The sequence below is a fragment of the Xiphophorus maculatus genome, chromosome 11 (genome assembly GCF_002775205.1).
Source record: "Xiphophorus maculatus strain JP 163 A chromosome 11, X_maculatus-5.0-male, whole genome shotgun sequence".
NCBI classification, from domain to species: domain Eukaryota; kingdom Metazoa; phylum Chordata; class Actinopteri; order Cyprinodontiformes; family Poeciliidae; genus Xiphophorus; species Xiphophorus maculatus.
Window position 1 is genome coordinate 1,637,678 of NC_036453.1, and position 121,896 is coordinate 1,759,573.

At 40.6% G+C, this 121,896-nt stretch overlaps 4 protein-coding genes across 6 annotated transcripts; 1 reads left to right on the forward strand and 3 right to left on the reverse strand.

Annotated features, from left to right (window-relative positions):
- Positions 1 to 44,745: 44,745 nt before the first annotated feature.
- On the reverse strand, positions 44,746 to 48,046 carry rpl35 (ribosomal protein L35). The gene is made up of 4 exons (XM_005814550.2): positions 47,972 to 48,046; positions 47,391 to 47,527; positions 45,346 to 45,427; positions 44,746 to 44,937 (listed from the first exon to the last, which is right to left on the reverse strand). The coding sequence occupies exons 1-4, from the start codon at positions 47,972 to 47,974 to the stop codon at positions 44,788 to 44,790; spliced, it is 372 nt and encodes a 123-aa protein (XP_005814607.1). The 5' UTR covers positions 47,975 to 48,046; the 3' UTR covers positions 44,746 to 44,787.
- A 447-nt stretch (positions 48,047 to 48,493) lies between these two features.
- On the reverse strand, positions 48,494 to 69,788 carry golga1 (golgin A1). 3 transcript variants are annotated; one of them, XM_014474743.2, is made up of 24 exons: positions 69,599 to 69,788; positions 68,693 to 68,987; positions 66,512 to 66,602; positions 64,686 to 64,760; positions 63,434 to 63,531; positions 63,311 to 63,343; positions 60,772 to 60,900; positions 60,360 to 60,529; positions 58,997 to 59,108; positions 58,840 to 58,923; positions 58,177 to 58,302; positions 57,559 to 57,654; positions 56,556 to 56,651; positions 55,457 to 55,552; positions 54,954 to 55,094; positions 54,281 to 54,355; positions 53,789 to 53,878; positions 53,219 to 53,321; positions 52,913 to 53,073; positions 51,906 to 52,064; positions 51,743 to 51,802; positions 51,398 to 51,622; positions 51,235 to 51,321; positions 48,494 to 50,459 (listed from the first exon to the last, which is right to left on the reverse strand). In XM_014474743.2, the coding sequence occupies exons 2-24, from the start codon at positions 68,819 to 68,821 to the stop codon at positions 50,379 to 50,381; spliced, it is 2,517 nt and encodes an 838-aa protein (XP_014330229.1). In that variant the 5' UTR covers positions 68,822 to 68,987; positions 69,599 to 69,788; the 3' UTR covers positions 48,494 to 50,378. The 3 variants fall into 3 exon arrangements, with proteins under 3 accessions (XP_014330229.1, XP_023198223.1, XP_023198224.1); XM_023342455.1 differs by lacking the exon at positions 64,686 to 64,760; XM_023342456.1 differs by lacking the exon at positions 60,772 to 60,900.
- Positions 69,789 to 72,346: 2,558 nt separating this feature from the next.
- On the reverse strand, positions 72,347 to 77,976 carry ppp6c (protein phosphatase 6 catalytic subunit). Its single transcript, XM_005814552.3, has 7 exons — positions 77,847 to 77,976; positions 75,730 to 75,825; positions 75,531 to 75,596; positions 75,312 to 75,453; positions 75,152 to 75,231; positions 74,822 to 75,031; positions 72,347 to 73,198 (listed from the first exon to the last, which is right to left on the reverse strand). Exons 1-7 carry the CDS (start codon positions 77,919 to 77,921, stop codon positions 72,950 to 72,952), a joined length of 918 nt encoding a protein of 305 aa, XP_005814609.1. The 5' UTR covers positions 77,922 to 77,976; the 3' UTR covers positions 72,347 to 72,949.
- Positions 77,977 to 80,425: 2,449 nt separating this feature from the next.
- Positions 80,426 to 119,709, forward strand: megf9 (multiple EGF like domains 9). Its single transcript, XM_023342442.1, has 6 exons — positions 80,426 to 81,109; positions 86,043 to 86,247; positions 102,267 to 102,406; positions 107,543 to 107,692; positions 114,272 to 114,541; positions 117,626 to 119,709. Exons 1-6 carry the CDS (start codon positions 80,563 to 80,565, stop codon positions 118,156 to 118,158), a joined length of 1,845 nt encoding a protein of 614 aa, XP_023198210.1. The 5' UTR covers positions 80,426 to 80,562; the 3' UTR covers positions 118,159 to 119,709.
- Positions 119,710 to 121,896: the final 2,187 nt, after the last annotated feature.

The following is a 121,896-nucleotide window of genomic DNA, read 5'->3' on the forward strand; positions in this document are numbered from 1 at the left end:
CAACGATTAAGTATGTCATAAGAAAAAAAAAAGATGGCATCACACTGTCAATTGTACATCATTCATTCTAAGGCACGTGCAAAGTATGTAACAGGATGTATTGCAAATGAGAAATAGCCTACATATAGATTTGACGGAAGTTGATGTTTCAGAAAACTTTTAACTTCACATTTGAATCTACCTTTAATGGGGCATCAGATAAACCAACATGAGTAAAAGATAGGAAAAAGCAGGCAGCTCTTGGCTCATATGGCTCACAAAAAACATTGTACGTTAACATTATTGCTCTCTTAGTGAATGATGCAAATTTTATTAATTTACTTATTCATGTATTTATCTACTTATTATGTAGAAGACAGGAAGCAGAGTCACGATAAAACTTAAAGCAACAACTGTGAAACACTATGGGAAAAAAACTGTCAAACAGAAGAAGTTTTTGCCTGAATAGTCTGCATCTGTGTGTTTTTTTTAGAAAACGTTTCAGCATAGGTAATACAACTTGGTATAAGTTGGTATGGGTATAGAACTTGCTGCTGGTCCTCTCTGAAGTCTCAGCCCTCTTTGTTTGCTGGGATCAGAAGCTTTTTTCTGCTGTAGCTTCCTAATTCCTCAAAAAGCATGTGGTGATACATATATATGTTTTGCCTTCTTTGAATTTTGTTTCCATTCAATTTAAATAAAATGTCTCAAGATAATTGGGGCCTGCCCATAGCAATGCATAAGGAGAGCAGTGACTGACTTGCGAAGGGACAAGGGAGCACTGGGACCACCAGGGGGCGATGAGGGAGGACTGGGAGACACGACATAAAAATGAATGACAGGAGTTTGAACCTCCCGTAGTTCTAAGAGAGCAGTTGTTTGGATCCTGGCAGAGCTTTTTACCGTGTGCGGTTCTGGTGGGTCGTCGGTTTATGAGCTTCTTTGATGTTTGCCGAACTGGTCCATAAATTTATGCAAAACTGTAAGCTTGAATACAATAACTTAAACTTACTACCTGTCTCTTGGTGTTTTATTCACACTCGGCTCCTCAGCCGAACCTTTCTGACTGCCTATTACCATATTTGTAGTCAGGCGCCTAGCCTTAGTTAGCAATACATGTGACTTTATCCACAACAACATAGAAGCACAATTTATGCTGTTATGGGAAGATTCTTACTTGGCCTCACTAGAAGCTCAACAATTCAGAGTTTCTGATAAATCCTTTATTGTCACTAGCTAAATATCATATTCATTGTTCCAGGTAGGGGAAGCCATGCCTTGCTGCATTTTACCATGAAGTTAAGTTTTATATCCCGACCATCAAAGACAAAAAATAGATATTAAAACAATTGAAATCTGTATTGCTTTGAATGTACAGTTGGGAACCGAAGCCCCTTAGCTTTTTCTTTTTCTTGAACATGTTTATCTGTATTTGTTTTTTCTTGAGGCAGAACAAATGTTTCTCTCTGTCGTTATACAGTGTTAATAAAGTTTTTTTTTTTTAAAAACATCCCCCCTTCCCCCCCACACCCAACAGACTTCTTGTGGCTATGATGTTGAACTGTGATGTCACACATCCTGTTTGTGACATCACTGGTGACTGTCTTTGTATTCCCAGATTCCACAGAGAAATTCATTTGCAGTTTAAGGTTCGAACGAGAAAGAAACAATGGCGGAGAAAGATTTCACGTTACAAAAGTTAGAGATTCTCCAGAAGAACCAGATAAAGCTGAACAGTGAAAATGAGCAGCTTCAGAAAACAGTGGAGAGTCTGAAGAGGAAACTAGAGAGACTGAACAGGACCGATGACCCAACAAATTGGCATGTAGAGAATTGCAAACTCATAAGTTCGAATGGGTATTATAAAAAACAAATGATTAAAGTTAATTTGGAATTGGAGGAAGCGAGAACAACAATTGAAAGAATGCAAAATGATTATTGCAACATGCAACAATTAACAATTAAACTAGAACGGAAGCGGGCCATGGCAAAAAATGACGCGGAAAAATCTTTAAAAGAAAAGTCAGAAAAACTGCTGTGCCTTACTAGGGAGAACGAGGAATTAAATAAGGAGATCGTGGCTTTAAAAATCAAGATAGACAGAATGGAATCCAGGGTGGAAAAAACCAAGATTGAGCCACAAATTGATCAAACACAGGAGGAAGAAACACCAAAACCGAATATATTCCGGAGAGTTGGGCGTATTTTTGTTGACATGTATAATTCGGGAACGCTGAGGTACTGGGTGCCACCCTGGATTTTTTAATAACTGAAAAAAATTTCAGGTAACTGGACATAAGTATTGGGGGGTCACTGTGTTGTGAAAACTGGTATGAGGAGGTGGGATCATTCCAGACTAATGCAGACAACAGATCATGAAGGCCTGAGCAAGTGAATCTTGCATTTTGATTTTTTGATGATTATGGGACAAGATATTTTGAATTTACTTATGATGATCATACACCATATATAAAACTGTAATTGAAGTAATAATCAAACAATGTGTTAGATACAGAGGCAAGGGAAAAAGGCAAGTCCAAACATGTCTGGACTTGCCCCAGAGCTGTGTCCCAATTAAGGATCTGAAACTAAGATGGTCACGAGGAAAGTAAGGGAGGGAAGCAGGGTATATGTGGGAATGGCTGGGACTTTCCGATGAGGTAGTTACATGCTCAAGAGGTCACGTACGCCTTATAGAGGCATGGGTTGAAAGGGTATATAAGGCCAAGGGGACCAAGAAGAGAGGTCTGGCACCCTGGAGCCATGGGGAAGTTGAGACTTCGCACCGCCAGAAGGGACAAGACCCCTTGACCCTCAGCCCTGGTTCCTGATTTGGCTGCCTTACTCTGCCTCAACCCTAGGATCTCAAAGTTGCAGCAACAGACTTGGAGAAAAGACAAAGGTGACTGAGTGATGAAGATCTGAAGTGTTCGAAGGACAACAGCCAGGTCTGCTTTGCTTCTATTTCAAAGAGGATTTTGACTAGTCTGTAACAAGCGCACGTTGTACTTAGAGGGGGCGCTACCGTTAATAGGAGTGGTTATTGAGGTTGTGCAGGTGTGAGGGCTACTCAGCTGATTGCTTCTTAACTGGAAAAGGCCATAACTCTTGGACTGTAGGTAGTTAAAGGCTAGTTGAGTCTCCTTCGACACTAGCTTAGATAGATCATCTCTACTAGACTTGCTTCAGGGTAATACTTGAAGGCTTAGAGATTTTTTGGACCCGTTGGATGGAGAGCTGGTCAGTAGTCACTCCTTGGATGTTGTGAGGTTGAGGGCGGGGCTGACTATTGCGTAACGACAGCTGGTACCATAACGCTGTGGGGTTAGCGACAGCAGAGAGGAGAACTTGGGGGGTTGCTGGTACCAGGATGTTTGGGGATAGCGCCAGCAGAGAGGGGAGCTTGGGGGGTTGCTGGTACCAGGATGTTTGGGGATAGCGCCAGCAGAGAGGGGAGCTTGGGGGGTTGCTGGTACCAGGATGTTTGGGGATAGCGACAGCAGAGAGGGGAGCTTGGGGGGTTGCTGGTACCAGGATGTTTGGGGATAGCGCCAGCAGAGAGGGGAGCTTGGGGGGTTGCTGGTACCAGGATGTTTGGGGATAGCGACAGCAGAGAGGAGAACTTGGGGGGTTGCTGGTACCAGGATGTTTGGGGATAGCGACAGCAGAGAGGGGAGCTTGGGGGGTTGCTGGTACCAGGATGTTTGGGGATAGCGACAGCAGAGAGGGGAGCTTGGGGGGTTGCTGGTACCAGGATGTTTGGGGATAGCGACAGCAGAGAGGGGAGCTTGGGGGGTTGCTGGTACCAGGATGTTTGGGGATAGCGCCAGCAGAGAGGGGAGCTTGGGGGGTTGCTGGTACCAGGATGTTTGGGGATAGCGACAGCAGAGAGGAGAACTTGGGGGGTTGCTGGTACCAGGATGTTTGGGGATAGCGACAGCAGAGAGGAGAACTTGGGGGGTTGCTGGTACCAGGATGTTTGGGGATAGCGACAGCAGAGAGGGGAGCTTGGGGGGTTGCTGGTACCAGGATGTTTGGGGATAGCGACAGCAGAGAGGGGAGCTTGGGGGGTTGCTGGTACCAGGATGTTTGGGGATAGCGACAGCAGAGAGGGGAGCTTGGGGGGTTGCTGGTACCAGGATGTTTGGGGATAGCGACAGCAGAGAGGGGAGCTTGGGGGGTTGCTGGTACCAGGATGTTTGGGGATAGCGACAGCAGAGAGGGGAGCTTGGGGGGTTGCTGGTACCAGGATGTTTGGGGATAGCGACAGCAGAGAGGGGAGCTTGGGGGGTTGCTGGTACCAGGATGTTTGGGGATAGCGCCAGCAGAGAGGGGAGCTTGGGGGGTTGCTGGTACCAGGATGTTTGGGGATAGCGACAGCAGAGAGGGGAGCTTGGGGGGTTGCTGGTACCAGGATGTTTGGGGATAGCGCCAGCAGAGAGGGGAGCTTGGGGGGTTGCTGGTACCAGGATGTTTGGGGATAGCGACAGCAGAGAGGAGAACTTGGGGGGTTGCTGGTACCAGGATGTTTGGGGATAGCGACAGCAGAGAGGAGAACTTGGGGGGTTGCTGGTACCAGGATGTTTGGGGATAGCGACAGCAGAGAGGGGAGCTTGGGGGGTTGCTGGTACCAGGATGTTTGGGGATAGCGACAGCAGAGAGGGGAGCTTGGGGGGTTGCTGGTACCAGGATGTTTGGGGATAGCGACAGCAGAGAGGGGAGCTTGGGGGGTTGCTGGTACCAGGATGTTTGGGGATAGCGACAGCAGAGAGGGGAGCTTGGGGGGTTGCTGGTACCAGGATGTTTGGGGATAGCGACAGCAGAGAGGGGAGCTTGGGGGGTTGCTGGTACCAGGATGTTTGGGGATAGCGACAGCAGAGAGGGGAACTATCATTGTTTCCTCAAGAAATGCTTTACAAATGTCACAGTTAAGACTTTTAAGACATGCATATTAAATGTGCAGCTATTCACATGAAGTATTTAAAATAAGTTATGCTTTATGACAGGGGTGTCCAAAGTCGGTCCTGGAGGGCCGGCAGCCTGCATGTTTTAGTTCTCTCCCTGGTTTAACGCACCTGCCTCAAATGATGGCTCGTTAGAAGACCTAAAGGTTGTTGGTACCACCAGGGAGAGAACTAAAACGTGCAGGATGCCGGCCCTCCAGGACCGACTTTGGACACCACTGCTTTATGATATTTTCTTTGCAGAAAAGACGATAGAACAATAGTTAATTGAGAACTTTCTAAGCTCTTCTGGATGCAGATCAGAGCATGTTTACTTAGGGAATATTAGAGCAGTTTACCATATATTTATTTCTCTGTTTTCTTAATTAACTAAGTGGGAGGAGACATTAGAGAAGGAAAAGTGGAAAAGACAGAATTATTAAAGTAGAAGTTTAAAGTATACCGTTGTCTTTCTCATTCACCCAGATTCCTTAGATCAGGGGTCACCAACCTTTTAGAGACTGGGAGCTACTTCACGGGTCCAGAGTAACACGAAGGGCTACTTGTCTGATACAGACATAAATTGTCTTGGCTATATATATATATATATATATATATATATATATATATATATGATTACATGCTGCCTGATCACGTTAATGTTAGGGACTACTGACAGTAGTTATCAGTAATAATTTACCATGGCAGCTATGGTTAATTGCTATTATGTGATCAGAAGTTCTTAGTTCAGAGTTTTGAGTTTGATTCCCTTTTGGAGCTTTTCTGTGTGATTCTAAATTGCCCACAAGTGACTGAGAGTTTGGATTGTTGCAGCAGCAGCTGTACAGCTGGACGCACTGAGAGATTTTCCTTTAAATTAAAAAAAGAAAAGTTATTGTATTTCTATTATCCAACCCTGTTTACTAATAACAAAATTATGGAGAAGAAAAAGTTCTTTTGTGCCAAAACATCTTGTATGTAGCGCGCATCAGTGTGAGTCTGTGGGGGTCAAAGGGCACCCAAAGCCTAAATCTTATTGGTCAGTTTGCTTTTTCTGTGAGCTAAAAATGATGAGTGGAGTTTGAACCTCCCGTAGTTATAAGATTTCGCCAATCCTCCTCTTTCCGTGGATCTCACTGCTTCGCTTCAATGTCTTTATTATTTAGCATCGTTTGTGTAAAAAAAATAGAAAAAAGAAATAAAAGGGTGCGCTGCTTTAGTGGTTTAGTTTTGTGCCGATGTTTGCACGTTGGAGAGGTGGTTGTGCTCCTGCAGGTCGGGTGCAGTGATAGTTTTGTACCTTCCAATCTGTCAGACATTTTTTTTCGACATCTGCTTGTGTCAGCCCGCAGGTGACCCGTCAGCTGTTCAGTTCACAAAATCACAAAAAAGCTAATAAACCGACAACCCGCCAGAACCGCGCACTGTAAAAAGCTCAGGCAGAACCTGAGGTTCAAATGATGAGTGGTTCAAACTCCAGTCATCATTTTTAACTCACAGAAAAAGAAAACTGACCTATAAGATTTAGGCTTCGGCGTTCCCCACCTCACCAACTTAAAACTCTGAACTAAGAACGTCTGACCACAATATAGCAATTAACCATAGCTGTCCTTACTGATAACTATTGTGCATAGTCCCTAACATTAATATGATCAGGCAGCATGTAATCATATTTACTTAAATGAATTTTTGTTGTAAAGAAAATTTATGTCTGTATCAAACAAGTAGCCCTTCGTGTTACTCTGAACCTGTGAAGTAGCTCCCAGTCTCAAAAAGGTTGGTGACCCCTGGTCTAAAAATAGCCAGACTTACCATGATTTTATGTAAAAAGAAATCAACTGTTAAGTACTATTTTTTTAAAAAAAAATGGTTTCCACTAGTATTTTAACCATTTTCTTTCTTTCCAACAAGAATCCAAACAAGTGTTTGTAATTGGAAGTTCTCTTTTCCATGACATCATCTTCATTCCAAATTTCTAAAATCTTCAACATTTCAAGGTTAGAAAATTTGTATCCCTAACCTTCTTGAAAACAAGAAGGTTAAAACAAGAATGTCTTGCATGGCAGGCACCTATTGTTCCACACCTAATAAAACGTCTCTTTATTGGGGCCTAATATTAGCCTGCATTATCTTGTTATTTCAGGTTAAGGCACTGGCTTGCGCAGATATTGCCTATCTATTAGCTTTAGCCTTTAACCTAATGCTAATAGATAGGACTACAAAAACGCCATATCTCTAGTTCTAACTAACACTGAATTAAAACAGAGGGCTGAGCTGCCATTTAGAACTACTGGCTGTTTTGCCAGTAAATAACTCATTTAACCTAAACAACAATTCTATATGAAGCTTACTGAAAATTTCAAAATAAAAGCCTCAATATCCCACTGAGGATAGTCACAGATTGACTTCCATGCATTTCTGAAAAATTTCTGAGCTCAGCACACACCATCTTTCTCTCATCGCTGTTATTACTGTGAGTGAGGTAGAGAATATGAATCGTGGTACTATTGGAGACGACAAATAGCCCTTTCAGATGCTTCAAACGGTTTTCAAGTACGTATCACGGTTCCCGAACGGGAAGGAGTTGTTAGGACTGCTTTTTTCTGTCAAACTGGCTGGCTCAAAGAAATGGAATTCTGTCAGCCCTGAGTGTCTGACAGACAAGCTTCATTACCATAGCAACAGAACAAAGAACAGGACAGGGCAGAGCAGCTGATTAGGACTACAAAAACGCATCACTGTAGTTCTAACTATGGCAGAACATGCAGGTTAGAACTACGACATGGCAGAACTGTCAGTTACTACAGAGGAGGACTGAACTGGCCTTTAGAACTACTTGTGTTTTGGGCATTTTATAGCTGATTTTACCCAACCATTGTTACACATGGGATTAGTGTGGCCATTTTAAATTTATCTTAATAAAAATGTCAAAATAAAAGCCTTGACAGTTTTTACATCAGGTAATTGCTCTTTCGGGCATTATATAACTGATTTAACCCAATTGCTGTTACTCATGGGATTAGTTTGGACATTTAAAATGAAGCTTACTGAACATTTCAAAATAAAAGCCTGAATATTCCTCTCAGATCTTTCAGAAAAACAAACTACTTCAAACTACTGGAATTCTGCCTCTTCCTGTCTGCTTCATCACACAACAGCTGAGCTGCTCTTTAGAACTACAATGACTCAAGGTTAGGACTACAACATGGCGGAACTGTCAGTTACTACAGAGGAGGACTGAGCTGGCCTTTAGAACTACTTGTGTTTTGGGCATTTTATAATTGATTTTACCCAACCATTGTTACACATGGGATTAGTGTGGCCATTTAAAATGAAGCTTATTAAACATTTCAAAATAAAAGCATTGACAATTTTTACATCAGGTAATTGCTCTTTTGGGCATTATAGAAACGATTTAACCCAATCACTGTTACTCATGGGATTAGTTTGAACATTTAAAATGAAGTATACTTAAAATTTCAAAATAAAAGCCTTAATACTCCCCTCTGGTTAGTGCACGGCCGTAGGCGGTGCAATAATTTTAGCCTGTATTATCTTTCTCTCTTAGGTTAGTGCGCTGCCTTTCATAGCAAGGCAGTACATTAACATTAGCACAAACATTAGCACTTCACTGCCCTCCACTAGTGCACCGCCATAGGTGATGCAATAATATTACCTTGCATTATCTTTTTCTCTCAGGTCAGGTCACTGTCTTGCGCAGTAGCTAATCTTAGCATTGATGCTAATTTTTAGCATCCGAACACTGGGTCCAAACCGACAGGCACACTTTGGCAGGCCCCGGTTAAATTTCTTCAGGAATTTTCTAGTTGGGGCCTGCCATGCAAAGCAATGGCAGGAACCTATTACTATTGTCGGAGAGAAGCGTCTCTTTAATATACTTCTTTATTTTTCTTCCGTCACCGTTAATGCGGCTCATACCACTGGGTGCACACCTACAAATGAGGTATCAAAACGTGCAGAAAATTCACGCCATTGGAGCTATTATTTGTGGTGGGATTTGGGCTTAACGTGGCGACATAATTCGCAAAAAACTGCGAAAAAACCCCCATTATAAGTCAATGGGAAAAATCCTGGAAATACCCTATTTTTGAGGATTTTCTGTGTCGTCACAAATTCACCTAGAAATGCCATTCAAATTTCATTTTGTAGATACTGTTACACATGGTATTAGTTCGGAACTTTAAAATGGAGCATAATAATAATTGGGGCCTGCCATGCAAAGCAATGGCAGGAACCTATTGCTATTCTCCCAAGAAAAGTTTCTTTATTATTATTATTGGGGCCTGCCATGCAAAGCAATGGCAGGAACCTATTGTTATTGTCGGAGAAAGTGTTTCTTTATTCTTCTTTATTTTTCTTCCGTAACCGTTAATGCGGCTCATACCGCTTGGTGCACACCTACAAATGAGGTATCAAAACCTGCAGAAAATTCACGCCATTCCAGCTATTACTTCTGGTGGGATTTGGAGAAAATTCACGCCATTCCAGCTATTACTTCTGGTGGGATTTGGCCTTAACGTGGCGACATAATTCGCAAAAAACTACGAAAAAAACCCCATTATAACTCAATGGGAAAAATCCTAGAAATACCCTATTTTTGAGGATTTGCTGTGTCGTCACAAATTCACCTAGAAATGCCATTCAAATTTCATTTTGTAGATACGTCTGTGATCTCTTCGAAAGTGAAGACGGCTCGTCGATACCAGTTACGGTTTGTCCACAATTTGCCTCTAAGCGACCCAAAGTTTCTCATTTTTCCTAAAGTTAGAGTGCGTCTCTGGCTGCTTAGAGTGAGAGATGAAGACAACTTTTTCAGCCCAAATCATTTTTGAAATCGCCATCACGCCCACAAATATCGCACGATTAGTATCAAAATCGGTCCTGACATTGATACGCCTGTCTGCTCCGGTAAAATGTTTTCGAAATTTATCTAGACCGTACGGTTTTCTGTCACGGTGCTTCAGAGCAAAGTCATGCGACAGGATTTTCTGAGGCTGTCTGAGGCTCTCTCCCATGTATTTGAATAGAATTTCAGATCTGGGCACAACATTTCTTTCTCTCATCACTGTAAATGCTCTGAGTGAGGTACAGATATGAATCTCGGGACTATCGCAGACGACACATAGGCCTCTCATACGCTCGAAACGCTTTTCGAATATGTATTACGGTTCCCGAACAAGAAGGATTTGTTTCCAATGCTTTTTTTCAGTAAACCGTGTTGGCTCAAACACACAATTGTGTGTTTGAGCATGTATGACTCACAGCTCACACCTGCTGAGACCATTATTTACCATGGCAACGGAACTCAAGAGGCTGTTGGCTGCTGATTTGGACTACAAATTCGCATCGCTGTAGTTCTATCTATCCTCAGTTGAAACAGATCAGGACTGAGAACTGGCCTTTAGAACTACCCGCTGCTATGGGCTGTATATAACTGATTTAACTCAGTAACTGTTACACATGGGATTATTTTGGAACTTTAAAATTAAGCATACTGAAAATTTCAAAATAAAAGCCTTGAATATTTTTACATCAGGTAATTGCTCTTTTTGGCTTTATTTGACTTTTTCATCCAAACCACTCTTACACGTGGTATTAGTTCAGAACTTTAAAATGAAGCATACTGAAAATTTCAAAATAAAAGCCTTGAATATTTTTACATGACGTAATTGCTCTTTTTGGCTTTATTTGACTTTTTCATCCAAAGCACTCTTACACGTGGTATTAGTTCAGAACTTTAAAATGAAGCATACTGAAAATTTCAAAATAAAAGCCTTGAATATTTTTACATCATGTAATTGCTCTTTTTGGCTTTATTTGACTTTTTCATCCAAAGCACTGTTACACATGGTATTAGTTTGGCCCTTTGAAATGAAGCATACTGAAAATTTCAAAATAAAAGCCTTGAATATTTTTACATGACGTAATTGCTCTTTTTGGCTTTATTTGACTTTTTCATCCAAAGCACTCTTACACGTGGTATTAGTTCGGAACTTTAAAATGAAGCATACTGAAAATTTCAAAATAAAAGCCTTGAATATTTTTACATCAGCTACTTGTGTTTTGAGCATTATATAACTATTTTAACCCAAGGACTATTACGCATGGGATTAGTTTGGCCCTTTGAAATGAAGTTTAACAAAACTTCCAAAATAAAAGCCTTGAGAAAATTTTAAATCGTACCGAATGGTGCACGTCCACCTCACTTAACGTTCTTGCGGTTCTCCGCATGCCACTGATTACGTAGCGGCGTTCTTTAGCGTCGATGCAAATTTGTGGCGTGACGACGCCGGGCCCAAACCCCACGGGCGCGCCTTGGCAGGCCCCGGCTAAATTTCTTCAGAAATTTTGTTTTTCTAGTTGGGGCCTGCCATGCAAAGCAATGGCAGGAACCTATTGCTATTCTCCCAAGAAAAGTTTCTTTATTATTATTGGGGCCTGCCATGCAAAGCAATGGCAGGAACCTATTACTCTACACCCAACAAAGTGTCTCTTTAATATTATTATAATTCTTTATTTTTCTTCCGTAACCGTTAATGCGGCTCGTACCGCTGGGTGCACACCTACAAATGAGGTATCAAAACGTGCAGAAAATTCACGCCATTGGAGCTATTACTTGTGGTGGGATTTGGGCTTAACGTGGCGACATAATTCGCAAAAAACTACGAAAAAAACCCCATTATAACTCAATGGGAAAAATCCTAGAAATACCCTATTTTTGAGGATTTGCTGTGTCGTCACAAATTCACCTAGAAATGCCATTCAAATTTCATTTTGTAGATACGTCTGTGATCTCTTCGAAAGTGAAGACGGCTCGTCGATACCAGTTACGGTTTGTCCACAATTTGCCTCTAAGCGACCCAAACTTTCTCATTTTTGCTGAAATTACAGTGACAGCCGATCTCGGTTCAGATCTGGGCACAACATTTCTTTCTCTCATCACTGTAAATGCTCTGAGTGAGGTACAGATATGAATCTCGGGACTATCGCAGAAGACACATTGAACTGTCATACGCTCGAAACGCTTTTCGAATATGTATTACGGTTCCCGAACAAGAAGGATTTGTTTCCAATGCTTTTTTTCAGTAAAGTGTGTTTGCTCAAACACACTTGTGTGTTTGAGAGCTCACAGCTCAGAGCTCACACCTGCTGAGACCATTATTTGCCATAGCAACGGAACTCAAGAGGCTATTGGCTGCTGATTTGGACTACGAATACGCATCGCTGTAGTTCTATCTATCCTCAGTTGAAACAGATCAGGACTGAGAACTGGCCTTTAGAACTACTGCTGCTATGGGCTGTATATAACTGATTTAACTCAGTAACTGTTACACATGGGATTAGTTTGGAACTTTAAAATGGAGCATAATAATAATTTCAAAATAAAAGCCTTGAATAGTTTTACATCAGGTAATTGCTGTTTTTGGCTTTATTTGACGTTTTCATCCAAAGCACTGTTACACATGGGATTACTTTGGAACTTTAAAATGGAGAATAATAATAATTTCAAAATAAAAGCCTTGAATATTTTTACATCAGGTAATTGCTTTTTTTGGCCGTATATGACTTTTTCATCCAAAGCAATGTTACACATGGGATTAGTTTGGAACTTTAAAATGGAGAATAATAATTTCAAAATAAAAGCCTTGATTATTTTTACATCAGGTAATTGCTGTTTTTGGCTTTATTTGACGTTTTCATCCAAAGCACTGTTACACATGGGATTACTTTGGAACTTTAAAATGGAGAATAATAATAATTTCAAAATAAAAGCCTTGAATAGTTTTACATCAGGTAATTGCTGTTTTTGGCTTTATTTGACGTTTTCATCCAAAGCACTGTTACACATGGGATTACTTTGGAACTTTAAAATGGAGAATAATAATAATTTCAAAATAAAAGCCTTGAATATTTTTACATCAGGTAATTGCTTTTTTTGGCCGTATATGACTTTTTCATCCAAAGCAATGTTACACATGGGATTAGTTTGGAACTTTAAAATGGAGAATAATAATTTCAAAATAAAAGCCTTGAATATTTTACATGACGTAATTGCTCTTTTTGGCCGTATATGACTTTTTCATCCGAAGCAATGTTACACATGGGATTAGTTCGGAACTTTAAAATGGAGCATAATAATAATTTCAAAATAAAAGCCTTGAATATTTTTACATCAGGTAATTGCTGTTTTTGGCTTTATGTGACTTTTTCATCCAAAGCACTGTTACACATGGTATTAGTTTGGCCCTTTGAAATGAATATTAACAAAAATTTCAAAATAAAAGCCTTGAATATTTTTACATCATGTAATTGCTCTTTTTGGCTTTATTTGACTTTTTCATCCAAAGCACTGTTACACGTGGTATTAGTTTGGCCCTTTGAAATGAAGCTTAACAAAAGTTTCAAAATAAAAGCCTTGAATATTTTTACATGACGTAATTGCTCTTTTTGGCTTTATTTGACTTTTTCATCCAAAGCACTCTTACACATGGGATTAGTTCGGAACTTTAAAATGGAGCATAATAATAATTTCAAAATAAAAGCCTTGAATATTTTTACATCAGGTAATTGCTGTTTTTGGCTTTATGTGACTTTTTCATCCAAAGCACTGTTACACGTGGTATTAGTTTGGCCCTCTGAAATGAAGCATACTGAAAATTTCAAAATAAAAGCCTTGAATATTTTTACATCATGTAATTGCTTTTTTTGGCCGTATATGACTTTTTCATCCACAGCACTGTTACACATGGGATTAGTTTGGAACTTTAAAATGGAGCAAAGTAATAATTTCAAAATAAAAGCCTTGAATATTTTTACATCATGCAATTGCTGTTTTTGGCTTTGTATGACTTTTTCATCCAAAGCACTGTTACACATGGTATTAGTTTGGCCCTTTGAAATGAAGATTAACAAAAATTTCAAAATAAAAGCCTTGAATATTTTGACATCATGTAATTGCTCTTTTTGGCTTTATTTGACTTTTTCATCCAAAGCACTGTTACACATGGTATTAGTTTGGCCCTTTGAAATGAAGCATACTGAAAATTTCAAAATAAAAGCCTTGAATATTTTTACATGACGTAATTGCTCTTTTTGGCTTTATTTGACTTTTTCATCCAAAGCACTCTTACACGTGGTATTAGTTCAGAACTTTAAAATGAAGCATACTGAAAATTTCAAAATAAAAGCCTTGAATACTTTTACATCAGCTACTTGTGTTTTGAGCATTATATAACTATTTTAACCCAAGGACTATTACGCATGGGATTAGTTTGGCCCTTTGAAATGAAGCATACTGAAACTTCCAAAATAAAAGCCTTGACAACATTTTAAATCGTACCGAACGGTGCACGTCCGCCTCGCTTAACGTTCTTGCGGTTCTCCGCGTGCCACTGGTGACGTCGCGGCGTTCTTTGGCGTCGACGCCGATTTGTGGCGCGACGACGCCGGGCCCGAACCCCACGGGCGCGCCTTGGCAGGCCCCGTCTAAATTTCTTCCGAAATTTTCTAGTTATTCTTTATTTTTCATCCGTAACCGTTAATGCGGCTCATACCGCTGCGTGCACACCTACAAAAGAGGTATCAAAACGTGCAGAAAATTCACGCCATTCCAGCTATTACTTTTGGTGGGATTCGGGATTAACATGGCGACATAATTCGCAAAAAACTACGAAAAAAACCCCATTATAACTCAATGGGAAAAATCCTAGAAATACCCTATTTTTGAGGATTTGCTGTGTCGTCACAAATTCACCTAGAAATGCCATTCAAATTTCATTTTGTAGATACGTCTGTGATCTCTTCGAAAGTGAAGACGGCTCGTCGATACCAGTTATGGTTTGTCCACAATTTGCCTCTAAGCGACCCAAAGTTTCTCATTTTTGCTCATATTAGAGTGACAGCCGACCTCGGTTCATATCTGGGCACAACATTTCTTTCTCTCATCACTGTAAATGCTCTGAGTGAGGTACAGATATGAATCTCGGGACTATCGCAGAAGACACATTGAACTGTCATACGCTTAAAACGCTTTTCGAATATGTATTACGGTTCCCGAACAAGAAGGATTTGTTTCCAATGCTTTTTTTCAGTAAAGTGTGTTTGCTCAAACACACTTGTGTGTTTGAGAGCTCACAGCTCAGAGCTCACACCTGCTGAGACCATTATTTGCCATAGCAACGGAACTCAAGAGGCTATTGGCTGCTGGTTAGGACTACGAATACGCATCGTTGTAGTTCTATCTATCCTCAGTTGAAACAGATCAGGACTGAGAACTGGCCTTTACAACTACTTGCTGCTTTGGGCTGTATATAACTGATTTAACTCAGTAACTGTTACACATGGGATTAGTTTTACACTTTAAAATTAAGCATATTGAAAATTTCACAATAAAAGCCCTGAATATTTTTACATGACGTAATTGCTCTTTTTTGGCTTTATTTGACTTTTTCATCCAAAGCACTGTTACACATGGTATTAGTTTGGCCCTTTAAAATGAAGCTTAACAAAAATTTCAAAATAAAAGCCTTGAATATTTTTACATCAGCTACTTGTGTTTTGAGCATTATATAACTATTTTAACCGAAGGACTATTACGCATGGGATTAGTTTGGCCCTTTGAAATGAAGCATCCTGCAAATTTCAAAATAAAAGCCTTGAATATTTTTACATGACGTAATTGCTCTTTTTGGCTTTATTTGACTTTTTCATCCAAAGCACTGTTACACATGGTATTAGTTTGGCCCTTTGAAATGAATATTAACAAAAATTTCAAAATTAAAGCCTTGAATATTTTTACATCATGTAATTGCTCTTTTTGGCTTTATTTGACTTTTTCATCCAAAGCACTGTTACACGTGGTATTAGTTTGGCCCTTTGAAATGAAGCTTAACAAAAGTTTCAAAATAAAAGCCTTGAATATTTTTACATGACGTAATTGCTCTTTTTGGCTTTATTTGACTTTTTCATCCAAAGCACTCTTACACGTGGTATTAGTTCAGAACTTTAAAATGAAGCATACTGAAAATTTCAAAATAAAAGCCTTGAATATTTTACATGAAGTAATTGCTCTTTTTGGCCGTATATGACTTTTTCATCCAAAGCAATGTTACACATGGGATTAGTTCGGAACTTTAAAATGGAGCATAATAATAATTTCAAAATAAAAGCCTTGAATATTTTTACATCAGGTAATTGCTGTTTTTGGCTTTATTTGACGTTTTCATCCAAAGCACTGTTACACATGGGATTACTTTGGAACTTTGAAATGAAGCATACTGAAAATTTCAAAATAAAAGCCTTGAATATTTTTACATCAGGTAATTGCTGTTTTTGGCTTTATATGACTTTTTCATCCAAAGCACTGTTACACATGGGATTAGTTTGGAACTTTAAAATGGAGCATAATAATAATTTCAAAATAAAAGCCTTGAATATTTTTACATCAGGTAATTGCTCTTTTTGGCTTTATTTGACTTTTTCATCCAAAGCACTGTTACACGTGGTATTAGTTTGGCCCTTTGAAATGAAGCATTCTGAAAATTTCAAAATAAAAGCCTTGAATAATTTTACATGACGTAATTGCTCTTTTTGGCTTTATTTGACTTTTTCATCCAAAGCACTGTTACACGTGGTATTAGTTTGGCCCTTTGAAATGAAGCATACTGAAAATTTCAAAATAAAAGCCTTGAATATTTTTACATCAGCTACTTGTGTTTTGAGCATTATATAACTATTTTAACCCAAGGACTATTACGCATGGGATTAGTTTGGCCCTTTGAAATGAAGGTTAACAAAACTTCCAAAATAAAAGCCTTGACAACATTTTAAATCGTACCGAACGGTGCACGTCCGCCTCGCTTAACGTTCTTGCGGTTCTCCGCGTGCCACTGATCACGTCGCGGCGTCCTTTGGCGTCGACGCCGATTTGTGGCGCGACGACGCCGGGCCCATGCCCGACGGGCGCGCCTTGGCAGGCCCCGGCTAAATTTCTTCCGAAATTTTCTAGTTGGGGCCTGCCATGCAAAGCAATGGCAGGAACCTATTACTCTACACCCAACAAGCGTCTCTTTAATATTATTATAATTCTTTATTTTTCTTCCGTAACCGTTAATGCGGCTCGTACCGCTGGGTGCACACCTACAAATGAGGTATCAAAACGTGCAGAAAATTCACGCCATTGGAGCTATTATTTTTGGTGGGATTTGGGCTTAACGTGGCGACATAATTCGCAAAAAACTGCGAAAAAAACCCCATTATAACTCAATGGGAAAAATCCTAGAAATACCCTATTTTTGAGGATTTGCTGTGTCGTCACAAATTCACCTAGAAATGCCATTCAAATTTCATTTTGTAGATACGTCTGTGATCTCTTCGAAAGTGAAGACGGCTCGTCGATACCAGTTACGGTTTGTCCACAATTTGCCTCTAAGCGACCCAAAGTTTCTCATTTTTGCTCAAGTTAGAGTGCGTTTCTGGCTGCTTAGAGTGAGAGATGAAGACAACTTTTTCAACCCAAATCATTTTTGAAATCGCCATCACGCCCACAAATATCGCACGATTAGTATCAAAATCGGTCCTGACATTGATACGCCTGTCTGCTCCGGTAAAATGTTTTCGAAATTTATCTAGACCGTACGGTTTTCTGTCACGGTGCTTCAGAGCAAAGTCATGCGACAGGATTTTCTGAGGCTGTCTGAGGCTCTCTCCCATGTATTTGAATAGAATTTCAGATCTGGGCACAACATTTCTTTCTCTCATCGCTGTAAATGTTCTGAGTGAGGTACAGATATGAATCTCGGGACTATCGCAGAAGACACATTGAACTGTCATACGCTGCAAACGCTTTTCGAATATGTATTACGGTTCCCGAACAAGAAGGATTTGTTTCCAATGCTTTTTTGTCAGTAAAATGTGTTTGCTCAAACACACAATTGTGTGTTTGAGAGCTCAGCGCTCAGAGCTCACACCTGCTGAGACCATTATTTACCATAGCAACGGAACTCAAGAGGCTATTGGCTGCTGATTTGGACTACAGATACGCATCGCTGTAGTTCTATCTATCCTCAGTTGAAACAGATCAGGACTGAGAACTGGCCTTTAGAACTACCTGCTGCTATGGGCTGTATATAACTGATTGAACTCAGTAACTGTTACACATGGGATTAGTTTGGAACTTTAAAATTAAGCATACTGAAAATTTCAAAATAAAAGCCTTGAATATTTTACATGACGTAATTGCTCTTTTTGGCCGTATATGACTTTTTCATCCAAAGCAATGTTACACATGGGATTAGTTTGGAACTTTAAAATGGAGCATTATAATAATTTCAAAATAAAAGCCTTGAATATTTTACATGACGTAATTGCTCTTATTGGCCGTATATGACTTTTTCATCCAAAGCAATGTTACACATGGGATTAGTTCGGAATTTAAAATGGAGCATAATAATAATTTCAAAATAAAAGCCTTGAATATTTTTACATCAGGTAATTGCGCTTTTTGGCTTTATGTGACTTTTTTATCCAAAGCACTGTTACACAATGGAATAGTTTGGCCCTCTGAAATGAAGCATACTGAAAATTTCAAAATAAAAGCCTTGAATATTTTTACGTCATGTAATTGCTCTTTTTGGCCGTATATGACTTTTTCATCCAAAGCACTGTTACACATGGGATTTGTTCGGAACTTTAAAATGGAGCATAATAATAATTTCAAAATAAAAGCCTTGCATATTTTTACATCAGGTAATTGCGCTTTTTGGCTTTATGTGACTTTTTTATCCAAAGCACTGTTACACATGGGATTCGTTCAGAACTTTAAAATGGAGCATACTGAAAATTTCAAAATAAAAGCCTTGAATATTTTTACATCATGCAATTGCTGTTTTTGGCTTTGTATGACTTTTTCATCCAAAGCACTGTTACACATGGGATTAGTTCGGAACTTTAAAATGAAGTTTAACAAAACTTCCAAAATAAAAGCCTTGACAAAAATTTTAAATCGTACTGAATGGTGCACGTCCGCCTCGCTTAACGTTCTTGCGGTTCTCCGCGTGCCATTGATTACGTCGCGGCGTTCTTTAGCGTCGATGCCGATTTGTGGCGTGACGACGCCGGGCCCGAACCCCACGGGCGCGCCTTGGCAGGCCCCGGCTAAATTTCTTCCGAAATTTTCTAGTTCTTCTTTATTTTTCTTCCGTAACCGTTAATGCGGCTCATACCGCTTGGTGCACACCTACAAATGAGGTATCAAAACCTGCAGAAAATTCACGCCATTCCAGCTATTACTTCTGGTGGGATTTGGCCTTAACGTGGCGACATAATTCGCAAAAAACTACGAAAAAAACCCCATTATAACTCAATGGGAAAAATCCTAGAAATACCCTATTTTTGAGGATTTGCTGTGTCGTCACAAATTCACCTAGAAATGCCATTCAAATTTCATTTTGTAGATACGTCTGTGATCTCTTCGAAAGTGAAGACGGCTCGTCGATACCAGTTACGGTTTGTCCACAATTTGCCTCTAAGCGACCCAAAGTTTCTCATTTTTCCTAAAGTTAGAGTGCGTCTCTGGCTGCTTAGAGTGAGAGATGAAGACAACTTTTTCAGCCCAAATCATTTTTGAAATCGCCATCACGCCCACAAATATCGCACGATTAGTATCAAAATCGGTCCTGACATTGATACGCCTGTCTGCTCCGGTAAAATGTTTTCGAAATTTATCTAGACCGTACGGTTTTCTGTCACGGTGCTTCAGAGCAAAGTCATGCGACAGGATTTTCTGAGGCTGTCTGAGGCTCTCTCCCATGTATTTGAATAGAATTTCAGATCTGGGCACAACATTTCTTTCTCTCATCACTGTAAATGCTCTGAGTGAGGTACAGATATGAATCTCGGGACTATCGCAGACGACACATAGGCCTCTCATACGCTCGAAACGCTTTTCGAATATGTATTACGGTTCCCGAACAAGAAGGATTTGTTTCCAATGCTTTTTTTCAGTAAACCGTGTTGGCTCAAACACACAATTGTGTGTTTGAGCATGTATGACTCACAGCTCACACCTGCTGAGACCATTATTTACCATGGCAACGGAACTCAAGAGGCTGTTGGCTGCTGATTTGGACTACAAATTCGCATCGCTGTAGTTCTATCTATCCTCAGTTGAAACAGATCAGGACTGAGAACTGGCCTTTAGAACTACCCGCTGCTATGGGCTGTATATAACTGATTTAACTCAGTAACTGTTACACATGGGATTATTTTGGAACTTTAAAATTAAGCATACTGAAAATTTCAAAATAAAAGCCTTGAATATTTTTACATCAGGTAATTGCTCTTTTTGGCTTTATTTGACTTTTTCATCCAAACCACTCTTACACGTGGTATTAGTTCAGAACTTTAAAATGAAGCATACTGAAAATTTCAAAATAAAAGCCTTGAATATTTTTACATGACGTAATTGCTCTTTTTGGCTTTATTTGACTTTTTCATCCAAAGCACTCTTACACGTGGTATTAGTTCAGAACTTTAAAATGAAGCATACTGAAAATTTCAAAATAAAAGCCTTGAATATTTTTACATCATGTAATTGCTCTTTTTGGCTTTATTTGACTTTTTCATCCAAAGCACTGTTACACATGGTATTAGTTTGGCCCTTTGAAATGAAGCATACTGAAAATTTCAAAATAAAAGCCTTGAATATTTTTACATGAGGTAATAGCTCTTTTTGGCTTTATTTGACTTTTTCATCCAAAGCACTCTTACACGTGGTATTAGTTCGGAACTTTAAAATGAAGCATACTGAAAATTTCAAAATAAAAGCCTTGAATATTTTTACATCAGCTACTTGTGTTTTGAGCATTATATAACTATTTTAACCCAAGGACTATTACGCATGGGATTAGTTTGGCCCTTTGAAATGAAGTTTAACAAAACTTCCAAAATAAAAGCCTTGAGAAAATTTTAAATCGTACCGAATGGTGCACGTCCACCTCACTTAACGTTCTTGCGGTTCTCCGCATGCCACTGATTACGTAGCGGCGTTCTTTAGCGTCGATGCAAATTTGTGGCGTGACGACGCCGGGCCCAAACCCCACGGGCGCGCCTTGGCAGGCCCCGGCTAAATTTCTTCAGAAATTTTGTTTTTCTAGTTATAATTCTTTATTTTTCATCCGTAACCGTTAATGCGGCTCATACCGCTGCGTGCACACCTACAAAAGAGGTATCAAAACCTGCAGAAAATTCACGCCATTCCAGCTATTACTTTTGGTGGGATTCGGGATGAACATGGCGACATAATTCGCAAAAAACTACGAAAAAAACCCCATTATAATTCAATGGGAAAACTCCTACAAACGCCCTAATACCCTACTGGCTAAAACAGAGAATTGTCTCCCCCAGCTGGCTCAAATGAAGTATTGTAAGTCTGAAAAGCGAAAAGAGCAAGTATGAAAAAAAAAAAAGATTGTGCCTTGGATATACTGGATTAAACAAAACTTTAAATTTGATTGGTAAACATCCAACAGGTAGATGTGAGTGTGGTATGGATATGGAAACAGTAGAACATGTAATAATTAATTGTGGAAAATATAAAGCAAGTACAATAAATTAGGAAATATGATATAGAGACATTTAAACTTAATAAGATATTAATTAAACACAAAATAAATAAAGCGGTTATTACATTTTTGAAGGTAACAGGATTATATGTAAGACTTTAGATTGGGGAGCGGTTAACTGAAACGTGGGGCGTGCTAACCCCCTGCGCCACCACAGCACGCCCCATGAATATTTATGTTATTTCATAAAATTTCTTAAGAAAACTAAACTGATAGAAAGGATTTAGTGTTGTTTTTTTTTTAAGTTGCGCCCTGATCCACACTCCATACCAGTAGGTGGCGGTAATGCACACCATTAAGTTGCTTGCCAACCGCCATTAAAAACAAAAAGAAGAAGAAGAGCTTTCTGCTTCCGACTGCTTGGTTAAGGTAAGTATTATTAGAACTGCTTACAGTTGTTAAATGTAATGTGTTCTTTAAGAAATGTGATCGATTTTAAAAGTTTGACTGCTGTGGGATATTTTGTTGTGGCTCTGATAGCGTAGCTGCTAGCTTGATGGAACCACAATTTGTTCACATGTTAGCACTTTGCTAACTGGCTTTCGTGAAACCTGTTAGGCTACAAAATCTCTGTTAACATCAATCTGATCAGCTGAAATAAGGCAATTTTGTTTTACCTCAACCTAGAGCTATTGTGACTTGCAGAAATTGCCACAAATAACCGGAACTAGCATATTAAGCTACTTCACTGAATCAGTTGCTTCGGATACAGATACTCTCAGCTGCCGTCTTGTGCCGACAGTGAAAAACAGCAGAACTACATAATATTAGCTTGGTATGATGTAAATTATAATTTTTGTTTGAATTACATAAAATAACTTCATGATCTGAGTTTTTTTTCATTATGCTTGGCCTATCAATAATTTCAAATAATAAAACATAAAATATCTGGGTTTATTTTGTTCATCCGAACCAGAACCTCCAGGTTCTCCGTTGTAGAGTTTTACTGAAAATCAGCGGAGAAATATCTGTAGCGCAGCAGCTGCGGTACAGTCTGCCCACTAGAGTAGAACTGAACCGAACCAAACATGAACGTATTTCATCGCCTAACGAAAGACAAGGAAGCAAAGAGATTTCGGCTAAAGAAATCTGAACTTGATTACATTGCAGCATCCTTTAGCGTCGATGCCAATTTGTAGCGTGACGACGCCGGGCACAAACCAGACGGGCGCGCCTTGGCAGGCCCCGGCTAAATTTCTTCAGAAATTTTGTTTTTCTAGTTTCAAAATAAAAGCCTTGAATATTTTTACATCAGGTAATTGCGCTTTTTGGCTTTATGTGACTTTTTTATCCAAAGCACTGTTACACAATGGAATAGTTTGGCCCTCTGAAATGAAGCATACTCAAAATTTCAAAATAAAAGCCTTGAATATTTTTACATCAGGTAATTGCTGTTTTTGGCTTTATATGACTTTTTCATCCAAAGCACTGTTACACATGGGATTACTTCGGAACTTTAAAATGGAGCATAATAATAATTTCAATATAAAAGCCTTGAATATTTTTACATCATGTAATTGCTCTTTTTGGCTTTATTTGACTTTTTCATCCAAAGCACTGTTACACATGGTATTAGTTTGGCCCTTTGAAATGAAGCATACTGAAAATTTCAAAATAAAAGCCTTGAATATTTTTACATCAGCTACTTGTGTTTTGAGCATTATATAACTATTTTAACCCAAGGACTATTACGCATGGGATTAGTTTGGCCCTTTGAAATGAAGTTTAACAAAACTTCCAAAATAAAAGCCTTGACAACATTTTAAATTGTACTGAATGGTGCACGTCCGCCTCACTTAACGTTCTTGCGGTTCTCCGCATGCCATTGATTACGTTGCGGCGTTCTTTAGCATCGATGCCAATTTGTGGAGTGACAACGCCGGGCCCAAACCCCACGGGCGCGCCTTGGCAGGCCCCGGCTAAATTTCTTCCGAAATTTTCTAGTTGCTGTTATGATGGTCTGAATGCTGCAGAGCAAGTGAAGCAAGTAGATTTTTATTTTCAATGGACTAGTTTCTTACTGACCATAATTAATCAGTGCATTTAAATAGCAGCATTTGGCTGCTATTTAACGGTTCATGTAAAAGGAGAGAGGGGGATTTAATACTATGTTTCTGCATTGCTTGTGCTTTTGATTAATACAATACAATTTAAGATGAAGTTTTTCAACAAGGTTTGAGACAAAATAAAGTAGAAGAAAGATCTCTTTCACAAAATAGGTTTTTACTCAACCTTTGATAAATTTTCACCTTCAAAACACTTTGAACTGATTCCAGATGCTGAATATGTAAACATATGTGTCTTTCCTATACAGCTGTAACTTAAACTGATTAATTATACTGGAGTTAATTGTCTCACCCTGGCTAATAAACTTTTAATGTTACATAAATGGTGGCTTCAGAGCATACTTACATTTTGGGGAAAAAAATGGCAGTGGCATTTTTAATAATAAAATGATTTCTGTTTACATCTTGTCTCTATTAATCTTTAACGTGTTTCTACTGCTGCCTGTAGGTTTCACTATGTTTAACCATCATGATCACACTAACACACACTGCTCCAGGTCAAGCAGCTCTCCAACACGGTTTTGGAGAGCTGCTTGGCTCTCAAAAGCCTGTCATAGTTGAAAGGGTGTAACAGTGAAATACTTCTTCTTCCCACTAAAGTTACACAACCAGATCTGCAGTTGAAGGTCTCATCGGTGTGTGCAGCCAAAAGGGAAGGGTGGAAGTAGTGACCCACTGAAGCTCCGCTGGCCTCCACCCACAAACAGCCCACTGACGTCAGGATTCAGAGCAGGAAAGCCCCCTGCATTATGCTGCAGAGGAGACAACATGAAGATAAATTGGACAAGTGTGGCAGTGTGAGGGAAACATTCCACACTCTCTGCCATCGGCCTGTACTGGGATTCTATTCGCCAGGAAAAGATTCCCTTGGAAAAGGGAAAGTTCAGGGGAGTCCACATTTAGGATTTGGCCTTTTCTTACAGACGAGAGAGAGAGACGGTCACTCAGGGAATCCCACCAGAAGCGCGCGGGGGGGGGGGGGGGGGGGTCAGTAAATGGACTTTTTAATTCACATAAATTCAAAAACACATGAATTGATGTAACCATATTATCTATTTATACAAAACAAACACTAGTGACATAAACAATGACATTAAAGAAATACGGAGCAATTATGCTTAGATTAGTATAACCTTTAGCTACCTTCATATGTTGTAGAAACTAATGTTTCCAATATCTGAAAAATGTTTCTTTAAATGCAAAATCACACAGTGATGTGAGAAATAAGTTATATGCAGCCAAATAATACAGAGAAAAATATTTTGGGTTGTGAGTGAGAATAATCCTGAAATGTCTACCTGGGCTGTTAACAGGTGATTAATCTGAAAATGTTAACTCGTTAACATCTCATGATGCAGATTAATTGAATGACCTGATTTGACCTAAAAGCCTCTCCAGCAGAGTGTTACCTCGTTCACAGCAGCGAGTTATCGCCTCAACACACAGTGAGCCAGGAACCACAGAGGAAGGTGAAAGTTTTCCGCGGCAGCAGACAGCGACACAAGCTGAACATTTTTAACTTTCTTGATCCTGCGAGAACCACAACTGTGTGCATATTTATATTTCAGGTCAGGCATAGCGACCACAGCACTACTGTGATAAATCTGATTTAATGTTTAATAAATTGACAGCAATAGTCTAAACCCTGTTTTCTCCCTGCAACTCATCTCTTTTTCTCAGCAAGTCATAACCTCTCCTTACCTGAAAAAGTTTGGAGGATGGTCTATTTTATTTCACTTTATTATATTTATGCCAGTTTTAGGGGTTTTAATACATCTTAAATTTGTCATATCTTTTCCAGTAGTGGAGTTCTGCTTTTGTTGTTTCTTTGAATAGATTTCTTATTTTGACTATTATTTCCCTAGGCTTGTTTATTCTTTCAGTTTGGGATTTCTTTCGCACTTAATGTTAACTTCTCATTCTAACTTTCTATTGTTAGCTTAGTTTCTTCTTATAGATGTTGGATTCATTTCTGTTAGATTTGGTTATTTCTAGTTCCCTCTTTGTTTTTGCTGTTTGCTCCTCTTCCCAACTGCTGGTCCTTTACCTCGTCCAGCCTCACTTGTTCCTTTGTCAGCTGCAGTCTGTCCTCTGTGTATCTGCCTCTCGGACTCATTCGATTCTGCAACTCTTGGTTCCGTTTCATGTTCCTGTTGCCTGGTTTTTGTTAGTCCTTCCTTTTCTTTATTAAAACACATCTCATGTCTCCTGTCTGCATTTTGGTCCTGCTCCAAACACACCGAACATGACAGAATTGGAATGTATTGTTGTCATGATAAACCCAAATTGTTATTATGATAGGAAAATTATGACAATGATGACAAATAGTACAAACTATTGTTGTTCAGTTTTGTTTTTTTTTGTTTTTTTAAGAGTCCTGTTTCTTCAACATGCTACAGGACAGAGAGGAGGAGCCAGTGCAGGTGAATATTTCTGCTTTCTGAGCAAGACTGAAGTTGATGATGTTGAACTGGTCAGCATTTAGAGGAAGCACAAAACAATTCCTCTCCCCCGAACACTACTCATCACAGATACAGCAGAATGTAACACTAAGGACCTGTCTGTAACTTAATTCTTCAAATCACCCAAAACCAACAGACGCTTATCTACAGACCAGATTTCATTTCTTTCTCGAGCTCAACAGAAAAGTGGGGTGTGCTGTGGTGGCGCAGCGGGTTAGCACGCCCCACGTTTGGAGGCCTTAGTCCTCGACATTGCGGGTTCGACTCCTGGTCCCGACGACCTTTACTGCATGTCTTCCCCCCTCACCCTCCTTCCTGTCAGCCTACTGTACAAAAACATACGAGCCACTAGAGCCGCAAAAACTCTTCGGGGAAAAAAAAGGAAAAGAAAAGCAACTTCATGTAAGCAAAGATGAAAATGTATTTTATCAATATGACACACTGCTTTCACAAGAACGGCATTGACTACAAGGGGATTTGGTTGTGACTTATATGCATTATTTAGTGATGAGGAAATTTACAAGGCAAATAAAGAGAGGAGAGGTTGTAATGAGAGGAGGAGGCTGCCAGCCAGGGCCTGTGAGAGACAATGTTTATTGTTTTTGCAACACGATTTCTCCCACAGGAGTAATTAGTCTCCTCTTAGAGCAACAGATAAAAGTGTCACCGCGGCCCTGCTCGACACTCAGCCCTACATGAGCTGGTTGATAGCACATCGCTCTGTTTTTGGCAGAGGTGGTGAAAGATCATGTGAAGCGCTGCCCCCCCCACCCCCCACACCCCCTGTGTGAAGCTCACAGATGCTCCCTATTAATGTCTCCAAGGCTTAGTGGCTCCCTTTATAAACATAAACATCCTTATTGAGTCACTTCCAAAGCTATACCAAAACATCGGTCTAAATATACTCGCCATAAAACCACAATGTTTAATTCACACAACATTACCAAAGTGAACATACACAGCCATGTGTCAGTGTCAGTTCATTGTGCTTGTGGGACGACTCTAAATGGCAGCATTTGAACTAAGTTGTGTGTTGTCTGGAATGTTGCTATAAAGTAGAGCTTAGATCTATATGGACCAAGCCTGAAGCAAACACCCAGAATTATTTGCTTGATGATTGCGTCGGGTCGGGTCGGGCCGGGTCGGGTCGGGTCGGGTCGGGCTCAGATTTCTGTGGCTTAATAAGCCTACAGTACATACAGAACAGACAAGACCAAATGTAAAGTTGTGTTTATTCCAGTCTAAATAAGTCATTTATTTTGTCACGGAAAGAAACAAAGTAAGGTGCAGAAGTTCATGAGACTGCAGCAAAGCAGCTCACTGCACATTACTGCACACAGAGCCGAGCCCTGACTGATCTAAACTACCTTAAAGGGACAAAATTCAAGTGATCCAGGAAGAAGTTGGTTTTAAAACGTTAGGTCAAGTTTGGATCATTTCACAGAAACAAAAGCATTAAATGTGGGAAGTTAGATTTGATCCATTTTGCGGTCAGATATGCAGTAAGAACAACCCTGGTATTGGAGTTATCAACTCAGGGATGGTTACAGGTTTGACCCAGCAGACTGGGTTAGCAGGGGATGGGATAAAGTAACTAATGTCACACATTAACAAAATCATAAACTGAGCATGACCTCAATTACTACTCATGTTTTTCACCTACTGTATGTTCAAAATGCAGTTTGGAAAGAACCTCATCAGAGTACCAGGTCCTGCGTACTTGCTTCAAGTTGATCTCAAAACTAAATAAAAGGCTGTAGTTGTGATAAGGGAATAAACTTGCTCTGACTGCAGTCATGAACACCGACAAGAGCACTAGAGAAAATCATGTTCCTTATTTCATCCTGTGGGGGAAGTTCAGTAAAGTGTGAGCAGATCCTTCAGAACAGCTGTCTGAGAATCCAGCTCCTTCCTCAATCTAATAAACTGGCTCACAGTTTCTGGCGCAATGTTTGGTTAAAACCAGCCAGCATCTGTCCCAACACCATAACCAGGCTGTCATAATAAATAAATGTTCTTCTTATGTTCGGGATCACTGTAGTGGCTGAGTGAGTGAGTTTACCACCAGCAACAACCAGCATTCACAGGCAGCTGTTGAAATCCCTTTTAAGGTGAGTCAGAAACGAGAAAAGCAGTAAACTGATGTAAACTTCAACTGAAAGGAAGCTGCTTCATCTGAACTCCAATCCAGCTGGCCAGAAAGTCTGGTTTATTTGGGGGCGTGGGGGTCGGGGGGGTGAATGTGTAGTCAAACTCTAATGCAGACCAAGAAAACGAACTCAGTTCCTCCTACCGACCTCGGTCTCGGTTCGGTTGAAGTGGACTCTGGTTTGAATGCGAACGCTCTAAAGGCAGGAAGTGCACTACGGCGCAAGGCATTCTGGGTAAATACAATCAGCCCAAGCATGTGTGTCTAACTCTAGAAAGACAAATGGTCTTTTACCAAATACAGAGTGAAAACCAACCACAGCAACTGGAAATGTAGCAAATGTGGCAATTTTGGTCCCCATTGAAACTGAGCCTATTGGACCATCGGGTGTGAAATCAGACTTATTGATTTCTGTTCTGTCAGGTCTCCACAAAGAACCACATCACAATGATTCTGGACCTGGTGCTTTCAGACATGCTTCTGTATTCCTCATCACATTTCACCTGGACTTCATAGAAAACATGGCTTATGTAATCAGTGCATAAATGAAAACAGGCACCAGCTACAAATCTTTGTCTGAAGTATTCAGTTCCAAGTCTGGGTGAAAGTGGAGACAGAGGCAGAAAAAAACCTGCTATGAATTCCTATCTGCACCTGTCCTGTTTTTATGTTAAATCTGTGTGACATGGGAATAAAAACCCCTTTAATCCACAGAGAAATGTTAAGCTGAGTGATCACACATGATCTTCCAGCTCCAGTGGCTCTCCTCATCCGGGTTTGTGGCACGGCCTCTTTGAACTGTCCAGGCTGGGATCAGGAACATGTGGATGGATTCCTCTCCCTGTAGTTATTTCATGGATGTTCCTGGAACAGCTGGCGCCGTGAACGGCGCGGCGTGACGTTCCACCAGAGGTTTGGTTCCTACAAACAGTGCTCAGAAAACAGCGAGGTCTACTGAAGCTGATCCTGGAGGTCACCACCTTTGACATCACTAGCATTCAAGCTTTTCTTTGAAACATTTTTTTTCTCATCGAAACTATTAAAAGCCACAATAAAGCCATTCATTTAAATCACTTTAAATTTAATGTAATTTGTGCGTAATGCCCAAGTCTCCAACAGCCGCTCTTCAAACGGATTCAATTGAACAAATATTCAGACATTAGAAACACATTCGTCAGTCAGTGCAAAAGATAAGGCACAACATGTTTTTGTTTACATTCAGACCCCTTTACTCTGACATCCCAAAATGCAATTCAGTGCATTTGACAGTGGAGTCGTGTGCAGTGACCTGGTTGGCGTGTTTGCTATGTGTGGGACGATCTCCACATACAGAAGCAGGTTGTTGTTGTTGCCCCAGTCTACAAAAAGTTTCATCTCCTCTGTGTAGTACTAACTACTCCTCACAGTCCTGGATGAGACCAACCACTGCTGTTTCATCAACATACTTTATGATGTAATAATTTGTACTGTACGTTTGGCACAACAATCGCTGGTCATCATGGTGTAAAGTAGGGGGCTGAGGACACATCCCTGAGGAGAGTTTGTCCTCAGTTCTCACAGGACAGTGGACATTCTGTTGATCTGATGCTGTGGGATTGTAGCACTAAAACCCATAAACAGAATCCGGACCGAAGCGTTCTTATTTTCCAGGTGTTTCGGTGGATATGGCGTGCGTCAGGGTGATATGCAAATTGAAATAAAGCGAAGAGGGAAGGATGGAGATGATGTGACCTTTGACCAGCATTTCATGATCTTGGGTGTAAATGCTGCTGGGTCCACAGTCATTCAAAGTTGTTACTGTGGGTTTATAAGAACCATGATGATTGCAGCAGCTTTGTAGCATAAAGTACAATCATAGACGCTTTCCAGAACCGTAGGAAGAAAACGTTCAGATAATCATGAATCATTCTGCTGCACATGCATCAACTGCTTTGTGCTGCTCTATCAAACTGTTCTTGGCTGAAATATGACAACATGTCAAAAAATTATTTAAGGCTGGATGACAAAGACTTTGCAAGACACTGTAAAGTAATACATATGAAAGGCTTTATTGTGACTAGAATCAGGTGTTTATTCTGGAGGAGGATCAAAAATATTTTCATGTTCCCATAATGTGATCCTGCCAGTTTATGGCTATATGAACTTATCTTTTGGATTAATTTGCCAGATCTAAACATTCCCAATATGTTATTACTCATCTAGACTCCAAAACATTCAAGTTCTGTTTTAAAAACGTCTTTCATCGTTGTTGCGGTGCGTTCAACTGATCAGCACCTCGTAATTAACAAATCGGTTCTCGACATTGCGATGAAATCCATGCTTGTCCTGCGTTGCCTCAGTGAGCAGGATTTTTGTTTTCCAAGCAACGTCAGACTGGATCTGTTTGGTATTTTTGTTTCTGGTTGTAACGTGACAAGACGCAAAAAAAGCGCGTCTTTTATATGAATATGAATACGACCAAGTCATAGCTCTGTGACGTGTGGTCTGTTCAATACAGCCAACAGTATATAGAGTAAATCAGGTCTGGTTCAAACATGTGAATACAGTAGAGGGAGGTTTCCAGTGAAATCTAGATTGTTTGTAGCAAATTTAATTACAGGTCAAAGAGTTTTGCTTTGTCTCTGTTTAATGGAAGAGGATTGTATGAAATATTTAGCTTTGTACATTTATTGCTAAATTTAAAGAATTTTCGAACAATTTATATTTCGTCCCAATGCAGAATTGTTTTTAATGACTGTAGAACTTTTTGGTGTTTTAAAATGTATTTAGAATGAAGTTTGACTTTAAAACAGTTTGCAACTTCTACTGAAAAATAAAAAAGAAATATGTTTTTTACTTATTTGTTGAAACTGTCACCATGTGGTGACAGTATTCAAATGCAGATATTATGTGGAACAATAGAACTCGTCTACCTTCTCCCAGCGCGGGATGCAGATAAACACACTGAGAGACGGCAAGGTGACAGTTTCAACAACTACGTACAAAACGTACAAAATAAAGGTTATATTGCAGTTCTAAAAAGCCATTAAAACACAGATATCCACAGCAGCTCCAGACAGAAAGTATTATTGTATTTCATTTACAACCACAGAGTTTAAACCTGCCGGTTGCTGAGAGTTTGGTGTTCTATTTACACGTTTAGATACCACAAGAACATTCTGTGGTTCTGTGGTTCATTCTTCAACTTTGAGCCAGTACCTGTTTTAACAGTACAATAATAATCATGTAATCAGAGATAATAGCTCTTGGCAGAAAGACACCATGTTGTTCGCAGTAAGAGAGTCCTGGGTAAACATCCCTGCTGCTTTCTGTTTTAGGTTTGTATTTTCTCCAGATGTTTTCTTTCCAGGCTTTTCTTCTGTCTCTGGCACCTTGAAAATTCCCATAGGTCAGAGTGTGTGTGCGCTTGATAACAATGACTATGGGCCAGTGACCTCAACATCACTGGGAATGAAGTGTCCCTCTTGAAATCTGGGATAAATCCTGGTTTTGATCCTTTCCAGTTTCCATACAGACATGGACGGCCATCACACCCCTAACACTTTAACCTCTTGAAAAACCAAAACCCTGTGTTGTCTTTTGTTTGTAGATTTCAGTTCTGCTTTTAATCCCCTCCAGGCTCACCTGCTCTTCAAGAAATTACAGCCGATGAATTTCAATCCACTTCTTACTAAATGGTTTCATTCTTTTATGACAATCAAATCACAGCTTGTTAGAGTCAACACCAGCCTATCAGAGTCCGGGATTGAATTGTGGTAGCAGCTTTGCTTGGTGTACTCACTCTATCTATCTATCTATCTATCTATCTATCTATCTATCTATCTATCTATCTATCTATCTATCTATCTATCTATCTATCTATCTATCTATCTATCTATCTATCTATCTATCTATCTATCTATCTATCTATCTATCTATCTATCTATCTATCTATCTATCTATCTATCTATCTATCTATCTATCTATCTATCTATCTATCTATCTATCTATCTATCTATCTATCTATCTATCTATCTATCTATCTATCTATCTATCTATCTATCTATCTATCTATCTATCTATCTATCTATCGAACACCCCTCCTCCTCCCAAAGCTGCTGTTTCCAGCCACACATGTTCATAATCAGCCCAATCTGATTTTAGCCCTCAGAGTAACAAACTCAGGTACTTACTCCTCACAAGTGCTACATTAACACATTATTATCATGTCAACTCAAAGTTTGCTTTGTTCAACTTTTTTTTTCTTTTTAGCACAGAAGGTTCTGGATAGAACCTAAACATTGAGAATCATTTAGTGAATGTTGAGCTTCTTATTCATTTTGCACCTTCCCAGTCGTTAGAAGGACATGAAGGAACAGAAAACGAGAATCCAGTTTACACTTGATTCCAACAGTCTGATTTTATTAACACTTTCTTCTTATTAGCAGAAAGGCCTCGCCAGTCCAGGATGGTTTACAGCTATTGGTTGAGTTTCATTTGGACCCTTTAACAAAGCTCACCGCAGCTCATTTGGCATTTAAAGCTGCTGCTACGTTCTAACAGTCCAGTTCCCACAGAAAACTACGGAGCACATGTGATTCACAGAGTGGTTCACAGGTAATCAGGGAGGGAAAACGCATCGTTAAAATATTTGCTGTTATGTCATTGTTACACAAAAACCCACAGGCCTGTAACGATGAGGGGAGAAAGCCATGGCGGCCCACTCTGCCCAGCACCCCATCAACCACTAACAAACCCACAGAATGAACTCGCCGTCCCCTGAACAGCAGCAGAGAGGACATACGGTGACAGGCGCCTTGGTAAAATCAGCAGCAGGGTGTGAAGGCACAATCAGAGGAACATTACAGAGCAGGAAGTGTGTCGTTCCTCAGCGCTCAGGCCGGGGGATGGGAGCAGGTGAGAGCTGGAGCAGAACTCTGAACAATGCTGGGAAGTTTCTGGAAGTAAACTGTAACCATGAGAACACACAAGCTTTGTGTTAAAAATGCTGCTGATAATCCTGCTTGTTCATAGCACTCCAAATGAACGTTTTAGTTCCAGTGAGGAAAGCATTCTGCTTTTCTTTAAACATTCATCTGTTCACTAACTGGTTTAAAACTGAGTGGTCTGCTGTGAGGAGATGACAGATTACACAGTCAGTCAATAATCTGTTGGCTAAAGGAACGAAATCTAAGTCAGTCTGTTCGCTTCTTTCTAATGGTTTGTATTTAAAAATGATTTTATAATCACTAAGTAGCAACAATCTCCACTGCTAGGCAGAAATAAAGTTAATTAAGCTTAAAACAATAGAATTACCATTCTTGTAATAGTGGTAATTGTCACCAGTACTCTCAATGTGCTTTTCAAAAAACAAGAAATATATTTGCAAAAAAAAAAAAGATGAAAGCAAAGGAACAAAAGACAAAATAGAATTGAACTGTAAAGGCATAAAATTATACTTACAGTAACCGTAACAACGGAAGTTCACAAACATTGGAAGTTCATAAACCAGTGGAAGAATTTTAATTTTAGAGTAATGTGTAACTCTTATTGTTCAGCAGGTTTCAGAATGGATGAATTTGGTCAATTTGATGAAGAATTGCAGCAGATGAGCTTTTTCTGAACATAGTTGATGTAGTAAAAGTGATTGTGAGCTGGAATGACTGACAAAAAAAATGTCTTACGGCTTTTCTATCTTTTCGTGAACTTTATGTTCATAACGACATTATTCTTCATGTCTCCATTTCCAACAACCTAGAATTTAAGAACTTCTAGCAGTTCAGCAAACATTAAACATGTGTTTATATCATAAAGACAAATAATCAAACACCTTATTGTTAGTATCTACAAATAAAGATGAATATAACTGTGTATCATCTGTATATTGATCAAAGCTGAAGAGGTTTTTCTTTATTGCACCAGTCAGAGATCATACAGTGTTAAACCTAGAGCTTTGTGGAATGCCACATGTAAAAAGATGAAACCCAGAGACACGTCCTGTTAAAACGGATTTAACTCATCAAACCGCCAGAGAGAAACAGCATTTTCACTCTCGACAGATGAATGCATGGAGGCTCATTGAAGTTATAACAATCTTTTGCTAAAACTAAATAAGTAGTGTGTATTAACAAACAGAACCTGATTAATGATTAATGATTCACCAAGGCACTTTGAAATGCCTTGCTGCTGAAATGTGCTATACAAATAAAATTTGATTGATTGATTGATTGATAAAGCAGGAAGAGAAATGGCGTCTAGATATTAACGCTGCACTAATCTGGGACTAAACCTCAGAAACCAACTCCAACAGATACTGTCTGTGTTACACAAAGTAAAGGAACAGGCCATTCTTACCATCACTAAATACATTAATACAGACTTTAGGATCAGCATTGTTCAACAGGTATAACATGTAAGAAGATGAAGTCTGCAGCAGATCTCTCTCTCTCTCTCTCTCTCTCTCTCTCCAGTGTTTTCCCTTCTATTCTGTAGTAATAAAGCCCTGAAAGAAACAGTCAGGATGGGACAACAGCATGTAATGACACAGATATATTTCTTAACATTTCCCAAAATGTGTTCTCTCTATGTGGACTAAAAATACTGAGGCCGGCCCATGTGGCTGACACATCGTGCGGCTGACACATTGAGTTGTAGCATCCTGGTTCCACTTTTTAGAAGCACAAACAGATTTTTCTGGAATGTCTCAGCTCCTAAAGTATAAATGCAATACCTATAATAAAATACAGATTCTGAGCAGATGCTTTGATTTATTTTTCCTCTGTGTACTGTATTCATTCCATGCCACAAAGCACAGACAATACATTATATGAAGGCAATGTTATTTTCTGAGGCTTTGAAAAGTCTATAAAGGCCCATAAAGTTGTTTATGTGCTGCCTCTCAGCTGTGCAACACAAACATGTTGGATATGTGAGTGATTTACTCCCAATATGTCCATATAAATGATCATGCGTAATACAGGGCAGGAGGAAGACCAAAATGAAGTGTGCAGAAGATGAAAGTGTGTCTGTCTGAAGGAGCTGTCAGCCTCAAACCGTCTGGGACAAACTCAGACCGTTCCTTCCTCCAGAGACCCCGGATCTCTGAGCCTACAAGGTAAACACTGGCACAGAATGCTGTCATATTTTACTTCTTCAGTTTTCAAAAGGACCATATTCGGCTAATTTCACTGCAAACTCCATTCGTGCAACAGCAGAGAACAGCATGTTCCCTTAAGAGATGATAGACTTGACTCAGACTTTCTATTTAACCTCTCCTTTCTCCTAGACGTTTTTCTTTCAAAGGACAGAACTAAGTGAAGTTGACTTTTTTTATCTTTAAATCTTGTCATAATGTTATTTCATCATCAAAAACATACCTGGAGTGTTGCCTTGCTTCTTTCAGGCATGTTTGAGAAATCCTATAATCTCTATGGCGACCATTCAGCCTTGTAAAACACCTGGATGGACCTACAGCTCCACCTTCAAGGACACAGCTCCTCCTCTGAGCTGCTGGTTCTGAGCTTCAGAGGCCCAATTTCAACTTTAAATTACAAAGTTGTTCTTTTAAGCTATGTCTGATACATACAGTGTTTTTATAACAAACTGAAATTAACAGTTACTTGACTATAAAACTAAAACTATGTCCCTGGAAAATACAAAATACTATTCCTTTAACATAGAATAAACTCCTGGATCTTCTGTGTTTCTTTATTTTGTGCATCCTGCTCTTTATTCTCAAACCCCCGGTCTGTCATGGCAGATGGCCGCTTGTACTGAGCCCAGATCTGGTTCCTGTTAAAGGGAAGTTTTTCCTCTCCACTGTCGCTACATGCATGATGAGTATGAGGGATTGCTGTAAAGTCAATGACGCAACATAAGCAGTTGTCGGTAACACTTTATTCGACTGGTTGTGAATAAGACCGTCATGACCGTCATAAACATGACACCTGTCATGAACATGAGTAAGTCTTCATGAACATTTATGACTGTTGTCATAAAGTGTCATTCAGTAAATCATGACATTTTTAATACAAAGTTGACATTAACCAAGAAATCATGATCTGACATAAATTTGTTATAAAAATATTACTGATTAAACTTTAGCTTTAATAACATAAAGCTATAGAATTTTAAAAGTTTAATCAGGTGTTTGTTACCTTACTTTAAGTTAAATGTAGTTATTAATCTCAATGAAAATGTAATAATTTTCCCCTAAGATGAAAAAAGTGTGTTACAGAGCAGGGATTCTGCTGCCCTCTGCTGCGAAGGCGCAACAGAGAAAGGCTGGAAAGCAGAGCTCCTCTACTCTCTGGTGCAGTGTGGGGAGCAAAGTTGAAAAGGTCCATGAAGGTGGGGCTGCACTTGGGAGAAACTGGAGAGATCCAGTCAGTCACACAGCAAGTGAGTAATTGAAAAAGCATGTTCAAATCAAACCTGTGCAGCTCTGCTAAGTTCTAGGGCAGAGTTCTGTGAAACCAACCGACCCACCGTTCTTTCATCCCTCCCTCCGTCTTCTCCTCCCTCTGGCATTCCAAGGCTTCCCCAGATCTGAAGGGAGACGTAGTCAAGTTTACTAGTTCTGCACATTCAGCAACAAGGCAGTTCGAAACATAATACAGTAACCACTTATGAAACAAGCAATAAACATTAGATTTTGTCCAAAGCCATCATCAAGCAAATATACATCAAATTCTCTGATCAATGATCCAGTTACTAGGAATCAAAAGCAGCTCTGATCAGGTGGGTTCATATTCTGGATTTAAAGGAACTCAGGGTTTCAGCTGTTTTCAGTTTTCTGAAAGTTTGTTCCAGGTTTGTGGTGAATAGAAGGTGAATGCTGCATCTCCATGTTTGGTTCTATTTCTGGTCTGCATCCCAGAGCCAGAAGACCAGAGAGGTCTGGGATGTTGATACAACAACAGCAGAGCTTTCTGTATTGTGGTGCTAAGTCATTCAGTGATTTATAAACTGTCAGCAGTATTTTAAAGTCTATTCTCTCAGTGAAGGACTTTAGAACTGGGTGATGTGCTTCTACCTTCCTGGTTTTAGTGAGAACGCCAGCAGCAGCGTTCTGGATCAGCTGCAGCTGGAGGATTGATTTCTTTTTTAGGCAGACCTGTGAAAACACTGTTGCAGCAATCAATGCCACTAAAGATAAATGCATGGATGAGTTTCTCTAGATCTTGCTGGGACATTAGTCCTTTAATCCTGGAAATGTTCTTCAGGTGATCAAAGGCCGACTTTGTGACTGTCTCTATGTGTCTGAAGGTTCAGATCAGAGTCCATCACTACACCCAGATTGTCCTCCCAGGCTGACACGTCTGTAAAATCTCCTAAAGGAAGCATTTAATCAGATGCCCAAATAACTGACTCCTCTCTTGTCTCTACTCTGAGACCCGTAGTATTGACTAACATGAGGAACGGTCAGAAACCTCAGTTAGGGATCATCTGAAGCGGAGCCACCACAGAAATTTCTGTGTGGTGCTGAAATGTGACAGTTTATTCTCACTGCTAACCACTTGAAAGGGAATTTGAATCAGCATGCACGCAAACATAACAGCTTCCAAGTGCCAGCAAGTCTCTCTAATTGGGTCCAGACAATGTGCACATTTGAGATTTCTTCTGGCTTTGGGTGGGAACAGCTGTGCTTGTTTGTGATGATTCAAACTAAATTTCACTTCCAGTTGATATGAACATTTCTTTGTTTTGCATTCTTTGCTTATTACGCAAACTGGCGTTGCTGACATTTTTTTTCTCTCCCTTGTAGCAGTTTTGTGTGATTACATCTTTGGTGATAAGCTGTAATCAGTTGTTCAGATTATTTGTTTTCATTCCATCATCCAGTTCTGGCTAGTGATGATTGTTGGCAAATCCTAAATTACTTCTCGGTAATGAATTTGACTAAATTCATTTTGCCTTCAGAAATACCCATAATTCCCTGTGGTGACAAGAAGCGAGTTTAGTTTAGAACATTATGGCTCCGCACGGGTTTCAAGACTGGATCTGTATCTCCCGTCAGCAGTTTGTGAGGAGAATGAGCGGAATGCTGAGGACGTGAGGCGAGGGTCATGAATGGTGTTAGAAATGTGTAGGCGCTGCTGCAAGTCATGCAAACATAGCCATCCTGCATCACTTTTATTAAATGTTTCTTTGACAGATTTTATGTGTTTTACCCTCCTATCCTGCACAGAATGATCCCAGTTGGAGGGTGGAGAGACAAAAGCTATTTTCCCAAGCAATTAGAACAACTGCAGCGCATGGGAAAGCATGCCCACTGGATCTGACAGGGATATGTTATTGTATATCCATGGAATCACGGCGTGTAACACAAAGGTCCAGGAGGATGAAGTTACACCGTGTTCTGTGCAAAAGAATTCAGTGAAATATCTGAGCAGAAACAGCTAAGGATGGAGATAAGGGGTGGGGGGCTCTGGACATGCATGGGGGCTCTGGACTAAAACTATACAGTCAAAAAAAAGAAAAACTTAGACATAAAGTCCCTGGAAGGTGAAACATGCTGTTCATATGACCTAAAAATGTAGTTTTCAGGTGATTTATGACCTAAAAACCAGGTCATGTATTTAACATGCAGAAAACCAATAAATCAGACCCAAAACAAAAGCTTGATGGCTTTGGAGTTAACTTCATATCACAAAAGACTCAAGCTTTTACACTTCAAAACCACAACTCTTACCAAGTTAAATATCTTAATGCACTTTAAATAAGACGAAAGTAACTTACAAATAACTTTTCAGCTATGTATAGGAGCTTCTTTTTTTAAGTCATCCAATAAGGAGCCCAGCAGATCCACAGTTCCACCAGGTGTTTGCTAGTTGCTGCTAGTCTGAAGGAGCTGAGTGGTGGAGCCATGAAGGGAGGGGTGCTTGGAAACAGCAGCTCTGAGGAGGAGCTGTGACCGTGAAGGCGGGGCTAGGTCCACCCAGGTGTTTTGCACAGCTGAATGGTTGTCATGGAGACTCACAGATTTCTCAAACATGCATGACAGAATCAAGGCAACACTCCAGGTATGTCTTTGTCGAGGGAAGAACATTATGACATGATTAAAGCTCAAGAAAGTTGATTTTACATGATCCCGCCCCTTTAAACAAGGCGGTGCTCAGCGTCAGCACTGGAAGGAAACAGCTGAGATGCATTTAATGAGTTGACCTCATCGCAGCTAGATGCTACTGTTCCGTGTGCTCCTGCCTTCGCAGACCTGAAGAATGCGAGGTCGAAACCAAACAACGTTCAGGCTTCACATACCAGCAGAGGCCAGGCATGGGCCCCTCTGACATCACAGCAGAAACAACAAGGCACAGGGCAGATAACAGATTGAGCCGGTTCACCTTTGAAATACCTCCACATGACTCAACACTGCTGCTGGTTCCAAACAGCCTCCACACTGATCAGCGAGACTCCAACCAGTACGCTTCTGGTGAAGAAGGCCCAACAGCCCCAGAAGAAATGTTCCTCTACCAAAAGGCCAACATGATAAGGACGTTTGGAACGAGCCATGCACTAATGCCACACAAATGACTTCTTAAGTTCTGTATAATGTTCTGTATTCATTTCATAATAAAAGACCGCTGCAAAGGCAAGTTGGGACCACACAGAGAGAAGAGATGGAGGTAATATTCTAACCACTAATTAGTCCCAAAGAATGAGACGCCGGGGGAGCAGGAGGCTGGCCCAAAACCCGCTACTAATTAAACCAATCAGAAAGTCGTTTATTTTCTGTTCGGTTTTGTTTTCTTACATTATCTGAGGTCAAATTAAAACAAGCAAAAGAAATAATTTTCTCTTTAGTGTTTAATACAGATTTTCAGGTTATGGTGGTTTTCAAAAATCTGCTCAACTCTATTAAATACCAGGATTTTATGATAAAATGATTTATAATTTCAAAGCTTTTTTCATGTGTAATATTTTAAAAAAAGCAATTCCACTGAGAAACAAACTAATTTGTTAGGAGGAAAAGAAATGTGGCAGTGCCAATCGGACAGACACCGGGACCCCTCATAGGGCAGCCATGCCTCCAACAGCGGGACATGGGGGCAGAAACCTGCGGTCCAATCAGATCCCCCCAAATCTAACCCACTGTCTCCTCCCCAAGTGAAGACCAGTCCAAGTTCTGGAAACAGGGCCACAGACCCATACAGGACCAGTCTAGCAGGTGCACCCAAACCCTCAACCCCCCACAACTGCCCACCCCAAAAGGGACTGAAACAACACACACACACACACACAGCTGACCAATCCCCACAACTACAACCAACAGAGCAACCAAAGAGTGTGTGGGGGTTGAGGGGTGGCTCCTGCTGAGTGTAGTCCTCCACCCCCAACCCCCAAAGAGTTTTTTCTCATCCCAGAATCCCGGCATTTTAACTGTTTCTGCTTTGGTTACGTTTTAAAATCTCGTTTTATTGCATAATGCACAAGTCAAACATCATCACCACTGATGATCATCGACTCAGATGCCTTTTACAAAACAACCTAAACTCTGCTGACTCTTCTGATCCTCTTCAGCCCAGGTGCAGAGTCGACTGAGAGCGTGGTGTTGGTCGCGTCTCGCTGCAGAAGTAGCAGATCATGCACCACACGCTGCGCTCTGGAGAGATCTGCATCCCACTGCTGCTCTGGAACGGTCGGAGAGCGCAGGAGCCTGTAAACACAGAGGAGGAGCTCAGTACCACGTCATGGTGTTTTTGGGTCGTATTTGATTCCCTGGAAATTTAGACATCTAAACAACCTAATTCTGCTGAGAGTTAGGTTGTTAGGTTGTTCAGTGACAGCTGGAATCGATCCCAGCTGTCACTGGATGAGCAGCAGTAAAAGTCCTTACAAGAATCCAGTCCACAGTGAACTCAGAGACATAGAAGCAAACAAGCACATAAAAACAGTCTGCAATTGAACATGTTTGGACCAGAGTCTCCAGAGAAAACCCAAAGCAGACATGCAAACCCTGAACGGATGTATTTTACTGGGACCAACACAAGATGCAGCATAACTGTGAATCGTACAAAGAGATAATCAAAATCTTTTACAAATAAAAATCAGAAAAGTGTGACATACCGTTGTATTTATTAGGCACATACACATTTGTTAAAACTGTCACCATGTCATGACAGTATGAGGCAGATAATTTGTGAAAAGATTGATTTTCTCTCTGTGCTACTGTTGCCGTCTGTAGAAATGCACCGCTCCCGACCAAAAACAACCAATCAGAGCCATGAGGAGGGGCTTAGGACTGTCAATCAACCTCATGTGCCCACAGCTCAATGTGCTGACAGAGGAGAAACAACTTAACGTGAAAGAAAAACTAAACTGAGCTTTCACAACAGGCTATGCTATCAGGAAGAAGCTGGAGCTTAGTAGAGAAATGAGCGGGAAGCGCAGCACTAAGACCCGCCTCCTGACTCTGATTGGTTGTTTCTAGTTGGCACTGGGAAAAGGCAGAGGAGCTCAATTTTTTTCACAGATGATCTGTCTCATACCAAACTGTCACAACGTAGTCAGTTTCAACATGTATGCAAACAGTTATGTTTTCATAAAAGTTACTTGCTCCAGTTTTAAAGTGTAACTAAGCCCCACATTTCATGGCATAAAGTAAGATCCTCTCGCTCCTTCAGGAGACAAAACGCTACCAAGGATGAAGTATGCAGCTGCGCTGAGTGAGAGGATGATGAGGAAGATGGTGCCCAGACCCAGGTCCCCCACAGCGCAGGCGTTTGGACAAACACAGGGGCTCTCCACCCAGATGTGCAGGGGGCCCTGACTACTGAGGCCCTGGACTCGGAGGGAGGACATGGACTGGTTGGGCCTGCAGTGGTAATGGGCTGCAGTCATTGGCTGTTCCCTGGTAGCTGGACACAGAGACTGCTGTGATGTCATGATGAAAGCAAAAATTCAACGTAGGAAAATGTGTTTCCGCTCACCAAAGTAAAACACGGTCAATGTCTTCAGAGTCTGGTTGTAGTGGAACTCATTGCCCTCGTGCATCCCATAGTTCACATAGCGGCTGATGTGGCCCCGGGCCCCCGGGGACCTCACCAAGCAAGAAAAACAGCACATAACTGAAACGTGTTTGATTTCACCTGATACATAAGAATGAATATTTAACACTTTAAACTCAACAATCCTATCAGAATCCCACAGCACCATCAAAGTTCTGCAAAGATCTGATGAACCACAGCAAGTTCAACATATAACTGAATAAAATATGAATTTTATTAAGCTGCAGTCATTTTAGCAAATACAGCTACACAATATTGTTTGAATGAGGGCAGATATCCTTTCTTTTGTGTGTTAGGGGTCCCCCTAGTGGTGAATATCCCATCAACAGCTGGAAACAATCCCACAGACTCACAAGATGCAGATATTTGCTTTGATCAATAAGTTTCAGATTTTTAAAATTATAAATAAACGTCAAGCAATAAACCAAGGGCTAAATTAGGCTTTTCTGATTAGACTCAAAAAATAAAATAATGTAGCTCAACATTTATGACATGTAGGATCTTGAGTCACATTCACTTTTGATGCATCCTGTTTTTCACACCCATTAAATAAATCGGAATATTATTGAAAAACCCATTTATTTTAAACTTTATCACTAAATGAAACAATATATAGATTAACTACCCAGACGGATGTTCGAAAAAGCCTTTATATCAGTTACTTTTGATTTTCTACTTACAGCTAATAAAAACATGACATTTAAAATTAGATTATTACATCAAACCAATGTTTTTTTTGGAAGTGTGGGCTTAATGAAAAGTATGTTTAGTACCTGTTTAAAGGTTGTTATTTTAAAAACTGATTTTAATCTGACAAGACCATTCAGGACATATATATGATTTATTGAATAGAACTGTGAGCCTTTTCTGCTCCAACTTCAGTCATCAACATTCACAAGAAGTATTCATAAATATTCTGAATTTGTAACTTAATAACAGTTTTTATTAATCTAACCATTCCCTTCTTTCTGTCTTAAAAAATGATCTAGATGTTTGTTTGTTTTTTCCATCCAAACCTGGGAGTGACAAAAACTTGGCAGTAATTTCATGTGCCGTGCAAAGTTATGAAAACTTGTCAAATTTTGTGAAATTACAGTTTGGGAAGCAATAAAACTTGAGTTGTTAAAGGGATGTCAACACCAGGAGAGACAAAAGGAAAACTCTCTTAGTTTAGTCAACAAAATATGCAGCGATGAGATCCAGTGGCAAAATAAAAGGTACAAAAAGAAGTTTATTTAGTTGAAAAATGCATGAAAGTTTAAAAAAAATAAAATGTATAAAATGTAAATGCATTATAAAATTCACAATCATACCAAATATGTCATTTGAATCAACAGAACCAAAGTTTAAACGAATAAATATAACTTAAATGTCAATGAGGGCAAAAAAACCCTATATTTTTTCCCTGTCTTGTTCTACCTGACGATGAGGCAGGCAGCAACACTGGAGCAGGCGCCTCCTGGCAGGTTCAGGTCCTCTGGTTGGGAGAAGACCTGGCAGGGGCTGAAGGAAAACAGGCTCTCCGTGTCCATGGACGTGTTGTCCACTGGGACGGCCCTCAAACGCCCCAAGAAACCGTCTGCGTCTCCCATGCTTCTCAGGTTTATCACTCCACTGCCGTCCTTCATGATGCATTTGCAGCTGTTGACCTTGAAGCAGCCTGGATCACCAGCAGGGTTCAGATGAGGTAGAGGAGAAGAAGAAAGCATGCTAACACACACAGACAGAGAGAGAAGGCCTGCTGGAGGCTTCATGCTGCCGAGGCCGTCCACAGGAGGCTGACTGCACCGTGACTGTAGGAAAGTAATTAGTGGAAAGGTGACAGGCATTCTGGGCGTTCAGCTCACAGCATGGCTGTCTTTGTCACATGTTGTACCAGCATGACTCCAAACAAAGCGTCAACACTTTGCTATTCAAATGTAGAAGTAATCTAGAATATATAATGTAGTAAAAATATAGGGGCTTTATACACTAAATTAACAAATGGGATGAATGGGTGACATTACAAAACATACATAACCTTTTAAATTTTAAATAAAAACTGATTTAGGCATTTATTTTTTTTATAAAAGTTACTTGCTCCAGTTCTTGTACTTCAGTTCAACCCACTGTTTCTGAATAGTTCAAACTTCCAGTCAGAGCTCTAGAAGTCTTCATAGTTGCATTCAGCACCACCTGCTGGCCACATTATCCATATTACACTCAATCCGTAATGAGAGATTATTCAGTAGCATTTCCAGCTTCACTGTAAAAGGTTTTAGTGCTTTTCAGTGTAGAATGTTTTGTCTAGTTAACATTCCTATAAATAGAATATGATTATGTCAGATTGGCAGAATGTAAAATTTGGAATTAAAACATTTTCTGATTGAGGATGTCGACTTCTTCCGTTTAAATCATCTACTTGATAGTAATTACCTTCTTAGTGATATGAAATCAAAAATGTCATTTGAATAAGCAAGTAACTTTTGGGTGAAGCATGCAAGATCATTTAAGTGAGATATTCAAGAAAACAAAAGGTTTTTTAAACAGATTTTATTTTATCAATAACAAACAGCCATTAAGCTTTGACAGCAAATTTGCGCATGGAGTAGAGGAGGTCTTTCCTCTGCTGTTTCTTTGTGCGCAGACTCTCTTCGTGCTTGTTGAGCTGGCGGCGCATTGCCCTGGTCTTCCTGGGTCTCAGATCCAGGGGCTTGTACTTCTTGCCCTGAAACAACAATGTTGGGGTCAGGAGATTTGGTCATACAGCCTGCTGAATGGTTCATCTGACACTGAACTTGTTTAGAAATATTTGAATAAAGTGTGTAAGAAAAAAAAAAGCTGTGCATCCCACATCAACCACAAACAAATGCTCCACTCCCATGCCAAAAACAGTAATTTAGAATTAGATGGTTAAAAATGTTCTGATGCAGCAGCAATAATAACCAGATATCAGCCATTGTGACCAGGGTTTAGGAACAGTAATCTCAAGTCTCAGTCTTTTGGTAAGCAATTGTTGACAGTCAGCGAAACATCAGCTCAACAAATATCATCTCAGACTAGAGAAACTGAAAGTCCCAAGCCAACGGCTCTGTGTGTGTATTCAGTGAGCAGAGACTAAGGATGTGGCCCTCACCTTGTAGAACTTCCTCAGGTTCTCCTTCTGTGTCTGGTTGATGACAGTCAGGACTCGGGCGATGGATTTGCGAACGACACGGCTGTAAAACAACAGAGTCAGACAGCTGATCAACCCACTGATGAACACAAGAGCTCAGGGATTTACATCCTGACTGGATGAAAACAGCTTCCTAATGAGTTGGTTCCATCTCCTCCATGCCGCTGGGTGCTTCCTCCTCTGAACTTGTTCTGACCAGCGTGGCTTATAAATGTCAGCTACACAAGCAGGATTCCAACATCAACACAATAAACTGGAGGACTTCCACAACACTTCAACTCACTGTGTGGCTCAGAACATTTTCTTTAAATCAACATCACACTGGTTGAAACTCAGCAATTAGAATGCTAATTATTTTTAATCTGGGTTTGAGGATGTTTAAGTGAACTGCTTCAATGAGCAAGTGAATTTGTAAAAAGTTCTAGTTTTGCTTTCATCAAGTGATCATCTCTAGATATTAATCTTCTCTAATTCTAGAGAATCAGAGTTCAGTTTCAGTTCTGGCAGAAACTTCAATAAGCAGTGAAATGTTTCCAACTTTCACCCAAAGATGCAGGAAATGCAGAGGCATCCTAAGATTGAACACGAAGTGGACCAGAGCAGGGCTGATTTGCAAAATATTGCAAATACGTAGTTAAGATTTTAAATGACTGTTTGCTACTATAGTTCAGCTTTCAAGACAGTAAGTTCTTCAGCCAGCTGCAGGAGAGCCCCACATTTGACAAACTGGACAGCAGGAGGCGCTGCAATGCCTGGGGAGAGAACAGGAGGGTTTGGTGTGTGAGGTGATTAATGCCTGGAACAGAAGCACACACCTCTACCCTCCATCAGAGTCCCAGCTGGGATCCATTGAGCTCATTTAGTCACTTTAACTGATTTCACCAATAGACACTCCAGCTTGTTCCAGTCAAGCTCTTCACTTATCCCTCACAGTGCTGCCCACAGGGAACTAGCTGAGCTCAGGTCCAGTGGGCTGCAGATGGGAACCAATACAGAAAAACAACATTTAAATCGTTCATAATTTCCACAGAGACAAGTTAATGTGCCTGCAGTTAATCCAGATTTAGATCTTAATTTTTAATCATTTCTGACAGGAAATGACAAACATAACCCAAGAGATCTTATACAAGGTACACTACTGTGGAAATAAATCTTTTTACTTGAATATGAACAAAAACCTCATGTCCCAAGATTATGTAGAGATATCAGTAATGGTACAGACTTCATTAACTGTTGCAGCAACCAAATGTTTCTCCTAGCTGCTGACAGAGTTATTGCACGTCTCCACTGAGCTTCTGTAAGGAGCAGCAGGGCTTTTGGCTGGAAGACCTCTCTGAACTCTACACAGACTCTCTCTGAACTCTACACAGACTCTCTCTGAACTCTACACAGACTCTCTCTGAACTCTACACAGACTCTCTCTGAACTCTACACAGACTCTCTATGAGAAACAAGTCTGAACTTCAAACCATTAACAGTTTGTTGTCCACCTGGCTGTGCATTTTGGATCACTGTCATGTCAAATCATGATGTTTCCAACATCACCTTGATGTACTCCTTTTGAATGAAAAACAGCTCAACAGCATCGTGTTCCCAGAACTAAGCTCAGCCGTTCAGCAGAAATTTGCAGTAATGGTATCGTTTTGTTCTGGATCCCTTCGCAGGTCTGACCACGCTGGGCACATTTAGTCCCAAAAATAATAAAACTCTTAACGAACATTTCTTACAAACTCCACATCTATACAGAGAATATTTTTAACCCATATGATACATTTGCTTTTAAAAGTTGGTGAATTATAATTATGTGTGCATCACCAAACACTGGTCATAAAATTAAGAGCGAAAGCGTCTAGAAAATGAACCTTCAGAAAGATCTTCCTGCCCTAACAACAGTGATTTAAATCTTTATATGGACACATTTCTCACAACTAGCTGCGGAGAAGAGGAAGCAGTTCGTCTGTGTAGATGTCGATCAACAGAAGCCGCACCAGCGGGTTCACACTCACATCTTGGAGAGCTTGGAAGCGGCTCCGCCGGTCACTTTGGCCACCCGGAGCTGGGACAGCTCGTTCTTCAGGTCATCCAGCTGTTTGAGCAGCTCCTCCTTCTTCTTGCCCCGCAAATCTCTTGCCTTGATCTTGGCCTGAAGTCGGACGGAGAAAAGACGTGTTAGAGAAGGCTGCTAGTTCTACACACAGGCCAGCCCCAGACCTCCTGCTCCTTTAAGGCACAGCTTCCACCGTTAAAACTATTCGTTAGATAATATAGTTCCATCGGCAAACCTACTGTGTTTAATTTTAAGTAAATGTACCAATAAGTGTTGTATAAACAAAACACTACACGAGTCATCGCTAGTCCCACCGTGTTTCTCAAGTTAGCTGTTAGCTTCTAAGTGGAGTAGCTCCGCTCGGTAGGAGCGCTTCATAATTAACTATTTCTTCCAAAACTTTAGTAACCGAACCTTCAATACATGTACCGAGAGGTACATAAGAACCTTATATACCACTACAGCTTGAATAACTCTGGTTAAACAATCTGCTAAACGTAAAAAAAATGGAAAATTTATCCCGGAGAGTCAGCTCCTCACCATGTTCGTCGTCGCTGCCCTGTTGGAAAGGCCGGACACACCGCGTGCTCAGAAAAAGTAGCTTCCGGAAAAAAGCGAATCAAGACTGTTTCGAAATGTTCGAACAGCGCCCCTGACGGACGGAGTGTTTACAACAAGGACTCAACCACCATGACGCGCGCAATGACAAAGCAACATTTTTAACATTTTCAAGGAAATGTAAATTAAAATATATATTTTTAGAGGAGTTTTGTGTTGTTCTTTGTCACAATTTCTCTAGAACAGGAAATTAAATTATCCCCCCTCACACATTTTAACTTTGTCTTTAATAAATAACGACATTGTGGAATAGGTTGTGTTAACCACATGAGTCTGTGGTGTACTTTCTTTCTACAATGACTGCAATCTGGTAAAATCTTTGTAAATTAAAGAAATCAATATTTTGTTTTCAGGTACTGAATACTGCCATCTCCATGTACTGTGTGCAAATATAGAAGAGGAAAAAATGGCAAAACGACACTGAATAAATAAGCAGGGTTTGGATTCAGAGATCAGGTTTCATGACCTTTCTGGGTTTATTTGTAATCATCATTGGAAAGCAATCAACTGTACTCAAGGCAGTCATTAAATCATACAAAAGCTAGACACAAAGTTGTAGTGATGGAAGAATAGTGTGAAAGACATAACACAGCTTAACTGATAAGATTACAAAGTGCTCCCACTGTTAATTTCCTTGGAGACGGTTCATTCCACCCAAGCAAACAAAATGACTGCAGTTGGCTACCAGTCATTAGTAAAACAGTACAACAAAACTGCATTCAAAACTGTTTTCCTGCACCCCAGAATATCAAAGAAAAACCATACAAGCAACTTAAAATTCCAGAGTAATAATTAGGGGTGCACCGATTGCAATTTTCTGGATGATTGCCGATCTTTAAAGTCTGACCTGCCAATTCCAAATTTAGGTGAAAGCAGTCTTTTTTGTCCGAAATGCTTCTAAATAGAAGAGGACAGTGGCTGACAGGGATTCAGTCAATGATTGGAGTATGAAGAATATGAATATGAAGATCTGGTATCAGCTGATCTCTGATCCCCCAATATTAAGGACATCAGGGCCAGTTCATCAGCGGGTCGATTTATAGGTGCGCCCCTAATTATAAAGTCTGAAAGTTCATTCATCAAACTGAGAACTGAAGGAAAACATGAGGCAGGTGGACTGATTGACAGGCGGCAGCACAGATACATCAAATCCTGGACGATGCTAATGATAAATATTGTAAACTCATCAAATCAAATTATTTACATCCATTGATTTAGAAAGATCTCAATGCATACAGTATGTACATATCTCTATACATAAATAGACATGTTGGAATGTAAATTAATTTACAGGAAAGGCAGGTACAGATCATATACATAGTAACCTTCTATTATTTTTTTTCTTTTCCAGTTATTCCTGTTGAGCAGATCCAGGTTTTAGACTTACACTTATTTAATTTAATTTATTTTATTATTAGCACTGGGGCTAAAAACAGTAGACCAGCTTTAGAAGTTAGACATCTGACCGGCACTCTGGTTGGGGCCACTGTTACTGTATATGATGCACGATAAGCTGGAGCAAAAGCATAAAGAGCGAGCTTTTTTAATGACAGTCACACTACGATTAAAACAGTTTGAATTAAGGCCATTCTGTTTTTAGCTCACCACACAGTGGCCGGTAAAATGTTGCCTTTAAGTACCAAAAAACTAGTACAAGTCAATTTCACCCAGTAAAATGTTTTGATTAAAACTCATTTTAGAAAACACAGCAGTCAAAATTTAGAATCATCCACAGAACGTTTTGAAGTAAAACTGACTCAGTCTGAGGAGGTGTTTGTTTTAAGTAAAGACAGTCTGGATCCAGAGACACCAGTGTCAATAATTATGTCCATTTTACTTATTAGAACTGAAGCCAATGCAAGTTTAGTCTTTTTTACAGACTAACATTGATGAAAGCATTCTGGATTTAAACCATGAGAAGCACTGAATAACAAGCCAACGCTGTCTGGTGAGGACAGCGTTGGCATGGTAATGCTTTTTCGAACAGAACAATCAGTCTGCCTGTCTCTTACAGCATCACAGAGGGGAAAACATTCAATTTGTGTCAAATGTCAGAGGTAAATTGAGATACCTGCAGCAGATACTAACGAGACTGTCAGTTCCTTTTAAAAATCAATTACCAAATGCAAGGTGGTTGTGCCTTGATGATACTGTGTAGATCCTTTTTTGCCAGGAACACACAGACAACTGGTAACAGAGAGCAGGGGGAAGCTGTAGGAGGCGGTTCAAAGGTCAATAACAGGAGCCACAACTCAAAGAGGTCCTCTTCCTGGCTAATCTGGTCCTTTATTTCCTTCAGTTTCACCACTGCAGTTCACTTTGATGCTCATCAGCTCCAGTGAGTGGAAGAGCCTGAGATGGAAGGCCGGATGATTCCTTTAGGAGAAGGTTTGGATCCAAACCAGGACATCTAGAACAGAGAGGAGACACAGCTGGCATTATCGTTAACCTGCGGAAAGAAAACTCCAGAATGTTCGTACAACAGGAAGTTGTTCTGCTCTTAAAATCTAAATTTAATTCACTATTGGTGAATCTCAATGAGACGCACTACAGACTGTAGTAAGACTGTCCTCTGCAACATTTCACTGTGTAATGTAGGAAACCTCAGCAGGTTCTTCCTTACCAATGATGTCAATATGTGATTAACAACCTACCACAATGATGACACTTGCATTTAGGGTCTCTGTGTGAAGCTGTGGTAATAACTTTATATTCATTATTACTGGACCTGAAAAATGGTAAGTGGCCAGTATCCCTTATCTAATTCAGAGGATGCCAAGGTATACATATTTACATCCCTATACAAACATCAGCATGCATTTTTTGTAGTTTCCTGTGATGAAACAACAAAATGTCCATAATTTGTAAATAAAATAAAATGCAGGTCGGAGCCTGAAAAACATGCATTTCCATTCACATCACAATTATGCACTATTGTATAAAATTCCACTAAAATTAATCAATGCCTGTGGCTGTAACAAGACTAAGTGTACTCTCAAACATATAAAAGTGTGGTAGTACCCCAATCCTCCTGCTAAAGAACTGGAAATGCTTCCAGTTGTTCAGCAGCAGCTTAATTGAAGCAGGAACTCAGTAAAATATGAGACCACAATTACATTTGTCACCAAAAACTCCCAAAACTAAAGTGCACCTTAGAACATGTGAAAGTTAAGAACAGCCCCAACCTTGTACTCCAGAGTTTGCTTCAGCATGTCCTCTTCCTCCCGAGTAAAGTTGAGCAGCACAGAAACAGCTCTGATCAGCTGGTATGCCTAACAGAGGAGACACCAGTAGTTTAGAGCGTGCTGGTCGGATCGACCTGGAAGAATCCAAGTGGTGATGACTCACCTCCGCCTCCCTCGAGGACATGAACTTGAGGACGACGTGCTTGAGATACTCAAAGTTGATTTCCCGAGAGTCGTTGAGGTCAGCAGTGTTGGTCACGGTGGTGTTGGAAGTGGGCGGGCTCGGGGCAGCTGACAGCAGCGGATCCAAATGAACACGCTCCTGTTTTTCAGCTCGGTTTTCCAAACACTTCTCCTTCCCTTCAGCTTCGGGTTCAGGCTTTAATTTCTTGAGCAAACACAGAAACAGGGATTTTAGAACAGTCCAGGAATTAATCAGTAGCCTGTTTAACCTTTTTTTTTTTTAGTATGCACACATGTGCTTTCAGATAGATGCTCCAGGTATTACCAGTTCTTTCTGTAGAGTCCTCTTTAACTCTGCCAGCCTCTGCTGCAGCTGCTTGATGGTCTGAAAACATGTGTGTTTTATGATGGGAGACAGCAGAGTGTGTTTAAATGCATATTAAAAGGTGGGCCATCCAACAGACTGTAGAGGAGATAAGATGTCTGACCCGGTTCTTATCGCTGAGCTGCTGCTCCAGCTCTCTGTTGACCCGGTGGATGTGATCTAGGTCGTCCACGGTGACACAGCCGTTCTGGTCCTCCTCACACACCTCCGGACTCTGAAGCTGCTCCGTTAGCGTTTCCACTTCCACCTCCAGGTACGAGATCTAAACGACACACGCCAAGCAGCGCTGTCATTTCATGCTTCACATCATTAATCCACCCCAACGTAACCATCCGATTCAACCACTAATAATTATGTATGTCTAATAAGGCATATGGAGAGCAAGGACTGACAAATTATAATAATATGCAAAAATTATTTAAATGTGTCATTAATTTATTAAACTGGAAATACAGACATGACAGATTAAATATCAAATTCATTATATGTGCCTTGACTAAATGTATTAAGTGCATTGACTTTTGTATTGTAAAAACTAGATTTATTGTAAAAAATCTTTCATGACTTAAATTATTTCTTGCTGCTGTGCTGAAGCACACATGAATTCAAACAATTAACTTCAGCCATTAAACTCAGTGGGCGGGATTAGAACAGCTTTTGTAGAGATCGGCAGATTGGCTGCTTCAAGTCAAGTTGTTATAACTTGAAATAATTTATTTGAATAACAAGTTATTTCTGAAATTTTCAGGGAAAATGTTGTTTTGATTTGACGCTTGAAGCAGCCAATCAGGTGTCGGGGTCTCTACTGAAGCCCACTGGGTTTGACAGGGGAAGTTGACAGTTTAAATTAAATCATGATGTGCTTCGGCAGAGGAATATGAAAAAAAAAAATTTAATCTAGTTTTCAAAATGAAATAAATACATTTAATTGAGGCACCTATTAAGTAATTCTAAAAAATATATATTTCCAGTTTTTTTCCAGTTTTAAAAAAATGAATAAGACTTAAATAAATATTTTGCAACTTCTTTTATGTACAGTAATTTGGAACTCTTCACTCTCCATACAGCTAGCCTGTGTTCCATGTTGAAAGCTTGTTAGTGTGAGCTGACCCGCGCCTGGCAGCTGTCCAGCTGCTGTGTCTGGCTCTGCAGTGCCCCCTGCAGACTCGTCAGCTGGGAGGTTTTGTCCAGCTCTGCCTGTTGCAGCTGGGCATGCAGCCGCTCCGTCTCCTCTTGCAGCTGAGCCAAAGAGTCCTGCCGATTCTGCAGCTCTGCAGCATGCACACACACCCCCACACACACAGACGACACATGACAACACACATGATACGTCAAAGTGACAGAAATCGCAAACATATCAACCAAAAACAGATTACTAACTGCTTTGAAGGACTAATGGTATGTATGTGTGTGTACCATTCTGAAGTGTCTGGACATCCTCATCTCTCAATCGAAGTTTCTTAGCAGAGGTAGATAACTCCTGTTGAGAGTTCTGTAGGCCCACAGTCAGCTCACCAACCTGACATCAAGCAAAAGCAGATGACCGTCACTCCACACTGATCAATATTTCAATATTTAATGCCTTGAAATTGAAATCTGTCTCTTTAAGAAGCTCCTGCTGTTTCTGAAACTCCGACTTCAGAAAGTCATCATGACATCAACATTTTTACCAGCATTACTCTGAGAAGTAGCTTGTATAATGAGATCAGATGATGAACAGTTCCAGCAGGTGTTTGCTAATTGCTGCTGGCTAGTCTGAAGGAGCTGAGTGGGGGAGTCCTCGAAGGCGTGACTGAGTCCACCCAGGTGTTTTGAACAACTGAACGGTTGTTCAGGATATTAAAGAATTTCTCAAATATACATGAAAGTATCAAAGCAGCACTGCAGGTATGTTTTTGCAGAGGGAATGACATCATAACATGATGTAAAGCTTAAAAAAGCTGATTTTACATGATACTGCCGTGTAGTTTCTACACCCAAACAGACCTGTGTCTGCAGCTCCTGCTTCTGCCGTCTAGTTTCTTCCAGAGATTTGGCGATTTCTGTGCTCACCATCAGCCGGCTGCTCAGCTCCGCCTGAGGAAACAAACAACACACATTTACTCTGCTTCCCTAGAAACGAACAGCGTAGTGGAAAAAAAACTCAAATCAAATACTCAACAAAAGCTCTGCCATTAGACAGGCCTCAATTTATCACAGAATGTGGACGGATTTGCCTGTTTCATCAAAGCTCTGCATCAACTTGAAAAAGTGCTGATTGAACTGAGCAAGTTAATTCTACATGTTCAGAGTAAATATAAATGGTTCTGGAAATATTAGATATTTTTACCCACAATACTATAAAAAGTCAAACTCATTGTGACAAAACAGTTCTTAGCGTAAAAGTCACATGTTTGCTGTCAGCACCACAGTTGATTGTCTCCAAGTTTTACACATTTTTCTTATTATTAGTTTGAACTAAGTAAATAAGCAGTTTACCTTACAGTTCTCCAGCTCTTCTGCTTGCTGCTTTAACATGGTGTTAGCCTCAACAACCTGTTTATCCAGATCAGCCTGCCAGACAGAAAACAGGCTCTCCATGGTGTGACAACACACAACAAATACATTTTTATTTTTATATTTTTTGTTTAGCAATTATAGATCTATTAATAGGCACTTATCTATCTCTCTACAAATAACTGCTGCTGCATCTAACTGGCTGTGTTTCCATTGTCAATATAATTGCACAATTCGACATTTTGAAAATAAATTTGCATAATGCAAACAAGCCAAATATGAAAAAGTTCTTGTTTTTTTTGTTAAAAAGTTTTAGTGCTAGGATGAGACGATAAATTGATTTAATTAGTAAAACTGCAATGGAAACACTTTTCACATCACACGGGTCACATGATCAACAACATGGATGTTGCCACTGGTGCAAACCACAAAGAAGATGACAGGAAGTAGCTGGAGGATGATGGCGCAGCATGTTTTTTAGTGACTTATCACATGAATAAACTTATTCACATGTGATGCTCTTTTTTTAATGGAAGCACAGCAACTGCAAAATTGTGGTTTGTTTGGTATTGGAAGAATATCGGCAAAGTTTTACACATTTGTAATGGAAACGCTGCTACTGTTTTCACGTAAACAAAGAGAAGAAGAACCATACCACCCTGTCCAGGAGAGACTGTTTGTCTGTCTGCAGAGAGGAGTTGTTCTCCTCCAGCCGGCTGGCCCTCTCCACACTCTGCTGCTCCAACAAACACAACTGCTGCTCCAGAAAGGCCTTCTCAGCACTCCACTCCCCCTGCTGGAAGAAAACTGGCCTTAATGTACTTAAAAAAAACTGGAACATTTTAACCAAACCTATAATGACACTATTTCCAAAAGCAAAGGAGTTCAAATACACGTTTGGAAGATACTGATCTTTTTAAAAATACATTTCTGTTACTGTACTGAAAATGCACCTTTCCTAGTAAAACAAGTTCCTCAGCAGAAGTTATACATACCGAACGTAAAGTAGGTTACCTTAAAATTAAATAGCCCATCAAGATTTTTAATGTTAAACTCCTGGGACACATAGCTATCTGCCTTTGCCCAATACTTAAAAGTTCAAAGGGAAAACTGCAAGCTTTGAAGTGGAAGAGAAGGAGGCAGTGTTGTGATGTCTACCAGTTTCTCCATCTGCTGCTGTTTCTCTGTGACCTGCTGCTCTGCACTCTTCATCCTCTCTGTACTCTGCACAACCTGTTGCTCCAGACAGGCAATCTGAAACAAGAACATGTTACAGTAAATATGCAATAAATGATTGAGCTGCCGGTGAGGAAAGTTAGAGATGCCTGAACCTAAGTGGAATATAAATTCATCATGCTGATTCAGGGAGTTTTGTTCAACTCCTTATCTGTTGAGTTTTTTTCTAAAATAATATAGTGGATAAAACATGCCCTGGACTAAATGCAATGCTGTTCAATCAACGTGCAGAAGCTTTCCTTCAAAGCACAACAAGATGTCTGGCTTCAGATCTGGAGTGGAAACTAAACTACTTGTCAAAATAAGAAGCCACTCAGCACTCAGTATTGATCAGAATCCATATTAAGTGGTAAATGAGATTTAGAATTAATATTAAAAAAAACTACTGATTAAGGAAAGAGGAGAAAAGTAAAAGTAAGAAAGGATTACAGAAAGGTAAAGAGGAAGAGCAGAAATATATTTCTGGTAAGGGAAGGTGTTTCTTTCATGTTTTTAGGGAACATGAGCACAGAGGAGCATACCAACAAGCATCTCCTGGAATGTACAGCCGCATGATGTCACTCATTGTGAGCAATTAAACGCAGCAGATGAGGTTGATACTTTTCAAAACTCTTGCTCAACACACAAATCCAGAGATGCAGCCTACCACAGGAGAGCTGTTTTCATCTCCATCCTCATTAATATTATTCGAGTTCTAACGTTACTATTTGCAGCTTGGCTGGACTTTGAGGTCTATCAAAAGTATTTCTTTAAAATATTTATTCTAAAATTATTTAAAAGATTTAAGCAAATATAAGTGGCAAAACTTGAATTGGAGCTGAGCTGTCCTCTGTGTGTTGTGGAAAATGTAAGAATCTCAAAGAATATAAACATGTCCTAAAAGAAAACCATCATGACCATAATCAGACTAACCCTAGTCATCATAATGTAGACCTACTATATATTATAAACAATACTAAATGATCAGTAAGAGAAGTCCTGTGACCGTTACCAGTAAGTGTGAATGAGAGAAGCAGCTTACCTGAGCATCTGTTCTCTCTCTGTAAGCCTTAGAGGAGTCCTCTTTGTGACGAAGAAGAGTCTGCAGCTCACTGATACTGCCACTCATCTTAGACACCTGAGTTCAGACAGGAGGACACACCCAGAAATCAGGAAGATGGACCTAAAGATTTATTTATTCTGTTCATTTAGGACACATTCACAACAGCTCTGTTTAGTCTGCTTTAGTCATTTGTCTAGAAGGTCCAGTTCTCAAGATCTCAAGTGGCAGTTTTACCTTCACCTGGTTCAAATCATGTCCCAAAATTCTATTACAATAGAATTTTGTAACTAATTATTAATTGGCATATTAATAATTTTACTAGCTAATTATTAATTGGCAAATCCAAAAAATAATCAATAGATCAGTCCTACATTGTACTGATGTGAAGTCAAGCAGAAAGGACTCAGCTTTTCCACATGTTGGTGTTAGAAGGATTTTAGCTGCAGATACATCAATTGTTACAAATGATCAAGAGTTCACTATAGGGACACAGCAACTGTATTTTGGCGATAAAATGTTTATTTTTATTTCAAAAAGAATTTAATTGCTTATTTGTATCTTGGAATGTGTTTCTAATATTGTATTAAAAGGGCGTAAGTGGCTAAATGAAAAATTTGCAGAATGTGACCTCTTTTTTTTTTATCAGATTAATTAATTAATTAATCCTCAAAACAATTGCTAGAAACCTTGATTTCTAAAATAACTTAGTTGCAGCCCTAATGCATTGTCTTGGTGTTTGCCTGTTTCAGCCTCTTCATAAAGAGAAGAGAACACATTGAACCTCCTCATCTATTTCAGTCATAGCTGAGATGCAACCAGAGGGACCAACAGATAAAAAAACATGTTCCTGATTTTTGCTGAATAAATTACATAATTCAAATTGTTGTGTTCTACTTGCATCATTTACATCCAGCCTTAGAAGTGAAGGAGGGCGTACTTATTTTTAGATGGAGATGTAAAGTGAGCAGATGCATTGGTTCACCTGTGCCTCCAGAGAGCTGACGGTGTCGGAGTGGTTGGTCCTGACAGCCAACAGTTCTGCTCTCGTCTCTTCCAGGTTTAGCTCAAGATCACTTTTCTAGAACAAAAACAGCAGCAAAGGTAATCAGAATTATTCTTCTACTTCCCTTCTCATATTTATAATTTAGACTCTTTGTCTAAATTAAATCTGACCAAACCTTTCTTGCTTTAAGTCGGTTAGAATTATTCGGATTATTTCTATTTTCTGAATTCCAGAAAACATGGCGACAATATTTTTTTAGAGACTCGTTTTGTAACTTTCCAGGAATACAAAAGTTTAAATACATTTGGTTAGTGTCCAGTGATAACTTGTCTTTCAAAATGTATATAAACTTTTGAATTCAAGCAAATAATTTGGGTAACTAACTGACCTAAAAAACAAGAGACGTTTGGTCAGATATAACTTCACACAGTGAGAAAGAAATGTGTACGTGCCTTTTTTTTTATTTGGTGTATGTAAATATCTGGTTTCAACTGTATATTATTAAGTGTGAATGCCTGCAATGAGGAAGAATTATTTCTAAGCTTTGGACAAAAAATCTGTGAAGGGACTAGAGGAATCTTGTTGGGAGAAGCCCACCTCCTGAAGGAACTCCTGCAGATGCTCATCCTGGCTCAGATTCCCCTGCAGCCGTCTCTCCAGAGACGAAGCCTTCCTCTGAAGCTCCACCAGCAGCCGCGCCTTCTCCTCCTCTGTCACTGCAGCCTGACCGAACAGTCATGACAAGTTCACACTCTGTAGTTATGAACTGGAAGCCTGATACATACTGATGCACTTCTGGTTCATGTAAGTCCTGAATTGCATAACTTCATCGCATGATAAATAAAAACCAGCTTGATAATTTCCATTTGGATGATTGGATTTTCTCTCTTTTTCTACCAAAGACTGGATGACAAGAACTTCAGTCTGGTGCACTGGTCTCAACAAGACCTTTTTTTGAAGGACAATTTTGTTTATAGACTGTTATAGACTGCTATTTTATTTTGGTTGTTTTGGATATTTAAAATGTCTTCCAGTTCCAGTGTTAAATGTTTGTTAGAAATTAAAATTTGTTGATCTTTGAGAGGGTGTGCTTGCATTTTTATGCCATTATCAATATGTTACTTGAAAATGGTCTCAAAATAATATTGTTGTTTACCACAATAACTTCTGGCACAATTTATTGTCCAGCTTAACAGTTTTATAATAAAAGGCCAAATCTTGACTTTGGCTAAGAATTATTTCTGCCACCTTTGTTCTCACCTTCTGTAGTTGTAATTTCAGGGATTCATTTTCAGCCTGCAAATCATGGAGGGATTTCTCTAGAGATGACGCCATGTTGTGGGACTGAAAGGAATAAAAAGATAATGAACGGATCAGCACAGTGTTCAGTGCAGAAGTCGCAGCGTTCTGAGCTGACCGTTTGGAAGTCTTCTGAAACCCGCTGGATGACCGCCTGCAGCTCCTGGCATCGTGTTTCTAGTTCACAGATCTTCTTGTCGGCTTCCTCTCGGAGCAGCAGCAGTTCTTCTCTGCACAAGTACAAACAACAGGTTGACATTCCACAGTGCACAACAGGGGTTTTCAGAGAAAATACTGTTCAAAGGGCTCCTGAGACCCAAGCTGCCCTACAGAGCTGCTGGGTGAGTTACACCTGTGTCGTCTTTTAAGCCAGATAAAACACAACGGCCACATCTCTTATGCACCCGGCGTTCACCAATGGAGAAATGTAGTCATTAACAGCTGGAGCAAGATGTCAGGACTGATCAGACTTCCCACCATGCATCTGGACAACCCTGTCCTCACAGTCAGTTTGGTTCCAGATTGTGGCTTGGAGTTTGAAAAATAATAAAGTGGATGTTAAAAATAAATATTTTTTTAAATTTAGGTGTTGAGGACAGATTTGATCTTTTTAAAGATTTGGAAAGTGAATATATAAACTCTCATAATGGATGGTTAAACTGCTAAAAAAATTATTTGGAAACAGAAGAAAATTTACAGCTGAAGCAGAAGCTAAAAATCCCACCAAAGCATCAAACAGACACCATGAAAAGGTTTTTGTTGTCCACTCTCCATCACCTGGAGAGTGATGGACTCTTCAGGTGAGAGTCCAACACTACACCCAGGTCTGGGGCCTGATCTCTAGTTTCCAGCTGTATTAACTGAAGATGACTTTAGATCATTCCTTTTTATGTCCAAAGATAATAGCTTCAGTTTTGTTTCAGTTCTGCTGGAGAAAGTTGTGGCACCTCCATGCATTGATTTGTTCAAAGCATCTGTTTAGTGCTTGGATGGATTCAGGGCCACCTGGTGACATCATAATGTAAAGCTGTATATCATCTCCATAGTTACAATATCTAGTCTTATTTCCTGTTCTAACCTGAGTCAGTGGAAGCATATAGATATTGAATAAGAGGGGTTCTAGGACTGAATGTTGGGGTACCCAACATCCATTCAAGAGGAGTGAACTGACATACATTCAAAGCTAAATTATTAGCACCATTAAGTGGAACATTGATCAACATACAGTATCTTATGCATAATTTTGATGACATTTGACAAAATGCAATATTTATTGCTTGTTTCATAATTCATGACTATGATGTTTTATAATGTAAAGCAGTTTCAACGGCCTTGTTGCTGAAACCTAAAGTCAGGTTTATACAAATAAACTTGACTTTAGGGCTCGTCTATAAAAAGTCCTGAACATCAATGCAGAGACATTGAAATGAATTCTAACACAAAGCTAAATGATTCCTTGGATTCATGGCTGAACATCTCACCGCTCTATTTCCAGCTCTGAGTTGAGTCTGCTGCTGTCCTCATGCTGCTGCTGCAGAGACTGGAGCTTCCCCCGAGCCTCGGACAGACCCCGCCTCGCTGACTGAACCTCAGCCTCCTTCTGCTGGAGCTCCCGCTCCCGTTGGCTCAGCATCTCCTCCTTTCTCAGCAACTGATAGACAGAAAGATTTAAAAAAATACCACTTTAAGAAAGTAAACATGGATGAGAGATGTGTAGCTGAGAACATATTAAACAATTCCTTTGGGTCCTGCAGTGATATAAAGAGACTGCACTAAGTTACAGTGTAGCTCTTTAATTAAGGCTGTAGGTCCGCTCTTCTCTATTCCAACTTCTCTATTTAATCTCAAACTGTGCTTGAAAAAGAGATGTTGAGAACCTTCACATGTACGCACCATGTGCTTAACTTTAGCAAGCTCTTGCTGCTGAAAGCCTTCCAGTTCATCCAGGTCATCCCTTTTCTGGAAGAGTGCTAAGCTTTGTTCCATCATCTCCTCAAGCCGAACTGACAGGGCAGCTTTTTCCTAAACATACAGAATAACTATTTATACCAGAGATCCCACACATTCGCCATTCTAGATATGTTGGGTGGCAGCACACTCTCTGAGACTCCCTGTGGGGTTCCAACAGCACTTCTACAGTCTGTGTGTTCACTGATGGCAGTGGAGGTCCAAACTAGCAGTGCAGAGAGCATTCTTAAAGGGGCAGAATTATGTATTTTATCATTTTATAGCTCAATCAAGTAAGTATGTTACCTTCCATTGTTATAAAAATGCTATATATCAAATATGACCTATAGGAAATTGGACTTTGCAAATTAACACTTTGAAATTGGGCCTTTGTCTCTTTAAGAAAGGCGTGATCTTTTTGAAACTCCACCTTCAGGAAGTCATCACATGTCTCCTCTATTAACCCTTTAACAACAATTTATATCAGCATTGCTCTGAGAAGTAGCTCCTATTATTAGCTCAGCAGATGCGCAGTTCCGCCAGGTGTATAGTAATTCCTGCTGGCTAGTCTGAAGGAGCAGAGTGGGAGAGTCATGGGGAGGCTGAGGCTCTGAGGAGGAGCTTCATACTTGAAGGTGGAGCCAGGCCCCAGCCAGCCGTTTTGCACAGCTGATTGGTTGCCAACATAGACTACAGGATTTCTCAAACATACATGAAAGAATCACGCAAACAAGTATATTTTTGATGCTGGAATAACATTATAACATGATGTAAAGCTCACAAAAGTTAATTTTACATAACACCACCCCTTTAACAAACCAAATGGATTGTTCAACAATGCTCAGTCCAGCAGCTGAAACGAGCCGTTGCCATTCTGTTTCTCTCTTCAACTTTTCAAGAATATGTATGGTGTTGACTAGAGCTCCCGGGGTAAAATCAAGCTGTTCAGTTTTTTTTCACACCACAGGAAGCACTAGAGTAGGCATTTCACTCTGACCAAAGTCAAAATAAAGGGAGTATGTGGTGCCATGGAACATTAAATCATAAGGTTGGATGACACTCAGCTCTTGATATCCTTAAATATTCTCAGAGTATTTCCACCTGTCCACATGTTCGAGCCATGTTATCTTGTTAACATGTGCAGCATGTTAACCTGTAAATCTATGCATGAGACTTGGATTTATACTAACAAACTGGTTTCCGTAACAACTGGACATGCAGACAGCTAGCAGACTTTAGGATTCTCCAAATTCTCCAGGACATTGGTCTGAAGGGTAAAACATACCAGCAGGTGGCAGTACTAAAGGATTCAGAGCCATTATATTTCAGTTCCACTTCCACATAAAATGAAAGAGATGCAATTTAAGATACTTTAAGCTTAAACTACAAGAAAATATGATTGCGATAGATATGTGAGATTATACGTTTTGAAATGTCTTTCAATTTTGGTTTTCATCTAAAAACATTAATTCTATCTAAACAGACAATAATACAAGCATGGTAGCAGGTTGGTAAAAAACTTCATTCCAACTGTTCAGTTCTTTTAATAGAGCAAATAAAATGTTATATTATTAATCGTGGCCACTTGTTGATGGAGGAGCATTTTAATCATTATGTTTACAATGTTTGGTTTGTTTTAATAAGGCCCAGCAATATTTACCGTCTCTCTCTTTCGTCTCTCTTTGTTTTTTTGCTTGTTTTAATAAGTATGTGATTGTTATTAGATAGTGGATCATTTTCAATTATGCCAGTTTCAGATTCATGACTATAATGTGGTAGATCTTAACATCCCACCTGAACCCCAACCGTCCCCAACTACAGTAAAGCGACGATAGACAGGCTTCTGTTAAAATATCATTTAAAAATGAGTACCAGTTCTAAATATGAAATTTTATTTTATTTATGCTTTATTTGAAAAAAAAAAAGGTGCATCAAAAATTGTTTACATCCTTTTCAGTGAAAAATTTTCAATTCAATGAAAAACAAAATCCTATACTGGCATCAAAGCAATCTTGTAACTTCTTATATATATACTGATTGGACTTCTGCATCTTTCCTTTCCTTTTGATGATTTACTTCTTGCCATGATCCTAAGTTTTAGCTTCCTTCTGAGATTCTCTTCCAGGTTCAATCTGGACTGGCTGGGCCATTTGAAAATATTACCGTTACTTCCAGTCAAAAGAAAGACAGTAAAATTAAAAATTACTTTAAGCCTAAATCTGCCAGCGGTGTGAATAATTTTGGGCTTGACAGTATGTAATGGTGCTACCCACAAAAGATGAAGTAAAAAAATTTTTTTTTAAAAATCAAACAAAACAGCCCAGCTTTACACCACTTTACGATGAAATGGTAAAGAACATGCATTTATGTTACCACAACACCAACATGATTCCACTGCACATTTCAGCGCCAAGAAAACTTTCAGGGAATCCAAACTATATCAAAACCTCCAGAAAAAACATCAGAAACAATTTGAGGTACTTGCGTTTTCTACATCAGCCATCTTCTCCATCCATTCCTGCAGGAAAAGGGAGAAAGAAATAAGCAAACAAGCTAAACTCACAAACTAACAGTTGTTGTGAGATTTGACAGACACAGAGGGATTTACCTGATCCTTTTTTTCCAGAGCTAAAGCCATTCCCTCAGCCATTTTGGCCCTGCTGCTCTGATGACACTCATTCTGCTCTTGGAGTTTCTTAATGGATGCTGTGCAGTGACAGTGACAGCAGGAAAAAAAGGAAGAAACCATACAAAGGTTCATATGTAAATGACACAGCCAATAAATTAAAAAGTGGCTTTGTTAGTAGCTGTGAAGGGAGATTAGGTGTTCTTCCTGGAAGCAAAAACAAAAAATAGGAAAAAACAAGCAAAGAGGAGCGATGCATGGCGACAGAGAAAAAAGGGCAGAAAGGCTATTGTTAAAGAATTTGTGCAGGGTAAACAAATCCACCCTGGATAAACCTAAACTAATTCCCTAAGACCCCCCACCACACAGGGGTGTCCACACATTGACCTGATGGTCAGAGTGAAGGACTGTGGTATTAAACCTAACCAGATGCTGTTGTATGCAGTTCTACAAAAAGATAAAGAGGCTTTTTTGCTGGTCTAACACTCAAGAGTCAGAAGTTATCAAGAGTTCCCAACAGGATTAAAACACTCTACATTTTTAAGAAAACAATAACATTATCACAGGAGAATCTTAACATCTTTAATTCTTTCACTTCTCAACAAAAATCTTTATTCACTCATTTTTAAAACAAAGACAATATTAATTTTCCATTTCATTTATACAGCAGATATTAGGGAACAAACCAAACACACTTTGTGGTTATAACATGACAATAGGTGATGAAGGGCAGGAATATTTCTGAGGCTGCTGCAACTAGCTAAACAGCAAATAACCCCCTAAACACCAAAAAGGGAGGCAGGTGACATTATTTGAAAGACGACCTAGAACTGAGAAGCCCTCAGGTTTGAAAGGTCAACAAGATGAGGTGGAAGTAATTTAAGAATTTGTTGAGAAGTTTCACCACTGGCAACAAAGTCAACAGACCAGAAACCACCTATGCTGACCTCTACTATTTACACGTGGGTCATAGGTGTGGCTGCACTCACTGTCCTCTGCAGAAGGCTAAGTACTATTCCATCAATAAAGAAGGACACAAAAATCTCTGGTTAAATACAAGAAGAAACTGAGGGTGGATTTTTAGATTGAAAGAAAAAGCAGCAGCCAAGTGTCCACAAAGCAAAGATTTAAAACTAATCCATACAGAAGTGTAGAGGGGCTTGGTGATGCTGAGGAAAGTGGAAAGATAAGCAAGAGAGAGAAAGCTGTTTGGGAGGAGAGGAGAGGTACGTACAATCCTGATGCTTTTCTAAAGCAATTTCAAGCTTCTCCTTGGTCTTCTGCATAATTCGTAGCTGCTCAGCGTAGTCTAGTGTCGAGAAGTAGAGTTTTGGGATGGGGTATCGACAACACACACATAGACACACACACACAAAACAGAGGCACAGACCAGGTAAGAGACAGGCAGGGGAGGATATAAACAAAAGGACAGGGAGAAAACAAAAGGGAAAATATGATTGAGAAACAATGGAAGGTAAAGTTTCTAATGATTTTCACACCTAAGAAAACCATACAGGTTTAAAGGCTTCATGAGAATGTATGACCTTTAACCTTTTCTATGGGTGAACATCATTACAGCAACTAAAGGGAAGAAAAGGAGAGTGTAGGGCTAGAAAATAAAAACAGCAACTTTTCACAATGGATAAAGAGTACACACACAATTAAACAACCACAGACACGTTCACTGATCCCAACCTGACCTCAGCTGGAAAAACTCAACTAAATAGCTGAAACTTACACCGGCTGGCGGCTCGTTAGATTCCAGTCAAAATCAGCTGCTCTGCCTTCAGTTATGAAACACACAACTAAAATGTAAATATAAAAAAATTTAGACTTCACAAATTTACCGTTAGTACAAAAATATTCTACAGTTAGTTAAGGCTACCATTTTACTAAGGGAATATTTCATTGTTAAATTTCTCCAGATTAGAGAAGTCTGTGGAAAATTCACAGAAAACAGAACCGAAAGCAAAACAATGAGCAGGATTCATAAAAACCACTTAATCTTTCTATCAAAAACAAAAAACACATCATACAGAAAACAATTAGTACTTAAGCTGTGAAAAATAGGAGTATTAAGACTTGAGGAAAGGTTTCAGCTTGTTTTCTACTGGAATCACAGAAGTGAAATCACTACAGACTTCCAACATGGACATGGCTTTTGTATATTTATACCTCTGTGCATTACTGCTGCAGGCTGCAGTACACCTTGGATTATTATTTTTCTAGATATCATGGATGTTTGCATTCAAACATAAAAAACTGATACATTTTTCACACAGTTTATAAAATATTATGATCTGGGATTATAACATGATCTTTGTTGAGCTCAAACTGTTCAGATATTTGTCACCTAACAAAACTGTAAAAAGCCATTTTATACTTGCAGTTATCATCTGGCTACTTTCCAGAGAGGTTGTATGTACAGTAGGCAGTGTTTAGGAAATCCAAGATGGAGGACACATGATGTTTAAAATCCTCCAAATGGTTACCCATGCTTTATAAAGACCCCGATTGTCAATCTATAAGCCACACAACAAGGTTTGAGGTTCAAAATTAGAGATGGTCAATGATGGATGATTCAGTGACCACACATGATTTTCAGGCAGATCAGCCCAAACTAAAGAGTCTGATGTTCTTCTTCGGGATTGAAGACAAGAAGTTGGCCATGACCAGTAGCAGAGAGGCGTTTAATGTGAAATCAGGTGAAGCACAGAACCTCTGGCAGCCATGGACTGTTTCACCTATTTGGTAATCTGACTTAAGTCAAAGACTTAGTGAAAACACATGCTTTATTAATGAACGCTGAAATTGTTTCATATCTGAAGAGGAAGCTCTACAAAAACAGAGTTCACTAATCAACTAAGGAATTCTAATTGGTGCATCTTTGGCAAAAATGGGAATATTTGGCTACCATCAATGAAGTAGTTTCCTTTTTTCATTGACCCTCAGGTTTTATTGTTTATCAGCACAAAGTTTTCTGCTTACTGCAAACGTTAAATGACTTTTATCTGTACTGCATCAGACTGAAAAATGCTTGACCTCAGTCCCACATCCTACCTGACAGCTTGGCCTCCAGCTTCCGGATCTGATCGTTTCTTCTAAGAAGCTGGGCTGACAAGTCGTCTCTGGAGCTGCTGCCGTCAGATGCCTACAGAAAGACAAACAGCAATTAGAACCTTCATCAGAGAAAACATTAAAAGACAGACATTTTAAGACAGCTACAATGTGAGTCACAAATAAAACAAAAAATGTAAAATACAAGGTTTATCTTGAGACCTTGCCACAGCATATGTTTAAACATCTTTCCAAAAAAATTTTTTTTAATTTAATATTGCTTACATATTCTTCACTAGAAACGCATCATGTGATGAGCAAATAAAGGCATAGAAACATTACTTCTGCCTTTCCTATTTATGCACTCAGTACTGCTGAACTTTTTGAAGTGTTTAAATCCATAGAAAAAAATGGTTTTTTTCTCAACACATATCATCATTTATTTTGAAACTTTCTCTGTATTAGACGACTGTATTCAAATTGGGATGTTGGACGTTCAAAGGGCAGAAACACATGATCCAGTAATAAATCATATCATGATCAGTCCAAGTGGTGAGCAGTGGTTAGTTACAGCCCTCCTAACATCTAGCAGTTGACAGGTAAAGTTTTCAAAGCGAACCATTTTCCTGCTCTTACAATATTTTATCCATCAGAAAGACATCTGGACTAGGGTTTCAAATAGTGATTATTTTAGAAATAAATTAATCTATTGGTTATTCTAACAATTAATCAGATAAAAATTGGCACATTTATTAAGCCTTTTAATACAATCTTAGAAATACATTAAAGATGCAAATAAATATTTTTCCTTTATATATATATATATATATATATATATATATATATATATATATATATATATATATATATGTCTATTTTCAATAGACAGTTAGCAGAAATTAATGCTCTAAAAGTGTAAAAAGGACAACCTGCACAGACTACCTGGGCTGTACCAAAAGTAAAACCGAGACACTGCTGCTCACTGAATTATTTAGCTGAGCTCAACCTCTACAGTTTTCCTTTGCTAGTGAGAGGTGACACCATCCTGAGAGTTTAACACGCCTCCATTTGTTTTATAGAGTAAACAGCAGACTGAAACGCAAGACACACAGATTAAAACAGATTTAAAAAACTGTTAAGAGTTTTGTGGTTTTTAAAAAATAGATTATCAAATCACTTAAATAAACATGGAGGACTTATTCTGGTTTACTTTAAAGGCCAGGAACAATAGCTTAAAAATGGCCTGTGCAAGAAAGACCAACCCAGTGAGAAATCATTGTTCCTGCACGACGTCAGTTCCACCCTGGTCCGGCTGCTCGGACCTGCCTGACTGGCAACCATTTAAAACAGGACCAGAGTTCCTGAGCATGCACCGATCTCAACAGCCTGGGACACTTTGCATTACAGAAGAGGGTGTTCATTATTACATCACAATATGATACATAAACTCTACCTGAACTCTGGACATGGCTGATATTTAGGCAGAGACACCAAAATAAAATTTAGAGGTCATTATTCAGCAGAAAATCTGATGACCTCTAAGACATTTAAGTTAATTTTAACTGGTTATTTCTTCTCTTGTGTTTCAGTAAGTTTTCTGGCAATGTTATATTACTTGCTGCAGTACTTTAGAACAAACGAATTACGTCATTACTCTCCAATTTGTGAGCGTTATCAAGAAAAAAATTAAATAATGTATAAAATCCACTGAAGCAAAGTCCTGGAGCTCTTAAAAGCTTTTATCCAATCTGGGTTACTGTCAGTGTTGGAGCTGGAACACAACTGAACCAAACCACTGAATCCAGGACACTCAAAAGCATCTTCATGGTTCTGTTTATAATTTTTAAGTTTTAAAGAGACCGTTTCTATCAGAACAACTGGGATAATCCCAGACATATCTGAGGTGTTGACTAGAGCAGATCCTGGTCCTCAGGAGGACCGCTCTGTACGTTTGAAATGTGTACCTGCCTCAGCACACCTGATCTGATTCAAACAGTTCAGGTTTCTGCAAAAGCTATTGAGAAAACATGAACCTAATTTAAATGTGTCCTGCTTTAGTTGTTCCTTATTTTGCACATCATATAATAAATTTAAAAAGTCTCCAGTCGGTCGTCGGGAAAGGGTAAAAAGCAAGTGATGCAGGATTGGGCTACAGACCAAGATGTGAAGCTTCAAAGTACTTACAAAGTCATCCCCAGAGTCAGCTCCCACTGAGGTGATAGATTCCTTGCTAATAGTGCGGGGGATCCGGACACCACTTCTGGGGGCTGTGGCCGCCTCCTCTGCAATCTTCTTCTTCAGCTTGGCAAACATGTTCCTCCCTTTAGCGTCTCGTTTTGAGTGCACTTTACAACTTCTGGAGAATTTGTGACCATGTGTATGGATGTTAATGCCTGCTGTTCAGAGGGCTCAAGAAAATCGTCCTGTCTTTTCTGTTCCCACTTCAAAACAGGCTTGTGGTGTTTTCATTCTGCTACATCTAGAAGAATAAAAAGGACATTTAACATAATGTATATACCAACAAAAGAGATTGTTGAACCTGTATTCCAACTGCAAAACCTGAAGTCATTGAGTTTGGCATTAATAAAATTTGCTCTATGCCTTTATGGTAATTTTCCACTTACAACTGGAGATACACTGTTTCCAACAGAGGCACTGTGCACCTACCTGAAGTGCACTGTTCACTTCAGGTAGGTGACAGCAACCTGAACACCTCGGTTTGATAGATCCTCCTACAGAAGGCATTTAAATCTTGGGGAGACAGCAAGGCGGGGACTCTTTGTAAAAGCTCAGAAAGTTGGATCTTATATCAGTCGACCAGTTTAGAAGATATGTGTCAGTTCATCAAATCGTATCTTGCTTTCTATAAGTTGCACAGCTAAATGTGTTGCCATGGATGAGCTTCTGTTTATTCTGACTAAATCTGCGTACATCATTTAGTGTCACACTGCTGTCTTACGAGGGTTTATCCAATTAGGACCGTCCAGGCAAACTGCCACATAATGTTTTGACAGCCAACTAGCTCTGCTGTTTTTAACAATGAGAATAAATGTTAGCTCTCGCTAGCTTACTGCTTCTCCACTCTCTTACCTTAGTAATTCCGGCTAAAAGTCCACTCGTTGCGTTTCCACGTTATCGGTGGCTTTACATATTGTCCTTTTCGTTATACACTTACAAATAACTCCAAGAGAAGCAGGTAAATAAAACGGTAATTAAAAAAAGTCGGTGAAACTGACTCGTCTGACAAGCTAGCTACTGCTGGGGAGCTAGCTACACGTAATCAACCAACCACCAGCTGACTGAATACGCCACGGCGAGGCCTCTGCTGATTGGCTAGCAGAGTTTGTAGGCGTGGCAACGTAGATAGTAACAGCTATGGTGAACAATCCCTACAGCCAAAAGAGGTAAAGTCAGCATTTGATAATAGCACAGTATAAACCACAGAGAATACAAAATAATACATATTAAACTCCGACAACTTATTACAGGAACTTATATTCTATCACCTAGATTAAACCCCACTGACTTTCTGGAATCCTATAAAGTGCTATGGAGTAGTAGAGAATCACATCCAATAATAATAATTATAGCTATATATTATCTAGAACTTTGAAAATGGCCACAGAGGCATTTTCTTGGGATTGTGACTGCAGAGAACCACAGTGAGAGTTTCATTATCCACACATGGCAAGTGGAAAAAATAGTTCTCTTGTAATCAGAAAAGTTATGGATTTGATTCCAGTTTCCTCTCCTGCACGTGTCAGTGTACCTCTGACACCTCAGTCCTAGTTTACTACCAATCTGCATAATCAGAGTATGCCATTTTATTTTGTGCATCCATGGAAGAGAGTACATGTTCTTATATATATATATATCTATATATATATAGATATAGATATATCTATCTATATCTATATATATATCTATATCTACAGCACGGACATTGGGATGTCATTCGGACTAGAGAAGTGTGGTCGGCTGATCACAAAGAGGGGGAAGGTCATCCGCACAGAAGGGGTCTCACTCCCAGAAGGAACAATAGCAGACATAGAGGACAGTTACAAGTACCTAGGTATACCACAAGCAAATGGCAACCTCGATGAGGTCACAAGGAAAGGAGCCACAGCTAAATACCTCCAACGAATAAGGCAAGTCCTGAGAAGCCAGCTCAATGGCAAGAACAAAATCCGCGCAATAAACAGCTATGCCCTGCCAGTAATCAGATACCCTGCTGGAATAATTAGCTGGCCAAAGGAGGAGATAAAAGCCACTGATATTAAGACTAGAAAACTACTAACAATGCATGGAGGATTCCATCCCAAATCCAGCACCCTGAGACTGTACACGAGCCGCAAGGAAGGAGGCAGAGGACTAGTGAGTGTGAGAACCACAGTCCAGGACGAAACAACTAAGATCCATAAATACATCAGGGACAAAGCCTCAACAGACAATGTGCTCAGTGAATATCTCAGACAACAGGGAACGGAGGTTGAGGTGCCAGAGATACCATCATGGCAGGACAAGCCCCTACATGGGATGTACCACCAGCAAATAACCCAAGTGGCTGATATCAGTAAATCCTACCAATGGCTGGAAAAAGCTGGACTCAAGGACAGCACAGAGGCCCTCATCCTGGCCGCCCAGGAACAGGCCCTAAACACCAGAGCAATAGAGGCCCAGATATACCACACCAGACAAGACCCAAGGTGTAGGTTGTGCAAGGAGGCCCCTGAGACAGTCCAGCACATAACAGCAGGGTGCAAGATACTGGCAGGGAAAGCGTACATGGAACGACATAACCAAGTTGCAGGCATAGTGTACAGAAACATCTGTGCAGAATATGGACTGGAAACCCCGGGATCAAAGTGGGAAACACCCCCAAAGGTGGCGGAGAACGCCAGAGCTAAGATCCTGTGGGACTTCCAGATCCAGACAGACAAAATGGTAATGGCGAACCAACCAGACATTGTCGTAGTGGATAAACAACAGAGGAAAGCCGTTGTGATAGATGTAGCAATACCAAGCGACTGCAACATCAGGAAAAAGGAGCACGAGAAACTAGAGAAATACCAGGGCCTCAGGGAGGAACTGGAGAGGGCCTGGAAGGTGAAGACCACAGTGGTGCCTGTGGTCATCGGGGCCCTCGGGGCAGTCACCCCCAAACTGGACCAATGGCTACAACAGATCCCAGGAACAACATCAGACATCTCAGTCCAGAAATGTGCAGTCCTTGGCACAGCCAAGATACTGCGCAGAACCCTCAAGCTCCCAGGCCTCTGGTAGAGGACCCGAGCTCAGAGGATAAGAACCACCCGCGGTGGGTGAGAAGGGAATTTTTTTTTTTTTTTCTATATCTATATATATATAAAATCTTGAATTTCTAAGACTCTAAGGAAAATATTCAGTGGACTGAGACCAAAGCAGGTGTGGAATTGTTAAATCTGACAATAAAATGAAGGCAGCATCTCTAAAGCTAACATTCTAGCTGCTAATCACAGCATGGCAGAGGACTTTTAACAGTCTGGAGCATCTTTGTTCGTTCAGGATCTGGCTGACTTCTAATAAATGATGGAAAAGTGAATTCTGCTTATTAGCTGGATATCAAGGGGAAATCTCTGGTTATACACAAAGTCAACATCTGAATCAAAAAAAGAAAAAGTTATGGTTCTGGGGTAATAATCCAGATTCAAATCCGACATGCCAAGAAATGACCTTAAAAAGGCCGGCTTTACCCCAGGCCTGTATAAATGCACACCTTTGGTAATATTCTGAATGGGAAGTACGATTCTGGATGACATCGTGAGATAATATGTTATTTAGAACCCTTTAACAACATCGTATGGTATGATACTTTTGAATAGGATTTATTTAAATATAGACAGAAATAATATCCACAAAGAACCGACTTTACATTTTGAAATTGCAGACTGTTACCACAGCTTAAACAAAACGTAAAGGAGATGAGCATTTTTTATTTTACATATCAACTCTCAGGTATACAGTTTATTCATGGGGTTATATGATGACAACCTGGAAGTGAGACGTGTCAGGATACAGAGCTTTGAATTGTGTGCAGTGCTTTTATACATCCAGCTAAATACATCACCATAACAAAATAACATCAAAACAATCTATACATTGCTGCATGTGCAATCTGCTTCTTTTTAATGTAAAAGAATGAAGCTTTATAAATATGATTTTACATTGTCAGTTGATTGGAGTCCTTCCTCTAATACAGCAGTGATGCTCAGCGACCCTCCTTTGCTGTGGTTTCTAGGTGTAACTTAAGCTGCAGAATAACGGCATCAAATGCATCACAGAGTGGGAATAAAAACTGACAGCTGGCACCAAGAAGTGCTCCCTTAAATACACCAACGTTTACATGGGTTCACGAGTGCTGCGCCTCTGCCTACTGAACAAGCTGCTTCATCTGAAGGGCGTCTACAGGAAGTAAGGGGTCGTTGTTCGGGGAGGGATGACTCTTTCGGAGTCAGGCACTGCTCTGAACAGCTTTGGCTCCCTTGTGTTAACGTCTTTGAAGACCATGATGGATGCGATGTTGCCGCAGCGGTAGCAGTAATTGGGAGCCGACCACACAGTGACCAGCTTCTCGTCAAACATGAACTTGTAGCCTTCGTGGACGAGTTGATGTGCCCTGCAGATGAGCTTCAGGCTGTTGATGTGAACAAACTGCAGCAAGAGAGAGAGACAGAGAGAGAGATTAAAAAAAGCAGGAATTGTTAGCTGAATAGTTTCTGTCCTGGACTATATATATATTTTAAAACTGATGGAAAATCCGAAGGCTGTCTGTCATTTTGACAGATTACAATTCACACACATAAGGGTTGAAAGGCTTTCATCTTGTCAGCACAACATAGAGAAAGACAGTTCATGTGGTAAAGGCAACATTCATTAATTATTATTTCACAATATTTCTTCTCTATTTCAACACTGCAGCTGGCTTCTTTTCTAGCAGCCAGAAAAGTAGTGTTTTCAAGTGAGTTTTTTCACTCACTGTACAGCAGCATAGACAGCTCTCAGTAACCCCGCTGCAGAACATTTTAGCCTATTTTAACTCTTCAGTTTTCTGAACTGTGGTTATTACCATCCATTAAATTAAGAAATTCCACTACCTTAGCTTCAATGGTAATGGATAAACAATATTTATCTTAGCTTTTAAAAAATATATGTTTTTTGAAATGTTGCTATGTCATGACAATAACATAGTACAGATAATTTGTAAAAAAAAAAAAAAAAAAAAAATAGAGCTCCTCTGCCCTGTAGAAAAACACAGCTTGGTAAGAAACAACCAATCAGAGCCAGGAGGAGGGTCTTAGCACTGTGAATCACCCCCTATGTATGCGCTGCTCACACCCTCCCCTTTTCTCTCTGCTACACTACAAGTGGTTCACCACAATGGAGCTTGCCATTAATCCTCAGGCTAGTTAACATGGCCACCAATGACGGCGGATAAACACTTTTCTTGTAACGGTAAGTTGTTTCTCCGCCATCAGCACATTGAGCAACACATGCCCGAGCTTGATTGACAGCGCTAAGACCTTCCTCTTGGCTCTGCTTGGTTGTTTTTGAACAGAGGCGGCCTACTTCTGCAGATGGCAACATGAACACTGGGAGGAGGAGTGTTATACTGTCAACACATACATACGCTTCTGTCCAACTGCCATGCAAATTTTGAGAAAATGTTTAAAATGTCACAAAAAGAAAATGCAAATTAGCCGTGTTTCCATCTACTGATTGGAGCAAATCAACCAGGATACACAAAGATGTACACAAGGCTGTAATAACAGTAACATGTTGGCTACATCAGAACATTTGGAAAATGTTCTGACAAATGTCTGGAATAATGTTTCTATCTCATATTTAATTCATTAAGTCTATTTCAGAAAAGAAAATGTACTTATAGTGAGCGCAAAACCTTTTTTTGCGAAATTGAAGAAGTTATTCCAATTTGGTTGTTTCCATCCATAAACCATTTCTAATGTGATACTTGCAGATAAAATAAACATGGGTGAAAACATGATTATTGTGAAAGTTTTAACAAGTATGTAAGAAATCTTTCCTTTGTAAAAGTCACATATTGCAGCTTAAAAGGGAGAGATTTGATGACATCTTCTTAAGATTTGAGACAAGAACATAAGGACAAGTCTTATGTTGTATCCTTATTAACTCACTATGGGACTGAATAGGCCTTCTATCTTCCAGTTCTTATTGTTGTGTTTTTGTTGTCTAACTATATGATTTATTAAAGATTGATTGACCCATTCAGTTCATGTAATGTTTTCTACCACCTACCTCATTTGTAACTTTAGCTCCAAAGAGCCAGCCGGCTCCTCTGGGGCTGATGGCCCAGGTGTCTACATCTTCAGGGTCCGACCACACCAGGTCACAAAAAGCTCCTTTATGAGGGATCTCCTGATTTCGCTCGATGGTTCGAATTTGATCGAGGGTCTTTATGTCTGGAGAGAGGCCGCCGTGGACACACAGAATCTGCTCGTCCATCAGCTGACAGACAAGGACAGCAAACACAATCACGCTTCCTTTTCAGCTGGATGTGATGAAGCTGTTTAGGTTTATCCAAAATGCATTTTTCATGAAAACAAACATGACATATTCCATACTTACAGCTGCAACCGTTAGCATGTCGAATACTTTAGTGCAATACCGCCAGGCGTTTGCATTCCCGTATTTGGTTTGGCACTCGTCTGTGAAACATGAGACGTTCCAACAGAGTTTAGGGGTGTGGGCAGCCGGCGCTTGGCATTTTCTGCTAAACTAGCCTCACCATAAAAGCCATAGACTTGCGTAATCTGCCTGCTCTCGTGGTTCCCACGCAGAAGTGTGATGCGGTCGGGCCACTTGGCTTTCAGCACCAACAGGTAGGTGAAGGTCTCCAAGCTATAATATCCTCGGTCAACAAAATCCCCCTGGAGACAACAGAGGCTGGTCACACAAACTCCAAACACCACGACCCTCACGTTCAGTCAGACAGAAACCAACAAACCATGAAGATGTAATTGGTGTCTGGAACCTGGCCGCCAGTTCGGAACAGCTCACACAGGTCATAAAACTGACACAAGCAGAGGAGAAATTAGTTTGGACCTTATATTATATTTGCACAAAACACAACCAGAATTTGTTTGTTTTACAAAGCAGAACAAAAACAAAAACCCATCCTGATGAATTTACAGAAAGTATCTTACCTGTCCGTGAATGTCTCCACATACAGTCACTGGTGTGGAAACGGGCTGAACGTTGGACTCCTCCAGCAGAAGATCACACACATAGTCGCATAACCTCTATGGAAAAGAAACACGGTCAGAGGGAAGGGCCTGCAGCTGATCAACATGTCCACCTTCAGATGGACACACTCTAGAGAGAAAAGGAACTGCTTGTCACAATTCCATGCTAAGGTTTATTGTTTTTAACTACAATAAATCAGGCAACTTAAGCACCTGAAGGGCAGTGGTGTCCAGACTCTCAGGGGACATTATCCTTCATGTTTGACTTCTGTCCGTTTTAACACACCTGAATCATGTGACTGAATGAATGAAATGAATGCTGCTGCTAGACTCCAAACTGGATCTTCAAAATGTTGTCATGTAATTCCACTTCTAAAGCAACTTTATTGGCTCCCGGTTGATCATCGGGTGGATTTCAAGATTTTGGTTTTGACTTGGTGAGCTCTGCATGGACAGACACCACTTCTGTCCATGGGGTTTACATCCCCATGGATGTAAACATACATGGTGATGTATGTTTACATCCATACATCCCCATAAAGGCCTTCAGGATCTATGATCAAGACCTGCTGACTGTCCTCCATACAAAATGGAAAAACTAAAGGAGACAGAGTCTTTTCTTTAGCAGTACCAAGTCTTTGGGACTCCCTTCCTCTGACTCTCAGATCAGGGGACTCAGTGGCTTTCTTTAAAGGCCAGTTAAAATCATATCTTTTTAAATCTGTCTTTTTTTTTTGTTTTATGTATTTGTTATTTTGTTTCTTGAAGGACTTTGTGATTCTTATCTTGAAAGGTGCTCTATAGATAAAGTTTTACTTACTTACAGATGTTAGTGACAACATCTGTCAGATGTTAGTAACAAGGATAATTCACGCTCTGGCTTCAGTAAAACCTTACTGGGTACAGTGTGACCACAGGTCACATAATGATATTGAACCTGTGCAGTATAACATGCAAATTCTGGATTTTTTAAAATCAGACAGTGTGTGTGTCCACCAATCATTAAATGCAAGATACAAAAAACAGTATACATGAACAACATAAAAACAAAAACAAAAGTTAATAGAGCAGTGATGGTTCTACTGCAACCCAAACTAAATTGATCAAAGCTTAAGTGGGGAGGAACTTCCCTTTGAATATAGGACAAAAACTCTTAAACAAATAGCCAGAGTTACAATGGATCAGAAGATATCGGTGTGTTAGAATGGCCTAGTCAAAGTCCGGAGCTAATGGACTTTAATTGAGCATCCACCACCAGGATGGAATATTTATGTTTACCAACACTTTGTCGTGGAAAAAATATTATTTCCAAGCACTGTTCAGGTAAAATCACTCAATCAGGTTTATTCGTATATTGAGCACAATACAGAGAGCTTGTAGGACAATCAGTAATGAAACAAGTCTGGGAAAAGCTCTGTCAGGCAGAGACAACACATGAGTTTTATACCAAGGATAAAGAAATAACAACAAGGGGCGAGACAGTCTGGTTCTGATGCAGCTGTAGAAAACAACTTAAAACCTTCTACATGTAACCCAAATAGTTCTTTTGGTGAAAGTTCACAATCATTCATATAACATGACTAGCAGATGTGACCTTAATGTAATTTTTCCATCACACTTCTATTCCAATAAGCCTGAGCTATTTTATTAAAATTAATGGCAATAATGTGGAAAACTTCAAGAGGAATGAATATCTTCACTGTTGATCAGTGTTGTTGATTCCATCGTATGTGACGTTCTGTAGTGCTAAAAATATGATCATGGCAGGTGGGCTAACGGATCAGATTATTATTACCGCTCGAGCGTGATAGATAGAAAAGATTGAAATGTAAAAGAGATAGAGGAAGCAAACGGGCCAGCTCTGTCTGGCTCCAGTTTTTTAACATTCCTCAGTGAGATAAACTGTTGACTGCACACTATTCACTTCCTGTCCAAAACAGCAGCCTAGCATCATCAGCTACAACAAGCTAACGTCCCCATCTTACTCTGTTCCTGTTTACTACAACAGAGAGACAGCGCTGCTAGCCATTCTTAAACACACGTCTGTATAAAACACGTTTCACAAACGTCACACTTACCTTGAGGTCATTTTCTGGGAGGTATTTACACTGTTTGGCAATCTCCGCATATTTATCTAAATCTAGCGGCGCCATTGTACCGCGAAGAGTTGACTCTTGCGCGCTTCCTGCGACGCTCCAGCGGAGTTCCACACACCTCTTCTGTTGCGCTCTACCGCCACCTACCGTCTGCGCGATCAAACTGAACGTGTACTAATTGGAACCTAGCTGAAAAAAGTTCAAGTAGAAACACCTAACATATCAAATTCCCTCTAAACGTAAAGAAGTAGATTAAAACAGGACAAATGAAGACTTTATCTCAAAGAGATTTAAAAATGATCAATTTATATTTGATGGAGACAAATGTCATTTGTGCAAAACTATATCATTATTATGTATTTGGAAATCAGCACATTTATATTAAGCTCAATTAATGTATATCAAATAGGATTCTTAACGTCTTATGATGTAAAGCTTCATATTCTTTACACATAGATGTGACCAAAACTCTCATTCTTAAACTTATTAAAACATTAATTGAAGAACGGTCAAAACTTTTAATTTTCTTCTGGTTGTTCCACGTACACAGTTAAAAACTAAAGCGGACCCGGCCTTTCATTCGGTGGCCCCAAAGATGTGGAACAGTTTACCCTTTCAGCTCAGTTTTACTGACACTGTTGAGGTTTCTAAAAAGCAACTAAAAACATATTTATTTTCAGAGGCTTTTATTTATGTTTTGTGTGGTTTTAAGGCTGATTTCTATTGTCCAGAACTTTGTGATTTTATGTCTGTGAAAAGCGCTTTATAAATAAACCTTACTTACTTTATTTTCTCACTGCATGTTTTTGTATAAGCCGTTGTAATTGTGTCTACTAGGTGTGTTGTTTTTTTTTTTTTTTTTTTGCTATGTTTTCACAAATGTATATTTCATGTGTACTGTTCTTTTTATGGAAAAAATATGAATAAATAAATAAAAACAGGGCATATGACAAGAAACGTCTTTGTAGAACAAAAGTAAGACTTAAATACATAGTCAAATAGATTTTTGGAACAGGCAAAGCATCAGAAGGGAAGGAATTCAAGTGTGTGAGATTGTATATTGATATGCTGATAATGTTAGCCTCCATCTTATCCCTTTTCACCTGGGAAACATCCAATGACAACTGCAGGAAAAATTACATACTGAAACCAGAAAATAACATCACCAAACAATCTGTAACAGAAATAAATGAGTAGTTGAACTCATCATTAACTGAATTTATCAATAATCGTGCAAATGCAAAATAAAACTAAAGCTACTTCATCTGACACTGAGATCAATGCCAGCAATAGATTTAGATACAATGTAAGATAACTGTAATCAGCGATAGAATTATGAATGGTTATTTGTTTTACACATTCATCTCAAGAAGTGATTTTCTGATCCCACTAGACAATATATTGGTCAGAGCTTACAGGAAAATGGTCAACTCCTTACTGTTTTTCTTCTTTGATAATCGTTAAACTCAAGTCTGAGTTTAAAACTCATCCCAACACTCAGTTTGCTTTGTTGACATTTTGTTATGCTATTTTTTTGATAATAGACTATGATTAATGTGTTTTACTTGTACTATTAGATTTACAATTTATCTTTGACACACCAGATCATGAGATCCTTATCTGTAGGTTTGACTAGTGGGTGGGTGTCACAGCTTCGACCCTTCAATAATTTAGGTCCTACCTCTTCAATAGAAGATTTTGATCCATCCATCCATCCATCCATCCATCCATCCATCCATCCATCCATCCATCCATAGTAATTATCATGACGCAATAACAGCTGTTTACATGTTTTGACCACCAGGAGGCAATATGATCCGGCTATAAAAACAGAAGCCATATTAATTTTCACTTTCTTAAACATTAAAACGCACCAAATGTGCGTTTTAATATATATGTACATACAAATATATATACATACATATATGTTTAAGAAAGTGAAAATTAATTATATATTTAATTAATTGTTATATTAATTGTACTGTCTTTTGTAGGAGGGTGTGTGTAAGGTGTAAGGTGTCTGGGGGGAAAGCATCTCTCAGACACCTTTGTGGTATTTAATTTAAGCAAATCGTTAACAGGAAGTTTCTAGTTATTTCATAATCCAACTGATTTTTAAAAAATGAAATACAAAACGACCACAAACAGGATATCAATTAACTGTCAAATATGACTATTGGAAAAAGTATTTATAAAACAAGCCAGAACATGTCATTCCCCTGTCATAGCCTGTTGGAAGTAAAAACCCGAACAAGCTTGTGACAAAACAAATAAACCTCCAGGGTAAAAACGCTTCATAATCTGTTCCGGGTATAAGACAAAGTACAATAACTATCGGGCCTATTATTATAAAATACAGAAAAATAAACTGATAAATTTATGAATGAGGATATTTAAATGAAGATGTTGGACAGTGTAGTAGGGTCGTTTGATAATCCTCTACACGTTAAAACCATGTTAAAGGATTGTCCAATCAGCAACTAAAACAGCTCTAAGCGACAGTCCCCCAGTGCTCCTATTGGCTGTCGAGCCCGTCAGTTCCTGTCAGCAGCTAGGTTGCAGTGAGGCTGAATATTGTCGGTAACAAACAGCAGCGTTACACCGCCGGGGGACATCAATGGTGGAGTACGCGTTTATTCAGGGCCGGGTCTGAGGGAGACCGTTACCGGGGCTTATACATGGAGAGCTGAGAGCGAGTATGAGCTTAACGTCCTCAATGATGTACATATCCCCAGCCCTGCTACTCATTCTCTACGGATATATTGGGTTTTCGGAATCTGCCCCTCGCATCAGTCCCAGCGATGCGTCGTCTATCTCCAGCAGGAAGCCCGGCTCAGGCGGCTGGGACGCCTTTCGCACCGGCGAGCCTCGCGCTGCTTCACCCGGGACCAGAACCCTGTCCTCTCCCCCGGCTGGAATCACATCCCACCCGACAAGCCCCGGAAGCCCTGGCTCTGAAAAGGCGACCACCTTCCAGCCTCCAACAACGGACCCGACAACCACCACCAGTCGCACCACGGCCACCCCAGACGCTGGAATAATCTCCCCCATTAAGGAGCAAATAACAGCGCCGAGTTCCCGGCTGACCTTGTCGCGCAAACGCTCCACCGATGCTCAGACATCACTTTTTAGCCCGGAGAAGATGCTGCAGACCATGGTGTCCATGGTTTCCCAGCACACCACCAACGATGCCTGGGCTGCAGATAACGCTGATGCGTCTGTTACCTCAGTAGAGAACAGTCAAGGTGAGCGATCTGGGATGAGTTGCTGTTTTTCTTTTTGTTGTTGTTGTTTTTTTTATTCAGTTGGGTTTGTGCTGCATACAGTAACAAACACGGCGCCAGTGTGTTCACTGACTCAGGCTGCTGGAGGCTCGCGCTGTCTGTCATTTTGACGCAGACAGCGACCATAAAAAGATGGCAACAATAGGCAGACCACCAGTTTCTGCACTGCACCCTTTCACATCACAAAAGCCCGCTAAATGATACATATTCCATATTCACAGGGTGCATAATGCAGGTGCTCTTGCTTGGCCTTTGATGTAATTTGCAGGCCTTTTTTATTAGAAGATGATCCACACACTCCAGTGGGCTGCAGGAGGAGGGGGAGCCGTGAGGGGGTGGATGGCGGTTCTGATGCTGCTGCTCGGTAAAACCTCTCTGTCCCTTCAGAAACCAAATGCGTCTGGAGAGAAAGCAGGAAGGCAGCAGCGATCAGCTGCTTCACCCTGTCTGGATTGTTGTTTTGATGGCATGTTCAGCATCAGAACAAGGCCATCCAACCAAAATGGCCAAGCAGGCTCAAGCAATGAATGAGCAATGACAGTGGGGCCCCTCCCCTCTCACACCCCGCACACATCCCACCCTCCATGTGAATGTGTTGTTCTGTCAGCAGCAGACAGATGCTGAACGCCTTTGAACCAGAATGACTCTTAGAGAAAATCCCACCTATCTTTTCTCGTTTTTTACTATATGGTAGATTTCTCCAATTTACAAGAGGCTCTTAAGCATACAGAAGTAGTTATTTTTTGTTTGTTGTTTTTGCTGGTCTAAATCTCATTATTTTAATCCTGAGATTTCTTCTTGCTAAGTAGTTACCTCAGCCCCGAACAACAGGCCTTTTAGCCACATTTAGCCATATCGTGTTTCTGTAATGGTGTTAGTGCTTTAATAGCAGTTTGTTTTCTTCCACTGTGCTTTTGTGAACCATTCTCTGTTCTGATCGACTGTTTGGCCTAAAAAGATGGAGACCTTAGCTAATGCGTGAATACCAATGCTCGGGGTCAGTTTGCCCATTCATACCCCCATTTTGTACCCACATGTTGCCATTTTATCCTGGTCTACTTCCATATCACTCCTAACAACAGTCTGTAGTTTGAACCCAGATACGCATCCATTGAGTTTCAGTTTATTTCTCTTGGTCATTAATGGAATTGTAATAATTAATTGGGTTAATAGTGATGAATATGAAACCACCCTCAACTAATTTAGTAATCAATTAATTGCTAACTGGGGCATACAGACTCAAAAAAAGGCCATTTGCTGAAAGACCACATACTCAAAGAAGTAATTAATCCAAAAGTCTACAAAAAATATTTATACATGTTGCATTTAAGTTTGTAAAGATATTTTATCCAGTAGTCCTCAAGTGGCATAGTAAAGCAATGCTGCATTACTGCCTTTTAGGCAATAAAATATTGATTTTTTTATTTAAAAAAGGAATTGATTGTTTGTTTATTTGCATATTTAAATCTATTTCTAATATTGTATTAAGTGGTTAAACAAAAAAACTGTGGAATGTGGCAATTTCAATAATCAACTACTAAAATAATTGTTAGTTGCAGCCCTAGTCAATAAGTACTTTGACGAACCTTAGAAATAAATATTCGTAAACGAGCTCAAATTTTGCGTATTTTAATTCAGGTGTACATCTTTGTGAGGCTCTTATATTACATCAAGTTTCCAGTGTTTGTGGTCATGAGCCCAGGTGGAGCCTGTTGACTGTCAGCAGATCTGAAAGATTGGCCCATCATAACTAGATGATATCCTGCTATATTTTCATTGCAGTTATAAAATCAGCTCTCTTTACTGTACGGACAATTTCTTAAGATATCTCACTGGTTCTCAGAGCAGGTATGGACTGACCTATAGTCAGTAAAACCGCGTGTTGTTATCCAAACAAAATTTCATGCCTAATGACTGCTCCCCTATTTTTGTATTGTAGCTCAGGTAGCCATTTTTTCCTTTGAGAACTTTATTTGTTACTATGCAAAATTATAAACATAATCAACAGTATCAATAAAAAAAACTAACCAAAAACGGGTCGGTGCAGCTCAGCACGATACTTAGTGGTCAGTCGCGTTCAGGAGAGCGTTTCCACTGTCAGTTGGACTACCACTGGGCAGACGGTGTTCAACACAAATGCTTGACATGGTAATGCAACGAGTAACGTGACATACTAGCAGGTTTCCCCCAGTGTATCATAAGCCTGGTGGAACACCAGTCTCTACTTGCCCCTTGGATTAAGCTAGGTTTATAGCTGACACATTGAACTGGGCACAAGGAGGTGCGCATCAATTATGCTGGCCCTCCTCCTGCCTGTTGGCCTCACTTGCTATTGTTTACAACTTCTGATACCTGCTAGTGTAGGTATTATAAGTTTTTTAATAGAAAAACATGGTGGACTGCCCTAGTGCTTAGCAGGTTTTCTGGAGGAAACTTTGCACTAGTGTAATGAAATGATAAAGAAATGACATCAGACTTGCATATCGATTTAGTAGGACACTCAAAGACTCTTTACAATAAAATCAGTCATTCTCATTCACACTGTGATCAAGTGTGTATCTTGTGCTTGTCACAACCAGTGACATTTTTCCTGTTCCCCCAGTTAATGGACTATGTTGTGTGACAACGAAAGCTCCACTCTAGCCGTACTGTCCCATCATCCTATGGACCTACACTTGAAGGGGGCCCAGGTTCATACGGGTCGGTTGGAATGGAAACAGACAAAATAGCTTATTAAACCACACCAACTCACGACATACCTCTCAGTGGAGACAAGGCTCTATGTACCATTAGATGTATTATTCCCACTTTACTGTCAAATTTGATTTGCTCTATATGAAATATGGAAAATGCTCGCTGTAGTAGCTGAAGGTTTTGTGGCGAGTGGTTAGTGTTATCTGTGGGGGGGGGTTGCTGTGTTACAGTCAGCTTACAGGACAGGAAGGAGGTGAACTCTGCGTCACTGCAACGTACATGATGCAGATCCAGTCTGATCTGCATCAAACCTGTTGTGTAACTTTGGAGAAGCACCTCTGGATTCCCATTATCCACCTGGAGGAGCTGGAGGTCGAGCAGGAACTGTAGTGGCTGTGCGGAATGAGACACATTCTTTGCGTGTCACGCTTCTTCAGGGGTGATCACAGGCGACAGACCGTTAGACTGTACTCTACAGACCAACCTTTGTTACATAAACGCACAAGCTGCAGTGGAACCAGAGTGTAATCCAGGATGGGATGCCTGAGCAACATTCCAATAAAAATTCAGATGTTTTTTTTCCACCTGAACTGTCTGACTTCTTTGTCTGCTCAGCACAGAATGAAGACAAACAGCGGCGCCTTCAGTTGCCACACCTAACTTAACATCAGATAAATAATAGATTACCTCTCTGTACTCTAAAGGGTTATCATCCACATGCCTGACATCATATGTTCAGGTTCGATCAACTCGGTTTGGTCTAACACGTATCTCTACATGGGACTAGAGATTATTCTGTACTTCAGAAAAGGTGCAAAAGCAAGTTTGACTTTTTAATTTTGCACATGAGGTTGTGAACAATAATGAGTTGTTGCTCCTTCCTCAGTCATACTGCACTTTGCTCTCTCACTGGGGCTGCCAACAACTCCAGAACATTTCCGTCATGTTCATGTTTAGTCCATTGCTGTGTGCAATTTCCCTGCAGATATTCCCCAAAACAATGTTCCATTGTCACTAAAGGTGGGAATATTAAGCAGCATTGCTCAAAAGGAATGTAAGCCTGGTAGCTAACACCAACATTGGACTGTACAGGTTTATGAAGCATGCTGGATTAACTGCTTCCCTATTCACTGTTTACACCAGCCTCACAAAAAAGATTATACCAAGAGGGCGGGGCACTGACTTGCTGTTATTATAGCAAGGTTTAACAGTTCAAAATATTGAAGAAAAATCATTTCAGCTTGTGTCTTTTGACCTCATAAATAATTAGATTCTGCTTTAGACCACTCCTTTCCTTTTTCAGTCTGATCTGAATGAAATAGTAAACTCACCCCACTCATGGGGTGTTTTTCCGTGTCGATGTTCTGCAGAGGCCTGATAAAGAGCATTTGATCCGGTTCAAAGTAGGGACTTCTGCCCTGTTTGCATTAAGATGAACATTCTAACCAACCCATTCACTTGTACTGTGGACACGCTTAGTAGCTAAAAGGGACTGTGCTTATACAGTGACTTGAAATCTAAAATTCCATGATGTCAGCATATCACAAGAGACGTGATAATACTTAACAATCTGAGCCAGGGGGAACATGTTTATTGAATAAAATTAGACAGATAATGGAGCTGTGATGAACAGTGCAAATACACATGATTTATTATTGCAAAATAAAACAAAATAGCTCACTCTGCAAAGTCGAATATGACAGTTGTTAGACCTGGACAGACTATGACTGATCCAGTGGAAAACCAAACATGCAAATGTCCCATAATCAGACTAATGTTCATGAAAAAAACCTTATTTATGTGCTGATGATAGTAAGCAAAATAAAGTAAAGCGGTCCATGTTAAATGCTGCACTGTATTCTTTAGTGAATGACTCTTCTGTGAATCTGTGACACAAAAACTGTTTCAAAAATGCCTTGTTGTTTTGGAATACTGCGTGGTGTTTCACTTCTTTAAAAAATGTTTGGGTTGCATTGTTTCAAATCTTCTCCATACTGGTGCTGTAGACACTGTTTTATTAAAAACAGCCTCCGTAGGCCATGTTTGGGTGTTTGAACTTATTTCTGTTCATATATCTGCAGCTCATGGTGCAGCACTCTATAATAAACCACTTTCTGCCTGTTGTCTTACATCAAATAGGATATTTACATACTTTGTCCTTCTTCTTTCATTGCTGATCTCTACCCTCCTCGCCAACCAGAGGGGGTGTGTAACTGCAGCAGCGGCACTGAAGGAATTTCGGATCCAGACGTATGCAACCAGAGCACGGGTCAGTGTTCCTGCCTGCTGGGCTACACGGGCCTGCAGTGTGAGGAGTGTGAGGAGGAGTACTTCACCAACGGCACCAGCGGCTGTCTGCCCTGCTCCTGCGACTCTTTCGGGGCCGTAAGCCCGGACTGTGACAGGTCAGGATGCTTTTCTTTTCTTTAACCCGAAGGCGTACTTTAACTTTAGCAACATTTGTTTTTGCCAAGACCTCAGCAGTGTTTGTGCTACAGTTAATCACAATCTAATGACAGACTGAACTAAAATATTAGCCATATCTGTATCATTTTTAAAAAAAAAAGTGAGACATGCACACAAAAAAACTAAATTAAACATTTATTCATTTTCAATGTGTCTACTTTGACTCTTCCTGTCGGTGAACTGTTGCTGTCCATCCCTGAGCCTGTATGTAGGACATTGGGTTGGGGTATGTAAACTTGTGAGCCCACAGCAGACCTGAACACAGCACCTGAAAATGAACATGTGCACCAGGGTGTTTTGTTCTCATCAGCGCTTATTAAACCGCAACCCATAAACCCCCCTACCCCCCAAACATTACACACACACACGCACCCCCGCACACGCACCCACACACATTCACTCTCACACACCACCACCAGAGAGCCATTTGATAGGCAACTGAATGCTAATATGACTGTTTACTATTCAACCCCAAAAGTTTATGTTCTGCAGGTGGCTGGGGTGAGGGTTTCAGGAGCACTCTAACAAAGGTTCTAATAAAAAGGGAACAACCTTGACCCTGATTTTTATTTTATTGTGACTGAAAATTGTTGTCAGTTTTATGTTGCAGTCTTTGTTATCATTTCTTACGGTTAGCAGCTGCTATCCTTGAATCTAAGCATCCAGTAGAAATCACTAAGCTGGCTTTATCTCTTTGTTTTTGAGGCTACAAGGAGTAAATAGTCACACCTGCAGTAAATCACTTTCTTTTGGCCTGTATTTTGAGGAACTACACATTAGCTTTCCAGCTAACAGTTGGGGAACTCTCCATAGTGGATGCACATAATATAAGTTGAAACGTTGAGTATAATGTTACCAACGTAACTATCTCAGACCTGGGCATCGAAGGGCCCACAGGCCACATCCAGCACTTCAGATGTCCTCAACCTGCCTGCATTAAATTTGGAAATCAGAGTTAATTCATTGTGCAAATTAAATACTGCAGTTATTTGGAAAAACTGCTTTTAGTAGGAGGGCAACAGTTGTATGCAGGCTCTGCACCAGCAAACAGGTGGAGGAGTTAGCCTAAGAGGCTTTGTTCAGCCAGCAGGTCTTGATGCACATTTCAGATTTTTTTTTTTTTGGCTGAAATTGTTTGTGTGTAATTGTACATATGACTGACTGAGCTTTAGGATCTTCATCAGGTGTGGCCATAAAGGACAGTGAAAATCCATCAGAGCAACCACATACAGTCATATTCAATAAGCTTAAAACATGAACTATTCCTTTACTATGACATGGTTAAATGCATGAAACTTGTCAGTATGTGAATAATGTCAAACCTTTTGGCCTCTTGGTATGTTTTGGTATCAACCTGAGTGTGTATTTGTTTGTTTGTTTGAGATGCTCATATAATTACATAATTACATTTAATGACTATATTAATGTTATTCTCAAAGAACTTTAAAGTGTCTGTAATTGCAAAAATCATATAGTCTTAATCTAATAAAATAAAAACGTCAGGATCCATGTATCGCAACCACAACCACATCATAATAGTGCAGTGATCATCAACTTCCTGCGAGGCATGTTGCATAACAAAATGGCATTGCGTGCTGACTTCAGAGGACAGTTAAAACAAGTAGCAGTAGCAATAATAAAAACTTTACTACTAACAGTAAAAGCTCCAACAACAATATTTCACAGAAAATGGTTTGAGCAGGAAACAGAACTTTGAAACGCATCATGAATGAGACGGAGGAAGTGACATCATGTAATAATTGCTGTTGGAAGTTCTTCAATTTCTAATGCTTCTGTTGTTTGATTATTTGACTTCAAGGCCACATTTTCAAAAGTCTTAAAGTCCATAGTCAGTAATGAGTTTACGTACTGGGCTGAGGGGAAAGCATGTTATGGAAGTGTGTGTGTGTGTGTGTGTGTGCGTGTGTGTGTGTGCGTGTGTGTGTGTGTGTGTGTGTGTGCGTGTGTGTGTGTGCGTGTGTGTGTGTGTGTGTGTGTGTGTGTGTGTGTGTGTGTTCAGGGCTCTGACAGCCTGAGGAAAGAAGCTGTTGTGGAACTTTAAATGGGTTTAGATAAGTCATGTATTGTAAGTCACGTATGGTTTATGTTTGATTAGTTATTGATATGCAGACATGTTGTAAAAACTCTGACAACACACTTTGAGATCTGACAAGTGAGAGGTAGTTTCAACCTTCTGACGCAGCGCTTGCTCCACAATACACCACAACATTCTGAACCAGACTGATGACCTCCAGCATGGAGAGCCGGGTCACGGTGTTCCACAGCTCAGTTCTCCTCCAGATGCTGTGTACATCAGAACCCGGCCTGATCCTGGTTCTGAGCATTGATCCAACCTGTCATTCAGGAGGAATAATGGCTCACCCTGCTTACTGTCTGAAATCAGAGCCAGTGCACAGACTGCACATTTTACATACAGCTTCCCCACAAGTCACAAGAACTGAAAGCTGTGTGTGTGGGGGTGTTTGTGCGTGTGTGTGTGTAGGGAGTGGGTTGGGGGAGCGGTGGTTAGAAAAGTAGTTAAAATAATCTCTATGCCTCCTGCCTGTTTCTAGGAAAAGAAACGCTGCTGCTGCTGCTGCTGCTGCTGCTGCTGCCCTCCAGCAGGCTGAGTCAGTGTCCACTGTAGTGTGGAGGATGTGTGCTGTCATTCTCATAGAAACACGTCACTGCATACACATCCATACGTACATAACTCTAAAAGGTGTAATGAATCCTGTCTGGAAACGCAGCAGATGTTTGACATCTGGGTGAAGCTGTATAGTTTGCTAGGTTCAGACATCAGAGGGTTCTTGTGGTTCTGGAGGTTCTTGTGGTCTCACTCTGATGTTCTGGAGGTTCTAGTGGTCTCACTCTGATGTTCTGGGCCTGGACTTAGATAAACCCTGCTAGCCTGCTTTACCCCATCCAAGAGCTTACCACTGTAAACTCCACAGATTAGCCAGCTGCCCCCCAGACCCCCCACCCTCCAGCCTGCTTCTTTACAAATCTTTCCCATTAAGTAATGAACTGTGATGGGATCGGTCTGCGCCTTAATCTTGCGTATCTATTATGAATGAAATATCTGGAGTTTTCACATACAGTGTTTTTGTGGTGATGTATATACACACCTGCTAGCAACGACTCCAGAATCAGCAGCGCTACACAGAAAGAGGAAGGAATATATGAATTAAAAGTTCTTCAATACATCAAAATCTGAATGTCCTTCTATGTACCAGCTATTATAAAATAAAAAATATATGATAGCACCTCAGATTGGCACAGCTCACCTAAATCTTTGGATCAACATGGCAGCAATTGGTGAAGTTACACAAAGCCCAAAGCCGCTCAGCAAAGATCAGATTGGTGGGGGTCAGATTAAATATGTTGTATCTCACAGAGGGTTAGCATGAAAAAGGACTGCAGCTAGTAATTAGTTAGTCTCTTGATTAATCAATCAAATAAAAAGTTGACACATTCTGCAAATTTTTCATTTCACCCGTCAAGCTTATTTTATTAGAAATACTTTTTGGTGTTTTGTTGTTATTTTTAAACTCTTGTGTTTACGTTTATATGTACTGTACGTGTATTTATTGTTTGGTTGGGCAGCTGCTACAATCCAATAAAAACCCTTTTGACTCCATAACAAATTTCCCTCTGGAGACAATAAAGTATGTTCTATTCTATTCTATTCTATTCTATTCTATTCTATTCTATTCTATTCTATTCTATTCTATTCTATTCTATTCTATTCTATTCTATTCTATCCATCCATCCATCCATCCATCTTCTTCCGCTTATCCGAGGTCGGGTCGCGGGGGTAGCAGCTTCAGAAGGGAGGCCCAGACTTCCCTCTCCCCAGCCACTTCTTCTAGCTCCTCTGGGGGAATCCCGAGGCGTTCCCAGGCCAGCCGAGAGACATAGTCCCTCCAGCGTGTCCTGGGTCTTCCCCGGGGCCTCCTCCCGGTGGGACGTGCCCGGAACACCTCACCATGGAGGCGTCCAGGAGGCATCCTGACCAGATGCCCGAGCCACCTCAACTGGCTCCTCTCGATGTGAAGGAGCAGCGGCTCTACTCTGAGTCCCTCCCGGATGACTGATCTTCTCACCCTATCTCTAAGGGAGAGCCCAGCCACCCTACGGAGAAAACCCATTTCGGCCGCTTGTATCCGCGATCTCGTTCTTTCGGTCATGACCCAAAGCTCATGACCATAGATGAGGGTGGGAACGTAGATCGACCGTTAAATCGAGAGCTTCGCTTTTTGGCTCAGCTCTCTCTCCACCACGACGGACCGGTACAGCGCCCGCTTGACAGCAGACGCTGCGCCAATCCGCCTGTCGATCTCCCGCTCCCTTCTTCCCCCATTCGTGAACAAGATCCCGAGATACTTAAACTCCTCCACTTGGGGCAGGACACCCCCCCTGACCCGGAGAAGGCACTCTACCCTTTTCCGGCTCAAGACCATGGCCTCGGATTTGGAGGCACTGATCCCCATCCCGGCCGCTTCACACTCGGCTGCGAACCGCTCCAGCGAGAGCTGCAGATCACGATCTGATGAAGCCAAAAGGACCACATCGTCTGCGAAGAGCAGAGACGAGATCCTAAGGCCACCAAATCGGATCCCCTCAACACCTTGGCTGCGCCTAGAAATTCTGTCCATGAAAGTGATGAACAGAATCGGTGACAAAGGGCAGCCCTGGCGGAGTCCAACTCTCACCGGAAACGAGCCCGACTTACTGCCGGCAATGCGGACCAGACTCTGACACCGGTCATACAGGGACCTGACAGCCCGTATCAAAGAGCCCGGTACCCCATACTCCCGGAGAACCCCCCACAGGGCTCCCCGAGGGACACGGTCGAACGCCTTCTCCAAGTCCACAAAACACATGTAGACTGGTTGGGCGAACTCCCATGCACTCTCCAGGACCCTGCCGAGGGTGTAGAGCTGGTCCAGTGTGCCACGACCAGGATGAAAACCACACTGCTCTTCCTGAATCCGAGGTTCGACTATCCGACGGACCCTCCTCTCCAGGACCCCTGAATAGACCTTGCCAGGGAGGCTTAAGAGTGTGACCCCTCTATAATTGGAGCACACCCTCCGGTCCCCCTTTTTGAACAGGGGGACCACCACCCCAGTCTGCCAATCCAGGGGAACTGCCCCCGATGTCCATGCGACATTGCAGAGTCGCGTCAACCAACACAACCCTACAACATCCAGAGCCTTAAGGAACTCCGGGCGGATCTCATCCACCCCCGGGGCCTTGCCACCGAGGAGCTTTTTAACCACCTCGGCGACCTCGCCCCCAGAGATTGGAGAGCCCAACCCAGAGTCCCCATTCTATTCTATTCTATTCTATTCTATTCTATTCTATTCTATTCTATTCTAAGCAAATTAAAAGATGCAAATGAAGAAATAATTTAATTCATCTTTTTAAAATAAGAACATAAACATCTTATTGCCTAAAATACAGTAACATTGAATCCTATTCACAACTGGATACCAAAAAGTGTTTAATAGGAGTTTTGTTCACTGAATTTGAACCAGGTAAAAGTAAAACTATGCTAGTTGAGCAGCTCTGAGCAGAACATATTTACAGACATAAAGGGATTTTTTTATCCTAAATGCAAAATGTACCTATTTTTGTACAGTTTTGGGTTAATTACTTCTCTGAATATGTTGTTCTCCAAGCATATGACCATATTTTGAGTCTGTAGTCTTCAGCTAGTGATTAATCAATTACTAAATTAGTTGATTATTTAAATAATTGAGTCATCACAATTAATCCGATTAGTGTGAAGCAGGGTTATCTCTTTAAATGCTGGCAATGTGAGAAAGTTGTTTGACGACATAAAGGTTTTCATTTACAACAAAGATGAGCTTTGTGTGGAAACTCTGAAATGTCCATTTTTAATGTTTTGTCTTTCTATGGTGTTAAAGTGCCACATTCAGGCCACATTCAGGGCTGCTCATTTCGGTCTGGATAATGGCAATTTTACCAACTATACTGTGTTCATGAGGAATGTTTTAAAAATAATACATGTATTGTTTTGTAAGCACTCAGTTTTCATGTTTGCAGTGTCTCAAACTTCATATCTTGCCTACCAGGTCAACTCGAAAGCAACACCCACAGTTATATGATATTGAAAATCCCTTGAATTAGGAAGGCCCTCTGTTTAAAAGAGTAGCGGAAAATACATGCCCATGCAGGACTAGGTTAATCAAGATTTAGAAAAATCTGCAGAATTTCAGCAATCATGGAACCAAAATGTCACATGGTGACACATTTCTAAAATAAACCTACAGTTGGAGAATCTGGATTGGTCAGAAGAAGATCAGATGCAAAGTAAAATCAACAAGCTTGAAGTCTGAACTATTTTGTTGTGTTTCTCTTTAAAGAAGCAAACACAACCTTTATGGGAGGCAGCATTATGTAACAGGACTGATTGTAATGCCAGAGTTCACAGAGCTTCTTCTGTAAAACTCAAGAAGGGAAACTGTTGGTTTCTGCTGCCAATACCTTCTTGCTGCATACATTGTAGATAACATCCCAATAACATTACAACAAGCTGGTAAAAGAAACGACTGAATGTTAGTGTTCAGCTGCATGAAATTAGTAAACACACGTCAGTCTGTACAGAAAAAGTGCTGAGTCCTCTTTAAGGCTCAGGGTTGTAGATTAACTCACCTTCCATCAGCGTGATACTCATACTGCTGCGACCTTTGCTCAGCTGGTTATGTGGTGTGAACTAGAACAATGAAGAAAATGCTGTATGGTATAAAATAATAAAATTTTACCTTCAAATATTATTTGAAAAATAATAAATGAAAATAATAAAATTAAATAATTAACTTTGAGTTTTCTTCAATCAGTACAAGGTTCACATGGAAGAGCATCGTTGTCTTCATGACCTTTATCTAGGTGTGTTAATGGATAGGAAAAGGTTAAGAGTCTTAGAGTTTCAGACCAGCCACAATGCGGAGCCACTGGTCTTACACAGGCCCCTTCCTTTGAAGCCCCGTAGCATTTATCACTGGGCGGAGACCCTGGGACAGATAAAGACCCTTTAGAGCACAAGTGTCCAACTCCGGTCCTTGAGGGTTGCCATCCTACAACTTTTCGATGTGTCTCGTCTTCAACATTCCCCACTAAAACAATCAGGTCATTGAAGAACTTAACTGCATACTAACTCAGCCATTGGATTCTGGTGTGCTCGTCCAAGGGCACATCTTAAAGTTGCAAGACACCAACCCTGGTGTCCAGCAAATCAATGACTGGAGTTTGACACCCTTGGTCTTTTCCAGGATAAGAGTCTTTCTCTATTGCTAGAGATGGATGGATGGATGGATGGATGGATGGATGGATGGATGGATGGATGGATGGATGGATGGATGGATGGATGGATGGAAGGAATTGACATGTATAACACTTGTGAGCTCACTGTGATGTCTTGACTAATGAACGGTTTATTCCGCTCATTAGTGAGTTCTATGAAGAGTTACATGAACTCTTCACAACCAGCCAATAATCAAATAGAACTCTTTGTGTTGTCTACTAGCAGCTTTTCCATGTGTTGGATAATATCTGGTCCAATGTCTTAATAAACTTCTGTTTTCAAGCAAAGGATTGTAAATGCTTCTGACCTTCTGTCCGGTTTCCCCTGGAACAAAAGATGTTAAACGTTTGCCTTATTTTATAGTGTAAGGCAGAAATAGAAGACCACCGGGTGTGTGGACTCTGTCAGAGTCAGGAATGGTGCACTGCACTGGCTGCACTGGAACTAGTGTTCATTTGTTGCTGCCAGATCCTTCCAGACACGACCATCCAACCCTGGAATTCTGGGCTGGACTTCCCTGGAACCCAGACATTCCTTCAGGGTTAGCAGCTCTGGAGACGCCTGGTGACACTTATTATTATGATGCTGTTCAGTTTTCCCAGCAGGCCCTGAGAGATGTTCCCCTCTCCCTCACATTCTGCCTGCAGAAGGTCTGCCGATCATGGGATGTACGTACAGTGGTTAGATGTTTTTGTCAATGTGTATCTGTCATAGCATTGTTTGAGCTGTTTATTGAGGTCAGCTGCACTGTCTGTGTCATATCATAGAGGATGGAAAAATCTGAATCTGGAATGAATATTGATTATCTATGTGGCTTTTTCACTTTCTGTGTCACCTAATTTGATAAAACTCCATTTATAAGCAATGGAAACTTGTTGTACTGATATTAATGAAAAGCTAATATGATTAATATGACAAAGTGAGAGAAGATGCTTCCTCATTTTCAAGTAATTATCAGTATTTTTGTATATTTCTAGAAATTACAAATAAGACACAGAACTGACTAGTTATTGTGCAAACTTAATGTAGACATCAGACTGTAGATGACTGGTGAGCTCCAACCTTATTTGGTATCTTCAAGGCTTGATGTGCTTCAGATGTAAAACATTATTGATTATGAGGTTTTAAAAGAAAAGAAAAAAAAGGAAATTGAAGGGTAAATTAAAGCAAAAAGTAAACACTGGGAGATTGGGAGCAGCAGAGATAGTGGCTACATTTTCATTACCAATGTGTGCAAAATCCTGTCTATTTCTGTCAATTTCACAATTGCGACATTTTCATTAAATAAGAAATGCAATTTAAATCATACGTGAGTAAGTTTGTTTTCGCAATAATCATTAAAAAACATGCTGCGCCATAATTCTCCAGATACTTCCTGTTGTCGTCTTCTTCGTGGTTTGCACCACTGGCAACATCTGGTTGTTGATCATGAGGAAAAAAGTTGTTCCAATGCAGTATTGCAAAATAAACCAATTTTGATATGGTCAAAAAACCATCTCATCCTAGCATCAAAGTTTTTGTAGAAAGTTAGCTTTTTTTATTATTTGCTGTGTTTAAATTAAGCAAATTTATTTTTGAATTGTCAAATTGTGCAGTTATAAGGACAATGGTTACACAGCTAGTGTATGTCTCTGACAAATTTTAAGTTTGATAAACAAATCAGTGCCGTTGTGAAAACGAGCTTTTTCCATTTGAGACGGCTTGCTAAGATTAGGAATATTGTACCAGTGGATTATTTTGAAATATTAATCCATGCTTTTATCACAACACGACTGGATTACTGTAACTCCTTATATGTGGGTGTCAGCCAGTCTTCTTTGTCCCGTCTTCAGCTGGTCCAGAATGCGGCTGCTCGGCTCTTAACTGGATCGCGGAAGAGAGAACATGTTACCCCGATTTTATATTCTCTGCACTGGCTGCCGGTACATTTCAGAGTGCATTTTAAGATTCTTTTATTTGTATTTAAATCTTTAAATGGCCTTGCTCCCTCCTATCTCTCTGAGCTGCTACATATACACTGTCCTCCTCGAGCTCTTAGATCAGCGAGCCAAATGAACCTGGAGGTGCCGAGGACTTCCAGGAGGCAGAGAGGAGACAGGGCGTTTGCTGTTGCAGCTCCCAAACTTTGGAATTCTTTACCTATGTTGGTAAAACAGGCCCCCTCTTTAGCTATTTTTAAATCTGCTCTTAAGACTTACCTTTTTCGGTTGGCCTTTGATTCAGTTTGAGATGCTGCTTTTCTGTATTTATCTGGGTATGTTTATGTATTATATAGAGTGTTTTACGTCACTGCATTGCTGGTTTTTATGTGTTTTAATTTTGATCTTTATTTGTTTAATCTTGTGACTGTACAGCACTTTGGTCAGTGGTACTGTTTTAAAGTGCTATATAAATAAACTTGACTTGACTTGACTTGACTTGACATGTCTCTAGGTTTCATCCAGTTCGTTAAATGGTTTTCATCTCTGTAGCTTCTGATAGAAAACTCTGACCTGCATCATGATGTTACTGCTCGTTTCATCTTGTAAACTATAATAATTTGGATAATTGAACAAGATTTTGGTGACTTTTTGGCATTTCCATTAGAATGAAGCTCATCACTAAGGCAGACAGACACAGCAAACAAACTAATATATTTCTTGTCTGAAAATGGCTGCTTCAAACCCTGAATTATTCTGAGGGTTAAAGTATTTTTTCATTTGATCAGCATGTGTCTTAACACTGGGAGTAATATGAACATTTTCGAGTGGCTCAGCCAGAGTACCAACCTCCGTCTGACTGAGAATCTGTGGAGGGAGCTCAAGATTAGGGTGATGGCAAGCAGGCCTTCCAGCCTCAAAGACTTGCAGCTCATCCCCAAAGATAAATCATCAAAATACCAGAAGGGATGTACAAAAAGATGGTAGGTAATTATTAGAAGGGTTTGATGCTGTAACATAGTTAAATAGATCACCACTGATTATTGAGGAAGGTATAAATCATTTTTGATGCATTAAGTTTTATTCAGATTTGACACGGCTTCATCTTCATCTTTACTGTTCTTAAGGACACAGTGAGTTTTAACCTTTCAATTTTCTATATAAGTATCAGTATTTAAGTTTCTTTTCCACCTGATTTTACAAGATAGGTTGTGATTAACCTGGCAATCACCTTTGTTTGTGTTCTCAACACAAAGTACCAGTAAGTTAAACAAAGTACAGCATCTGGATTCCTTTTTAACTGCTTGACGTAGAACGTTCTTGACCTTTGACCTCAGAACTGGCTCTTTGTGTAGGTAGCTGAGCGTGTCCAGGCTGTCTTGGCTCAGAATGAGGCTGATCTGAGCCAAGACAGTCTGCTGGGAGACGGGCCCATCCGACACGCCCTTTCAGGATCTAGCTGCTGGCCCATGAATTCATCAGAAACAGCACAGGGTAGTGCACTGGTTGGTTTCCCTCGACCCCCCCCCTCTCCCCCAATGCTGCAGTGAGGATGTTGGATGTTCTGGAGCCACATATGCAGCAGCCAACAGGGAAGCAGCAGCAGCAGCAGCAGAATGGGGTTAAGCTTTGTCGCCCCTGTAATACTGACCTACTTAATGTGCAGATCTTGCACGCAGCAGCTGCGCCAACACGGTACAGTGAAATCACTCAAAACAATAATAACGCCCCCTCTTCCCCCCCTCCTGGCGGTCAAGAGGGCACAAATTATCAGGGGGATTACCGGGCCCTCTGGGGGCCTCTGGCTTCATCCCAGTCTTCTTCTGCAGCCATGTGGCTGATGGCAGGCTGACTTCCTAATGAGTCCAAATGGAAATGGTTTCTGCTTGTAAGGTGAAGGCTTATTAGAAAGAAATGATGATGTAATTTGTAAAATGCCTTTATTCATTTAATCCTTTTCTTATTTGTTGTTGTTGATATAAGAGGTTGAAAAGAGATAATTCAGGATTGTTGGTTATAAACTCAGAAATCAGATGCTGTTGGCCATCTGGGATCTTTTCCTGCATCACATCTTAAAGTTGCACTAGATAACTGTAAGAAAAACACATATTTTACTTATTTGTTAAAATTGTCACAATGTTCTTACATTAAAAAAATAAGACAAATAATGATCTTATTCTGGCCGCTCCCAGTGGTTCTACTGCCATCTGCAAAAATACACTGCTCCCGCCTCCCGGTCAGTAACAACCAATCAGAGTCAGTAGGCAGGTCCTCATGTATGTGCTGCTCACACCTTTGTTTTGTGAATGTGATCATAATTAGGGTCTCTTTTCCTTTTTTGCACAAAGGACATGCAGACTTTGTTCATTGTGTCCGTGCATCAACTCCCAGACTCTTTCTTTGGGAAAAAAAGAAGTACATAAGAAAGTGTCATAAATTCCATTGCCACATTTTGTCATAAAAAATCACCATGTGCCAATGAAACCAATGAAAGCAATAAACAAGTCCTTAAAACCAGCTGGCCTGGTTAGGAGTCAAAATCTATTAAACTCCTATAGTCCAGCCACTAAAAGGCAGATAATGTCCATCAGCTCTCCAGTTGGTTTGGGTGGACTGGTATAAATCAGGATTTAACTGGATTCATCCTATTAAACCTTGGACCAAACCAACTTCCACATTCCGCACAGAACGCAGCTCTGCTTAGAATGGCTTATGGGCTCAAAGTTCGACGATGTTGTTCTGTGATTTTAATTCCCATTTATTCTTCAGAGGGGATTATTTATATTGTGTGTGGCTGCAGATCCCTGACAGAGGGAAGTAGGGCATGTGGAGGACCAGGGTGGACTGAAATGGACAGATTTGATCTCTAGGTATAACTACATATTCATTTGGAACTTGTATTCTTTACAGCAAACATAGCTGGATCATAATGATTTAGAGTCCACATCGAAATCTTTCAGAAGGGGTTTGTCCAGCATAGTGGTCACTAAAACCAGGAAACTCATTTTGTGTCAGCATTGTGTGAAGTTATTGGAGCCATATACAGTCTGCCCTTCTGACCTGAGACTTCAGGTGATCTGGAAGTTCACAATGCAGAAACACTATCTGTTTTGTTGTTGTTTTTTTGTTTTGTTTTTGTTTTTTTTTACTTTAATTTAACTGTTTTGGTAAAATCTTGCATTGGAATTTCTGAATCTCTCCATCTTGTTGTTTGTGTAATGATTATAGACATGTTTAAAAGGAACTGCCCCTGTGGGTTTTACTTTAAGAAAGTGGCTATTAGTATCACGTGACATGTGTCGGGTTTCCCCATACTGATCAATACATTCTCCTTCTTCTGAAGTGTCTAACCACTAGTTTACAGAGTATTGTCAGTTAGCTAAATCAGAAAAAGCAAAAACATTCCTGAAGGTGTGAAGGCTCATCTAGATTGATTCAGACCAAACAAAGAATGTCAAACGTGGTTCTCAGTCGACTCCCAGTTGGCTCTCACCTACATTTTGTCTTTATTATGTGTGAGCTGTAATCTATTACCATTGTGGGAGTCTGTTAGCTTAGTGACCAGTGTGTGTTGCACAAATCCAAGATTTTTGGCCAATTTCCCAGCATTCAGTTTTAGTAAAACATAAAACTACCAATACCAGTTTCATCCAGTTTCAACTTTTCTTTTAGAATAATGTTGCCAAAAAATCTGTTTTTTTTATATTATTATTATTTTAGGCGCTAAGGCGACGTTACACTGCGCGAGTCAGAGAGCAGGTGATAAACATGGGCAACAAAGACAAAAGCATCAATGAGTTGACTTTTCTTTAGCATTTTATATTCGTGCCTTGCATGACTGTCATGGTTATTATTAACAACTACAGTATATCAGTCTATGTGTATGTTCTGTAGAAAGTGTTCACCTGTTTCAAAAGGCTGTCAACATTTCCAAATTCTACATGTTTCATGACTTTTGAACGTCCTCTGAATTCATTTTTAAAAGACCTTTTGATTCTGGAAACAGCTAACTCGAACTCTTCTTAGTGCAGAAGCAACATCCACACCAAAGACTGTGTTTTTGAACGGCAGTCAGTAGGTTATTAGATGTGGAGCTTCTGTTAAGGACAGGCTGCTTCCTGTTCAGAGCAGCTCAGCATCCCTTGGCTCAGTTCATCTCTACCCTTTTCTGTTCAGGCTGGATGGAGTAAAATGAAAATGTATATATTTTGACTGAACATGGAAGGTGTGTTATGGTAAATTTAAGTTAGAGGATAGGTCCAGCGTCTGGAGCTGCAGACGTTTACAAAGTTCACAGTTCACAAAGACATGCAGATTTAACTGGGGAACAGGGCCTGTGTCTGGGCTCTCTTTGAGGTTCTGGGTGATGTCTGTATTCTTCTGCTTTTTGATTTTTATTTCTTAGTTATGTTGCTTGGTATTTAGGATTTTGATTTATGTTAAATAAATATATAAAAAGTACATGTGTGCATCTGTTTTTATCCTTCATGTTGCAGCTCGATGCTCTGAGTCTGTATTAGGGTCATGATTCAGCAAATGAATATTTAGTTTTTTCCAGTGTGTGTGTGTGGCCAGGAAAACAAGGACTGCTGACCTCCTGGTCTCCGGCATCGCTGAATTTAGCTCCGCCCCCAGCCTCCTTATTTGCATTAAGTGTTGTTGTTTTAACAAAGGCCTCCTTATGTGAAGACCCACACACACGCTTCTGGAAAGTGCTCCCTGTCACTTTGGATTTACCCCAGTTGTTTGGAAGTCATTGTGCCCTGGTTATGTTTCTGAGCCCATTGTCTGGGCTTGTAGCGTCTTGCATTCTTCCTAGGAAATTACCTTACCTGGGCGTCGGAGGGCAGTTTCACACAGTTACAACATTATATAATACTACTGATGCACTGACGAGAGAGAGAGGACTAGGAAATAAGTCTGACATAATTAAACTTACAATTACTTAGTTACAAAGAATAACTAGACACAAAAAATAAATGTAGGAGCTAAAACAGAAACAAATCTGATCTAATCAAAGAAAGAGACACAGGAATACAGAACAATAATGAAACTAGAATCAATAAATCCAACCCCAAAACAACTAAAACAACCCAGGATCCTTTGTTTGTCTATTAAAGAGTCAAAATGACATAATTGGGAATGAAAAGTCATCAAGAAAGAACACCTGTTGCCTAGGTGATGGCATTTATCTTTAGGCCCTGAAGTTGCCTTTTTCAAGTTTCCAGTTGGGAAGAACAAAATAAGGAACCTGCTGTGGCATAAGTGGTTTGACCGGATCTGACCCACATCTGACTCAAGAGTTCCTGCTGCATGTCATCATAGCTGCTGCAGCGTGGATCTGTTTGCCTGCAGGACTCTGTGGCTCTGACTGCTATCTAAAAACAAACACACAGTGGGTGTCATTTATCAACGGCTGCTGAAATCCTCATACTCTTCAACTCCCGTTCAGTCTGCCGTTGACAAATCTGGGAAGTATCATTTAAATACCACGCCTCTGTTTGCTCAGTTTCCTGGCCTCACCAGCTCAATGTGCATTGCTGATAAAGAAAGGAAGGTAAAAAAACAAAAAGATGAATTCCTCCTGTATTGTAAAATGGAAACATCCCAACAGGAATTTAAATGTGCAGCAGCAGGCTGTAGTGAGCTGTGAGAACGTGTTTTTCTTTCAGTAACTGCTTTCTCCTCATTAGAGTCAGTGTTTAGTGTAGCCATCGCTCCCAGTGGTTACACTAAAAATATCTGCACTTTTCTGACTCAGCATCATTTCCTCTGCTCCGCCACAGATCCACATAGGCATAAAATTACATGCACAATCTGAGACCTGAAGAATTCTCAGCTGCGTAGAAATGACTGTCTGATAACAATCAGGGCTGCTCCCTCCTACACAGAGCTCCACTGATCAGCATGTGATCAGCTGATAAATGCTTAAAGCTGCAGTATGCAACTTTTATACAAAATGTTTTTTTGTATATTTGATGTGACAGTTTGAGACAGATAATCTAATGGATCTCCTCCACCTCCATCCTGAGCTTTTATTGCTTATCTGAAGCACTGCACCGTTCCCAACCAAAAACAACCAATCAGAGCCAGGAGGAGGAGCTTAGTGCTGTCAATCATCTCATGTGCTCAGTGTGCTAATGTCAAGAAACAACTTATTTTTATAGGAAAACGGTTTATCTGTTGTCATAAGTGCAAAGGTTAACTAGCCTTAGCATTAATGACAGGCTCTGCTGACAGAGAGAAGCCACAGCGGGAGCAGAGAGGAAGGGGGAGGGGCATCAGCGGCATGCAAATGGACTGCATGACTGACAGCGCTAAGACTCTCCTCCTGGCTCTGATTGGTTGTTTCTAGCTAACACTGGGAGAGTAGTAGAAGAGCTTGATTTATTGTTTTCCACACATTTTCTGTCTCATTTCATGCTGTCACAATATTATGACATTTTTAACAAATATGTAAAAAAATATATTGTTTTTATAAAAGTTACATATTGCAACTTTAAAGCAGCAACAGGGTGGCTGCAACGTGACCTTTGGACCAGTTTAGGATTGGAGTCAGCAGGGAAGGCATGTGTGTCTGCTTCAGCTGTGTTTCAGACTCTGAAGCAGCAGCGCTAACACCCAAACCTCAGGATGGCTGTTGTTGTTTTGGTTCTGTTGTCCATGTTTATTGACGGGTTTGTTTTTCTGCGGCTCTTCCTTCCAGCTCAGGGACCTGCACGTGTAAGACGGGAGTGTACGGGCCCAAGTGTGATGAGTGCCACCCAGGTTTCTTCCACTTCAGCAACACTGGCTGCCGGCTCTGCCAATGCAACAACCACACCAACTACTGCCACCCACAGTCTGGTGAGTTAGGAGGGAAAGACTTTGCTTCTCCGGATTGCTTGTATTTTCTAGTGAATGAGGCAGAACGGCTATTTTTATTTTTTTTTAGGTTTCAGTGTAGAAACATCAGTGTGTGTTTCATCAGTGTGAGAACCTCTGGATAGATTCAAATATACAATCAAACAACACCGAGCTGTACAATGCAGATCTACAGGGCCTGCTTTAAAAATAAACTAAACCTGAGGAATCTGAACAAACATTTTAACAGCACCTGATTAGATCAGTATATCAGCAGAGCCTTTGTTGGGAGTCTGATCCCCATCCAGATCAGACATCTGTCTGCTATGTGTTGAATTACACATGTAAGCCATGGAATGTTGTAGAATGTGCTTACATGTGGGTTTAATACCACAAACGTACAATTTTCAAAAATATAAATGTCAGAGCAGAAATAGCAGCAGGACATGTCAACAAAGAGAGGTTAAAAGGCCAGCCTGAAAGGTCAGCTTTTCCTGCTAAGTCCTCCCTGTGCAAAGATCTTCCTCAGAGCAAGATGCTCCTTACTCAAGACTTTCTGTAGCCATATGTCCCCAGTAAGAGGAAAAAATGACAGAGCTATATGTTTTAAGGGTAGTGTTGTTAGTACATTGAAGTAGCGTAGCAAATACCTGTTTTCTTTTCTGCTCAATTCAGATAAACTGAGTTGCAAAAAAATTTAATTAATCCTGCTGCTCTGTTATAATTTTTTCTATTTTTGAACTAAAAAAATGCTGTAAATTGTTTATTTAAACTTAATGATTTCATACTTTTTACCAAATCAATAAGTTCAAATAATGTCTTGACTTTGTAAAATGTAAGAGTTTTGAAAAATGAAATGCGTTTTGGAAAGGAAAAAAAAAGGAATATATGAAAATAGTGAGTTTGCTGTGGCAGCTGATTGCAGACAGGCAGTGCTGTGTATTCTAACTGTCTCAGATTAGCTGTCAGGTTTACCTCAGCTGGTCTGGTCTCAGCGCTTCAGTTTGTTTATTTTGTTTATTCATGTGTGTAAAGGAAAGACATGAGACATGAAAAGTAACTAAGTTGATATTGTCTAAGTTATGTCATTTCTGTTTCTTGTAAGATGGAAGCAAATGAACTAAATGGAATTTTCTCCTCGCTAATTGTCCTTTGACCTTATCCAGAAATCCAATTTGGACCTTTGAACATAAAAATGGATATTCCCTGGCCTAAATATGTTTAAAGCTAGAACAAGTATAAGAACAGCAACACCCGAGATAAAGCCACAGACGTTTTTTCCACCAGCAGCTAACCCACAGCTCCAAGGTAATTACAGGATTTACTTCCCAGTTTCTGGCTTTAAATGGAGTTTGGGAGGGACTACTGGGGGACAAGACAGATATATACATTAGAGTTGTGGTGCTGCAAAAGTATTCACACCCCTTGGACTGTTGCACATTTCTTCTCATTAGAGCCACAAACTTCAGTGCATCGTTTTGGGTTTTATGTAGTCAGTAAAATAGGCTGAAGTTTCTTCTTTTTCTGTCTAAAAATTATGACAAAGTCAGATTATGTGATAACATTATTGGTTAATGGATTTTTTATTAAGCCATCAAAGCCTCAAAGATCCTCATATACTGTCCATTTCTCTTTGACATGCATGCTGTCAGAAGTGTACACACTGTGTTTAGTGGTCCACACCTGTTTATTTAAATATGAAACAATATCAAAGTAGCATAAATAGAAGACATTTCACCAAGATGTCCTTTTCAGTTATGTCTTTTACAGCAAAGCCTCATGGTCAGTAAGTGTAAGAAAAACTGAGTGGTGTGACAACATATCCTCATCTTCTTATCCAGTGATCAGTGTTATTTAAGATAAGGGTTAGGGTAGAACTCTATATTCTAGAATTGCACATTACCAGGCAAAACAAGACATTGGATTTGTGTTATGCTAATATGAAGGATTTTTACACCTCTAAAGCAAAATCTTCTCCGCTCGGAATACAAACCATGTTCAGACATGACCTGTAAGTAAGAGGACTGTGAGAAAGTGGTCACAGGAGGCTGAAGAAGCCCTGCAGGGTTGTTTTGAGGCTCCAGACTGGAATGCTCCCTGAGAGCCACGCTGAGAGGACATCGAGTCAAGCCGAACAGACACCCCACCCTCCTCTGACCCTCGGCTTTCCTGTCAAACCTCAGATGTTCCATCTTCCACCTCAGTCATGGACTTTTCTGCTTCTTCAAGCTTGACTTCAATCAAATCAGGAGATGATGCTCTTCCCCATGTGGTTCCTCCTCCCACTTTTCTGTATCTAGAAGTCCGGTGAAGAGGCAGTTGGAGAGACGGAACCGGAACCAGACTGCAGGTCCAGATGGTGTCAGAGTCCTGAAGGCCTGAAGCCGCAGAGCAGATCTGTGGGATTCTGCAACATCTCTTCAACCTTAGCTTAACCCAAAAGAAGGTTCTGTTGCTGTGGAAAACATGTGGCGACTGAGGCAGTAGGAGTTCTCCGTGCAATAGGTGGATCGCCAGTTAGATTCCCGGTCCGCACTTGTCGGTTGTTTCCCTGGGCGAAACACCTCACCCACCTGGCCTGCTGCCGTTGGTCAGAAGGGCTGATGGCGCAAAAAATTGTAGCCTCGCTCATGTCAGCCTGCCCCATGGCAGCTGCAGCTACAATCCTGTAGCTTGAAATCATCAGCATATGAATGAGCCCTTTGAGATTTCAAGTAGAGATATAAAGGGCACTACAAATAAAATTATTATTATTATAATCCGAAGAAAACTCACCCCTCCTTTTCACTCTGCTTCAGACTTCGAGAACAAAACAGACTCCTGTCATCAGCAGAAAGTATTTTCACCTTACAGTAGTCAGGCTCAGATACTTAAAGAAACTAGCAGAGATAGAGAATGAGAGGTTTGATGGAGAGAAGAGGCAGAGGGGGACAGTGTGTGTTGTGGGGGTGGCAGTGTAAGAAGCCATATGTCCTCCCGTTCTAATGCAGGGGCAGATGGAGAGCTGCAGCCTTCTCCTGGGCTCAGTGGTCACTGCGCTGTGGATTAACGAAGCTCAGGTTTGACAGCTCCCTCTAAAACCCGACCCAGACTTTCCCCAGGGCTGTTCATCCAGGAACATGGTGCAAATGTTTCCCCAAAAACTCTGGACTTAAGGAAAGGACTGCAGGGATTTGTGTCCAGCTAGCATAAGAGCTAAAGCTGCAAACAGGATTGTTCAGTTTATCATCAACTGTTTTCACATAAATCGAACTAATTCTGACTCTCAGAATAAACAAAGGTTCATGAACTAACGTCTCTTAGGTTTTCCGTTACCTGCAAATCAACTTCCTTCATTTTTGTCTAATTGCTATGCCCAGATCTAGGTGGAATCATGTTTGCAACCTTCATCTGTCACTATGCAGGCATAATAATTCACTCTCACTGTTAAATACACAACAGTGATATTTCCTTCAATACTTTCAAGAATGCGATAGGTCACAGTTCGACTGTCATTTTTTGTCCAGGTCATTGTTCTTTTCTTTCATGTTTCTCTCAGCCATTGTTTTTTTTATAAAGACAAGCCAAAGACCAGAATTGATCAGCAAAGTATTTTGCTGTTATAACCATCGATCCTTTCAAAGCTCCATGACTGGGACCAATAAAATTTCTGGAACCATATTGGGGCATCCTTAGTATTATTTTTTTTCATAATACTATGGAAGCAAAGCACAGCCAGTTGAATTACAGCTTCCTTATTGGGAGGTCTATTCAAGATAGCATGATTAGAAGTGAGAGGAGCTGTTGGCTTTGTAAGGGTTTTCTTGTTTTGCAAGAACTGATATACACGTTTGATTTTTGTCAAAAACAAGAACAAGGGCGTGCCGTGGTGGCGTAGTGATTAGCGCGACCTGTATTTGGAGACCTTGAGTCCTCGACGCGGCCGTCGCGGGTTCGACTCCTGGACCCGACGACATTTGCCGCATGTCTTCCCCCCTCTCCCTCCCCATTTCCTGTCAGCCTACTATCATATAAGGGACACTAGAGCCCACATAAAGACCCCCTGGAGGGGTAAAAAAAAAAAAAAAAAAAAAAAGAAGAACAAAGTTTGCTCTGGCCAGAACATCTCATATTTCACTGGAAACTCAAAACCCTTATGAGATGTCTTCATTGTGCCTTCCCGCTGCAGCATATATACTGTAAATAGCTTTTGTGCATTAGAGAACCTCTGGATCGCCTAATATTTTTTCAGTCATGCAGTTATTGTTATTGTTGTACATCACAACAGAAAAAGGTTCTTCTCAGATTCCATGTAAAGATCTCCAGAACCCTGGGATGGAGAACAGCTTCTCAGTTCTTGTACTGGCCTGTAGGTTTGTGATGCTTCACTCATCCAAGTCACTGGTGACTTCAGATACCCAAATAAATGCTCCAAAGAACAGAAGATTAGATCTTTCAGATGTTCCTGTGGAATCTATTTAAGAGCTTAGAGAAAGTACATGCAACTTCCTGCAGAGGGCTCACTGACCGAAATAACCTGTCAGTGGATTTGTCTTAAACTCTGTGAGATGGACTAGTTGAAATGCTTAACAGTGATTAAAGGAAGACCTGGAGTGTTTTCAACACTAGAATCCAATCGTGTCACTATTTGATCAGCAGCAGCTGCTGAATATTCCCAATCTGAGAGACATAAGCTCAGAAGCATAAGATACAATTGCTGACGTTATGTTTTTAAGAACATATTTTAAAATGTCCATGTTTAGACAAGAAAACCCACAAAACAACTTAGCATGCTTTGAATTCATATTGCATTATAATATATTCATGTAGCTGTTTATAATTCTGCACATTTTCAAAACACACACACATAACCACAGCACCCACCACCAACCCAGTCATTACCCCTCCTGCTCAGATATCTTCCCACAGCAAAGTTTGATGTTGCAAAACATGAACTGCCTTCGTGAAATCATGTATTTATGTTTTTCCTTGAAGATACATTCATGTAAATGCATTCTGCTCTTAGGAGCACCAAACCTGTTGTTGACAGGAAAATATTGAGGAATTTGTATGAAAACTTTTATTACATGCTGATTTGATTTTCATAACACAAATCATAAAAATGTCAGTTATTCACATAAAGTCTGCCGTGTCCCGCAGGAGTGTGCCTGAACTGTGAGGGGAACACCCAGGGGTCCAACTGTGAGGAGTGCAAGGTGGGTTTCTTCCGCCGTCCTGGTGCCGCCCCGACCGAAGTCTGTGCACCGTGCCCCTGCTCCAACTCCACCTCCACCGGCACCTGTCTCACCGGTCAGTCCCCGCTCTCCTTCTAATCCTATGGTTGGTTGTTAGCATTAGGCAGACTCAGTCTAACTTAGTTCCTGCATACTCGTTGGTTTTCTGTTGGCTGCTGCTGTTTCAGAGTCTAGCTTTATACACCACTCAACACAAAGGAGTACAGTGCAGATAATTAATGGTACAGTGCATGACTTATAGAGATCTGTTTGTGTTAGTTGCAGCTTCTTAAGGATGACCCGTCTGTTTCTCAAACTGAATGCTGTATTAAATGACTTTGGGGCTTTTTTAGAAGAAAATAATCTTTTTTTAAAAAAGGTTTCGTTGGCTCTAGTGGCCTATATTTGAAAGTAGTTTGACAGGAAACAGGGTAATGAGAGAGGGGGAAGACATGCGGCAAATCGAACCTGCAACCACCGTCACCAGGACGAAGGCCTCAATACGTGGGTCCTGCTTTGCCCCTGCGCCACCACAGCACCTCTGAAGAAAATAATCTTAATTTACCAGCATTTCATGGGTTGTGTGCAGATTAGGGCTGAGACACGAATACTTTAATTGCGATTAATTAATTACGTAGATTTTAACGCATTAAAAATGTTAATGCAAATGATTAAAATTTTTTCCAGCCGGAGCCTTTGTCTGCGTTTCTGATATGGTACGCCTGTAAATATGATGCACAAGCAGTGATGGACGACAAAGCTGCTTCTCTTGCCCCACTGGGGCATCATTTCTGCTTCTGAAACAATCTGATTGAACACTGGAAAAAACTATTGTTTTTTTGTGCTAGAAGGAGTTAGCCTATCAGTGAAGCTATTCAAGCTTAAAATAGCATCTCAATGCTAAACATGTAGCAGCAGCAGCACAGACATCACCAACGCTAATGTCAGCATCCACAGTCCACATTTCTAAAGGATTTCCATGAATGATCAGGAGTTCCTGAAACACTGGAAAACCGAGTGGCTAGAACAAAACTTTGCATAAACCTGATGGTTGAAGAACCGGAAGAACAACTAAAAAGTTTAATATCTTTGTTGTTGAACTCATATTTATTCAATAATTTAGCAGCAAAAAGGGTAATTTTTTTTTAGTTGAAAATGTAGCTGATTTTGTAGATAGTTTTGGATTAATATTTGATTAATTAATTACAGACCCTACAATTAACTCAATAAAAATTATGATCAGATCCCACAACTAGTACTGAGCATTTAATTTACATTTCCAGTTCATTAAATATAGACGAAAGAAACCCTAGTGTTTGTTTCTGGTGAAATGGTGGCATGTGTAATGTAGCTTGTCCTGCAGCAGTAGAACAATGGGATTTAACACGCTTCATCCTTATATACATTCACTATTCAAAAACTTTTGCCTATTTAAAGCAACACATACCTCAAAGTTTTGATAATGCACAAAATGGGTTTCATTTTACCACCTTCTGACCCAGGTTAGATGTGTTTTTAGATATACCACTATTGTGGGAATCTCGTGGAAAAAAATGTAACGGCAGCTTTGTTTTACACCTGAATAAAGGTGCGTGTCCCTGCAGGAATACACCGCACTGCCAGAGCTCCAGGCTGGTTACTACGTCTTCCCAACATGTAGGGACCTGTAGTACAATCATGGACATCTAAATAATTCATCACTACTCTAAAACTTAAAGGAAATGGTTCTGATTACTCAATGTTTCCTTTCTCTTGCTGTTTACTGTGTGACTAACAAGACTCCACAAATTAATAGATGCCTTTGATATTGTTAGTTTATTACCAAAAATAGTAAAGTGGTCATTTATAAAGTCTATTTGATGTAGCGGAATGTGATGAGATGTTTCTATGGATATAGAGGGGATAAGAAGTCTCAGCTGTCTAAAAAAGGTAGCAGTTTGTTCACGTCACCATTGATTAGTGCCTGGGTCTGGAATGTAGAATCTCTAACATTGCCCACATGACCCCTTATACTCACCTCCAGGCTGCTAGTGTTTCCCTTTTTAAATACAACACAGCATAATGGGGAGATGATGTAAGCAGGTGAATAGAGACTAGAGATTATCTCCATTGCCAGAACCCCCTAATTACAGCTTGGCATGGAGCCATGTGTTGTGTTTTGTGTGTCACTGGCCTTTCACGGTTTCACTTCATCAGGCTCAAACATCGCAGCACCACTCTGTGACTTAGATCACATCCAATCTGCATCAAACTCCATGTGAACCATTCAGTTTTTATTTAGCTTTGCATCAGCTAGTCATTCCCATAGGCAGCTACTGATGCCCCCCATTGGCGGCTCCCTGCATGACAACAACCATGCTGTAGATGCACCAGGGCGGTCGGCGTTGGTTCCTGCTCGGAGCCCGAGTGGAGACTTCACAACGTGGGAGGAAGTGGAAGGGACATAAACCAGGCTGAGCTGAGCAGGGACAGCGTGAGCACAGCTGGGCCGTTTCAGAGACAGGCAGCAACAGACTGAGGGGGGATGGGCTAGCATTGCTCTCTGTTTAGACAGCATCACTGCAGGAGAAACTGAGTGAGGGAAGAGATGATCAAAATGTCCTTCCTGGTTCCCGTTAGTAGGTTGCGTGACTGTGGAAGGTGGTTGACACCAGAGAGAAGCAGTCGTATATTAGTGATTTCCTCGGTATCGGTGACAAATGAGAAACGCCACCATGGAGAATCCTGACTTCACGTTAAAACATGGATGAGCTTTCTAGATGTGCTAATGTATCCTGTTGAGGTGGATGAATCTAGTTCCCTGCAGACACTCAGAGAGGTGAAGTGGAGAACTGCACCAGTACAGAATGTGGGTCACACATACTAAATCATCCATTTATGATTGTGTCTTCACCTAGTGGTAGAGTTTGGCTCAGTTCTGACAGCTCATCCTGAACATCAGCAAAAATCTGTCCTCCTCTCCTCTCCTCTTTCCTAAACAGGAGAGGAACTCTTACATAAACAGAGCATCTCAGGCTTTATCAGACCTTTAGTTCGTGTGTCGTATAAAGCAGAGGACGGTGGATAAGGGAGCAGGTCAAGCCTGCCGGCCCCATGCGGTGCTGTGCACAGCAGCTCTTTTCTCTTATGTAACCCAAACCTACAGGCTGATGCCTTTGAACCCCCAGCAGAGGTTAAATCAAGCTTATCATGAGGAGCAGACTGCTCACTGTTGGAATACAGCGCAGTCACATGACTACTCTAGACAGACCTACAACTAGGCCAGGGCAACGCAGATAGCTCTGTGTGTAGCTCCACTGCAGACTGGTTCCATCATGGATCCACACTGTTGCAGAGGATCAGTCTGCTTTTCACAGTTGGTATCTGAGGTACTTTCCTAGGGTTGAGCTCCACTCTCACTGGTTTTTATATTTTAGGTGAGAGGAGTTGGCTGTTGGACTCTGTTGTAATAGTCCAATAGTTGACTGGAAGCCAGTTTCATCTAGCCAAGCTTGATACAAGCCTTTACTCACATGGTTCCTGTGCAATGCTTCTAAGTTGTACACTGACAAAGTGCAGTCAGGGTTCATCTGGGACATTATGATATTTATCATGTATGTTTCTGTACTACCAGTAGCTAATCGCACACTGCAGTTCCGCAGTAACCTAACTAAGACCTGGAATCTCATTCTGAGGTGAAATTGCTGTCTGGAAACTGCCATTATTTTTAGATGCTGATTGAGGAAAAGTTTCACATTTTAGATGGGACCTCAAAGACACGTTGAATCTGCTGTAGTTGTCATGCTTGGTCCCTAGATGGTGCTGTAATTTTAGCATGTAATCAAAACATGCTTTTGCTTTTGAGCCTTAATTTCTACCTAACTAGCTTCCACCTCATTTAGAAAATAGTAACCCGAATCTGATGAACCAAATGTTCACCTAACACTTCAGTATGTTTAGTTGCGTTAAACTGAACAGGCTATATACCATTGTTTTTGTCATCTGCCCTTTCATTCCCAAACAGCGTATGAGTGTAGAATAAACCCTACACTCGCACTTTGTGAATGCGTGCTTTCACATCTGTGGAGGGTGTTTCCAAAAGATTTCAGTGTGAGACCTGGTTTCAAAAAGTGTCAGTGTTTGAGACTCTGATCACTGGAGACGTGTAAACAAGCGACTGAATCACAACAAAAATGCTATGATTGTCTCAGTTTAAACAAAGCCTTAATATGATGTTATGGATACCCTGTTTGTATGATAATTAGTCAATATTTACAGGTTAAATGTAAAAATGTATAAGACAGCCCAGTCCTCATTAGCCTGGTAAAAATGACCCCCTTATCTTAAACTTTACTTCATCCAGAGGGCCTGGGCTCCGGCTACTGAGAAACGATTGTTTCCTGGAGTTTAGGACTCTGTTGAAGTTTTAAATTTTACCCAGTCACTAATTTTTGCCTATGATATACATAATACGGCTGTTAGACTCTAAGAAGCTTACTGGAAAATGCCTCCACTGCAAAGAGAGAAGAGCAGACCTGAATGCGGCGATTGTTAATGTTAATTTCATTTTGGGAAGCTTGACCAACACAGACGTTCACTTCCTCTGCTGCTGTTGTTAAAACTACAGGCGGGCTATAGTTCTAAAACACCACAGAAAATCAACATCATTGTTCACAACTTCTCCTTCTGTTTGCTGACTGGGCTGGAAGAATTCTACCTGAGAAATCCATGTGAATGGGAGAAATCTCAGACTGTCTGTGGAGTGAGATTTAAATGAGTGGAATAGGAAAGCAATAGTCAGGCTAAGTCCTCATAAGTACCCTTTACGTACTCTGTACATGATTTGTAGCTGAAAGACCTATAATGGAATCGGTGTAAGTTTTGAGTTAATCACTGAAGCTACGAGCCAGTTGAGCTCCAGTAAGTTTGTTAGCTACCTCTACTGGTCCCCACTGCTCTTTATAAAATATCTTCTAGAACAAGATTGAAAGCTGTATTTAGAAGGTGCATGTGGCTGTTTGTTATAAAAGGAGAAAGATTAAATCTCTACATCCCCAATGCCACAGTCTGGAGGTACAGCGTTGCCTCTTGGGGGGGAAACTCTTAGACAAACATGCTGGAGGAAATCCAAATCCCATCTCGCCCGGGGATTCATTCACATCCCGAGTGCTTTTACTTTTGGTCATCTACCAATTTTAAGCTTCTTAGAGACAAAACAGCTGAAGTTCTATTCACATAATTGAGCTTGTACTGTATGTGTCACTTTAAACCAGTGGGATTTAGAGAAAATCCACAACAAATTCCTACTGCCGCACCTGATTCTTGCTTTTAAAACTCGTTGAAGGTGTTTGCTGTATTCACAGCCCACCACAGAAAAAGCCAGACTTATTGTGAGCTTCATGCTGAAGATGAATGGATGTAAACATCTCCACTTTGGTTGTGTTTACTTGTGAAGGCTGAATCCAGACAGCACCTGTTCCAAGCATGGCTTGGATCCCACGTTTGACTAACTGGCTGATGAATTGATGCTTCCCTGCTGCCTGTTCCCTTTGTTCCGCAGGACCACCAAGACCACCTTCAGAGGTCCAGGCAGGCCTGTTGGACACTTGTTGATTGTCAGTAAGACGATGTTTAGTGAAAAGGTTCCCCCTCAGGGATCGCCGTTAATACTGCATCTCCAGGCCGACATGCTAGATGGGGCGGTGGTGTCATGTTACAGAGAGAGAAAGCCGACTCTTGGAAACAAAGAACACTTGGTTCCAATAAGCAGTGATGGTTCTTGTGTTGAAAGGAGATCAGTTCCTAATAAAATCAGAATTTACATCAAATCTGCCCATTATGCTTTGTTTTGGGAAGTTCTGACTCGTAACACAGCAGGGGCCATTTTGATTTTAAATCATAACAACACAAACTAATGACAAAATGAACATAAAGCCTTGAATCTGTTTTATGTGGAGGCTTCCAGAACTGCTCCTCGTGTGTTTGTGTGTGTGTGATTCCAAAACACCTTCCCTCATTGGGTGTGTTGATGTTTTTATGGATAATGATGGAGGATGATTTCAGACATACCACTTCTCTAGGTGTTTTAATCTTCTCATTTTTAATAAATTTATATTTCAGATTGTATTTATTTTGTTACTCTCCTAGTTTTGTGAAACAAAAATTTTTTCCCCTTTAATTTGCCACATGTCTATCTATTAAAGTTTGGGTCAGTCAGCCTGTCTAGTGGAGAATATTAAAATGAAGAGGCAGGGTGTGACCTGACCTCAGGAGACTCAGCAGCAGTCCATGTTTCCATGATCATACCTGAGAGAAAACAACCAGCTAAGACACAACATGGCTTCCACATTCACATCTAGTCATCTTGGGCCCCCTAGTGGCAAAAGGCACATTTTAAGAGTTCATTGAAACACTGCATTGATCTAAGGGTTTTTCAGGTTGAGGTTTAGTACCACAATTGTGTCTTATTGCTGTATTTTTCTACATTTTCTTTTTTTAATGTTCATACACATTTAGGAATCTGTATGAATTCATGAAGTATTGCTTAGAATTTTCTCTGTTAATTAATCAACAGCCATCCCTTTGATCTTGGGACTCTTGAGCATCATCAGTGAAAGCCTTCCTGGTTCAAGCAGTGATCAGCAGCTGACGTGGTAACCTCTCTTTCCTTGTTCAGATTCCAGCGGCTCTGCCGTGTGTGAGCGGTGCCTTTCCCACTACAGCGGCCCGCACTGTGACCAGTGCAGCCCTGGCTTCTACAACACGTCCGGGACCTGTGCACCGTGCGACTGCAGCGGCAACGCGGACCCTCTGGGCCCCGCCCAGCTCTGCGACCCTAAAACCGGCAGCTGCCTGAGATGCATCAACAACACCTCCGGGTCCCGGTGCCATGAGTGCGCCTCTGGGTTCGTAGGGGACGCCAGAGCACATAACTGCACCCGTCCAAGTAAGGCCAGAACCTCAAGACATGCTTTTGTTAGGGTCTTCTAATTTTTTTTAACCTAATCTCAAGTGTACAAAATCAAGATTTAACACTATTACTTTTAATAAGCAAACAAAAAATTGATGTTAAAAAGTTGTGAGTGGAAGAAAAAAAAAAATTCAACCATTGACTCAGCATCACGTAGAGCCAACTTCAGAGAAAATCACTCTGGTGCTATTTGAATGAAGTTAGGCACGCTCTTTGTTACATCACCGTTCACTGTGTTCCTGCACAGCTCCTTTAAGTATGTGAGTCAGATGGAAGTCTGGAGTTTGACTGACTCATTGTAACAACTCGACTCTCTCATTTATTGTAGATGTGTTACTTTGTTTGGGATCATTGTCTTGTCGATGACTTCTTCAGAAGCGCGGGTCTGATGAAAGGTCTCATTGTGAGCTCAAGCTCAACTCAATGATCTATAAGGTGCCCAGGTTCTTCGGCCTGGACTTTTTTGTTTTCTCCAAGCATCTTTCCTTTGGCCTCATTTGGCAACAAACATAGTTCCACAAGTTCTGTGGTTCATGTAGCTGCAACTTTGCAGTACAGCTTCTAGGACTGGATGTTAAAATCCTTTCATAAGTCAGAACCACACTGTTGTTGGACAAGCAGGATTGGATTCAAGTTCCTCTACAGCAGGGGTGGCGAACAAGTTAGACACAAAGAGCCGAAATCTTTAACTGTGAAAATCCAAGAGCCACACCACGCGCTGACCTGCCAAGACAGACACACACACATGCGCACACAAACACACATAATTAAAACCATATATTTTTCTAATAACACACTCCTCTTCTTACAACATAACCCTCAAGTGTCCACCCTCAACACACACATCAAATGCAGCTTAGCCAGAGGTAATACAGCAACTACCCTGGAGGTCAGACACCTCCCTCTCCACACAGGCACTGCTCTCTCTATCCCTCGCTCTGACACACGCAACTAATGAACACACTTCAGATACATAGATAGGGCCTGTATAATGTAAATTGATCAATATTGAAATATTCACACAGGCATGTTTAGTCAGATGGTATTTTTTTCAAACTACATCACAGAGTTTCTTACCTTGCTGGAGGTGATGGGGTGATAATCTCAGTGGGATTTCTGGCATCTCTTGTTTCTAGTAATCCTCTGCAAATCAGGTTGGTATTCAGTTGTAGCCACTCGGAGCAGTTCCTTTACGTGAGTGTCAGTCAGAACGGACCGATGCTTGGACTTCACGTGTTTCAAGGTAGAAAACAGGGATTCGCAGACATATGTTGAGGAGAACATCGACAGCAGTTTGAGGGCGGCTCTTTTTTTTTAGCACGGGCAATATGCCATGCCACTTTATAGGATGCAAGTGTCACAGCTTCTCCACGCTTGGTCAATTGCTGAAACATTTGAGACTGTCTTTTTACCTGGCTTTTCAATGTGCTCAATTTTTGCTTCCGTAGTTCAGTACCTTTGGGGAAATCCTTGTCAATATTAGCATGGAGTGTGCTAAAATGACGCTGAAGGTTTGAAGCCTTGTAATGTGATATCGTGGTATCGCATAATAAACAGAGCGATTTGCCATTCCGTTCAATAAAAAAGTAAGCATCTTCCCATTCTTCCAGAAATGTCCTGTGTTCATCGTCATATTTTCGTTTAGCTTTGCATTTTGCCATTTTTACAAAGAAGGTAAGTCTGCGGTCTGCATGCATATAAAATGTTTACCTAATTTCCCGGCATGAGACGTAATCCGCGCATATGATTGGCGGTCACTTACGTCTCTTACGTCTTACGTCTCATAAAAAACACCCAATCTGTCAAATTAATTTATTAATTTTAAAATATTATTATTTGTTTTTAATAACCCCTGATGGATTTAAGTGTGTTTAAATATAAAAAAGAAGAAGAAAAGAAACATGAAACGAGGAAAGAGCCACAGTATATAGAAAATATGGTAACAGGCAAAGAGCCGCATTCTTATTGGTCGAGAGCCGCATGCGGCTTGAGAGCCGCGTGTTCGCCACCCCTGCTCTACAGGATTCTCTTTTGCAACTAATGAATAAAATTATCAGTATTTTAGAAAATATGTGAAAGCCCCAGGCATCCCACAGAGGATACCCAGGCATTCTGGAGAAAAATAGTCTCTCAGCGTTCATCATCATCAGCAGCATCGCTTCTGTCAATAGCGTGATCTTTAAGACTTCAACTTAAAGATTGATTGATTTGTTTATTTAGCTCTTAACAACAACCAGCCAGGAAGACCAAAGCAATTTATATTAAAAATATGACATGACCAAAAACAGTACAATATCCACACACAATCCTACATAGTATTAAAAGTCTTAAGTTTAGACTTAAAAATACCCGGATCGGTAATAGAACAAAGATCCAGGGGAAGGTTACTCCAAATTAGGGCTGCTGCCACAGAGAAGGGCCATTGACCCCAATGTTTTAGCCTTGACCTTGGGGTGTTTGACAAAACTTACTTGGACAATTTAATGTATTGTATTTGTATTTTTTTAAAAACCCAAACACCTGAGGGATTGAAAAGAGATTTTCATCCCACACATTAAAGGTTGGGAGGTTATAGAATAGGAAAAACGTTAACGGCTTAACGGCTGAAAGAGGTAACAACAAAAACACAATGTCAAGGGAATCTTCAGATTTATTAACAACAAAAAAGACCCAGCACTCTTTCAGGTTTTCCCCAAGTGGTCACTGGGCTTTACTTGCCCCCCACCTACCAAGCTAAGTGTTGCTTGTTATTTCAAGGGTTTTTTATACACCAGAAACGATGATACCAAAGATGGGTTTATAGTTAAAGCATTAAACTAGGAACAAGGCTGGGGGGAAGGGGAGCGCACCCCTTCCCCCCAGTCATCTTCACATGCTCTTGCAGCTCCCTGTTGTGCACCTCTGCAGAACCGACGCACCACCTTTCACTCGAAATGTTCTGTTTGGACAGTGTTCTTGGTTTAGCAAGTTTTGTAGGCCTTTGTTCTGGATTGTGGGTTTCTTGGCCACATCACTTTGAATTAAGATTCGCTGAAGTTTAAAATGTTTTTCTCTCTTCAGAAGCGTGGGTGATACCAGCACCAGCAGAGGTCACAACCAAGACCCCCATGTCCGGCGGGTCTTCCCCAACGTCACCTTTCACCAGCACCACTTTGACCTCCACAGCAACCAAAGGCAACCCAGTCCACAGATCCAACGACAACGGCGGCACCGCCTTGGGCAGCAGCACCACCACCACCACCACACAGGCCCTGCTGACCAGCCTGAGCAGTCCCACTGACAACACCACAGCAGCCCTGAAGGAGGTCTCATGGACACAGTTCAAAGTCATCATCCTGGCCGTCATCATCCTGGTGGTGGTGCTGCTGCTGGGCTTCGTGGGAGGCGTGTACACCTACCGGGAGTACCAGAACCGCAAGCTCAACGCCCCCTTCTGGACCATCGAGCTGAAGGAGGACAACATCAGCTTCAGCAGCTACCATGATAGCATCCCCAACGCCGACGTGTCCGGCCTGCTGGAGGACGAGGCCACAGAGGTGGCACCCAACGGTCAGCTGGCGCTCACCACACAGGCAAACAACTACAAGGCTTAACGCCGCCATTCAGCCCCAAATCAGACTCCTAGATTTACAGATGACATGAAGCTGCTGGAACATACCAAATCGAAAGCTCCCTAACGTCTGACCCGCTCCTCTGGAGAAATGGCACCTCTTTGCAAACTGACAGAAAGGACAAAGACGATGTTCGAGATCAGAGAAATGGATACAAAGTTCCCACCTGAGAGAGAAAGCACTATTTGATATATTTTGATTGTGAAATGGATGAACAGTGAAAAAGCTTCCAAAAAGAATATGATTTATTGCAATCAAGAGCCTGCAGGGGTCACTGTTGTTCTGTAAATTGGAATATTGTGACAGGTGCAAAGCATACACCTGTTAGCTGATGTTCCTGAACCCAATGAGAGGACTTATGGGAGCCTAGCATTTCATAGATATATATATTTTATTTTGTTTTTTAATGGACTCTGGGCAGTTTAAGTTCAACTCAGATTACTTTTTAGACTATCCTAAACTGAGACAACGATTGTTATTTAATGAATTATTTTTATTCTGTTCTTATTTATTTGTTGACGTTTCATTCTTGGGAGAAATTGCTGCACATTTCCAACGTGTTCCTCAATGGTGTTTTTTATCCGGTGTGCTGTTGAACGGTGTTTTTTACTCGCCCAACATGTTTCCATGTACAGTTTGTGCGCTTTTGGAGAAAGTCCGAGTGAAGTGACCTCACCTTTTTGTTTTATAGCTTCCTGTGTTTTGTTAAAGTGTCGGCTCACTTGAACGCGTGCAAGAGGTGTGTTTCTCTTAAAGAAACAGCAGTCACCTTTTTTTTTTTATAAAGTCCCTGTGTTGCTCGACTGCTGGGGTAGTGACACATCTTGGGCTTGCGTAAAATGCCATAAAATTACAATCTTATCTGCTCTTTGCTGCCTACCTCAGCAAAGGTTTCAAAAAAAAAAAAAAAAAAAAAAAACCTTCATAAAAATGGCTCGCGGTTATGTGGAGGGTGTGTGGTGTGACTCAAATGACAAGGCCATTTGATGTTTGAAACGTAAACACAACTCCAGTGTTGATCCTGTTGTTATGGAGCCTGCTGCTTCCTCTGACCACTTCCAGCCGTGTTGCATCAGCGGGAGCAGTGAGCTGTGAAACCAGTGCGGTCACCGCCGGATCCCGGTCGGGAATCTGAGGGACCTGCTGTATTTGGGCCAGCACTGGCCGGATGCGCTTCTTTTTATTCTGGTGAACGAGTAAAAAGCTAATCATGGAAGTAACTCCTCAGGTACCGGCTCTCTCTCCCTAATGTGATCACTGTAAATACAATTCTTAATGTACATATGAATGTGAATAGTAGCACGATTATTGTACAGGTAGGATACTGTGTGTGCACTGTCACTCAACAAGCGCTGACCCTCTCTGGGCGTGATGTTGCTGTCAGCTTTTTCTATTGTTTTTATTTCCTACTTTGCCACATAGACGGTCGGAGGACTGAGAGCGCCCAGAAATCAGAACTGCAACAATCCAAACTGTGTAAATAAGACCTGAAACTCAGAGCTCAACTCTCAAATAAAAATGAGTTTAACTGTTTTACTTGTGTTTCTCCTAATATTCCAATTTAAATCCCTCATTTACATTCACTCCGCACATTAGTAGATAAATATGTGATTTTGCTTATTTGCAAACAAAATATCCAATCAGCCAGTCGCATGTCGGCACGTCAATTTACCCATGGAGATGTGCTGCTGGGGATGACATGCTGACTGAAAATGAGAATGAGGAAGAAAGATTTTAATTTGCAAGCCTGAATGTGGAATAGTTGTTGCTGCCAGAAAGGCTGGTCTGAGAAACTGCTGATCTTCTGGGAATTAATACACAAACATTTGTGGTTCACAGCAAACGATGAGCCGAAAAACGGGAAATTTCCAGTAAGCAGACATTAGGAGGAGAAAATAAAAACGCTTTGTTGGTGTCTGATGAGAATGGGGTTGCCGGTTTTGAGATGGTGGGATGCAGAGTGCCAACTGGGAACATGTGGCACCTTGAATCAAGAGGACTGCAGCTGACCACGCTCTGCACGGAGCGGAGAACAAGAAGTGGAGCTTTCACTTCTCCAACTCTTATTATAATTGAACAGCAACAGGTTGGAAATAGATGTCAAGTCTTGATTTCAACCACAACTTTCAGCTGGTGTTTTATTTAACCTTTAACTAACCAGGTGAGTTATTAAGAATGAATTCCCTGAATGAGGGGAGGGAAGAACACATGGAAGGATCACAATAAACGACAAACATTAGCAACACTGCAGAAATCAAAGAGTAATAATAACATAGAGACAAGGGCTAGGATAAAAATAATTTTAAGGTGAAACGTGCAGGAAATGGCACCATGTCACAAATAATCTTATCCAGGTTTAATAAAGATGGAAATGAGTTCACTGCACTCCACTGGCCTCCAGTCTCCACCTGTCAGAGGACCTGGGCCGTGGTACAATGTGGGATTAACATGATAGGGCAGCAGACACCAGATCTCCTATTACTGTGTAGTGCTAGTGTCAGCAGGAATCAAAATCTCAGGCGTCTTTCTGGCAGCTGCACCACAAAGAGTTAAGGCGGTCCTGCAGGAAGCAGAGGTCCAACTCGGTGCCATGCGTCCATCTATTGTTAATACGGCTTTTTTGGCTCTGGTGGCCTTTATTTGAGAGAGGTCATACAAGAACGTGGATAACGACAGAGGAGGAAGACATGCAGCAATCATCAGGCCGGGATTTGAACCTGTGACAGCCACGTTGAGGACTAAGGCCTCCATGTGGGTTACACTTTAGCTCTGCTCCACCAAGCAGCCCCCTCTCCCATTTCACAGAATTACTAATTACATCAAATATTTGAAATGCATACTATATAAATATGTAATACTGGCTCCAGAAATGAAAAAAAAAACACCCAAGTAAAGCATATGTACTTGGATGCATGATGTATTGAATCAAAATACAATTATCAAAAACTGACTTTTTCTGAATGAATCCAGCTCAAATAGAGTGAGTTGGAGAGACTTTTTAACCACAAATTCCATGTAACTTACTAAAAGTGAGTGTCGATAGAAATTTGATGAAAACTGATTGAAGTCTACTATTTTCAATGTTTGCATTTGCAGTGTAAGAACATCAGTTTGTATGTTTATGTGTTGGAGGAGTTTACAGGAGGTCACTTCCTGCTGGAGAGGATTCTGTCCAAACAGACGAGCATCAGAGTCGAGAACCTGTTTCTAGAGCTTTCGCTTCTTTTCTTTACATTTAAAGAAGCGTTGTCTACCGACAGCAGCTCTTCGAGGTGACTAGGCTTCTTTCTTTCCTGGGAAACTGTCCGGCTCATTCCTTCCTAAAGTGTTTCCCAAACTGGGAGAATGTGGGCCCTGGGGAGCAAAACAGTGCAGCTTCTACCTGAAGGAAAGAAACCAGAAGAATCCTTAATAAGCACTTGTGCTGTTGTTTTCTGTGTAACTGTAACAACTTTACAACTGTGTTATTAAAGGTTAGATGAAAAAAGAAATCCCTGTTGGAGCAGCATCTTTACTTCTCTAGTACTGAGGTAGGCCTTTCAGTCACTTGTTTCCATTCTTCTGATCATGATCTATATTGTAACCACATATTAATTATGGAGATTTGCCCTTTTGCTCAGCTCCTCTGAAAGCACATCTGAAAGCAGCGCCCATCGTAGTTCAAAGACAGGAGCAGAACCCTGAGGATTTGCATCTCTGCTTCCTTTCATTCTCTGCTCC

Bases quoted from the DNA above. Each gene is read 5' to 3' on its own strand.
- rpl35 (XM_005814550.2), bottom strand. The intron at 45,428-47,390 runs GTGAGTGTGAAC...GTTGTTTTACAG, and splicing joins GCTTCCAAGCTCTCCAAGAT to CCGTGTCGTTCGCAAATCCA. The intron at 44,938-45,345 runs GTGAGGGCCACA...TTGTTGTTTCAG, and splicing joins ACCTGAGGAAGTTCTACAAG to GGCAAGAAGTACAAGCCCCT.
- golga1 (XM_014474743.2), bottom strand. From the start codon at position 68,821: ATGTTTGCCAAGCTGAAGAAGAAGATTGCAGAGGAGGCGGCCACAGCC. The intron at 64,761-66,511 runs GTAGGATGTGGG...TCTCGACACTAG, and splicing joins GCTGGAGGCCAAGCTGTCAG to ACTACGCTGAGCAGCTACGA. The intron at 57,655-58,176 runs GTGGGCTTCTCC...TTTTTGTTCTAG, and splicing joins TGCAGGAGTTCCTTCAGGAG to AAAAGTGATCTTGAGCTAAA.
- ppp6c (XM_005814552.3), bottom strand. From the start codon at position 77,921: ATGGCGCCGCTAGATTTAGATAAATATGCGGAGATTGCCAAACAGTGT. The intron at 75,454-75,530 runs GTTTGTTGGTTT...TGTTGTCTCCAG, and splicing joins ACACCAATTACATCTTCATG to GGGGATTTTGTTGACCGAGG. The intron at 73,199-74,821 runs GTAGGTGGTAGA...CTCTTGCTGCAG, and splicing joins GAGCTAAAGTTACAAATGAG to TTTGTTCACATCAACAGCCT.
- megf9 (XM_023342442.1), top strand. From the start codon at position 80,563: ATGAGCTTAACGTCCTCAATGATGTACATATCCCCAGCCCTGCTACTC. The intron at 81,110-86,042 runs GTGAGCGATCTG...CTCGCCAACCAG, and splicing joins CTCAGTAGAGAACAGTCAAG to AGGGGGTGTGTAACTGCAGC. The intron at 86,248-102,266 runs GTCAGGATGCTT...TCTTCCTTCCAG, and splicing joins GTAAGCCCGGACTGTGACAG to CTCAGGGACCTGCACGTGTA.